The sequence below is a fragment of the Apodemus sylvaticus genome, chromosome 12 (genome assembly GCF_947179515.1).
Source record: "Apodemus sylvaticus chromosome 12, mApoSyl1.1, whole genome shotgun sequence".
Taxonomy (NCBI): Eukaryota; Metazoa; Chordata; class Mammalia; order Rodentia; family Muridae; genus Apodemus; species Apodemus sylvaticus.
In genome coordinates this window covers 79075513-79219691 of record NC_067483.1, presented here as the reverse complement: position 1 = coordinate 79219691, position 144179 = coordinate 79075513, and the positions used below count along the sequence as shown (strand labels likewise).

Genomic DNA, 144179 nt, shown 5'->3' with positions numbered 1-144179 from the left:
AGGTGATCCAAATGAAATCTCTAAATAATGAGGGAGACTGAGTCCCACCTGGCCATCTCTTGTCACCAAAGAAGCTTCTGTGTTGCATTCAATTTAAGTTGTTAGCCAAAGGGCCCCATGGAAATCCCCCCAAAACCCACGCTACTGCCAAGGCAATAGGTTGCTCTCCATCAACTGACAGCAAGGTCCAGTTGCTGAAGACAACACCCACACATCTCATTGAATACGGAGAAGGCAGCTGGTGCCTACATAGAACCTTCACCCCCATTTTCTGGTGTCTTTGGTATGGAAGATTCTCTGCAAGCTACCCAAAGAGAAACACAAACACCAATACAGTCATGAAACCTTTGATGTACAGTCTGTCTTGCCTGCAAAATATGCTAGGGCATGCACAAAACTTCTGGGATTAATCAAACCAATGGTTGATTTGACTAAGGCCCACTATACAAAATGGAATCCATACCAGCACTGCTTGGGTGACTGACCAAGAACAACAATAACAAAGACAACAATGAAATGACTCTTAATGATATTCTGCTGTACTCATAGATCAGTGCCGTCCTTACTCGGTCATCGTCAAAGAGGCTTCCTCCTGCAGAAGAGGAGAACAAATACAGAGACCCACAGCCAGACATTATGCAGAGAGAGAAAGCCCTGGGAACCCACATCTGAGTGGGTTGTCTCCATCAAATCCCTTTCCTTCAGAGTTCAGGGAAGCCTGCAGCAGAAGAAATGGGGGTGTTGGGAGCCAGAGGGGATGTGGATAGCAGAGAAACAAGTCTCTCTAAATCAACTGAGCAATGACTTCTCTGAAGTCATATGAAGTCATAGAGAGAGACTGAAGCAGCAACCATAGGGTCTACACAGGTCTACACCAGGTCCTCTGCCTAAATAGTATAGCTCTCAGCTTAGTTTTATGAGACTTCTGAGAGTGTGAATGAGTGGATCTCTGACTCTTGTGCCTTTTCTTGGGGCTCTCTTCCTTCTGTTGGTTTGCCTTGCCCAATGTGATGGGGTTTGTTTCATCTTACTGTATTTTATTTTGTTGTGCTTTGCTGTCATCTTTTGGAAGCTATGGGGAGAATATCCTGTGTATTGTATGGACGTATCACCTGTCAATTAAAAAGCCTATGGCCTATGCAGGAAAGAGAGATGGGACATTTGGGAGAGAGAAAGGATTCTGGGGGAGAGTTAGGTGGGAGATCTGCAGGGAAGATGCAACAAGATGGGTGCATAGTACCTGAGCATAGGTAACCAGCCACGTGGCAGAATGTAGACTAGAATAAAAGAGATATCTTAAGTTATATCTAGTCAGAGAAGAGCCTAGCTATATGGCCAAGATATTGTAAATATATTTTGAGTCTGAGTCTTATTTCTGGGAGCAGGGGTCTGTGAGGAAGAACGGGACATAGCATCAACAAGAAACTTGTTCTTGGACTGGAGAGATGGCTCAGCGGTTAAGAGCACTGACTGATCTTCCAAAGGTCCTGAGTTTGATTCCCAACAAGTACATGGTGGCTCACAACCATCTGTAATGGGATCTGATGCCCTCTTCTGGTGTGTCTGAAGATAGCTACAGTGTACTTATATAAATAAAATAAAAAAAAGAAAGAAAGAAACTTGTTCTTTTCTAATGAGAGTCGGAAGGGGAGTAGGTCCAAATGGGAGAGAAGATGGGGAGGAACTGGGGGGAGTAGAGGGAAGGGAAACTGTAATCAGGATATATTATCTCAGAAAAGAATTTATTTTTAGTAAAGGGGCTTATGAACAGCTGAACACTTCAGAACTGGCAGGATAGGAAATAAAGTAGAGGTGCAAGGAAAGAGAGCAGACACTGATAAAAGGCTCCCAGGAGCCAGAGAGAAGGACCTGCAGGCCCTGCTGACCAGAAGAGTACAGAGAGTTTTCAGTGCCAAGAGTTCTGGCCCCTGAGACTGAAAGCTGTGACATGGCTGCCGCCAGGAGGCCACGATGTGATACCAGAGGACTGCACTGAACTGGAACACAAGAGGGGGCTGCTTGCTAATTTTCTGCCTGCCTGCATCCAGAGTCAGTCAAACTGAGGTAAGCAAAGCTGCTAGAGACCAGTCTCCACAGATCTTCTTCTAGTGAAGCCAGGATTCCATCCAGGAAAAGCAAAGTTACATCACTAGGACGTGACTTTATGGCTAATGTAGGCAAATCTATGCAGAGTCTCAGTGAGAGGAAAGTCTCAGCAAGTGAAAGCACCAGCAGTTATAGGATCTAGGTCTAAATCCTGTCCTACAGCAGATGCAAATCTAATCAACGGCATGCCTCTGAGTCACCTCATTGTGTTACTTGGATTCCTCCACAGATGGGGAACTTATGGTCACTCATACCTTGCTGGGTAGAAGTGACTCTCGGTAGAGGACATACCACGTGTACTGGCTGGGTTTGTGTGTCAACTTGACACAGGCTGGAGTTACCACAGAGAAAGAACTTCACTTGGGGAAGTGCCTCCATGAGATCCAGCTGTGGGGCATTTCCTCAATTAGTGATCAAGGGTGGAGGGCCCCTTGTGGGTGGTGCCATCCCTGGCCTGGTGGTCTTGGATTCTGTAAGAAAGCAAGCTGAGCAAGCCAGGAGAAGCAAGCCAGTAAGAAACATCCCTCCATGGTCTCTGCATCAGCTCCTGCTTCCTGACCTGCTTGAGTTCCAGTCCTGACTTCCTTTTGTGATGAACAGCAATCATGGAAGTGTAAGCTCAATAAACCCTTTCCTCCCCAACTTGCATCTTGGTCATGATGTTTGTGCAGGAATAGAAACCCTGACTAAGACACCAGCGTATCAGTTAATCTGATCTTAGACAAATCTACTTAACACTTACTCCACTTCATTGTCTATTTGAACATTTTCTTTTCTGTCAGCTTCCTCTTATTCTGCTGTTACTCCTCATTTTCCCTTCTCTGAGCACACTCGCTCACCAGGCAGACCTACCCATTAGTTGAATAATCCAGTTTACAACTTTGATTGCATTGCTGTATTCTTAGGAGGTAAGCATACATGTGTATTGTTCTAGCCTTAACCTAATAGTAGCTACTTCATACAACTTACTAAGCACAAGCTGATATGTCTCACAGGCATGACCACATCAGCTCACAAACAAACAAAATGGCATGTATGGAGTTAGATGTCACACTTCTAAAGAGTGTGTGGCACCCTAGGAACACAGAATAGGGATTGAGAACATTTACTACATTGGATGCACAGGGCCACTTCATCTCCAGTCTGCACTGGCACGTTTAAGGATGGAGAATGTGGGGGTGGGGCAATGTGGCATTTCAGGCGTGATTAGATGGAGGGGCTGACTGTGGATCCTGCTCGCCTAACTGGGCTGTCTTGTCTGGCTTCAGAGAGAGAGGATGTACCTAGTCTTGCAGTGACTTGAGGTGCCAGGGTGGGTTGGTACCCAGGGGCCCTTCCCCTTCTCAGAGGTGTTGGGGAGGGGCAGAAGTAGGTGGAATGTGAGGAGGGACTGGGAGGAGCAGGAGTGTACAAATAAATTAATTAATGGGAAAAATAAAAGAAAGTAGGACAGAGATGGGTAGGCCAGAGCTGATCATGGCCTATCAGAATCATGTATGTGAGAGAGGAGTATGCAATATGCATGGCATTTTTAGTATCAATTTGATGTTGTCCACTGATGCCGTACCATGGCCTTCTGTGGCAAAATCACCCTTTGTGACTTATAGAAATTATTTATAGAAATATAGCAATTATTTATAGAAATGCTCTATAAATCTGTTGTATCAGCTTGCCCAGCTACTAGTCAACTGGAAACGTTTCTAAGATTCTGTTACATTTCACTCTCCCCCTTCTTGCCTCTCTCTTTGATAAACTTATGAAGAGTAGCTGAAACAGATATTTTTACAACATGTTCACACATGTACATGACACACACATACACACACACATACACACACACACACACACACACACACACACTACCGCATGAGTTACTGGGGCCAGCATTCGGGGACCAGCTGATTTTTTTCTTTGGAAGACGCTAGAACAGTACTGGGGACCTCAGGGTAAGGGGGAGAGTGACCTATGTAAGTTAAGCACGCAGTTCACCAGCATTCCTCACCGAACACAACGACCGAGTGTTCTTGATCTATTAATACACAGAACCTAACCTAAGATCTGATCGGAAGTTAGCAAAAGCTGTTAAAAATGAATTAAATAGCAGCTAATGTTGGGGCTACACACATGGTTCAGCACTTAAAAGCACTTACAACTGTTGAAGAAGACCTGAGTTTGATTCTTCAGAACATTGTTTTCTTCCAGAATTCTGACATTTTTGAGTCGTCCCACCCCACCCCCATTTTCTCCTCCATGGGACTCACAGAATGCAGATTCCTGGGGCCCTGGAAAGCCTGCCCTTCTGTGCTCCCAACTTCTATCTCCAAGAAGAAGGCAGTTAGGATCATTCACAGCTGCTTAGTCGGTCAGGACTCATTCATCCAACTCATCGCATGCTCTGGGTCAGTAGTTGTAGGATCAGGAAGACAGGCAAATCAAGCAATCTCCCTTGATGCTTTTTATATTTTGCTATGATAGAGTCTGTGGCAAAAACAATCAGGCAAAAGGGAGGGATAAAGAGATTTTTAAAATCTGGGGAATGAGGGAGGGCGGGCATGGTAGGGTGGGAGGGGATGGGTGATAAGAGGAGAGGAGGAAGGGAAAACTAAGGTTGGGTTATAAAGTAAGTAAATCAATTAAATTTTTTTATTCGATATATTTTTTATTTACATTTCAAATGATTTCCCCTTTTCTAGCCCCCCACTCCCCGAAAGTCCCATAAGCCCCCTTCTCTCCCCCTGTCCTCCCACCCACCCCTTCCCACTTCCCCGTTCTGGTTTTGCCCTATACTTCTTCACTGAGTCTTTCCAGAACAAGGGACCACTCCTCCTTTCCTCTTGTACCTCATTTGATGTATGGATTATGTTTGGGGTATTCCAGTTTTCTAGGTTAATATCCACTTATTAGTGAGTGCATACCATGAGTCACCTTTTGAGTCTGGGTTACCTCACTTAGTATGATGTTTTCTAGCTCCATCCATTTGCCTAAGAATTTCATGAATTCATTGTTTCTAATGGCTGAATAGTACTCCATTGTGTAGATATACCACATCTTTTGCATCCACTCTTCTGTTGAGGGATACCTGGGTTCTTTCCAGCATCTGACAATTATAAATAGGGCTGCTATGAACATAGTAGAACATGTATCCTTATTACATGGTGGAGAGTCTTCTGGGTATATGCCCAGGAGTGGTATAGCAGGATCTTCTGGAAGTGAGGTGCCCAGTTTTCGGAGGAACCGCCAAACTTATTTCCAGAGTGGTTGTACCAATTTGCAACCCCACCAGCAGTGGAGGAGTGTTCCTCTTTCTCCACATCCTCTCCAACACCTGCTGTCTCCTGAATTTTTAATCTTAGCCATTCTGACTGGTGTAAGGTGAAATCTCAGGGTTGTTTTGATTTGCATTTCCCTAATGACTAATGAAGTTGAGCATTTTTTAAGATGCTTCTCCGCCATCCGAAGTTCTTCAGGCGAGAATTCTTTGTTTAACTCTGTACCCCATTTTTTAATAGGGTTGTTTGGTTTTCTGGAGTCTAACTTCTTGAGTTCTTTATATATATTGGATATTAGTCCTCTATCTGATGTAGGATTGGTGAAGATCTTTTCCCAATTTGTTGGTTGCCGATTTGTCCTCTTGATGGTGTCCTTTGCCTTACAGAAACTTTGTAATTTTATGAGGTCCCATTTGTCAATTCTTGTTCTTAGAGCATACGCTATTGGTGTTCTGTTCAGAAACTTTCTCCCTGTGCCGATGTCCTCAAGGGTCTTCCCCAGTTTCTTTTCTATTAGCTTCAGAGTGTCTGGCTTTATGTGGAGGTCCTTGATCCATTTGGATTTGAGCTTAGTACAAGGAGACAAGGATGGATCAATTTGCATTCTTCTGCATGCTGACCTCCAGTTGAACCAGCACCATTTGTTGAAAAGGCTATCTTTTTTCCATTGGATGTTTTCAGCCCCTTTGTCGACGATCAAGTGGCCATAGGTGTGTGGGTTCATTTCTGGATCTTCAATCCTGTTCCATTGATCTGCCTGCCTGTCACTGTACCAATACCATGCAGTTTTTAACACTATTGCTCTGTAGTATTGCTTGAGGTCAGGGATACTGATTCCCCCAGAATTTCTTTTGTTGCTGAGAATAGTTTTAGCTATCCTGGGTTTTTTGTTATTCCAGATGAATTTGTTAATTGCTTTTTCTAACTCTGTGAAGAATTGAGTTGGGATTTTGATGGGTATTGCATTGAATCTGTATATTGCTTTTGGCAAAATGGCCATTTTAACTATATTGATTCTGCCGATCCATGAGCATGGGAGGTTTTCCCATTTTTTGAGGTCTTCTTCCATTTCCTTTTTCAGACTCTTGAAGTTCTTGTCATAAAGATCTTTCACATGTTTGGTAAGAGTCACCCCAAGATACTTTATACTGTTTGTGGCTATTGTGAAGGGGGTCATTTCCCTAATTTCTTTCTCAGCCTGCTTATCCTTTGAGTATAGGAAGGCCACTGATTTGCTTGTGTTGATTTTATATCCTGCCACTTTGCTGAGGTTGTTTATCAGCTGTAGGAGCTCTCTAGTGGAGTTCTTTGGGTCACTTAGGTAGACTATCATGTCATCTGTAAATAATGATAGTTTGACTTCTTCCTTTCCAATTTGTATCCCTTTGACCTCCTTATGTTGTCGAATTGCCCAAGCTAGTACCTCAAGTACAATATTGAAAAGATAAGGAGAGAGGGGGCAGCCCTGTCTAGTCCCTGATTTTAGTGGGATTGCTTCAAGTTTCTCTCCATTTAGTTTGATGCTGGCTACCGGTTTGCTGTATATTGCTTTTACTATGTTTAGGTATGGGCCTTGAATTCCTGTTCTTTCCAAGACTTTAAGCATGAAAGGATGCTGAATTTTGTCAAATGCTTTTTCACATCCAATGAAATGACCATGTGGTTTTTTTCTTGGAGTTTGTTTATGTAGTGGATTGCATTGATGGATTTCCGTATATTAAACCAACACTGCATTCCCGGGATAAAGCCTACTTGATCATGGTGGATGATCGTTTTGATGTGTTCTTGGATTTGGTTGGCAAGAATTTTATTGAGTATTTTTGCATCAATGTTCATAAGGGAAATTGGTCTGAAGTTCTCTTTCTTTGTTGGATCTTTGTGTGGCTTTGGTATCAGCGTAATTGTGGCTTCGTAGAAGGAATTGGGTAGTGTTCCTTCTGTTTCTATTTTGTGGAATAGTTTGAAGAGTATTGGTGTTAACTCTTCTTTGAAGGTCTGATAGAATTCTGCACTGAAACCATCTGGTCCTGTGCTTTTTTTTGGTTGGAAGACTTTCTATGACTCCTTCTATTTCTTTAGGCGTTATGGGACTGTTTAGATGATCTATTTGGTCCTGATTTAATTTTGGTATTTGGTATCTGTCAAGGAAATTGTCCATTTCCTCCAGATTCTCCAGTTGTGTTGAATACAGGCTCTTGTAGTAGGATCTGATGATTTTTTTTGGATTTCCTCAGTTTCCGTTGTTATATCTCCCTTTTCATTTCTAAGTTTGTTAATTTGGATACTTTCTCTGTGCCCTTTGGTCAGTTTGGCTAAGGGTTTATCTATCTTGTTGATTTTCTCAAAGAACCAGCTCCTGGTTTTGTTGATTTTTTGTATGGTTCTCTTTGTTTCTACTTGATTGATTTTGGCCCTGAGTTTGATGATTTCCTGCCTTCTACTCCTCCTGGGTGAAATAGCTTCTTTTTGTTCCAGGGCTTTCAGGTGTGTCATTAAGCTGGTAATGTATACTCTCTCCATTTTCTTTTTGGAGGCACTCAGGGCTATGAGTTTTCCTCTTAGCACTGCTTTCATTGTGTCCCATAGATTTGGGTATGTTGTGTTTTCATTTTCATTGTGTTCTAAAAAGTCTTTAATTTCTTTATTTCTTCCTTGACCAAGGTATCATTGAGTAGAATATTGTTCAGTTTCCACGTGTATGTGGGTTTTCTGTTGTTTTGTTGCTATTAAAGACCACTTTTACTCCATAGTGATCTGATAGGAGGCATGGGATTAGTTCAATCTTCTTATATTTGTTGAGGTCTGTCTTGTGACCAATTATATGGTCGATTTTGGAGAAGGTACCATGAGGTGCTGAGAAAAAGGTATATTCTTTTACTTTAGGGTGAAATCTTATATAGATATAGATAAAAAATCCAGGAATGATGCTCTGTAGAGGGGGAAAGGGAAGCCTTAGTAGATCTTGAAGAAGAGATGCCCATGTGGGTATCTGAGGAGCAAGGGAGAACTTTATTTTAATGTAGAAGATTGAGGTAAGGGTGTACATAAGAATTCTTGACCACACTAAAGACAAGTGTGAAATGGGCCTCAGGGAGATGACTTTAGGATGGAAGCCCAAACCATCATGTAGGGTCTTGGAGACTTTAGGAAGGACCTACATTTTCTTCTAAGCTACATGGGAGATAAGCAACAAGAAGAGGAATAACAAAGGCTGAGAAGTTAAATGTTAAGTTGAAGGGTTTCAAGGGCCAAGACAAAGAGACTAGTTAGGGAGTGTTGGATAAGCTGAAGGTGATGCAATGTATTGCAGTCCAGGTCCCTTTTCTCCCAGGGCAGAATGTACTAGTCAACTTTCCGTCACTGTAATGAAGTGCCTGAAGCAACTGACAATGTGACAAAAGATTTATCTAGTTCATGGATTTGGAGGCCAGTCAAAGATCAGATGGTCCCACTGTTTGGGGCTTCACAGAAGGGCACCAGATGACAACAGTAGAGAGTACACGGCAGAGCGAACTATTCACAATAACAAACCAGGAAGAACAGGGAGTCGAGGCTACTGGGGCCCTGCAGTCCTCTTTGAAGGATTTGGATCCTATAAAACATAAGGTCTTACCTAAGCATTCACCCCAAACCTTTAATATACAGACATTTGGGGAACACTACTCAGATTCAAAAAAAAGCATGGAGCCCATGGAATTTGCTAGCCGTTTGGATATGGAACATGACAGAGTAGAGTTAGGGAAAATTACAAGTGTCTGGTCTAAAAAGCTGGGTGACCATAGCAGCAATTCACTGGGAGGGAGAGGATGCTTCAGGTGAAACAGGAGGCTCGGGGCAAAAGGCAAGAGCTGCTGTGGTGCATGCGAAGCTTCAGGTGGCTGCTAAACCTCTCCATGCAGATGCTGAGGGACAACTGCGTGCGCAAGCTTTGCGTTCAGGAGAGATAGATGTAAAACTGAGGACAGTCCACCAGAGGACCAGGTAAGATGGCCTCAGTTATTGAGATAAAGAAGTAGCTAAGTTTAAGACTTAACCTAGAAATGTTTCCCTCTTTGTAGATAAGAGATTCGTGACAAGGAATGAATGAGAACGAGGCGGAATGGAATCTTGTGGAGAAGACAGCATGCTGGCCAGGACTGCAGGTTTAAGGTTAGTGCTCGAAGGCAGTTTTTCCTTTTTGCTAGCCGTTTTCTTGGTCTTTCTTTTTCAATTTCTGTCCAAGTAGTCCTTAGGCAACACCTCAGGACTTTTCAGTGATTTAATTAGACTTCATCTTGGCCGCTTTCCCTTTCATAATTCTCTCCATATTACACAAAGGATCTTGGTCTGGTCATTTACAGGAACAAGGAAAACTATGAGCTGAGCTACCCAAGCCTCTTCTGGCTCAGTTTATATGAATAGGCGCTCCCACATTCTCATTCTGTTTGACAAGAACTTTAGTAATCAAAATTACAATGTTTTCTTTTTTTAATTAGGTACTTTATTTATTTACATTTCAAATGTTATCCCCTTTCCTGATTTACCCCCAGAAACCTCCTACCCTAACCCCCGTCCTCCAGCTTCTATGAGAGTGTACCCCGACCCACTCACCTACCTACTCCTGCCTCCCCACCCTCACATTCCCCTACACTGGGGCATTGAGCCTTCACAGAACCAAGGGCTTCTTCTCCCATTGATGCCTGACAAGGCCATCCTCTGCTACATAAATGACTGGAGCCATGGGTCCTTCCATGTGTACTCCTTGAGTGGTGGTTTAGACCCTGGGAGCTCTGGTTGGTTGATATTGTTCTCCTATGGGGTTGCAAACCCCTTCAGCTTCTTCAGTCCTTTCTCTAACTCCTCCATTGGGGACCCCATGATCAGTTCAATGTTTGGCTGTGAGCATCTGTTTCTGAATATGTCAGGCTCTGGCAGAGCTTCTCCGGAGGCTCCTGTCAGCATGCACTTCTTGGCATCCACAATAGTGTCTACATTTGGTGACTGTATATGGGATGGATCCCCAGGTGTGGCACTCTCTGGATGGCCTTTCCTTCAGCCTCTGCTCCACACTTTGTCTTCATATTTGCTCCCATGAGTATTTTTGTTACCCCTTCTAAGAAAGACCGAAGCACCCACAGTATGGTCTTCCTTCTTCTTGAGCTTCATGTGGTCTGTGAATTGTATCTTGGGTATTTCAAGCTTTTGGACTAATATCCACCTATCAGTGAGCATATTCCATGTGTGTTCTCTAATAACTATTATTTCTATCATTGCCCTCATCTGTATAGTGTGTTACAAAAGCAAGCGATACTCATTAATGTCTATGATAGGATATGGTATGGTGGGAATTGTTGTCTCTGCATGAGGGTTATTGTCCCAATGTCTGCTAATAGGATGTATTTAGAAAAAATACATCTCTGGCTCTTAATTGAGCAAATAACTGTCGGCCTACAAGCCACGTTGGAAAAATATCTAGGTAGGCTTTTGAAAGATGGTAGATAACACACAGGCATGAGCTGAAGAATCTCCAGGGAATATGATGAGCAAAGTTGGTTAAAGCCATCAGAAGAGGTGGGTAATAGTCCCCCCCAAAAAACTCTCTCCACTTTGATAACAAAGTAAAACAGAAAAAGATAAAAGTTGAGTAGAGGAAATCCCGATCTGTCCCAGATGGACTGGAGGGTTTGTGGAGAGAGAGAGAGAGAGAGGAGAGAGGAGAGAGGAGAGAGGAGAGAGGAGAGAGGAGAGAGGAGAGAGGAGAGAGAGGAGAGAGGAGTGAGAGAGAGAAGAGAGAGAGGAGAGAGAGAGGAGAGAAAGGAGAGGGGAGAGAGAAAGACAGAGAGACAGAGGAGAGAGAGGAGAGAGGAGAGAGAGACAGAGAGAGGAGAAAGAGACAGAGAGAGGAGAGAGGGGAGAGAGAGGAGAGAGAGACAGAGAGACAGAGAGGAGAGAGAGAGGAGAGAGAGGAGAGAGAGAGAAGAGAGAGGAGAGAGAGACAGAGAGGAGAGAGAGAGGAGAGAGAGGAGAGAGAGAGAAGAGAGAGAAGAGAGAGACAGAGAGAGGAGAGAGAGAGAGAGAGGGGAGAAAGAGGAGAGAGAGGGGAGAGAGAGAGGAGAGAGAAGAGTGAGAGAGAGAGAGAGAAGAGGAGAGAGAAGAAAGAGAGAGAGGAGAGAGGGGAAAGAGAGAGGAGAGAGAGAGAGAGAGCAAGCAGGATAAGCTGCACTATACTCTCAGTAATGGGAAACTTTGTTTTTCATTCTTCTATAAAGAGATTGTTCGTTGACAGTTTCCCCACAGATATGGTGAGCTTTAGTCACGTTCACACCTGTCACTCTCCCATCCTCCTCTGACTGGACTCTTCTCCCTAACAGTCACACCTGCTTCACATCACTTGGCGTGTGTGATCCACAGAATCCAGTTCCAGTTACCTGCATGTGTACTGGTGGGCCATTATTAGAGCATCGGCTATGTGTTGGTGGTAACAACATCAAAGACGACCACACTCCTTCTCCCAGCAACGGTCAACTGCCAATAGTCCCTTGGGGAGGGGAGGGCTCCAGGAGCCCTGCCCCTGTCCATACTGAAATGATGAAGTCCCAGGCCTGACAAAGCTTGTGCAGGAAAACACAAGTGCATCAAACTCGTGAGTGCAAGGTCTAGGCCACGACCAGATGTCATCTCACAGTGCACCTCCCTGTCTTCTAGCTCCTACATTATTTCCACCCCTTCTCCCTCAGTGTTTCCTGAGCCCTGATACAGATACCTTGTTTAAAGCTAAGAACTCCACCATCATGGATTCCTGGAACTTTGACCAGTTATGAGTTTCTGCACCAACCACTGCCCACAGCTACAAACAGCGTCTCTGAGCAAGGCTAAAAGTAGAGCTAACCTCCTGTGGGTCTAAACACGAGTGTTTAGAAGGCAGTCTAACAGTATGCTCACTTAGCAAAGCAACAGTAATGAGTTTCCCCTTGAGAACTTCTGAAGCACCCAGCCACAAGTTCTGGACTAGGTCTACAGAATCAGACATGGCGGCTTCCTTCTGATTGGCCTCAAATCCAATCAGAAAGTAACTGGCTATTCCCATCGTAATCATGCCACTGTTGTTGCAATGGGTACATCTTGTCAGGGAGGTCAGTATTATAGCTTGCAGCGTTCAAAAAATAAGACTATTAGCGGTTCTTCTCCCCCAGTAGTCGCATAGCGACTTCCAGAACTGTGAAAGCTACTCAGCAGGGAGGAGGCTTCCAGCTCAGTTCCAGCCTGATTTCTCTCTGTTCTGTATCCAAAGTGTGTGCTTGATCTCTTTAGCAACAAGGTCTTACCATCTGCAAACAAGAGCAGTGGTGAGAGCCTGTCCTGTTTTGGGAGCCTCTGAGCCTCCCTGAATCTCCCTGAAAAACAACTGATAAAATGTTGTCTACCTGGTGTTGGTATTTCCATTTAATTCAGGGCATCCATACGCGGTAATGCTGTTTAAATTCTAATTATTAGATTTTAAATAAACTTATGAAATTATAAGCTTCCGATCTTTACTTTTGGCTTTCCCCCACCCGCCATTCCCTTCCACCACCGCCACCACTCGCCCCCATTAGACCATCCCAACCCAGCCTTCACAGCTTCTACTTTCATATCACACTTGCAATTGAGATATTAAAAAGGAAAGCAGAAGGGACCATGACACACTCACATATGGAAACATGCATACATACATACATACATACATACATACATAACAATAAAAATAAATCTGAAGCAAGGTCTTTTATTCAAAAGAAACTATTAGGGGAATAAAAGGATAATTCATAGAGTGGGAGAAGGTATTTGTAATGTTTACATCCCACGAGGGATGTGAACACATATATATGAGTTATCTTTCTAAATTGTTTTTGAGACGATGTCTCACTATGTAGCCCTGGTTGGCCTGAAACTCACCATGTAGATCAGGCTGGCCTCAGACTCACAAAGATCCTTCTGCCTCTGCCTCCCAAGTAGTGAATTTAGTGTCATGGACCACCACTCCTGATTTGTCTTCCTAATTTGTATTGATTGACTTCTTTTGATGTGTTCTCAAGTGCCCCCGAGAGCAGAGGGAGCTGTCAGAGCCCCTGAATCCCCCTATGTCAGTGCTGGGATCTGAACTCAGGTCCTCTGGAAGATTAACAAGGGTTGTTAACCACTAAGTCATCTCTCCATCTCCAAAAGGATTCTTAAGTTGTCGTTGTCATAGGTGCTAAGGTATAAGTTCTCAACTGGAAAATAGGATGTATAGTAGAATTTCATTCATAGAGGTCATGTGAAGAATAAATAAAACAATGTATATATACACTCTTAGTACAACACCTGGCATTTAGAAAAGCATATCAAATATTATTTTCTCTCTTCTGCCCTCCCTGCCCCCATTTAACCTATTTCCTGTTTCTGAGTCTTTTAGAAGTAACGGGTGAAAAAGTAAAGAAGGCAAACCGCTTCTATTTAAAAAAAAAAAAATCTTGCAAAGTGTGTGATTCCTCGTCTGTAATAGAAAGTAAGAGTCTTATCAATCATTCTTTCCTTCCTTTTGGAAATCTTATTACCGTGACATAAAAACGTGAGATGACTCATTGTAATGTGACTCCTCCTACTTAATTTAAATCCCAGCTGAGGACCAGAGAAGTAAGATTGTCAGACTGAGTTCTGTTCATTTTTACAGACAGACGGACGGACGGCCTGAAAACGCTATGGCTGGTTTCTCAACATACATCATCTTTACCTCTGTTCTCTGTCAGCTAACAGGTGAGTCCAGCCACACCTTAGCCCGTTCTCCTGACTTACCTTTTAATTAATCACTGACACCTGGATGGAGAAGACAAGAAAGTGACTGCTCTTGGAACTAAGTCTCCTCTGACCCCTCGGGGAAGGAGAGATGGAGAGGATGTGGGCTGGGTTTCAGGAGACCTGTGTTCTGATCCTGATCTGTTGTGAGCTGAGTGGAGGAGAATGTGGATGCTTCCCTGGACCTCAGAGTCTCTCTGTCTTTTAGCTTTCCCCCCTTTTGAGAACAAACTTAGGAGTAAAGTTATACACCTGTGTATTGTTCATAGACATATTTAAATTAAATGTCTCTAAATAAATTTAATGATTATGCATAAGAATGAGATTAATGGAAGGAACTGCTTGAATTTATTCTCTTAACCCAAGCAACTCAATTTGCCTCTATTTAGAAAACTAATTTATTATAGGTACTCTGTTTACTCCTATGAAGGACTGAGGGACATTATGACCCTGTTATAGCCATGATAGTCATGAAAGACTTTACTAAGTGTTCTCTCACACAGAGAGTGATGGCTATGAAGATGTGCTGTTTCTCTGACTCTCTCTGTGTGTCTCTCTGCCTCTATGTCTCTCTCTATCTCTGTGTCTGTGTCTGTCTCTGTCTGTGTGTCTCTATCTCTGTGTCTCTCTGTGTGTCTCTGTCTCTCTCTCTCCCTCACCCCACCTCAAGGACCTGTCATATCTGTATACACTAAACCTACCTGAAATAACCTGTTCCCAAACCACAGAGCATTTTCAGACCTTTCGTCACTGTCACAGACCATTCTGGTTCAAATCTACAGACTGTTGCTCCTCCCTGAGTTCACTGAAGCTTGTATTATTAGGAAGCACCTGGCCCGTGTAGCTTGTCAAAAAACAGTCTTGTTTCTAAAATTTCTTCCTGAACGGAAATGATGATCAGAATTAGAACTTAGGAGGGAGATAGGGGAGGGCATGCCAGGGCTTTGCAAAGCCTGAATATGTAGCACAATGGGTCTATAACCTGAGTCCCCTGCTCCCCTGCTCCAGTAAGCTGTGGGCAGTCCAGTGTTATGTCTGCCATGGTTGAAAAGAGTCAGAGACTGCCCTAGAACCTCCAACGGGCAGAGCGGTCACAGTAGTACAGACCCTGGAAGAGAGTTACTTAGTTTAACTTCATCCCAAATTGCTGTGATCAAGCAACTTTGAACTCTGCTTTCCTGTGCATATCAGATAATTACTTGATGTGTTAAATATATCAAAGGCAAATTAATTCAATAATAACTGTCTCTTAAGCCCTTGATACCCCAGTACTTTTTGTACCATCTCCTTACAAATCTGTAAGACATGGATTTAAAGATAAGGAAATTTAGGCTAAGAGAGTTCACCCTTCATAGACAAGAGTACACAGCGATTACGAGGTAAAGGAGAAACCAAGTTTCCAAAGTTGGTGCTGCCTCCAGCCCACCAAACGTTTGAACCACTGTGACACCTGACATCAGAAAGGTGTTCAGTTCAAGTACATTTGAACTGGGTCTTCCACAGCAAGAACCGGATGGGATTTCTTCCTTCTCCAGCTACATGAACTCAGCCAAGGTAGGTACTGAAAAACCCCTCAACAAATAGGAAGCACTATTTTGTGAACAAGGCTGCACCTATGGGATACCACTCTGGACAGTTTGATAGGAGCTACAAGGTGGGGAGCTCTTACAGCCTTGATGTTCTTATCAGGATAAGGGGGCCAGCAGTCTGTTCCTCCGAGTGTTTTATAATGACTGAGAAATACAATGGTTTCAAGGAAAACAAGAATGAGTGGGGGGCGTGATGAGGAACCACTGCAAAAAGCCAGAAGCAGTGCAGAGAAGGGAGTGGGGGACCAGCAAGAGGCACAGTGGTAACTGCCTTCAGTGAGAATGCAGCAGGCTGGCTGCGTCAGGCAAGGGATGTGATGAATCGGGAAGCTCTGCTGTGTGTGTACCCCATCACAGTGCAATATTCAGGGGATGTTAGGAAAGGAAAAGTTAGCTAAAGGACAACACATTCTAAACCACTTGTTTTTCCTATGGGAGCAATAATTCTCACTTACAAACAAAACAAACGCATAAGTCTTTCTCCATGTGCTTGAAGCCTCTCTGTGAGAAAGCCCCAAAGCCAGCTTTACACCTTCCACTGAGTTCCCCAGAAAGACTGAGATTTTGAAATTCCAATTGTAGCAAGAGGCATACAGATGTTGAGGGGAAATCTAGCCTTTAGCATCTTGGTTCCTGGACTCCCAATCACCCTAAGTCTCTGGATGCCAGTCTCCCTGTCAGGGCCATAGAAGGGAATTGGACTAATTACTACCACCTGAAGACTCCTCCCCATTCTGAGATGTTCTGTGTTTGATTTCCTTGAGGAGGGAAGCTTCGGTGTGGTGGTGCATTTGAAGAATTCTCGAGGACTGGGCTGGCAAGCAGTTGAGCTCTGGATCCTGAGTCCCCTCCCCTCTGTCTTCCTCCTGGGGTTCCACTCTGAGTTTGTAGCTACCGCTACTTTTACTCTTTCTGGGAGAATGTAACAAGAAGGAGAAGTGACAAGATGAAAGGGAGCTGACAAGAGGGAGGAGATGCAGTCTCATTCCGCTCTGGATTATATCTCAGAGGTGATGATGGTGTTCTTTGATGAGACAGAGGCAGAGGCAGACAGATGGTCTCCTGGCCCAGCGCCATGGCCTCTACAGGTGGACTGCTGTGGTGCTCGAGGCTCTGACTCACTAAGAAGTTACCCATTCCTGTTTTGGGAATCACTTCTCTTACATGTTGCAGATGTGAAAGTGGAATACCTTCTCAAAGCACCCTCTGCCCCTGGCTTGCTGTCAGGCTGCTCTATATTTGCCAAAACATTTTCAGGTCCACATTCGCTCTTCAACTTCCCCAATATTCCTAGGACATGAAGGTGTTTTTCCTCTGTAAGGTTTTTAGAGAACTGAAACTCAAAATGGTAAATGAAAAGTAAAAAAAAAAAAAAAAAAAAAAAAAAAAAATAACCTGTAGGCCTCTGAGACGGAGGAGCTCAGCACCCCCATCTCTCAAACTGAGGGTCAAACCTGGGGTCTCATGGGCATCCACCAGGAATTCTACCACTGAGCTACACTTTCACCATTTTGGTGGCCTCAGAAAAGTCACTCAGTCCTCTAGTATCCTTGTTTCTAAAAGGGAATGTGTTAACTCTTATCTCCTGAGCTTGTTCTGAAGATCAACAGGGGTAAGTCCATCAGACTTGTTTACAGACATCAGGTGTTCGTTTCTGGAATTATGACTGTGGAGGAGCCAGAGTGGATCCTGGGTGCCTTCATTCCCACTGAAGACAGAGAGCCCTTCTTCTTACTGTAGCATCCTAGTAGGAAGAGAGCCTGTCATATCCTTCTGTGGACAGAGCCATGCTATCACAGGGTAATTTGAGACCTAATACTTGTAGACTGGTCATTGGTTAATACACACACACACACACACACACACACACACACACACACACACACACGGACAGTCACCACAGAGCAGGGACATTTCTTTCTTGAAAAGTTAAAATGAAAATGAAGGAAGATTTATGTCAAGGTATTCCAGAGGTATGGCATTAAACAAGGTTTGAAGTGAGATTTATTTTAGACAGACAAAGAAGTGGAAGCATAAAACTAGCATGAAATAAAAATAAATAAAAAGTAAACCAAAGGCTGGAGAGATGGCTCAGGGGTTAAGAGCACTGGTTGCTCTTCCAGAGGACCCAGATTCAATTCCCATCACCCACATGCCAACTCACATCTGTTTGTAACTCCAGTTCCAGAGGTTTTGACACCTTCACACAGACATGCATGCAGGCAAAACACTAATGAACATAAAATAAAAATAAATTAAGAAAAAATGAGCCAAGGGGCTTGGCAGGTAAAGGCACTTGCCATCCAAGTCTGGCAACCTGAATTCCAGCCCCACAACCCAAGTAAACATGAAAGGAGAGATTTGATGCCATATGGTTCCTGGCTTCCACAACACACATATTATGCATTCATGTACACACACACACACACCAAGATCAGGAAAGGGAAGAAGCCTGGTCACTTGTCCAGTGGGTTTTGTATTTTCCTAGAGCCTTATATCATTATCTTGGCCTTAGAGCTGAAGCCCTAGACTTCTCTCAGATATGATCTTTCTCGGTCACGTGACAACTCTAAGGAATTCCCTTAAGCTGAGCGCTGTCAGACTGAAACCACTTGGCTACTCTGTAATAAGAGACAGATGAGGTAGACATGGAGAAAACAAGCTACACCCTTCCCTCCTGCCACGTGGGAACATGGCTTCTGAGGGAGGTTGGTGAGTCTCCGGGACCCAGACCTTCAGGAAGGTATTGGTGGCCATACTCCACTGGTCTACCAAACATGCCCAGCCGGTAGCCTGTGGATCACATATTGCCCAAGAAAGCATGTGGTCCAGCACAAATGGAAACATTCCAGCATTATGTGATCTGTTTACATCACATAATGCTGATGTGTATTACTACACATAATGATGTGTAGAGTCGCTCTACTTTGCAGATCTCAAGGGCCACAGAGAAGTGGCCCTTTCAGATTTCAGATGAGTGTCATGATGCTGTGTCAAAATGTTGGGCATGCTTGTGAGTCTAGTCTCTAGAGCCTTCTGACTCCACAGGTCAGGTTTAGGCCTCCCATGACCTCCTCACAGCGCTAGTTGCTTCCTTTCTTGTAACAATGCAGTTGCTTAATTGTCTGTTTCTCACAACTTTGTGAATGCAAGAATCATGACCGTCTTGCCCAAGCCCTCAGTTCTCTTTTTAGAAAAAAAAAAAAAAAGGCCTGTCATACAGAACCTGACTAAAACAGATGCAGATACTCACAGCCAACCATTGGACTGAGCCCAGGGACCCCAATGTAAGAGTTAGGGAAGGACAGAAGGAGCTGAAGGGGATTGCAACCTCATAGGAAAAGCAACAATATCAACTAACTGGACCCCCCAGAGCTCCCAGGGACTAAACCACCAACCAAAGAGTCTATGTGTGTGGATCCATGGCATCAATGGGAAGGGAGGCGCTTGGTCCTGTGGAGCCTTGCTGCCCTATCTAAGGGGGATGCTAGAAGGGAGGGTCAGGAATGGGTGGGTGGGTGAGGAAGCACCCTCTCAGAGGCAAAGGGGACAGGGGATGGGAAGGGCTTTGCAGAGGGAGGACTTGGAAGGAGGACAACATTTGAAATGTAAATAGAGAAAATAATCAAAAAGAATGCCTCACATAGCAAACATGATAGTAAAATGTAGTCATACCAAGATGTGGTAAAGCCAACACAAAAAACCCAGTTTCAGTTCAGCTTAGAAAATTATTTTTAAATGTCTGTGGTTTCTAGATCCCTTTTCCCAGTCAACTGGGATAACAAAACCAAAGTGGTTATAATTTACCAGCCCTGCCTGTGAGGGCTTAAAAAGGAGAGGATTGGGGGTTAAGGGAGTGTGGCGCGGCGGCATGGGGAAGGGGATGCCCAGGAAGGCCCTTGCCTGGGCACCTCTGCCCCCTGAGGGACCACACACACACAGGCATGGTATAGAATAGAGTTTATTCAGAGTAGGGGATGGGAGTTAGTGGTAGAGAAAGGCAGAGAGAGAGAGAGAGAGAGAGAGAGAGAGAGAGAGAGAGAAAGTGTGTAGAGAAGTGGAGTGGAGGCTGGCCATAACCACGTGGGTGGGGGAGCCCAAGGGGCAGAGAGGTGAGAGTATGTGGGAGAGCAGAGAGAACAAAGAGAGAGAGGGGGGCAAGTAGCCCCTCTTATAGTGGGCCAGATCCATGGGGCGGGGCATACCTGGCTATTGCCGGGTAGGTGTGAGGTGGAGCTTAGACAAAACCCCAACACTGCCCTTTGCTCATGGTTTAGGAAATGGCAGGGAGCTTTTTCCTTCAGTTAACTTCGTTTTCCATTCTGAATACACATAAGATAGAAACATTATCTTGGGAGGTAGAGGCAGGAAGATCAAGAGTTTAAGGCCATGGCACTGGAGAGATGGCTCAGCGGTGGAGAGTGTTCTTGCAGGGAGGGGACTTGGGTTTCATTCCCAGGACCCACATGGTGGCTCACAAACATTTGTAACTCCAGTTCCAGGGGATCTAACGCCCCCTTCTGACTTTGTCAGGCACCAGGCACATGCATGATATACATACATATACATACACTCAGGCAAGACACTCGCACATGTAAAATCAAATTTTAAAAAAATCTAAAAAACAAATTTTTTAATTAAAAAAAAAGAGTTTAAGGCCATCATTGATCACTTAATTGTATGGCAAGTTTGAAGCCAGTTTGTACTACGTAAGATCTTGCTTTTAAAAAGGAAAGAAAAAAGAGGAGGAGAAAGAAGAGAGAAGTATGGTGGTTATGTCATGAAGAACTCTGCCCAGGGTATTCTCCACTCTCAGTCTAACAAGGTTTGGTGATTCTCGGCCGATTCTTCACACTTACTCCATTACTAGTCACATCTGGTGACATTTACCCTGAGAAAATAGAGACCCACAGTGAGAGAGTGAATCGAGGCCTTCCTCCTGGCTTACATGCATGCATAGTGTGTTAGCAAACACACTGAAGCCATATTGTCACAGCTTAACCACGTTGCTCTGTCTTGGATGTGGTTAGTCCTGCCCATGAGTTTGATACCAGCATCTAGGTCCCCATTGTGGTAAAGCAGAGGTGATAAAACCTTCAACAGATGAGGCCTCACAGAGGGTGTTAGGTGACAAGGATACCATACTGAGAGAGAATTACCACTGCCTCCTTGCAGTAAGCTAAGGGTCCAGAGAGCAGATTTGTTATAATGAAGCCATTCTGTCCTTGGCCTCTTCTGCGCAGGACTGGTTCTCTTTCTGATCCTCTGCCATCTTATGAGACAACCAAGAGAGTCTTCATTAGAGGCTTCAGGCATGGTGTTGTACATCCTCAGAGTTTCAACCTCCCAAACTGTAAATTAAGCAAACCTCTTTTCCTTATAAACTATTCAGCCTCACATATTTTGTTATTACTTTGGAAAAGGACTAATATATACAACTAATATATTCCCCCCAATACTAGTGTGAAAATTAAATTACTTGAAGGTCCAGAAATTGGACCCACATGGGGCATGAGTAATACTCAATCATTACCTGACTTCAAAATATTTATCCTTTCTATCTCTGTTGTTGAAATGAAGAAAAAATGAGGTCATCAATTGGTTTAAAAAAAACAGAATAAATTAGATTTTTATCTGTAACTTTTACTGGTACTATTTTAACATATTTTGAGCTAGCTGAAGTAAAGGCAGTTTAAAACCTCCTGGCCTTCCTATTACGGAAGTAGGGAGCATCTTGAAAACTCAGATTATTTAACTAAATCATCTGAAAATATTGGAGGAATCCAAAGTATATGTGCACTGACTCAAAATTATAAGGGAAAATGCTTGAAAATAGAAACTTGTTCCAGGAAGAGAAGCAAATACTTTTGAATATTATCTTAGCAAAATGTTTGCAGATTCCCCCTCCAGACCTGTAATTACGAGAGTAAGTAGGTCTTGATCTATAAATTACAGGTATAAAAATTCTTCTTCTAACAACTTTAACAGCTAGAGAGAGTCATAGTGCTTGTTTTAAATTGTTGGCCACAATTGAAGGGACTTTTGATAGCCCCAGATTTTGTCCCTTGAACTTTTACAGACCACCACCCAGTCACCACACCTAGAAAGCTTCTTCTGGAATTCCCAGCTAGAGTTCCTTCTTTCATGCGGAGTCATACTACCAGTGAAAATTGCTTCAGAGTCATGTTCTATGGGGGTGAGCTAACTGTGGTGAAACAAAAACAAGAATTTATTGTGAAATGAAAGATCAAAAGCCCCACGGTAATCTCTAACACATGGAGTGAGCACCACAAGCAGTGCTCCCAGGCATGTAGAGTGAGCACCACAAGCAGTGCTCCCAGGCATGTAGAGTGAGCACCACAAGCAGTGCTCCCAGGCATGTAGAGTGAGCACCACAAGCAGTGCTCCCAGGCATGTAGAGTGAGCACCACAAGCAGTGCTCCCAGGCATGTAGAGTGAGCACCACAAGCAGTGCTCCCCTATGGGGCAGTGGACTGTGCCAGGAAACTTGGTAAGGTCGAGTAAGTTCAGAGTCCCCAGCACCCATCTGAGGACAGTGGGCGGCTCCTTGCTCCCTACCAAGATTCCTGGCCTGGAACACATGATCACACTCCCTACATATAGGATTGTGACCAGTGGTCTTGTAGATCAGAACAGAGTTCTCCATGCTAATGAGGTAACTAGATGGGTCCTGAGGGTTTAGCCAATCAGCTTCCCTTCCTGGACATTCCTTACTGCAAAAGGTATTTAATCTCTGGTCCACCCTGAAGAAGTGGTATATACCCATTTTCCATGAAGAACAGTCAATAAATGTATAGATAAGCATAGATCCTCTTCTCGTCAAGAACCACTATGGAGAGTATGGAGGAAGCCTTCGTCTACAGAGCCCCACTGTCTAAGGCCCCTCCACGCTCCCGGACAATCACTGCTAAGCTAAGAACAATCACGGAGGAGCTATGCCCGAGCCTCCCACAGACATTACCCCTCCCCCAAGCCGGGCTTGTCCTCCGCCTGCAGGCCCTCCTTGTTCCTAACTCCATGCAGTTTCCAGCTGCGATTGGACGATTGGACGATTGAACGCCTGGCTGGGAGCTTGGTAATCCCAGCTTCAGCCTCTGCCTGCCTGCCTCATTTCTCATCCATGCTGAGGTCCACATCCTAGGCTATTCTCTCACCCCGAGTGGTGCCTCAGCACTTCCTGCAAAGCCCAGCACCCAGTGGTGGCACAGGGTAAATGCAGTCTAGTCGTCCATGTTTCGTCTGGCCAACGGAATCCCCACACCCCACAGGAGAGAGAGAGAACGTGAAGCCACACTCTTCTAGCATGCAGGGTGAGCACCACAGATGTGCTCCCCTAGCATTCAGAGTAAGCACCACAGCAGTGCTCCCCAATAGTCAGACTCACCCTTTACCTTCTTCCTACACGAACATGTTAGAATGCAGGTCAATGAAAATTCTTACGGGGATGACCCTGAGTCCACTAATACATCATAAACTAGAAAGAAAATTCGCCCCAAAATACATCAGCTGTTGCTGTTACTACAAACATTCTGTTTTCCTCCCATTACTCTGATTCACCACCAGCCCCAGGCTGGCCAGCCTAGCTCATCAAGTTTAGGCAGAACTGTCTCTGGAACAATTTTACAGCCCTAAGCGACCCAGATAGAAAGTCCTTAGTTGTCCCCACACAGGAACCTGTTGAGGATGGAGCTGGGCTTTCAAAATTACCAAAGAGCTTGGGGACGGGGTGTCTGAGAATGTAATGTGTAGCAGCCAGTGACCTTACAGGTTCTAATCTCAATGTTTTTGTGTGGGTGGTGTTCTGCTTGTATTGAACTTAGATATTTCTCAGGATTTTCCAAGGTCCCAAAGGACATAGTAATTTGTGGCAAGAGCTGACATTATGGTTTCTGTGTCTGCAGTCACAGCAGCTTCCAGAACTCTGAAGGAGGTGGCCGGTGCCCTCGATGGATCTGTGACATTCACTCTGAATATCACTGAAATAAACGTTGACTATGTTGTATGGGCCTTCAATACGTTCTTTCTTGCCATGGTAAAAGATAATGACGTAACATCACAAAGACGTAAAGAAGGGATAATCTTTCCAGATGGACACTACTCCATGAAACTCAGCCAGTTGAAGAAGAATGACTCTGGAACCTACCGCGCAGAGATTCACAGTTCATCAACTGAGTCTCCTTTCATCCAGGAGTTTGTGCTGCAAGTCTATGGTAAGCAGGCTCAGTTCTAAAGGTAGATAGCTGGCACGTGGATGTAGTGAGCATCCTGACACCAGGGAGATTCAAGTCAAGTTGGGTGCACAAAGGATCATGGGGCAGAGGACTACCAAATGGATGACATATAACTGGCCCATAAGTTCTCTTCATTCTTTGAGATTCCATGAGACTGTGCAATGTAGACAATAGGTAACATAAGAAGTGACTGTCAGCCAGGCAGTGGTGTCATGCCTCCTTAATCCCAGCACTTAGGAGGCAGAGGCAGGCAGATCTTTAAATCCCAGAACAGCCAGAGCTATACTGAGAAACCCTGTCCCAAAAACAACTGCAATAAAGTGGCTATCACAGAGATAGAAGTCAAGGGTTGGCTACTTACTAAGTGCATGCCTTTAGCCAAGTTGTTTTCTTTAAGTCTTAGTTTCCATATATGGAAGAGGATAACAATGCCTATCTTAAGAAGATTATTAGATAAAAATTTATTACATTCCTTCCCCTATAGACTCTGAGAAATTGAGAAATAGACACAGAGATCAGGTAAGATCCAGGTGCTTCAGCTCATGCCTGTAGTTGTAGCTACTCTGGAGGTTGGGATGGGAGAACTGCTTGGACTCAAGATTTTGAAGCTAACCTGGGCAACAGAAAGAGAAAGGTGAAGGGGAGGAAAGAAGGAAGGAAAGACCACTCAGAGAACTTACACATAGAAAACAGTCACTCAGCTATCTACCAGAAGAGTTAGGTGTCTTGTGCACTGGTCTACAGTATCGGAGAAACTAGGAGATGGAACCCAAGACTTGCTTGCTGGAGGTAGGCAATGCACCTTAATGCAGGTTCGTGTTCCATAGAGACACTGTAGAAGCGAACAGAAAGCTGCAGATAATCTACAGACAGTCTAGCAGTGGGGACGGGGGAAGGACGAAGAGGAAAAAGGTATTTGAGCAAAAATATTAAATGGCCCAAGCTCTAGGGTAGATAATGAATGTCACACTCTCATCTCACCAATAAACCATTTGCTGATCCTCCAAGCATAAAGGACTGGGAGAAAGATGGTAGGGAGACATGTTACTCTAACATTACTCTCTCCTGATGAGAAGAAAGGAAAGTGTGTTCAAGAAAATTCAGGGACAAGTGACAAGAAGCTTCTGGGTAAAGACAGACAACATCTAAAACGCAAGTAAGCACAGTGCTTGCCCTGAAGCTAGGCTTAGTGGATGTCAGTTCATTTTTATTGCATATTGAACTCTGTGAGTTCAAGGCCAGCCTGGTCTACAGATTAACACTTCCAGGACAGCAAGGACTACACACACACAGACACACAGACACAGACAGACACAGACACACACACACACACACATAGACACACACAGACACACAGACACACAGACACAGACACACAGACACATAGACACACACAGACACACACACACACAAACTGTCTTGAAAACAAACAAAACAAAACAAAAACAAACAAAAGAAGAAGGCATTCTACTCTGATTTGTTGCTTCCTTACTCTTCTTGGATTCCCCAGGGAGATTCAGGTCCTAGATACTGAAGGTTAACTCTAAGAACACCGAGTTTAGGACTAATTTCTATCCTTTGTTGTTCCTTCTCTTTCATAGAGTATCTGTCAAGGCCCACGGTCACCATGGATTGGCAAAGCAACGAGAATGGCACCTGCATTATCAATCTGACATGTTCCATCGACCAGAAAGGAGAGAATGTGATGTATAGCTGGAAAGCTGTGGGAGGCAATGAGTTTCATGACGGTGCCAACCTCCCCATCTCCTGGAGATCCGGAGAGAAAGACAAGACCTTAATCTGCATGGCCAGGAATCCAGTCAGCAACAGTTCCTCAACACCCATCTTTGTCCAGAAGCTCTGTGAAGGTGACAGTCTCCTTTTGCCAGGAGCCTCTGGTTGAAGCAAGGATATCTTCTTTAGCTCCCAGTTCCTATGGAAAGAGGCTGTGTCAACTAAAGGGCTCTGGGAAACCATCAGGGTGGGAGGAGAGTGGAAGTTAGATCGGTTTCCCTGGTTAACTCCACCCCACACAGCAACCCTCCTCATGCCTCTACTCATTTTCTCTTTAAAGATTCTGCCAAGGACCTAAACTCACCCAGGGGCATCCTCTATATTCTGTTCATCGCAGCAGTGTTCATCCCACTCAGTGCCCTGGTGATTATTATTCATGCTAGGTGGGCACAGAAAGGAAAAGGTAAAGCATGAATTGTTTTTGTCTTTATATATTTTCTCCCTTTTATCCTTCAAGCAATATATTATATCTGTGTATAAGATTTAGTGTTAATTTAGTATTAGAGATCTAAAGATAAGAGGGAATGGTCTCTTCTCTTAATAAGTGCAGAGTCAGTGACTGGAAAGATGGCTCATTCAATAAAGTACTTGCTATACAAGTGTAAGGACTGGAGTTCAAGTCCCAGAACTCATATTTAAAAAAAAAAAAATCAGATGTGGCAGCATGCACTTGTAATATCAGCATTGGGGAGGTAGAGTCAAGTGCATCCCTAGAGCATACTGGCCAGCTCTCCTAACCTAAGTACTTCATTCAAGCTATTGAGAGACCCTGTCTCATAAAACAAGGTAGACTGCGCCTGAAGAACACCACCCAAGGTTGACCTCTGGTCTTCCCACAATGCACATGCACTCATGTGTGCACACACACCTGTACCTATTCACACATGAATATAAACACACACATACATGTACACATACATACACAAACATACATGTACACATACATACACAAAGAGAAGAACACAGTCATAAGTCATAAGTTATGCCTTAGCTCCAGACTAGAGAGGATACTTCTTGCCTTCTTTCCTGAGGACAGGGTCCTACTCTAGTGCCCACTTCTGCCCTTTCCTCAGGAGGACATATAGATGTGGCCTTTCTGATGACACAGATTGCTACCTACATTGCTGATTCTCATTCTGCTCCCGCCTGGCAGACAATGGTCTCCCAGCTCTTCCTAGCCTCATCCTTGTCATTGCCCCAACCAGCCTCTTCTCTACTCAGTCAGCACCAAGACCCCTCTTTCTCTTCACCTCAGGCCACACATATTCCTCTTGGATATGCCTTTTTCTGACTCTCTACAGTGTGCCCCACACTGGGTCCCAAAGCCCTCATGCATTTCTTCCCTCCGCACTGGTACTGTCCATGGTGGAGCCAAGGGTGGGCGTGCTATAGAAGAAAAGTGCAGCCACAGTCAAGAATGAATGAAGACTCTGAGACAGATCGTCTTTCTGTCAGAGACATTCTGGAGACATGTCTGGTCTCTTCTGCTTCCCGCTTTGGCTACCTGGATCTCGAGATCAGGAAGTGACGTGGCGCAGTGACTGACTCAGCCTGATTTGTCAAGGACTTTCTGCATTTTACCACTGAGAGCTCCCTGTTCTCGAAAGCATTGCCATTTCACAATGAGTAGGATGGCTGGGCACCTGAGTGGGACTTCCCAGGGCCAGGGGAGATGGTGAGTGGTAAGAGAGGCGCGCTTTGATTCTCTCAACCTGGTTTCAGGCTTGGAGGAAGATGAGAAGAGAGTGGAGGGCCACCCGGAAATGCCCAACTCCTGCCCTCACTTGGAGGAGAACACAGCCTATGACACAATCCCTTACATAGAAGTGAGTCCTTTTCCATTTTTTTTTTCTGTGACCAGTTCCACCTCTCTAAGGCGTTTCCCTGCTTTGCTTGAGACTTCTTCCTATAAGCTTGGATAGCATGGAAAGAGGAAGGAGATTAAGACGCATAGTCCTAAACCTTCAGGTAACCTGTCTCCCTGCCACACCATAATTCTTGTCTGTGCAGAAGTTGGTGGCCTTGAGAGCACCTGACTCTGACCCAAACCTGTAACACTTCAGCAAACAGTTACATGAGTCAGTTGATTCCTCACAGAAGGTGGGTGGTGGGTGGCGGGTGGCAGGTGGCGGGTGGCGGGTGGCGGGTGGCGGGTGGCGGGTGGCGGGTGGCGGGTGGCGGGTGGCGGGTGGCGGGTGGCGGGTGGCAGGTGGCAGGTGGGCCTGGTGTGTAGCCTAATCAAATTCTAAAGCCACAGTTGTCACTCCAGTCACACACTCCCTCTTCTCTTGCTCAGGTTACATCCTAGAGAGACTGCAAGGCGGCTCTGCACCGTCAGGAACAGACTTAAGCTAACTCAGGATATTTATCTCTGATCACGTTTTTGTCCCTAGTGATGCTCCATTTTCAGTTCACTGGGCATCCTTACTCTTTCTCCAGGAGCCCTTCAACTATTGGATAGAGTCAGTTTTTCAACAGTAGCCCTATAATTTCATATCAGCCTTTAGCCGCCTTAGGAGACTCACAGTTTGTGAGACATATGACAACATATTTTGAAATTCATTGAAACATAATATAGAAAATAATGCAGTAGAGAAAACTGAATACATATATGAATAAAAGGCAATGGTGCTCTTTAAAAGTGATTAATATACATCATTATAGCAGAAATGAAACAAGAGGATTTCTACTGCCCACACCTATTCCAGAACCTTCATTTTCTTCTCTCTACCTTCTCTTTCCTATACTTTGTATTCTCTGGGCTCTCTCCCTGGTCTCATGCACGGTGACTGTTTTGTGTTTATTAACAGAAAAGGAGACCGGAAGAAGATGCAGCAAACACACTTTACTCCACTGTGCAGATCCCCAAGGAGGTAGGAGGCTTCCCAGCTGACTCTCATCTTACCTGCCAACGCCTTTTCCTGGGCCACGCTCAGACTCATTTCATAAACTAAGGGATTCTCAGAGAAGGGAGGGGGGCTCCCTGCAGGCTCCTCATGTCTGCTTCAGCGGGAGAGTTCTCACTCCCTGACTGTGGTGCCAGACATGTGGAGGCCATTTAGCTTTGAGAGTGTCTTCTGGATAGTTTTTCCTGGCTTTGTTTTGAGGCTACCCCAAGATATAGGAAACAGATGAGAGCAGAGTTAAGGAAAGAGTTCTAGATTGGAATGATAGAGAAAATCAGAAGGGTTCTGTCTAAAGCCATGGATGAGGAGAAGAGGAAAGGGTGCAGGAGGAAAGGGGTCATGGACGACTCCCCTTGTGGCGACTCCTGTGGCTCCTGAGCAGCTGGTAACCTGAGGAGCGAGATTTGCGTGCTCTGGCTATACGACATCTGCTTTGCACCCTCCCTCTTAAGCCGCAGATGTGGTGGGATGTACGGCTTATCCCTCTACAGCTTGTGCTCTGCAGGAACAATGAATGCCGCCTTCTTCTTCTTCTTCCTTCTTTCTTCTTTCTTCTTCTGTTTTCTTCTTCTTCTTTTCTTCTTCTTCTTCCTTCTCCTCCTCCTTCTTCTTCTTTTCTTCTTCTTCCTTCTTTTCTTTTCTTTTCTTCTTCTTCTTCCTTCTTTTCTTTTCTTCTTCTTCCTTCTTCTTCTTCTTCTTCTTCTTCTTCTTCTTCTTCTTCTTCTTCTTCTTCTTCTTCTTCTTCTTCTTCTTCTCCTTTCTTCTTTCTTCTTTTTTCTTCTTCTGTTTTCCTTTCCTCTCCAAAACAATCAAAAGGAGGAGGATGCTGGACATGAGCCCCTTAGTGACCGAAACACTTGTGGATTAACAAGCATGGTTTGTTCACGACAGAGAAACACAAGTACATTGCACTTAGAGAATGACCTCTCTAAGCTAAAAGTAAACAGTAGGACCTTGCATGGAGGAGCTCTGGGGTGGGTACCTTTAGAAAGAGTGTCTGGGATGAACGGTTATCGCAGGAGGCAGGGTGGGCTTTGGGGGCTCCGCTTGGGGTTTAATAATACATCTGTATAGAATAAGGCTGTCCACCTGTGTGCTGGGGCAGCTCCTCAGCTAGCCCGTAGGATTCAACCCAACTTCCCTGCGGCCCACGCCTCTCCTTGTGACTCTCTCTTTCCCACTTTGCTCTACCTCCCTGACCTGTTGTTCCCTGTCTGCTTCCATCAGTCTGCCCCTCTCTTCCTCTCCCTCTGCCCCAGCTCCAGCCTCCAGTTCTTCATTCCTCAAATCCTTGTATCTCATGCAAAAAAGCTCTTAGGGTAATGGGAGAGATTACCCCTCCCCCACAGCAGCTTGCCTTTCTTTTGGGGGGACAGGTGAGGAAGCAGCAAACATTTACATAGCCTACAGCCTGGCAACTCTCTGCAGAGCAATTAACAGTTGTGGATACAGGGGCACTTCTTCCTAGCCAGTTGACGCCATATGTGTGGGGGGTGTTATCTCTTCTGTGAGAAATCCAAAACTCTGCCCATGTTCAGTGGTCTTCTTCATGTCTGCCTGCAGGTGAAGAGTCCCAGCTCCCTGCCTGCAAAGCCACACACGCTGAGGCCCTTAAGCTTTGAAAATGTTATCTAGAGGCAGCACTCCGTCCTCTGGCTCCAGAAAAAGCAATCACAAAAGGAAAAAAAAAAAAAACAACAAAAAAAAAAACAACTCACCATTCTGAGCATAAACGGAAACTTCTGTCAAAGACTGAATGTAAATGTCTCCACGACAGACCCGTGTATTTGCATACAGATGGCAAACATCAGGCTCAAGGGGTTTCAGGGAACAATGACTCTTGGGCATCAGAATACGGCCCATTCAGACATTCTGACAAGGAATCTGGCTATGCCCATCCTGTCTCCAGTAATTATGAATGAGGCTGTGATTGTAGGCACCGGACTAGTTTGTTTGATGAAGATGTCTTCAAAACAGAGCAGCCTCTAGGCTGTGGTACAGCCATACTCACTGTTTTATTTACATCTATAGTAACTCTGTCGTATGTAAATATTTAGTCTCAATCATTCGGTTTCCAGATAAAAGACCCACAACCTTCTATATTTATAATAAGCCTTTAGAGCAGTAGAGCTGGGCAGATATCTACCCTCTAAGCTATTTGCCTACTTCCCTGTCAATAACCCCGATAGAATTTGCTTGTTCCATCTGGGCAGCTCTTACTCCAATTGGCCCAGCCATTGTGGCCATATTTTCATGATTCCCTTACCCAGTGGCATCTTCTCCTCTCTCCACCTTCTCTCTCCTCCCTCCTCACGATCCTCCTACCTCAGATTCCAAGCCTAAGAACCAAAAAAACCCCTCACCTACCTCTCTTCTACAGGGCTATAGGCTGCTGGCATCTTTATTCAAGCAATAGTTTTAAATTAAGGAGCAAGGAAACATGGCATCACTTTGTATAAGTGAGGATTCCCTAGTCCCTGAGGGCAACCAGACCTTGGGGACCAGCAATAAGGATTACAATACAGAACGATAGACCAAACCTCAACAGAACTCAAAACAAAGAAAAGGAACAGGAAGGTGTAGAAAGCATGCAGTTTGATAGGTAGCATAAAAGGTTTTCAAATGTATTTTTCTGCTTCAACTGTAATAGTTAAAGGGATGAGCTCCTTTGTAGAGTAGTAACCCGGGACTGTGCCTTAGGACAGCAGAAAAGAGGCACTGAGAGCAAGACCCTGTCTATCAAAACCTTCAAGGCATAAACTGAAAACCTTATTTAAAAAGCTTTCATTTTAAAGGAAGAATGCCGGGACACAGAGTGCCCCACATTGTCACATCAGGCTGGGGCAGTGTTTCTCTGGACTCTCACAGTTCTCACAAGCTGCTGGAGCCCTGTTCCAAGCAGATGCGGCTCTCTCCTGGGGTGGCAGCAGAACTCAGCAACATCCACACATGCAGAATGTAAAATCTGGGGAGCCACTGAGGGGAGGAGAACCAGGCACTGGGTATCGACGTTGGGCTTTCTAAGTGGACCTGCTCAGGAAGCTTGCATGAAACTATGAAGGGGAAACCTAACTTGCAGTTTAGACTCCAGGATGCTAGAGCTGCCCAGAACATGGAAGCGTCTACCAAGAAAAACTTCAGGTGCTGAAAACACCAAGAAAGAGGCTATGTGTGGTTTAGGTTGCACAGTCATGGAAACAGGCCTTCTCAAATCCATTGGAACATACATGATGATACCATGTACCCAGGATGCCAGATACGGAGCTTCAAGGTTTATACCTCTCTGCTGGGTTTTGACCTGCCTTTGGCTCTTTCTTTGTCATGCCCCATCCCTCCCTTTTGGAATGTGAATGTTTCCTCTGCCGTTGCGCATTGAAAGTATGTGAGCTTTCTATTTTATAAGAAAGAGCTCACAGTGAGGACGGTGCCTTACATCTCATAAAAGACATTGGACATTGAACTGTTATGGCTAGGGACTCTTGAAGTTAGACGGAGTGCATTTTTTGTGGCGCAGTGGATAGCGCATTGGACTTCTAGACAAATGAAGGCATTCTGCATTGCGCGATGACCGTGAACCTATTGGGCCAAGACTGGTGAGCCAAGGCGGAATGTTACAAATTGAGCCTAAAAGATGCTCCACGTTCAGGCTTGTGTGGTGGAACACTTGTCCACTTTGAACAGCTGATGTTATTTGAGGGTACTGTAGACCCTGTAGAAGACAGAGCCTCCCTGGAGATGGTGAGTCATCAGCAGGCAGGCCTTGAAGGTGATGTTCTCTCCTGGCTCTGGGTAAGCCTTCTGCTTCCACCTCATGCAGAGTCCTGTCCACCATGTTATGAAGAAGCAGGCATTGCAAACTCCTTCCAACACAGACCATGACCCTCTATTATAACCTCTATTTTTAGCTTTCTCTCCCCCCCTCCCAGTCAGCTCAAGGCATCGAAAATTGAAACCAGCCCCCTCCCAAGTAGTTGCTTTTGTCGGGATATTGGCACAGTGGTAGCTAATACCATTTCCTTCCAGAATAAGCTACTCTTAGCATCTTTGGAATCTGAGGTTCATGGTCCAACTGCTGAGAACTCTCCTCAAACCCAGAATCTCTGTATTCCTTTCTGCCAATGTAACTGAATCTGTCAGGGAGTCCAGAGAAAAAGGACTGGGAGATGCCTTGATACACAAGTACATATTAATTAAGCCGCTCGGACAGGATCTTAAGTCCTATCCTATTACAGAACTTGAGATCAGGACTACCAGAAGGCTGCTTGCCAGGGCAGACAGGTGTATAGAGCACAAGCAGGTTTAATTGTGCCAAATAAATGTATTAATAATAATATTGAATAAATAATATTATTTATTATAATGGATAATAATAACAAATTATTATTATGAGCCAGGTGCTGTGTTATACTTGCATGAATTATTCCAATACACTCACTCTTGCTTGATATCTCATGAACCACTTTATAGGGTGCCACAGAAATACTGACTATGGGGTCCCAGAAGGGTATGTAGATACCAGTGGCCAGAATGCACAAGGACAGAAAATCCAACTAAACACCTATGTTTGGCTGGTTTACATTTGAGGTTACTTAAAGTATATGATAAAGGACGAGGACCCCTCATCTTGATTTCACTTATACCTACATGCTCCAAAGGAAACCTGTAAGCCCTGAGCTTACTCCTATAGAGGAGTCCATCTTTATTCATAGAGAAATTGCCTACATACAAATTTTGGATCTAGTCTAAGAACTAGCATCAGAGATAGAGTCTGGGGTTTGATGGCTTGAAAACCTTTACAGTTGTTTATTTTTTTTCCAACGAGTCTTTATTGAGAACCTCTGCTAGGTCAGTCTTCTTGGTAAATCAGACATATACCCTCCCCCACAAAGCTTATTTTCTTTTTTGTCATGGAAGAGACATGGGAACGTGTAGAGTAGGGAGGTGTGAGGGGGGCACATTTGACGCACTCCCAGAACATGTCTTCATGAGAACACTGAAAGGGTGCTGGGGTTCCAGGGTTGATGGATATGAAATCAAGCAGACAAATCCATGTTTAAAAGAAGAAGCAAAGATGATGCCTTGAGCTGACTGGAGGGGGAAACGAAAGCTAAAAATAGCAAGTATTCCGCCAACATGTGGCAACTCTGTCACAACCAAAAAGGCTGAGCTAGGCTCTGCCTAGGGCTGCACAGGCATCTATCCAAGGCACAGGTGTAAATGTGTACGTTAATTACTGTGTTTGCTACTTTAATTTTATGAAGCAATCAAATATTATTTAAATAAAATCAGTATGTATTGAGGAAGGGTTTCCTGAAATTCTCTCAAAGGCGAGAGGTAGGGCACAGGAAAGGACAGAAAAGTTCTCTCCTGGAGAGAACTATTTACAAAGTGGCCAGAAGAAGCCCTGCTTCAAATTTGTCCAGGTAATAGTAATTGGGGGGGGGGGATGGCAGGGAACCGGGAAAGGGAAAAATCATTTGGAATGTAAACAAAGAATATAGAAAATAAAAAATTAAAATAAAAAATAGTAATAGTAATTCTGTAGTTTTATTTCCATGTCCCCTGTATTGATTGTTTTAAAGGCATTGCAGAGGCCAGGCAGTGGTGGAGCACGCCTTTAATCCCAGCACTTGGGAGGCAGAGGCAGGTGGATTTCTGAGTCCAAGGCCAGCCTGGTCTACAGAGTGAGTTCCAGATCAGCCAGGGCTACACAGAGAAACCCTGTCTCTAAATAAATAAATAAATAAATAAATAAATAAATAAATAAATAAGGCATTGCAGAGTTCACATACAGAAACTGTATGCTATGTTGCTATTTGCAGTAGACATATTCTGGAAACTGCCTAAGAGTGAGGTGAAAAATGAGGGTGACATGAGCACCAGCTTTAAGAACCCCGGGCGGAGCGCCAGAGAGGCTGCTCAGCAGTTAAAAGGGATGAGGTGGCTCACGGCCATCTGTAACTCCTCCCAGGGCATCTGGTACCCTCCTCTGGTTTCCACGGACACCAGGCACATACACGGTACACACATATACATGCTGATAAAATGTCTGTACACATAAAATAGTGTAATTTTTTAAAATACAGGTTCTATAGTCAGGTGTGAGGGATCTATGCCTGTAATCCCAGCATTTAAAAGGCAAGCCACAAATTTGAGGCCAGCATAGGCTATATAGGAAGGCCCTGTCAATAGTAGTAGTAGTAGTAGTATTTATTGTTGTTATGCATTTACTTTTTGTGAATTCTTTTTAACGATTTGTTTATTACATGTAAGTACAATGTAGCAGTCTTCAGACACTCCGGAAGAGGGCATCAGATCTTGTTACAGGTAGTTATGAGCCACCATGTGGCTGCTGGGATTTGAACTCAGGACCTTTAGAAGAGTAGTCGGTGCTCTTAACCTCTGAACCATCTCTCCAGCCCCCTACTTTTTGTGAAATTTTTAAAATTTTAATTTATGGTGGAACATGTTTATAATCTTAGCATCCAGAAGACTGAAGCAGAAGGACACTGCATTTGAGGTCCATCTAGACTTTATGAGGGCTTAGCTCAAAAAAAACAAAACAAAACAAAACAAAACAAAACAAAAAAACAAAGGACAGGTCCCAGAGTTTTTATAAAGCTAGAAAATATTATGGCATTGCAAGTGGACAAGGTAACATGTAGAAGTGAATTTACTTTGTAAGTACTGCTACTCTGAAAGACATGCCTTGCATGAAACCCTGAATTCCAGTCCAAGCACAGTATGAACTGAGTGTCGTCGTGTGTGGGGTAATGGCTGCACTCCAGAGGTGTTGGCAAGCTAGTCAGAAACTCAGAATCCTGTGTTAAGAAGCTCAAGATGAGCCTCAAAATAAATAAGATGAGACGCTTGCTGTGCCTAAATAAGTAGATAAATAAATAGGAAGGAGAGCAGAGGAAGAGGGAGAGAGAGAAGCCAGTTCTCCTCTCAGCCCTTCAGTTAATAGGAAGTACATTTAAAATAAATCTATGTGTATAAAAACAATGGAAGAAAATACATCAAAACTGTTAAGACTGGTTGCTGGGGAGAGTGGAAGTTTGTCTTGTTACAGGCTTGGTGTGTGTGTGTGTGTGTGTTCATTTTCCAAATGCTTTTCAGTTTAAGAAAATGCACATTTTATAGCAGAATGGAAGACATTTTAAACAGATATTGGGTGAGAACAAAAGAGCTGGAGTCTGTTACGAAGAGGTGAAGGGGAAATCTGAAACCCACCTGCTAAAACGGTGGTTTTGGAAGGTGGAAAATGGCCCCCCTGTGGGAGAATAGAGGAAGACCCTCCCACAGTGATCACAGGAAAAGATGAATTTCTGTCAGAGCCTGTGGCTTGATCTGCGGTGGGTTATGGGCAGACAAAGAGAGTCTGGGCTGTGACTCCAACAGTTCCCCTCTCCTCTTCTCTGGGAACTAATTCACATGGTAAACAATTAGGATTATCATCACCCCCTCATCTCTACCACCGCCACCCCACCCTTTAATTAAACAGGGCTTGGAATCTATGAACTCAATGCTTCACAATATTAGCTGCAAAAGAAGGTTCCTTCCTCTTGAGCCCGACCTGTAGGCAAAGGAAACCACCACCTTCTCAGTGTGAAAAGTCACACCACCTCACAGGCCCACCGCATACGGCCCTCCAACCCGCGTGGTGGAGGACTTGTGAAATGTGAGAAACGAGTTCTCAAACGTAAAAACCTAATTAAGAGAAAGAAGGGGGAGCAACATTTTATTTCAGAAAGGCACTTGCTCATGCACTCACACGTATTTTTATCTGTCCAACAGCACTACTGAGTACAACTAATGCCAGGCACTGCTCAAAATAGAGCACAGAACAGAGGTCTGTACCATCCGGGTGCTTATACTATAGTGAGAGAGGCCAAGGTGGACACTACCCTTGAAATAACATACAGCAGTCATGACTGCTAAGAATGGGAGGCACCTGCGACAGGGGGCTTTCCTAGGGCAAGGGAATAGTCAGAGGATGATCCCTAATTCAGTCAAGACTGATCTGGCCCACCACAACATCTACCCCATCTGTGAACTGCTGAGACAGGTGAAGGGGCAGAGCTGCAGCATCCCAGGAAGGATCCAGTATTGATAGTGTAGCAGAAACAAAAGCCCTTAAGCTAGACCAGTGACTTGTTGTAATGAACATTTGCAAATAAAGTTGTTTGGGCAAAAGGGTATACTGTGCAACACAACATGAAACACCACAGCTTCCGTGGCAAGATTAGGTTTTATTTATTTATTGGTTGTTTGGTTGGCTGGTTGGTTGGTTGGTTGTTTCTTTTGGGGGAGGTGTAAGGGCAGAAGGAAGTGAGTGAGATTGGGGTGCATGATGGGAGATTCACAAGGAACCATAAAAGGTTTTTTAAAAAGTTTTTGCATGATAACTATCACAACAAAGCTTAAGACATGACTCCACTGACACTCCTTTAAATACCTACAACTTCTTCCACAAGAACAGGTTCTATTGATTGAGAAACAAGGCTGAGGAGGCAGAAGGATTAGGGTGAAGCCTGGCCCTCCAAAACAGCAGAGTGTCAGGCTATATCAATATTCACTCAAGCTTTCTGTGTGGGGATCAGGCGTAAATCCCTTCCATCGGGGAGAAAAGCCTGTGTGTATAACATTCCGGCTGCTCTAGTGCTTTTCCGTCGCACGAGGACCCCGTGCCCTTCTACAGCTTGTGTGCACACCTGGAGTAAGACTGTGCCCAAGGCGGGGCTAGCGAGGAAACTGGAGTAACATGAGAAAGCCAACCTTGCCTTCTAACAGCTCACTCTTCTAATAACCAGGTTAGTCTTGGGAGCTCTAACTCACCCACAAAAGACAAAGATGAATGCCTTCCAAGGGTAGTACCAGCAATGACCAGATCATTTCCCATGAGGTTCTCCCCCCCCCCATTACAAGCTCTACCACTGGGTAATTCACTTATACTATAAATCAAGCTTCCAGAACATAAGCTACATCCAAACTACAGCAAAGTTCTTTGACTCAGCAAAACCTAAATATTTTAGCTGGTGTAATAAGGTGTATCTGTAAACTCAGCTATACAGCAAGACAGCCACTGAGTCCAAGAGTTCAGACTAGCTTGAGAAACATAAGACCCTAACTCATGGAAAGAGAGGAAGATGAAGAGGAGGAAAAGAACTGACTGTGAGCTGAGGGGTGAGTACAGTCACTCCCATTTCCACCCTGAATCTAAGCTATGGAGGAACAGCAGTCTACATTTGATATGGGTTCAGAGCAGATACAACCTTCTGGAGAGCCTTAGCCTTGAGAATTATTTGCTACAGTTTGTGTCCCTTAAAGCTCACATGTTAGAATCCTGGCTTCCAACATGATGATGTCAGGAGAGGTCTGTGAGAAGTAACTAGGCCTTAAGTGTTCTCATGAGTGAAATTTCTGCTCTTATCAAAGGGGTTGAGGGTACCGGTTTGTCCCTTTTCACCATGTGACCACACAGCAGCCATGCTCCATCTATGAAGGAGAGATCCCTCATCAGACAGCACACTTCCCAACATCATTCTTAGAGGTCCTGGTTACCAAGCAATGAGCAACAACTGTATACAATACTGTGTTCTGTATACAGCATTTTTGGTATACTAGCCATCTTAGTTTGGGTTTTATTGCTGTGAAGAGACACCACGACCAAGGCAACACTTATAAAAGACATCATTTAATTGGGGTTAGCTTACAGTTTCAGAGGTTCAGTCCAATATCATGGATGAAAGCATGGCGGCGTGAAGGCACATGATGCAGGAGGAGCCAAGAGTTCTACAGTTTGATCTGAAGCAATCAAAAGGAGACTGGCTTCTCTACACTTCTCCACACTGGGCGGAACTTAAGCACTAGGAGCAGCCCTCAAAGCCCACCTACATAGTGACACACTTCTTCCAACCGGGCCACACCCACTCCAACAAGGCCACACCCACTCCAACAAGGCCACACTTACTTCAACAAGGCCACACCCACTCCAACAAGGCCACACCCACTTCAACAAGGCCACACCCACTCCAACAAGGCCACACCTTCCAATAGTGTCATTCCCTGGGCCAAGCATATTTAAAGCACCACGCTAGCAGAAATATACTAAGTATTGTCAAGTCCTCAAAAACCATCCCACTGTTCAATCAAGTCACCTACTTCAAGATGGCATGGAACAAAGACAGTGAAAGAGCTTGGACCCATTGTACAGCCAAGTAAGACTGACTGCTAGCACTATATGGACAACCATAACAGTGAAAGAGGCATTCTCTAGGTCCAAAGGTGTAGGCCGCCAGCGGCCACATATGAACCGGGTTACCTGGAAGAGAATTCTAAGGTTAACAGGAAGGGGGAGGCGAGAGAGAAGTGAGTCAAGGCGACAAGCCGGTCAAGACTAACTTTAATATTTCTATGACAAGATTTATAGTCAGGGGAATAAGCCAACCCCTCCCAGAGGCCGGTCACATCAAAGGGCAGGCCGTGAATTCTTCGGCTCCAGATCTCAGCGGGTTGCCTGCTTTCAGCCTGGCGAGGTCTCTGTTGGGTGTCAGGTGAAACCGCCTTGGGGCGGTGTTGGTAGTCAAGGTTAAGGCGCCTTATTGTTCCAAGGAACAAAGGCCGGAGGTAGCCCATCGGAAGAGTGGGGGTTGCCAGCCAGCTTAATGTTGTGGGGGAAGAGACACAAAGGCGATAGCTTGTATAGAATTACTATGTCAAGGGAAAGCACATTCATATTTAAACTGTGTCTTCCAGGAAGAACACATGATTAAAGCTGAGAAAGCAGTGTAATCATGGGGCACCACAGGGCTGGCTTGTCAACTCAGAAAATGTCATTTAGTTCATGTTTCACTCAACAAATCAAACTGCCCGAGACCTTTTGTTTCAACTCAGAATTGCAATGTTCAATGCAGGATCTCAGTTCATGCCACTGTATCCTTACATAACTTGATCCAACTTCATGCTCCTTCCACAGTTATCCCATGTGCGGAGAGAGAATCTCCTGTAAGTGGTCAAAACATGAGCCTGTGGGGATGGGGGAGCATTTCATATTGAAATCAGAGTGCCCTCTCTTGCTTTCCTAGATCTTCTTAGTGTTGTGATTCGGTTGGTTTGGGGATTCTCTTTTACATTAGCGCCTGCCCTCAAATACCTTCTGAGTCCTTTTACATCCCAGAATAACCGCTAAATGTCCATTAGAAGTTTCCTGTGTAGTGGTAGATTGTGTCAATCTTTATAGCAAGGAAAGTAGGAAAGAAGCAATGGAGGGGGAGGGGGGAAAAGAGAGGGAGGGAGAGAGGAGGCTAACACTTGTTAGCGTAGGTATTATATGTTATGTATTAGAGCTGCAGAGAAAGGGAGACAGGCTTTGCCCACAAGAAAGCCCAACACTTGAGCCCACAACGCCGCACAATCACTGCCCTACGTGGACAACACAGCACCCTGCTACGGCCATTCACTGGTGCAAGCCGAAAGCCCAAGTGAGCAACACGCTCGTCGGGAGCAGGTTGTACTGATTGTAACTGAGTTCCTGGAGGCATGGGAATTCACCCGCACCTCTGCTGCACAGTATCTGCACTAAAACATATAGAATGTTAAGATATACTTAGTGTACATTTTTGCTAAGATGGATAAAAGATGCTAAAATAGTTATACCTCAGATAGTAAGGCAGATACCACAGGGGATTTCTAGTTTTTAAATTTTATTTCCAGTGAAGAAACTCAACACCGTGCCAACCTGGCAGTCTGCTACTGAGCTACATCCCAGCTTTGATAGTGTTTTTTAGCTTCTTTTACTTTCTGCTTCCTTTTATTTATAGCCTTATTTTGATTGACACATGACTGTATACATGTAAGGGTTAAAATGTAATGTTTCAGTGTGCACGTGCAATCAGTGGTACATAATTAATTCAAATGAATACATCCCTTACCCTGCTTACTTTAATTTTCATAGCGAGACATCTGTGGGTTATTCTTAGTTTCTCTGAAATATATTTATTCTCCATGTGGTCTCACACATGCTAGTCAACCAAGCCGTGCCCCTATACCACACTGCTATTGACTATAGCCACACTGCTGTCTAATAGGTCTGAAAACCCATGCCCTCTTCCATCTGAAGTTTTACAGCATCAGATCCGCATCTCCCCTTTCCCTGCAGCGTCAGAGGGTATTAAGCATGAAATCAGCGCATGCATATCTTCGTTTAGAAGCACACCTCTGACAATTCAAGCTAGAGACAAGTGAGCGTAGTCACGAGGCCATAATGGTGGCTTGAAATAGCAATAAAGAGAAAGTGAGCAAAAGAACGTAGAGTGGGGACTGTACAGGGTTTCCTGATGTTTCCAATCATGCCAAGTTGAAAGGAGAAGCCAAAGGAGTCCGCCCTTGGCAGTGCAGAAACGAAACCAGCAAAGTGTTGCAAGGCTACCTACGCAAGCATGCCTTCACTGCCCACTGAGCCCTATTTATGCTCTCCCCAAACATCACGTGTCTTCCCACGGTCTCGCCTCAGCAAAACACCACGTGAACCTGCATCACATGACACTACCAACAACTTCCACTTCAGGTCCCTGTCAGAAGCCAGGTCAGGGGAGTTGTGCAAGATGGAGTGAGGATGGGGAAGGGTCTTCTCTCACAGAGTCCCAGGAACCCGCAGGAGTCCAGCTAAGTCTGGGCAAGGGGAGGCTTGGCAGATCTGAGGCTAACAGAGGACAGGGCCTCAGATCTTGCTACCTTGGAAATACTCCTTGCTACAAACCAATGTCCCCACTTTCCTTCAGATGCTTTTGAATCCAAGAGGAAGAAGGCCAGGGATCGATGGACCAAGGATGCCCTGAAATAAGAGAAACACAGAAAGAACACATCACATGGGCAGAAGAGGCTGACGGAAAGAGCTGGAGCTCTGGCTGACAGGATTCTTGGCAGTGCAGTGGTCACTGTCACCAGATGGCCATGAAACACTGAGAGTAGGTCCCCCATGGGAGACAACTGCCCTCTGGCCATGGAGGTCCCAGTGGTATTGAAAATCCTCTCCAGCCTGTTGCAGACCAGGGTAGGCATGAAGATCCTGCCCCTCATGATCTGGGAGCTGGCAGTGATACTGGACTTCTCTGTACCGAGAAGTTTCAAGCTGTAAGAAAGCTTGATTGGCCAAGCAGAGCAAAGGTAAAACAAAGGAGCAAATGTGGGTCTCTCCACTCTCCTCACCATAGACTCACTGATGTTCATCAGGGGACTGCAGAGTTTTCCAGGCTCCGTAGGGCCTCTCCGTAGGGCCTAGCGCCCTGCAGCCCTAAGGGGGATCTGAAGAGAACAGCCATGGTAGGGAATGGTGAACCAGCCCTGGAGTGCTCAGGAATATCAGAAGCCAGGACTGCTCTGCCTCCCAGTCCTAGCTGCAGAACCACAACCAGCCCTTCAGACCTTCGGAGCTCCAAGCGACACTTCCCACCTCCTACTCTCACTGGAGCTCCAGGAGTAGAACAGGCCAACTCCCCGCAGGGTGCCACACACTGTCCTGCCCGCTGTGGCTTGCAGTAGGGCCCTTGACCCTGCAGCCAGAGGAAGAAGAGCAGACCTTTTGTATCTATTTCTCCTACTCACATGGGGCAGCCTCAGACCCCCTATTCCTGCCTACCTATGATCACAACAGCCCAGGCCCATCTGGCCCAACAGCACCTTGCTCCTGCAAATTTCTCAGCGTCCTTGGGGGTGGGGGTGGGGGAAAGTGGCTGGATTCCTTCTCTGACTTCTCTGTCCACTCCAAAGCTGCTGTATGAAAAGAGCATGCTCAGATTTCTGGGCAGCCAGGGACCCGTGCAGGAGTTTGGCACAATGACAGGGTTGAGGCTGCTGTTAGGAGATTCCTGACAGTGCAGGCAAAGATGCAGCACTCTCCTCAGGACTCACAGGGACACTGAGAACACACCCTCTGTGGGACAATCAGTCCTGGCACTCAGCAGTGACCAGCTGCCTCCTCTGCTTTCTGCCACACGTCAGGATGACAATGCAATGTCCCTTATCACTGGTCCTGGATCTCAGGGCCACATCATGAGGTTGGGATGACTTCTCTTTGTGTGCAAAGGGGAAGAAGGCAGGACTAGGAAAAGTTTTGGGGCTTCCACCTACAGAGAAGACAGCACAAGGAAGTGTCGCCCTAGCCTGCACATACAGAAGGAACAACAGGGGGAAGATCTGCCCACATCTTTTTAGACCTTGGACCACTTGATCTTTTACAAGATTGCACCACTTAGTACCTCATTTGTACTCCATGTCCGTAAGCAGGGCATTTCCATTTCCTAGGCTCAGTCTGATCCAGGAACTTGCCCAAGGTCTCATCTCTCTAAATGGCGAATCCCAGGCTCAAAGTCATGGATCTATTCCTATTCCCGGGATCTGTTTGTTTGCTTGTTTTGTTTTGTGGGGGTGTTTTATTTTTATTTTTAATTTTTTTATTTATTCATTACATTTCAAATAATATTGCCCTTCTTGCTTACCCCTCCACAACCCCCTCTGCCCCCTCCCCTTTGCCTCTGTGAGGGCACTTCTCCACACCCTCTCCCTCTCCTGCCTTACTGCTCTAGCATCCCCCTCCCCAGAACTAAGGGCCTCTCCTCCCACTGATGTCACATAAGGCCATCCTCTGCTATATATGTATCTAGAGCCATAGAGCCCTCCATGCATACTCTTTGGAGGTCTGGCTGACCGTGTTAGTTGATGTTGTTGTTCTTCCTATGGGGTTGCAATTCCCTTCAGCTCCTTCAGTCCTTCCCCTATCTCTTCCATTGGGGTCCCCAGGCTCAGTCCGATGGTTGGCTGTGAGTATCTGCACCTGTATTGGTCAGGTGCTGGTAGAACCTCTCAGGGAACAGCCATACCAGGCTCCTGTGAGCAGGCACTTCTTGGCATCAGCAATAGGATCCCTAGGTGGGGCAGTGTCTGAATGGCCCTTCCTTCAGTCTCTCTTCCATGTTTTGTCCCCATCTTTCCTATAGCAAGAACATTTCTGGATTAAAATTTTTGAGATGGGTAGGTGGCTGAGACACACTTAAAGAAATGTTCAACATCCTCAGTCATCAGGGAAACGCAAATCAAAACGACCCTGAGATTCCACCTCACACTAGTCAGAATGGCTAAGATTAAAAACGCAGGTGACAGCACAGGCTGGCAAGGATGTGGAAAAAGAGGAACACTTTCCCATTGCTGGTGGGACTGCAAGCTGGTAAAACCAGTTTAGAAATAAATCTGGCGGTTCCTCAGAAAACTAGAAATAGCTCTACCTGAAAACCCAGCTATATCACTAATAAGCACATACCCAAAAATATACTCCAACATATAACAAGGACACATGCTCCACTATGTTTATAGCAGCCTTATTTATAATAGCCAGAAGCTGGAAACAACCCAGATATTTCTGGATTCTTAACCCTTACCCAGAATATATAATAGAAGCAGGGAACTGTGTTATAATTATGCTTTTCGCCCAGCAGGGGGCTCCGTGGCGTACCCTGGGCTTCTGTATAGTGAGTGACAGGTTTCAAGAGAAGATGGCTGTGCAGTTTAGGTTTCTCCCCATGCTGTTCCTCCCTTTGATCTACCTGCCCCCTCTTCTTCCCCAGGCACATGCAGCCCGTCCTCTTCCAGTTTCCATTTGCTCATTATTTATTAAAACCAAGAACGTTTTGGGAGGCAGCAGGAGCAGCCAATAAATAAATAAATAAATAAATTAATTAATTAATTAATTAATTGATTAAAAAACGAAGGTCGCTCTGCTGCCTACCGGCAGGAGCAAGTGGTCAGTTGCGCCCAAAGTGTCCTCTGTCTGGACTTCTACTGCCAGGAGACTCTTCACTGCTTTTTCCCAGGGAGATCTTCTGTAAAAGAAGTTCTGGAGAAAACTATCCGTTTCTACTTGTATAGCCCCCTCTCGGTGTCTTCACTGGCGTAAGTGGCATGTCAGCAACGTAGAAAAGCAAGACATCCCAGAGTGTGGGGCTTTGAGGAAGATGCAGGGTATCCCAGAGTGCAGTGCGGGGCTTTGAGGAAGATGCAGGGTATCCCAGAGTGCAGTGCGGGGCTTTGAGGAAGACAGGCCCTGGCAGGGCAGCAAGCTTTGTCCCAGGCTACTAAGGTCATTATACTTGAACGCATCCTGCTGCGACACCCATCAGCATGGCAAGAGGCCTCCTCTCCAGCTGTGACTTCGCCCTAGATTAACAACCCTATCCGGGTCCCTTCAGCCCCACGCCCAGCACTTCTGACTATTAGCAGCCTAGGCCAATTTCCCAGCCAAAACGCTTTCCACAGTCACGGGCACCTAGAAGGGAGCTATCTCATCAGAGCCTCCGTCTAGGGAGTATTTCCTGTCATACAACCCAAAGAAAAGCCTGGCTGTCTTTCTTCTCAATGTGAGTTTTCCCTCATCTATAGCCAACCTATTCCAGAAGAGCTTGCCATGGCCCTTTGGGATCTTGCCCATCACCGTCAGGAAAATCTGGAGCCACAGCTGATCTAAGTCATGGCCACGGGCAAATCCCAGAACAGGAGAGGACAAGCAGGGAGGCCATGAGACACCGCCCCGAGGTCATCTCCCTCGCCCCTCCCACCCTTGGATGCTCTCCCAGGCAGTTCCCCCTAGTTTGAGGCTACCACGCCCTACAGAGCAAAGATGCAGAGCACAACCCACCCCTGACTCCCCATCACTCCCATCCCAATCTCCTACATCCCTCCCTCTGCCCCTGCTACAGCCTGACCAGACTCCTCACCGCCACACATTTCTCCGTTTTCAGATCCATCACCTGGGCCCATTTATTTCAGTACCATCTTTGTTGGTGTGGGGAGCAAGACCCTCATGGCCCTGGCCCTTTGCCCCCCTTCCGTTCTACATAAGTAATAAACTAATTGATCCCTCAAGTGGAACATGGTCTCCTTACTCCTCAAGTGAGTCAGGTTCGGGCCTTTCCGTGGTAGTGTATACTCCACACCTACGGTTTCCTTGGTAATCCCCCTGCTAAAGGTTTTTAAATTTTCTTTGAGGAAAATAAGAGGCTCCCTCATCTGCTTAGCCTGTTTATTCTCTGTTTTAGCAGTGAGGAGCCACAGAACCTCAGGAATAAAACCAAGTTCTCAGCTCCTGAAATCGTCCTGGAATCATTTGGTGTCTGCATCCTACTTAGAAGTTCTGCTTAGGCTGGTTCAAAGCAGATCTGGGCCTCCACGTCTTTTAGGAAATCTTTATAAATCTTGTACAGTGAGCATATGTTAATCTTGTGATTAGGAAGAACACTGTAAATGTGACTAAACACTGTGACAGGAACCATGGTCTGACAATCCTCCACCGGCCTTCCTGGACACTCACCCAAGACTTGCAGGTGTTACTTCCTGGGTGTGGGTGACAGGGGATTCCCTCAGGTTAATGTGGTCCCCAAAGTCCCTGCATCCTCCTGGCTTGGGTTGCTAATCTGCAGAGAGAAGTCAGGGTCCACAACACTAACTCCACCTCAGTATGGATGTTTTGCCTGGTAAAAAGTGTCTAGCTCTCTAGTTTCTACCACCATGGTGACAGAGGCAAATGTCCTTGGTTCTGAGGGGAATGTCCAGGAGGTGCTGTCCAGACAGCAGCTGCTGGGGAAGAGCCTCTAGGACCCCAGTTACCACCAGGAATTCTGGGTCCTCTCTGGAAGCCTCTGGCCCTGTGGGTATATAAATTTCAGGGCATCATGCATAAGCAGAAGGTCTCAGTATGTCTGAGAGCAAACCAGGGACTTATTAGCTCTATTTATGATGTAAAGAAATAGATATCCAAAGAATGTAGGTGGTTTGCTCAGAACCACACAGCTAGTTGTTGATTCCTGTAATGGTGCAATTCCCATCCTTCCCAGAAGAGGGCATCCTTCAACAGAGACGCAGAAAGAAACAGCTACCCAGATACAGTTCTTGCAAGATATCTTAGCTACTTACTGCCTCTGAGTCACTCCCACTGACAGATGATGAACTAAATAAAGCCAGAGTGCATTTGTAGGGAGATCAGTAGCCTACTGCTTAGGCCGTTTTAGAGAGATTTCAGAGGGTAAGAATTTTAGTATTCTGCCTAGAGATTTTTCTTGTGATATATTGGTGAAGAATACAGCTGGGTTTTGTTCTTGTTGTTTGTTTGTTTGGTTTTGGTTTTTGGTTTTTCCCTTGTCTAAAGAGTCTGCCTGAGGCTCAGGTAAAAAAAATTCAGGTTAATTGCGTTGAAAAAGGAAGTCTCAAAAAAGCTTCAAAGGTAGTCATCTTATAATTTCTCAACCTTTCAAGTTCAATTCTACTGATTAGTACAGTTTTGCCTACTGGATTACCCCATCCCTGATATCGGTCTTTTCCTAATATCCTCCCATTGCCTATATCAAAGCATCTCCAGCTTGGAAACTTGGGAAAAGTTCCCCAGACACCTCATGCTAGACTGGTGCTAAGGCATCCATCTTCTAGTCTTTGGACTTGGATTCTCCTGGTTTGGAAGCCTTTAGCTGTAAATCAGGGCACTTAAACATCTCCACCACCACTGGTACCACCACCACGCCTCCTAACTCATAGGCCTTTAGGTTTGGACTAGGATCAACACTATTCACTTCTGTGGTTACCAGGCCCTTAGGCTACACTAGTCTACTGGCGTCTTCGTTTGCTTTCCATGCCGTAACAAACTCCATGACCAAGCACATGAAGAAGAAATGATTTGTTTTACTTTACGGTTCGTTGTGAAGGAAAGCCAAGTCAGGAACTCAAGAGGGTGGGAACCAGGAAGCAGGAGCTGCATCAGAAATGATGGAGGGCTGCTGCTTACTGGCTTGGTCTCCAGGCTCACACAGAGATACCTGTCTCCTACCTCCCAGAACATCTTCTAGGAGTGTCGTGGAGTCTACAGTATGCCTGGCCCCTTCCACATCAATCATTAATCAAGAAAATTCACTCACAGATTTGCCTACAGGTCAATCTGATGGAAGCATTTTTTCTATTGAAGTTCCTTCCTCCAAGATGACCCTAGTTTATGTCAATTTGACAAAAAAAAAAACAAAAACAAAACAAAAAACAAAAAACAAAACAAACAACAACAACAACAAAAAAAACCTGACTAGCACAACCAGATTCCTGACTCTTTAGCTTTCAAATCATTGGGATCTATCAACAACATACTTGCATGAATAATTCTATAATTGCATAAGCTCATTCCTATAACTTCTTTCTCACATGTGCATGCAAACTATTTAAAGAGATATGCCAAAATTTCTGCATTGCTACCTCTAATCAATGTTATATGAAACCAAAAGATAAGTGGCTCTGCATGTGGTACCCCTGACATCGTTTCAAAGGTAATATCTTAATATCTCCTAACATCACAATACAATGTAGCAAAAGAAATGAAAGAGTTTAGAAACTCAAATTCCCAGCCTGAGGCTCCCATAAATAATCTTAGGGTAGAACTGTTGGAGGTATTACCATCCCCGACCTTAAATTATACTACAGAGTTATGGTAATAAACATAGCATGGTCCTGGCACAAAAACAGACATTTTGATCAATGGAAAATAATTTAATACCCATAAATAAGTCCATACACCTATGGGCACTTAAATTTTGAAAAATTTTCACACACTGGAAAAAAAGACAGCATCTTCAACAAATGGTGCTGATCAAACTCGGTGTTGGCATATTTGTATAAAAGAATAAAAATAGACCCATGCTTATTGCCCTACAAAAAAACTCAACCCCAAATGGGTCAAACACTTCAGCATAAGAGCAGAAGTCTAGGTCTGATAGAAGAGAAAGAGGAGGGTAGCCTTGAACTCATGGCACAGGAAAAGACTTTTTGAACAGAACACTAATAGCACAGGCACTAAGAACAACAATAAATGGGACCTCCTGAAACTGAAAATCTCCTGAAAGGCAAAGGACACTGTCATTCAAAGTAGCAGTCGACAGAATGGGAAAATATTTTTGCCAACTGTACACCTAATAGAGGGCTAAAATCCAAAATATATAAAGAACTCAAGAAGCCGGGCGGTGGTGGTACACGCCTGTAATCCCAGAACTCTGGGAGGTAGAGGCAGGTGGATTTCTGAGTTTGAGGCCAGTCTGGTCTACAGAGTGAGCTTCAGGACAGCCAGGGCTACACAGAGAAACCCTGTCTCAGAAAAAAAAATCCAAAAAACCAAAAAACAAACAAACAAACAAAAAAAAAAAAAAAAAAAAAAAACCTCAAGAAACTAGATATCAAAACCCTAAATACTCGAACTTTAAAATGGGGTACAGATCTTAACAGAGAACCCTCAAAAGAGGAAACACAGATGGTGGAAAAGCACATAAAAAATATTCAACATCCTTAGCCATGAGGAAAATGCAAAGCAAAACTACTTTGAGACTTCATCTTACACCAATCAGAATGGCCAAGATCATTAAAACAAATGGCAGCTCATACTGGAGAGGCTGTGGAATAAAGGGAACACTCTTCCATCGCTGGTGGCAGTGCAAACTTGAACAGCCATTGAGGAAATCAGTGTGGCAGTTCCTCGGAAGCTGAGAATTGATCTACCTCAAGATCTAGCTATACCACTCTTGCGCATGTAACTAAAGACACTTCATCCTTCTTCAAAGACACTTGGCCCCATCATGTTCACTGCTGCTCTAGTCATAATAGCCAAAAATTGGAAATTACTTAAATGTCTGTCAGTGAATGAATGGAGAAAGGAAATGTGGTGCATTTACACAATGGATTTTTACCTAGCCATTAAAAAAAAATGACATCATGGAATTGCTGGTAAATGGATGGAACTAGGGGAAAATATCATTCCAAGTAAGTAGCCCAGACCCAGGGGGTCAAATATGGTGTGCATGCATTGATATGTGCATGTTAGCTGTTACGTCATTGATAAGCAAGCTACAATCCATATACCCACTGGGGTTGGATGTAGAGTAAGGGAATAGAGGATGACTCTCCTTAAGAAAGGGATGTAGAGGCAATAGGTATGGATGGAGGGAGGGGCAGGAGTAGACTGAAACAGGAGGAGGGGATAAGAAAGGGAGATGTAGAAGGACAGATAAAACTAAGGGCCATTGGAAGCTGGCTAAAATATAAACATATATGAAGCGGATCTAAATGAAATTGCCAAATAGTGAGAGGCACCTCCCATCATCAAATGAAGCTTCCGGTACCTAGAACGTGTTGTATCTAACCTAGTTGTCGGCTAAAGGAGTCCCGTGGGAAACTCTGGTCAACTGAGCCTTCTGCTAAGACTGTTGGTTGCTCTCTACAAACTAACAGTAAGACCCCAGGTGAAAACAGCACCTACACAACTCATTGAGCATGGACAAACGGAGCTGGTACCTACCTAGAGCCTTCAGCCTATGGACTGATGTTCATGGCACTGGAGGGATTCTGCACGCTACCAAAGGAGAAAGGTAAACACCAACCCGGCTACACACCCTTTGACCTACAATGGTGATCTGCCTGCAAGGTACACAGATGCCATGGTGGCACACAGCGTCTGGGAGTAACCAACCAAGCCCCACCCCACAAAATGGAACCCATATCCAACACTGCTTAGATAGCCAAGAACTGAGACCAAATTAGCCAGGGTCCTTCCTAGGGCGGGAACCGAATACTAGTGTTCTGCTAAAGGAACATAGCAATAAAATTATTCCTAACAGTGTCCTGTTATGGTTAAAGATCAGTGCCTTGTTCATCAGAGAAGCTTCCTCCTGCAGAAGATGGGGTCAAATATAGAAAGCCACAGCCAGGCAATGTATAGATAGCAAGACAGCAGAAAACACTCAGCTCAAATTCGATTGTCCTCACCAAATCCCTCAGGACTCAGGGATCCCTGCAGAAGAGGAGGCAGAAAGAATGTAAGAACGAGAGGGGGTGAAGGACAGCAAGGAAGCAAGGCCCTCTAAACACAGCAGGACCAAAGCATCTATGAACTCAGAGAGACTGGAGCATGTACAGGGGCTGCTCCAGATGGGATCCTAGAGCTGAGAGAAGTGGGTACAGCCGCCATCCCTAACCCACAAGCTAGCTCCAGTTGATAACCACTTGCAATTGAAAAACTAGTTTTCTTAAAAGGCCACAAAATCAGATATGTATAGTTACTGCTGAGGCACTGAGGTGTTCATCACCCTGGATTTCATCTCTCTTTGAGTGTCCTTTCTTTTCCCAATAAACTAACTTTGCTTGTTAACCAACTTGTCCTGAAATTCTTTTCTGCAGCATAAATCAAAATCCCCATGCATACTGCAGAGATACGTATTCAGCCACATTTCTTGAGGCACTATTTGCAATAACCAACTTAGGGACTCAGCCTAGATATCCATCAAGAGAAGAAAAATGAAGTATACAAACAAAACAGCATTTTTGTTCAATTATAAAGAAAATGAGACGTTCAAGAAAATCAACAGAACTGGAGATCATTATATTGAGGAAAATAACCCGGGTTCAGAAAGATAAATATTCACAATCTCTTTCATATGTAGAACCTACATGAGATATGTGTATACATATACATATACAACATGAAGAAGAGGAAGGAGAGAAGAGAGGGAGGGGATTGGAAATGTGAAAGAAAGAGGTGGAAGCCACAGCCTTTCTCTAGTCCTGTAATCAGAAGTGACATATCACTAGCTCTGTCACATCTATTCACTATAAGAAACTGCTAAGCCCAGCCTGAATCCAAGAAGAGGAGGATAATGTTCAGGTGAAGACACTTAGCAGACATCTTTACATGTCTATGTTTAGACGTGTCCATGTTTAGAGCTCATCTTTGATGCTAAAACAAGTGAAGCTTAACACTGATTTACAATTTCCTGGATTTGGAAATTGTAGGATCTGGATGTGCTTGGGACTTCTGCCTCAGTCTGAGCAGGTGCAGGAGTCTATAGTGCTCAATATAAACAGCTCTTCCTGACACACACACACACACACACACACACACACACACACACACCACAAACCATGCACCACAAACCACGCATGCGCATGACTCACATACTTCAGGAAGCTGTGGTAAATGCGTCTTCCTTTACTCTGAGATCTGGAAGTACACCATCATGGCAGATCTAAAGAGATATTGGTGTGACTGGGCTCTAGATCCACTCTCTGAAAAACAGAGTCAGCAGCAGATATTTTCTCCCATCCTTTGGATCCTTCTCCTCCTCCTACTCATGGGTAAGTTCCTATTATAGCCACTACCACTTGCTACTGGCCGTCTCTGATGTTGGTCTTCGGCCCGGAAGATAGATACTTGTGGTAAAAAAATTACCTTCCCTGTGGTAAGTACTCTGCAACTCTATTTTGAGAACTGTGCATGTGTAAGAGTGAGTATGTATGCAGTGTCTGTGTGTGTGTGTGAGGGGGGGGGGAGGGAGAGGGCAAGGGAGAGGGAGAGGGAGAGGGAGAGGGAGAGGGAGAAAGAACATGCACATTGAATCACCATGAGGTAACATTCTAGCCCCAATCCTAAGGAACTCTGGAATCAATGTAAACCACATTCCCTTCACACTCACACTTTCCTGCTAAGAAATGCTGTCTACAGTTTATTTCCTATGTGATGTATATAAATTTACAGAAGGATTAGAGCAAATCCTTCTGATGACAAGCCACCTTGAAGCATCCTGGGGACACAAACACTCGTTCTTTTTTCTACTTCCTGTCTTAATTCTTATACCCCCTGGGCTATAGAAGCTTCTTATGCCCAGGTGGCCCTAGACAATGTGACTCCTCCTCCTCCTTCTTCTCCTCCTCCTCCTCTTCCTCCTCCTCTTCCTTTAGGCTACAGTGACACTTCTTTCTTTAAGATTTATTTATTTATTTTATGCATATGAGTACACCACCATTGCTCTCTTCAGACACACCAGAAGAAGACACTAGACACCATTACAGATGGTTGTGAGCCACTATGTGGTTGCTGGGAATTGAACTCAGGACCTCTGGACCAGCAGTTGTTGCTCTTAACTGCTGAGCCATCTCTCCAGCCCTACAACTACACTTCTGTGTCTTCTTTTTCTCTCCTAAGTTTCCCCCCAAGAATTCTTGGAGTAGCCAGTCTTCAGATCTTGTCTCATTTGATCTAAATTCCCAGGGTGCTCTACAAAGCCTCAGGAGCCCTGGAATCTGGGGATCTAGGCTGGGGTCATCCATCAGATACCACAGAGTCTTCATAGGAAAATGAGTTGTGTTGACCAAACACCTGAGCCCTTAAGAGCTTTGATAACAATATTTATCAGAAATATGGATCTTGCTTAAAACCAAAAAAAAAAAAAAATCAGGAGTGGGCCAATGGTACCATCTCTCCCCAACCCCAAGCTTGACTTGACTAAGCCAAAAACATCTGAGATCCTCTAGATGATGAGGTGGAAGGGAGGCTGATAAAGACATGTTCAGGCTTGAGAACAGTGAGAGCGCCATGCTTAGTGCAGGGGCGTGGGACAGTCTCTGGAAAGAATTGTTATTTCTCTAGACGATTAGTGACAGCCTTCTCCCCTAGATACTGAGCATGTAGGTTCTACAGGGAGTGAGTGACTTTATTCATTCTCTCACTCACATAGCCATCTCTCTGCCCCTCTAGGCATCTTCCTATTCATCTTACTTTTAAAGAGATGGTGTCATTTGTTTTTCTAGCTCTTTACAGTTTGCAACAACCTGCTTTCATTGAAGTTTTATCAGAATATCCCTTGTACATGACATAGTTATGATGAGTTTATCAGTCTTACAGATCAATAAGCTGACTCTCAGAAAACTTCAGAAATTCAACCAGTCATAGCCTGACTAATTTTCCAATTAGAACAGAAATTTAGAAGAAATGTTTTATTGATTACTATAGCTGCTTTCATGGAAGAGAGTTTGGTGAATGATTGGGTGAATGCATGAATGAATGAATGAATGAATGAATGAATGAATGAACGAACGAACGAGCAAATGACTTTGCTAGCCAATAGGCTTAGAAGGAGAATGTCTAATCTCATTCATTTCTCAGCATATAGAATTTGTGATAAATGCATGTTTATGGAGTGACTGAATGAGAGGTGGTTTGAGGAGTTCAGCTGTTCCTTCAAATCCCTCTTCTGTTTTCAAAGGGCTAGGAGCCTCTGGAAAGGAAACACCCCCAACAGTGATATCAGGGGTCCTAGGGGGTTCTGTGACTTTCCTCCTAAACATCTCAAGGGATGCAGAGATTGAGCATGTCATCTGGAATTTCCCCCCAAAGGCTCTTGCTTTAGTATTCTACAAAAAAGATATAATGATTCTGCACAAAGAATACAATGGTCGGCTCAACGTCAGCGAAGATGGCTGCTCCTTGTACATGAGTAACCTAACCAAGAACGATTCAGGATCCTACCAGGCTCAGATAAACCAAAAGAATGTTGTCGCCCCCATAAAGAAAGAGTTCACACTGCACATCTATGGTGAGTCCCAGAGCACTTGGGGGGGATTTCCCACCCCACCCCACCACCAAACCCCTACCCATCTCTAATAACTTTGTCTCTGACCTTCCCAAACCCATGTCTTCCTCACATGCAAAATACATTTGCCCCATTCCATCAGCATCCAAGGTCTTACTTAACCCACTCTAATATCAACTTGAATTCCAAAATACTATCTAACTCAGGCATGAACGAGACTTGAAGTATAATTCATTTTGAAGCCATCCTCCAGTTGTATGAAACCTATGAAACAAGGCAAGGTATCTGCTTCCAGAATACAGTGGTGGGTTTGGGCATACAGCAGACATTGCCATCCTGAAAGACAGAAATTACAAAGGAGTCACAGACTCCGGGCAAACCTAAAACCCAGGGTGACAATTTTCATGCATTTAAGGCTCAGTGCTGTATCTTCTGGGCTCATAATGGTGGCAGCCACGCCTTCCATGTCCCCTGGGATGGCCACTCCATTCTTTGTTCTCTCTCTAATCCCCCCAAAAAGAAAACATCCAATCCTACAGCATACTTGTGTCTTCTGAACTCATAGGTGTAGATTGTTGTCTATGTGCAGGTGAGGGCAGGCGCAAGATAAAGTGAGAGCCTGTGATTGGACAATGGAAAAGGAAGGCGGGCTGAGAGTTTTAGAGAGGAGAGCGATAGGAGAGACGGGGGGGGGGGGGGGAGAAGGAAAAAAGATGGAGGAAAAGAAAGATGATTTAGATTCTGTGTGCCTTTAAATAGCTACAGGTAGCTATGAATATCTTATAAGGGATGGATAATTACAGGACAACTTGTCTTATCTAGGTGGGCAATTTACATCAACATCAATTGGCTCTGAGTTCATTGTGTGGATGTTTTGTGGGGTGAGAATTTGCTGATATAAATCTGACTGATAAATTACAAGCCTCAAGAGATTTGATTTTACCAGGTTACTGTGACCACTAACCACAGGGGGTGGATGGCTAGGAATGTGAACAAAACCTACAACAAAAAAAACCCATGAGATGGGCAGTCACTACATGGAGCTAGCCATGGAGGTGGTGGGATCACTGGGGCCAGAAAGTAGCTGGAGATAGCATGAGATGGTGCCTGTATCACACAACACGTGGTGACAGGGACAGCCCTGCCACTGGTGTCTTCTTCTCGATGGATGACACATACTTACAGCCCTGAAGCTCACTGCACTGTCTTACAGACAGCCGAAAGGCTGATAGCGTTCTTTCTACCCTATTTTTGTTCCTTCCATTTAAGCTTGAGAGTTTAAACAATAGAGTCTATAAATCACACGCACTCTCTCCCCAGCAAACCTTGTGCACACACATGTTCTCCCCAGATGTGCTTGCTTATGTTTTGCAGTATAAATGTTTCTGTATGTGTAGATGTTGTTTGAATGCTCATGTGCATGTGGGTGCCCGTGGAGGACAGAGGAAGGTGTCAAGGCCCCTGGAGCTCGAGTCACAGGGGACCGTGAGCCACCCAATGAGAGCGCTGGGAATCAAACTGTGGTCTTCTGGGAGGGCAGCAGAAAGGGCTCCTTCTCTTCAGCAACTCCTTTATTGGTTTGCTTAAAAATACATTTTGTTACTTAAACATTCCACTTTCTACAAAACAGTAGAACACAACTCAGCAAAGTTCTATCCCACTTTATATAAGCATTCACTTCTCTCCACTTTCTAATAGCATGTCCCTAATTTCTGAAACATTACCGGAAAGACTTAAATGTTCTCATTTCTATCAATATATATATATATTGATATATAATATGTATCAATATATATATATATAAAATATTAGAATTCCAAAAGGCTGTCAGCTTTCTTTCTACCATATATATATATATGTATATATATATATATTAGATTTCCTTACAATGCCCCTGTTTTCTTTCTGAGTCAATATATTTCTTTCTAATATACATATATATTAGATTTCCCTACAGTGTCCCTATTTTCTTTCTGAGTCTTCAGAAACTGCCTTTACCATCATATTTCTACCAAAAGCATCTTGACAGCAACATGGGCTCTTACTAACATACCATTCAAAGTTCTTCCAACCTCAAGCCGGGCGATGGTGACTTACACCTTTAATCCCAGCACTTCTGAGACAGGCAGACTTCTGTGAGGCTAGCCTGGTCTCACCGTTCCGGGACAGCCAGGGCTACAGAGTGAAACTGTCTCAATTTGTTTTCCAGCTTCTATTCACTAGCTACTTCTATAGACACCTTGCATATTTTTAGACATTTGTTACAACACCTCACTTTTGGTACCAAAATCTCTATTGGTTTGCTAAGGTTGCCACACCAAAATATTGTTGGCTAATGGGGCTGGAAAGATGGTTCAGTGGTTAAGAGCACTGGCTGCACATCCAGAGGATCCAGGTTCAACTCCCAGCACCCACGTGGCCATTATCAGGTGTCAGTAACCCCAGTTCCAAAGGGATCTGATGCCCTCTTCTGACCTCCATGTACACTGTATGCATGGAACACACAGAAATGTGTAGCACACAGAAATGTGTGCAGGCAAAATACTCATGCTCATAGATTTTTAAAATATATATTATTGGATGAGTAGACTAAACAATAGAAGTGTGTTTTCTTACAACTTTACAGTCTGATCAAGATACCTGTAGGTTTGGTTTCTTCTGAAGTCTTTGGATTAAAAATGATCATCTTCTCTCTAGGTCCTCAATGCGAGTCTACATAGTTGGTATTCGATTTTTCTTCTTCTTATAAGAATAAAGGATAGAATTTGAGCCTACTCCAACATTTTTACCCCTATCTCCAAACACAAGCCTGTCTCCAAAATCACATTCTGAGAAGTCGGAGGTTAGGGTTGAATATATGAAGTTTTGAGAAAAAGCATTCGTTTCACAATGTCTTCTTTCTACTGACCAGGTAGTTTGACATCTCTGTTGATTTGTAGTGTGTTCTATATCTATTAAGGAAACTTTGTGCAGCTATTAAACTTAGAATAGATTATTAACATGTAGTGATTTTTCATATGTATTGCTAATGGTTATTAAGTTCTAGACAGTATGAATAGTATGATATCACATATGTATATGTAGAAGTATCAGTATGAAACTCTTAATGTAAGTATTATTGTACTACTTAGGGTGAATATGACCAAACTATACAGTACAAAACTCTCAGGTAATTAGTAAAAATATTACTTTAAGAGGAAACTCTTAGTAGTAACTGACTCCAGAAAATTAATGAGGAAGAAGAAATAAGTATTTGGGGTAGTAATGAATACTTTCTAAAATCACATACCCTTTTGCTTCTTTTCAATTTTGTGTATGTAACTAACACCTGTTCAAGAAAAAGTAAACACACGGTTGAATGGAGGAGAGATGGAATAAACAGGAAGGGAAAAGGGCCGAAAGCAGCTGGTCCTAAGTACAGACCAAAACGCAGGGATGACTCAAGTTCTAGATTATTCGGCAATTACTCAGCGTGCAAGGGGGTCGCAAGCAGTGGGGAGGGGAGAGGGAGATGGAAATAGAGAGAGACAGCGAGACAGAGAGAGACACACAGAGAGAGTCATGGTACTATGAACTTTGAGCTGCTGTGATAATGTCATAGAAACACAGTGGAGAGGTGATTGCCCTCGCTTGCAAACACAACATCCTTGGAACAGGGAAAGAACAGGAAATGCTGGCCTTCCTCCGTGTCTGTCTTCTCTAGCATCACCTCCTTCTTCAGGCAGCCTTTTCCTGAGAAGGAAGAAATCTGAGAGTCCTCTTGATGTTGTTGTCCCCCTCAGAGCAGCTACAGGAGCCTCAAGTCGCCGTGAAATCTGTGACCCCATCCGAGCATGATTCCTGCACCGTCACCCTAATCTGCACTGTCAATGGGGCAAAGGACGGTGTCCAGTTCAGCTGGACCCAAAAGGGCACCCATGTTAATACATCCGACGGAAGCCACATCCTCAGGGTTTCCCAGAGCGCCTGTGACCTGGACCTGCCGTATACCTGCACAGCCCGGAATCCAGTCAGCCAAAACAGATCCCAACCTGTCCGCGTCTGGCAGTTCTGCGCAGGCAAGAGACTCCACTCAGATCTTTCAGGGGACACTAGAAACATCCTAATCACCCATGGGGCTTAAAGTTTTAGTGAGACATAGATGGTGGAGAAAGGAGAGCAAGTCACTCGGGGGGCCTCAGAGAGGCTGGCCAGACTTGAAAACCTTGGGCACTGTCGCGTGCCAAGGGAGGAAAAGAAGGTCCCGAGACAAAGGTCCAAACTGAGCTTGAGTGGTAATGTCTTCCAGGAACACCTCAAAAGTGGGGAAGACTGGACAGGCTAAGAGGGGGGTGAAAATAACCAAATAAAACAGGTGGTCTTGGGGTGCCTCATGGTAGGTTTGGGAAGAGGAAAAGGGGGTCCCAGTCTCCTTCAGCGTGACTTGGGTGGGGATGGGGGAATGGGGATGTCAAGGGAGATAGGAACAGAGGCAGAAGCTGCAGTGTCTCATCTCTGACTTCAAATTCAGGAGCCTTCAGAAGAACAGCAGCATCGGGGGAGACTGTGGTGGGGATCCTGGGAGAGCCAGTGACCCTGCCCTTGGTATCTCGGGCCAGTCAGGACGCAAAGAATGTTGTCTGGGTGTTTAACACGTCGGTTATCAGGCAAGAACCGAAAGGAGCAGCAACAGCGGATCCTCACCATAAGCCCAAAGGTTCTGAAGAAAGGAGGGTGAGGATCTCTGACCAGGACCGCTCCCTGAAGATCAGCCAGCTGAAGGAGGAGGACACAGGCTCCTACCGTGCCTATGTGTGCTCGGAGGCCTCCAGAGAACCCAGAGTGAGACACTTCACCCTGCTTGTCTACCGTGAGTACCCCTGGCCAGCTTCCTCTTAGTTTCCCTTCCTGCCAAAATGCTCTAGTAACAGCTAGTCAATTCTCACGGGTGTACCACGGAAGGAAACATTAGAACCATCGGGCAAGCAGACCCTACCCGCCTAGGGGTTCCTTGATCTAGGCTCAGACACCTAACTTTCATCTATCTGCGCACTCACGGTCCAACATCATTTAGTACTAGGCGGGATAATTGGGGGAGGGGGGGAGCAGAGGAAGCTCTTGATCCCTCAAAACACATATGATGCAAGGGGTAGGCCACGCGGGGACCCAGAGTATGAGACACAGAATTTGCATTCTTCCTTCTCAACCTCTGGCTTTACAGGAGTTGTGCTGGATATTTTGTGTCGTTTAAGCCTGCCAAGCTCTCTTCCCTATCTTACATCCTAGGCTACACAGCAGGTTGGAAGTCAGCCTGCACTACGTGAGACCCTGTCTCTAAACAAACAAACAAATGTAAAATAATTTTGTTTAAGTGACCAAAAATGAATGTGGCATTTAAGTATTAATTTTTTCTTTTTAAAATTCTTGGTAAAGTCTAAGACATTGTGTTCAGAAGAGCTGAACTTCTATTGATTAACTGGTAAACTTTTCACTACAAGACAGCGTTTGGATCAAGTAATTTGTTTCATATTTCCCTCGTTCACACCTGAGTATCAAGGTCCACAGAGGTAAGGGATGCTCATGGCATTTTGTTGGTGAGGAAAAGACCTCCACGGGGTGTATGACTCCACACATTCTTCACAGTTGTATTCTTTCTTTTTCACTTTTCTTTTTAATTGTGTGTGAGCGTGTATGTGTGTGTGCATACATGTATGCATGTGTGCATGCATGTATGTATGCATGCATGTGTGTGTGCATATGTATGCATTGTGCGTGCATGTGTGCATGCATGTGTGTGTGTGTGTGTGTGTGTGTGTATAGAGAGAATAGTGTTTAGGGATTGGGTTTTTTCATTCTACTATGTAGGTCTTGGGACACAAACTCAGGCTATCAGCCTTGGCAGCCAACCAGTTCACTGACAGGTCTAGTTCCACACTGGCTCTGCCTTTCCCCCACAGAGAGACTGAAGAAGCCCAAGGTCACCCAGAGTCCTGTGCACATGAAGAATGGCATCTGCGAGGTTGTCCTGACCTGCTCAGTGGAAGGTGGAGGAAACAATGTGACGTACACATGGATGACTCTACAAAAGGAAGCTGTTATGTCCCAAGGGAAGTCACACCTTAATGTGTCCTGGAAAAGTGGTGAACACATGCCCAGCTTCACATGCACAGCCCGTAACCCTGTCAGCAGCAGCTCCAGCCAGTTCTCTTCTGGGACCATCTGTTCAGGTCTCTCTCTCTCTCTCTCTCTCTCTCTCTCTCTCTCTCTCTCTCTCTCTCTCTCTCTCCCTGCACCCAGGCTGCAGAAGCTGAAACTCTGATGTCCAGTGTTTGTGTTCTAAGCTACCTATGAAAGTCAGTGAGGGACTACAAGACAGAATCCTTTAGAGCATCATTTTGGGGCAATGGGATCCAGATAAGTAATTCTAAGGTTCTGACAGCTGAGTTATTAAAAGCAAAAAGAGATAGATGTGTTAGTAACTTCCTGTATCCAAATACTTCAGAGGCTGAGGCAGAAGAACTAAAATTTGAAGTCAGCCTGAGCTACAAAGTTAGAATTTGTCACCAAAAAAAATTAATTAATTAATTAATTTAAAAAGTCATAGATTTGATTCAGTTGGTAAAGCACTTCCCAGTATGGGTGAGATTCTGGCTGTAATCCATAGCATTGCAAAAACTGAATCTAGACAAGTCTATAATAACTGTAATCCCAGAACCTGAGAGAGAGTTGCAGAAAGATCAAGGAGTTTGAGTACATCCTTGGCTACATAGAGAGTTTGATACCAGCCTAGGCTAACAAGGGATCCTGTCCAAAGAAGTTCAAAAAGAGGAAGTGATGCAGCAAAATAATTATTTTTTGTAATATATTTTATTTAATCTAAGAGATCCAAAATATCAGTAGTTCAAATGAATTTTGTATAAAATGTTTATTAACTTTTTAAAGGTCGACATGTGCTTTACACTTATGCCATGTCTCAATTCAGATACTAAATTTTTATTAAAAGTTATTTTCTTATTTGGATTCCGTAAAACAGCTCAAAAAATAAATGTATATAACCAAGTCTTTTTCTCCAATGTTTCAGGAAGGAACTGAATGGCCCACCATTTACCACTCAAATTTAATAAAAATAAGCACTTAGCTTCTACGCTGTGCCAGCTGTCTGTCCAAAGCGATGGTCTACTGGACAGTACAGAATTCAAAGTTTGTAGAGTAGAGTTGCGGAAGCGTGTGGAGAGGAATGCCAACTGAGGAAGAACATGGGCTGAGTGTGTGGATCTAAAGGGGAAAGCTTTTCTGTTTTGTCTTGCTTTGCTTGTTTTGGTTTTTGAAACTGAGTATAGCCTTAGCTAGCCTGGGGCTCTGTCCACCCTCAGGCTAGCCTCAAACTCACAGATATTCATCTGTCTCTGCCTAGTGCTGGGAGTAAAGGTGTTTGCCACCATGCCTAGCTCTGGTGATTCCTAATGGATGTTAGCCACTTCTCTAGAGCTCTGGGCATTCTTGCACAATTAATTTTCACAGCAGTCCTACACAAGGAATGCTTTTACCGCTTTCTCCATTCTATAAAGATACTGACGTACAGGGGACTTATGGAGGTCACAGCAAAAGCAGTGTTTGTGCCTCAAGAATGGCACTCTGCCCCTCCCCAGCAGAAATGCAAGAGAAAGGTAAAGTCTATCTGGGATGCAGTGTCGCTGAGTCTGGAAGATGGCTCTAGAGCCTGGCTTTGTAGGAATCGGAACCCTTTCTTCCATGGATTTATAATTTCTGTGTCACTTACAGAAGGCATTGTGCAGTGGTCAAGCCTGCTTTGAGCCTGATAGGTCTTATCCAAATCTCTTGTTAAAACCCTGAGTCTGGGTGAGCCACGAATCTCTCTGTGGGGTCTGTGTCTGCCTGAGACTCCAGTCACCTCTTGCCTAGGAGGCTTGCTGGGAAATGGCTATAGAATGAATAAATGAAGGTATGTATTTTAGGTTGTCACGGGATCTTGAGAGCCGATTAGGATGGTCCCTGTGTTCCGTCAGTCATTCGCTCTGATTTCTCTGTCAGTATTTGCATTAATGTCCTCATTTTTCTCTTCAAGGCCCTGAGAGAAACAAGAGGCTTTGGTCTGGCTCCTGCTCCTCCTGGTTGTGTTCTTGGGGGTGCTCGTTGGCAGTTACTTCATTTTGAAGAAAAAGAAGCAGTGTAAATGTGCTAACTTCACTTTTCCCACCCTTAGGAGCCTCTTTGTTTGGAACCTGGAAGGTTCCTCAACCTTCCCCTAAACCCCTGCTCCCTCTCTCTGTAGACCTCGTGTCTTCTCAGAGTGATAAAGAGACTAGGTATGAGTTGAGGGTCTTTAGTTAAAAATGATTGTAGCCAGCCAGGCAATGGCGGCGCACGCCTGTAATCCCAGCACTCTGAGAGGCAGAGGCAGGCAGATTTCTGAGTTCAAAGCCAGCCTGGTCTACAGAGTGAGTTCCAGGACAGTCAGGGCTATACAGAGAAACCCTGTCTCAAAAAAAAAATTATAGCCCCAATTGAAATTAGCTCAGATTTTGTAGTTTTTACATACACCATGTGTGCACTTAGTGCCCTGGCAGTGGAGTTACAGACAGTATATAGGTGCTGGGAACCAAACCCAGATCCTTGAAGAGTAGCCAGTCCTCTTAACCACTGAGCCATCTCTCCGGCCCTAGCTTAGGCTATGTAGAGTGTGGAGGAAGAGCAGGGACATGACTTACTATGTCAAGACTCAGTGGCCTTAATGGACAAGCGTCAACAGGGGCCTGGAAAGCACCAGATCTCCCCTTATCTTATCTGTGTGGTTCTCTGCGAGCCTGCTTGACTCTCCCGTGGCAATATAGCTGAGGGTCAAGGGCAGGGGTGGACCCCAGAACAGCAACTTGTAGCTTCCAAAGTACACACACTAATGGCTCTCTAAAAGCTGGAGAAGGAGGCTGCTCCCCTTTAACATCAACATGAAAACTGTAAGAAATCTCTGGATACCCAGGTAGAAGTCATGTGGTGGCTGCTGTCCCAGTCACTGCAGACAAGGACATAGGTGTTCATAATGGATATCTCCCTCTATAATCTTAAGCAGGCAGGCTAAAAGACACATGACCCTGGAAGAATCACTTCTAGAAGAGTTAGAATTCTCTCTTGCAGGGAGATGCGGGGAAGTCCCACAGCATCCTTTGCAGATGAAGATGACCCTGGGCTCTGGACGCTGCTTCCCTTGGCCCCCTGCCTACCTTAGGGTCCCGCCTTCTCCACAGTCTCCTCCCTAACTCTGTCTTCAGAAGTTTCTCCCCCTTAGCAAATCTCACAAAATCAAGACATCTCCCTACTCTCAGTCTTGGTGACTTCTTCTACTTGGTTTCTCAGGTCCATCTTTGGCCACCAGGTACAGCCAGGCCGAGGTCCCAGCTGAAATACCAGGTAATATCATCGGTGACTCAGAATATGGGTCTCCTGTGCCAGATATAAGACCCAAAGCCTAGCTACTCAAAGTGTAGTCAGCAGAACAGCCATGTAGATTACTTAAGAGCTTGTTAAAAGAGCAGAATCTTGATCACCATCGCTGGAATACTGAATCCAAAGCTGCCGTTAGGGGGCCCACATGCTTGCTAAAGTTTGAAAATGCAGTATGCTAAAAGAAAGTGGTTTGGGAACAAAAGTTCCAGGAAGATGGATCCCTTAGAATTAATTACTGGAACTAGGAGGGGTGGTTCTGACTACTGGAGTCTCCTGGGTGCTTTGGATATTGACTGTTACCACTTGAATGTGACCTACCATGAGGATTGAGTTATTTCCTTAATTTTGTGAATACAGAAGCAAAGTCCAAGTGAAATAGTAAAGCTGTGGCAGGAGCAAAATCAGAAGCTAATTAAAAATGAGACTCAAGTCTCCTCTTACTCAAGAACAGTATTTCTCAACCCATAGATCATTATGACTCATAACCATAGCAAAATTACAGTTACCAAGTAGCAATGAAAGTATTTTATGGTTTTGGGGGTCACCACAACATGAGGAACTGTATTAAACGGTCACAGCCTCCAGAAGGTTGAGAACCAGTGCTCTAGGGCATCCTCAGTGTGTTTGCAATACAACCTAAGCTAAGGGGTGTGTTCTTGAAACAAACTCTTATTCAATGTTCAATTGCACAAAGCATATAAAAGCAAGCCTGTTCCGGAGGGTGTTGGGGTGCAGAGCTGAGATACTTGCTTTTACTTCCTCATGCCCACGCCGTGACACTCTAAATTACCACCTTGAACCACAGAGCTCTGGTATGCTAAAGAGCTCCTTATTCTGTCTCCTCAACCCACACCATGCTCCTAAAAACTCTCTGTCATATCTCATGGAGGAGATCAACCAAGAAGACAGGGTCAGAGGAAGGCCTGGGACTGAAGTCACTGCACATTGTAGAGTTTCTGAGAGAGAAATGCAAACCCCCCCACCTCAAAAAAATGGGAATGGAAAAAAAACTATCAGTGACTCCTCATGGCTTTGCTGTGTTCTAAAGTCAACACACCATAGCTGTCAGATGTATGGACTCAGGTCAGGCAATCCTGTTTAGACCCTACCAATGATAGCATCTTGAGTAACACAAGTTCTAACTTTCATTTTCCTTGTTTGGAAAAATGGGGATGCTTCATTTTCTGTGAGGAGCAAAGTGGAATGTTGTCCACAGTGGTCACTCAGTGGCCATCTTTACTGTTGTCCACTATCAGACCAACTCATACAAAGCCAGAGAAAGCACCAGGTAGTGGCAAGAACACCGGGACCAGGCCACTGCATTCAAATCTTGACTCTACCCTGTAGATAGGGACACACTTAACCTTTTATATAATACAGCTTCCTCATTTCTGTGCTTCATGGTGTCATAGCAGATTAAAGACGCTTGGAGCATTGTCTGACACATCAGATACTTAGTGACTGGTTGGCATGTTTATTCTACATTTGGGTCAAATGAGCTACTTTATATACCCCGACGCAAGATTGGTACCCACTTAGTATGCCATGTAAGTTCTTTGAGACTGGCACCTGTACTAACTGCACTACACCCAAGCCATTACACTTGTTCAGTATTATGAATGGATCCCTTTCTCAAGGTTGTGGACTCCATGTTTCAACACTGCCTTAATTGTGCTGCTGCCCACACAAGATACACCCTATCACTCATCAACGTTGCCTTTACTTTAAAGCCCACCTCACTTCTGCCGCATTCAAGGTCTTCCTTGCTCTAACGAGAAGCATGACCTCCCACCTCTGCATACTCCTTACACCATCCACGTGATACCTATCAGAGACCACCTGATATTAATAAGTGATAAATACTCTTGTACGTGACTCCTCTTCCCCAGTTAGACAGTGAACTCCAGGACCAGATCTAATTTATCATCATTTTTCCCCAGAATACCTGCCCGTGTTCTTGGCAAGGTTTATCCAGTTTGTTAGTTCTATTCACTTAAGGTTGCTGGGAAGACTATAATATATTATATGTAGTGAACATGTGTGTGTCAGATGAATAAATTATTTGGAGTTTGAAAAGGAGGAAGGAAAGACATAAAGGAACTCCCTAATGGAAAACAGATGAAAATCCCGCCCCCCCCCAGCCTTGTGATCTGATCTAGGATAGAAGTCAGAGTGAGCTGGGTCTTTGTAGCAGATCAAGAAAGATGTGGGAGTTGACACACTTTTGTTAACCCTGCACATTGTATTCTAGAAACCCCAACTGGCCATGTACAATTTTCTGTGCTCTCCCAACGGTATGAGAAACTAGACATGCCCGCTAAGACGACCAGGCATCAGCCTACACCCACCTCAGACACCAGCTCTGAGAGCAGTGCAACAACAGAAGAGGATGACAAAAAGACCAGAATGCACAGCTCTGCTAATGGTAGAAATCAGGTGTATGACTTGGTCACCCAAGAGGTCACTGGACATGACTTGGCCTATGAGGGGCAAGCAGTCACTTCAGCTGATAAAGGGGCTGAGTCTACGGATGAAGAGGACATGGCATACACAGTAGTGTCTGTGAATGTGCAGGTGAGCACTTCTGACTAGCACATCTTCATCCTCCTTCTACGTCTAGGACTCTGATGGCCAGGGGAAGTTCTTCAAACCGGGGGTCTGTCTGAGGATAGGTCAAGGACCATACAGACTGATGCTTAGTTCAGCCATGATTACCAAACCTTGAGATCCTTTGACGTGGAAAAACTCACTCTTGGCCCATCACTATTGGGAGCAATAGAGTCAGAGGCACTGTCCCAGCACAAAAGCAGTTCCCAATTTCTGAGACCAGAACACAGTGGGTGTTCTCTGGCCTCAACAGCTATGGGTTAAATAGGAAAGAGGAAGCTGTCACTCAACTGGCAATGCTAATCTGATACTCACCTGCTACAGGGAGAAACCCCACTTCCTCAGAAGAAAGAAGACTCAAATACAATCTACTGCTCTGTACAGAAGCCTAAAATGGTGAGAACAATTTTCTTTTTCCCAAGACCCATCAAGTAAGAGGTTTTAACTGAAATTTCCAGATTACTGTAGCTGAGGAACTCAAATCTAGTAAGTATGTATAGATCTGACACATTCTATGGTCAACAGAGGTATCTGGTGCACACCTGTGTGACAGAAGACTGAATATTTAATAATTGATTTAATATCTGATGTTGATTATCCTCAACATCAACCATAAACCTGTAGGGCTATTTTATATAATGTGTGCACACATATAAGCAGTATATCCTACTTGTATTTCACACAGGTACAAACACACACACACACACAGAGAGAGAGGGGGGGGGAGAGGATCTAAGACCTCGATCCACCAAAATGGTAATTTACAATTGAATATTAGTCAACAGCTTAATGCAAAGAAAATGTGCCATTAATTATAATATGTTGGTGTCTTGAAGTTTTGAACAGTTCAGCTAATGGTAGAATTTACCATTATATAATAATGGCTACAATAACTACCACATAAAATCTCACAGTTTATAAGATTTTGACAAACATGTTCCCTACATACTTGTAGCAATCTCTGGAAATGTGTTGTCTTCACATTTGAAAGCTGAAGACGCTAACTCAGAAAAATTAATTTTGCCTCCTGTCATGTTCATAGTCATTCAAAGTTCTAGTACTGCAAACCACGAGCACTTACATTTCTTAAAAGTTTCTGTGCAAGTATATATAATATGCTGAGCGTATTCTTCTCAGTACCCAAGACCTTACCATCAGTTTCAACCAGGAATTTCTCAAACCTATATTAATCATTTTCTAACATACATCTCCAGTCAGTGACACCTAACCTCCCCCTGCCCCACCATCACTTTCTCTGTAGAGTATTTGCTATATATTCTCCAGAACTGAGGTCTAATTGGAGCCTAACCTCTTTCATCTAAATTATTATATCCATGTTTGCCTCTTTCCTCTAGTCTCAGGCAGAGACTGGGATCACTCAGTGGTAGCCTGTGAAATGGAAAGGCTTTTTATTGTCATTTTTAAATTTGTAGATTTGCTTCACCTAACAACCTAGTACACCCCTGCGGAGAGTCCAGCACATGGTCCTTAGCACTAGAAGTCTTTGCATAAATTATAAGGTGGATGAGCCTTGTCCTGGCCTTACATCTTGCCAGCACCGACTGAGGAGAGTACTTACTCTTTTTTTTTTAAACATTTTTTTTTAATTTATTGAAAAGGGAAGTAAAGGGAAGTAAAAACACTTTATGATAAAATTAAAGATTTACATGGAAAGTATTTCAGGTAAACGTTAAAATTGACAATTTTCATGGAAAATTAAGGAGTAAAGTGGTAGACATGTATAAAATTGCTAAATGAATTGAAATATGGGATAGAAATATTTTATGATAGAATTGAAGATTTAGGTGGAAAATATTTCTGATAAAATTGTAGAAAATATGTTAGAATTGAAGATTATCATGGAAAATTTTATATAGATATAATAATGGTAGGCATAAAAGTATTCCTAAATTGATTAAAAGTGGAATTATAAACATTTCTGAAAAACTTGAAAATTTACATGGAAAATATTTCTGATAAAGTTGTAGAAATATATAAAAAACATGTTAAAATTAAAAGATTATCATGGAAATTATATAGATAAAATGATAGGCATAAAGATAACTCTAAGTTGATTGAAGATGGAATTATAAACATTTTCAGATAACATTGAAGATTTACATGGAAAATATTTCTGGTAAAATTCAAGAAATAAATAGACAAACACGTTAAAATTGACTATTTCATGAAAATTTTTACATAAAAAAATGGTTGATGTAAAAACTCTTTCTAGATTAATTGAAGTTGGAATTAGAAACATTTGTGATAAAATCAAAGATTTACATTGGAAACATTTCTGATAAACTGTAGGAAGTATATAGAAAGACATTAAAATTGAAGATTATGATGAAAAATAATGCAGATAAAATGGTAGACATAAAAGGAATTACTAAATTAATTAAAAGGGAAATTACAAACATTTTTTGATAAAATTGGAGATTTACATGAGAAATATTTCTGTTAGTCTATGTCTTTTTATTGGGGAGTTGAGTCCATTGTTGTTAAGAGATATTAAGGAATAGTGACTGTTGCTTTCTGTTATTTTTGATGTTATTTTTATGTTTGTGTGGGTATCTTTTTTGGGGTTTGTTGGAAGATTACTTTCTTGATTTTTCTAGGGTGTAGTTTCCCTCCTTGTGCTGGCATTTTCCATCAATTATCCTTTGTAGGGCTTAATTCGTGGACAGATATTGCAAATTTGCAAATTTGGTTTTATCATGGAATATCTTGGTTTCTCCATCTATGATGATTGAGAGTTTTGCTAGAAATAGTAGTCTGGGCTTGCATTTGTGTTCTCTTAGGGTCTGTATGAGGTCTGCCCAGGATGCTTTCATCATCTCTGGTGAGAAGTCTGGTGTGATTCTGATAGGTCTGCCTTTATAAGTTACTTACCCTTTTTCCCTTACTGCTTTTAATATTATGTTTTTGTTTAATGAATTTGGTGTTTTGATTATTATGTGCTGGGAGGACTTTCTGTTCTGGTCCAGTCTGTTTGAAGTTCTGAAGGCTTCTTGTATGTTCATGGGAATCTCTTTTTCTAGGTTAGTGAAGTTTTCTTTTACAATTTTTTAAGATATTTACTGGGCCTTTAAGATGTAAATCCTCGCTCTCGTCTATACCTATAATCCTTAGGTTTGGTCTTCTTGTTGTGTCCTGGAGTTCCTGGATGTTTTGAGTTACCAGCTTTATGCATTTTGCATTTTCTTTGATGGTTAATTCAATGTTTTCTATGGTATCTTGAGCACCTGAGGTTCTTTCTTCTATCTCTTGTATTCTGTTGTTGATTCTTACATCTATGACTCCTGGATTCTTTCCAAGGTTTTCAATCTCCAGAGATGTCTCACTTTGTGATTTCTTTATTGTTTCTACTTCCACTTTTAGACCCTATATGGTTTTGTTCAGTTCCTTCACTTGATTGTATTTTCCTGTAATTCTTTAAGGGATTTTTGTGTTTCTTCTTTAAGGGCTTCTGCATGTTGACCCATAATCTCCTGTATTTCTTTAAGGGATTTTTGTGCTTCCTCTTTAAGGCCTTTTACCTGTTGACTGATGTTCTCCTGTATTTCTTTAAGGGAGTTATTTAAGACTTTCTTGAAGCCCTCTATCAGCATCATGAGATATGATTTTAAATCCAACTCTTGCTTTTCCAGTGTGTTGGGGTATCCAGGGCTTGCTGTGGTGGGAGAACTGGGTTCTGATGTTGCTATGTGGCCATGGTTTCTGTTGGTAGGGTTCTTGTGCTTGCCTTTCGCCATCTGGTGCTAGTTGGTATTGTTGTCTCTGTCTGGAGTTTGTTCCTCCTGTGGGCCTGTAAGCCTGTGTCCTTACTCCTCTGAGCTCAGAAGTAAAAGCACTGCTGGGAGATCACTCTCTCCTGGCAGGCTATGCACAGAAGAATATGGAGTTTCCCAGTTCCCCAGTGTAAATGGCGGTGGACAGGAAGACTTCGGTCCCAGCTGCTCCACTGATCTTAGGCCCTGTGTGCTCCTAGCTGGTTCCCCCTCCAGAAAGAAAGTGGAGATCTCACCTCTGTGCTCAAAAGTGAAAGCCTGCTGGGAGATCACTCCCTCCTAGTGGGCTTTGCACAGAAGGCTGTGGAGTCTCCCTGCTCCCTGGTGCAAATGGCGGCGGAAAGACTTCCATCCCTTCACACCGCTTTGGATGCTCTTGGCAGAAAGCTGTTCCACTGTTCACAGAAGGCTCCATTAACCTTACTCTTGCATGTTCTTTTTGACTCTTCCAGACAGTGCAAACACCACAGCAAGATACTGAGTCTCCTGAAAACCCTACCTATGAAAACTTCACCTAACGTGAAAAGCTGAAAAGCGGCTGCTACTTCTGGGGGCAAGGATTTGAAGAAAAACAAACATCATAAATCCTGTTGTTTCTGTAGAAAGGACACATGGGAGTTTCCTACCATGGCTTAGACTTGCCTGAATTTGATGCCTTCCTCTTCTTGTCATCCTCCTTACCCCATGAGCCCGTTTACAGGTCAGGCAGAGTTTCCTTGGAGCCTACAGGCTTTGAACACCCTGGCTTTATCTGTCTCTGTTCATCCTTTACAGTTCCTCCTCTGAACTACTAAAACTCTTCAGAGAGTGTTCTCCTGCACACCGCTTTGGATGCTCTTGGCTTCTGTTCCCTGTGTTGCATACATTAGATTACCTATTAATTCAAGCAGAGCTTTATTCTCAATGAGAGCTTATGTATGTATGACCAGTGTGTGGTTTGAATATGTATGCCCCCTCATAGGCTTATTTACTTGAATGCTTAGTCATAAGAAGGGGGAGAAACGGCTTGAGAAGATTAGGAGTGGGCGTGGCCTTGTTGGAATAGGTGTAGCCTTGTTGGGAGAGTATGTTACTGGAGGCGGAGCTTGGGCATTCCAAAAAGCCCAGTGTCTCTCTCTTCCTGCTACCTGCACATCTGGATGGAGAACTCTCAGCTCCTTCCCCAGCACCATGTCTGCTTACATACTACCATGATGTGATGAGCTAAAGCTCTAAAACTGTGAGCCAGCCCAATTAAATGTCTTCTCTCATAAGAGTTGCCTTGGTCATGGGGTCTCATCATAGCAATAAAACACTAATTAAGACAGAAGATGGGCATTATTGCTGTGACAGGCCTGAACATGCTATTTGTTGGAGTGATATGGAAGACTTTGGGACTTTGTACAGGCAAAAGTGCCAGAGTGAGTTGGTAGTCACTCTGAGAAGGGGGAGGGGAATTGGGGAAGGGATGGGAGAATGGGACTGGGAGGAGGAGGAGCCTGTGGTCAATATATAAAGTGAATAAATAAATGGAGGAAAATTTAAAAAAGAAGTAAGTTCATATACTTGAATGCTTTGTTATCAGGCAGTGGCACTACTTGAGAAGGCCTTGTTGGAAGTGTGTCACTGGGGATGGGCTTAAAGTTTCAAAGGCTGTGTTGTGGCATGTACTTTGTATATTAAAACTGTTGGAAAACAGTGGGCCAGAGCTGTAGGGAAAGCAGGTGGGCCCACACATAGCTGTGTTGGGTTGGCGGGTTCCCATGTATCTGCAGAGGGAAGCTACCCAGGTACAACTACCGTGGCACACTCCAATCTGGGGAGTGCTGCAGGTCTGCATGGCCAGAAAACAGGCAGGCAGGGATGGCGGCCACCTGGTGTGTCTGAGGAGGGAAGCCTGCCCAGCTAGTGGGGAGGAGGTCTTTGCTCAGAAGTGCTGTTCTGGCATGGTGCCTTGCACACTGTGGAGGAAGTCTGTCTGGGAAGAGTCTTGGTCCTTTCTGGCAGCTGGAGATGCTGAGGCATATTTCACTGCTCCTACACTGCGGGTTTTGATAAGAAGAGACAGTCCATAGTTTCAAAGCTTTATTATAGAGAAGTAGAAAAAGAAAAAGAGAGAAGTAAAGAGAGAAAGAAAAGATAGAGGGAGAAGAACTGGCCATGACCACATGGAAAGAGAGAAGAATGGAGAGAGAGGGGGAACAGGGGATCAAGAACATAAGGACAAGAAGGAAAAGCAAGAGAGCTGGGAGGGGCCAAGAAGCCCCTTTTATAGTGGACTGGGTTACCTGACTATTGCCAGGTATCTGTGGGACAGGGAAAACCTGGCTATGGCCAGGTGACTGTAGGGGTGGAGTCCAGCAGGAACACCAGGGGCCTGGCCCTACGTGACTGATGGCCACAGGATTATATCCAACACACCACTGTATCGTATGTCTTCATCTTCCTTACATCTTTCTTCCTGCTGCTCATAAATCAAGATGTAGAACTCTCGGCTGCTTCTGTACCGCATCTGCCTGGGTGCCGCCATGCTCCCCACCATGACGATAATGGATGAAAACGTAAGCAAATCCCTGTTAAATGCTTTCTCTCATAGGAGTTGCCATGTCATGGGGTCTCTTCCCATAAATGCAACACTGACCAGATGACAGTCAGGCTGTCAGCTCATTGACAGTATCACTGTCTTTGTGTAGTGTCACAGCAAACGCTCAGCAATCAGATATGCAATTATGATAGTGTTGTATACAGAACAGCCCAGAAGAGGGCATTCCTAAAAGACTACTTGCACAGGGTTTCTTCTGGTCAAATGATATTGAAGGAGACTAGGACTGACCATCCTTTATGCCCTTTTCTAAACAGTCCCTTCTCCCCAATGTATTTTCACACATGAGCACACAGGTCTATGTGAAACAATGCTCACTCTAGTATTACTTAAAAAGGAGAGTGGAAAATAACCTGATTAAAAACATGCTTTGGGGGCAGAGGGAGTGACTCCCCACCGCCATCTTCACTGCCTGCTAGGGCAGAAAGGCAGCATCAGGTACCAACATATACAGAGTTTAAGATCTCTAGGGGCACAAACTGCAAGGGGTCTGCCTGCGCCCAGGACTTGAGCACATAGGCGGTTCATCTGCCAGCCGGCCTGTCGTGGGGCCTGTGTCCTACTTGGGGATCAGCAGAGGGAGTGACTCCCCACCGCCATCTTCACTCCATGACAGAGCAGTCAGGGAGCACCTGGTTCACTGAGACAATCCAAGTATAACATTGCTTGGGGCAAGACTCAGCAGGGCTCCAATGGCACAAAAGAGGAAAGCAGCACATCAGCAATCTGTGCCAGGGGAAACCCAGTCATCCAGTGTCCCTGAAATAGCCTTACAGGTCCACAGGAGGTTGAAGCACCAGCCAGTGACAATAAGACCAACTAACACCAGTGAGAACTAGATGGCTAAAGGCCAAAGGCAAATGTAGGAACATTACTAACAGAAACCAAGGCATTATGGCAGCATCTGAACCCAATACTCTAACAACAGCAAGTCCTGGATACCCCAACACACCAGAAAAACAAAAGTTGGATTTAAAATCACTGGTCATGATGCTGTTAGAGGAACACAAGAAGGACATAAATAAATCTCTTAAAGAAATTCAGGAGAAAAATGATCAAAAGTTAGAAGCCCTTACAAGGGAAACACAAAAATCACTTAAAGCAATTCAGAAGAATATAGGTCAAATTATAGAAGCCAATAAAGAGGAAATGCAAAAATCACTTAAAGAAACACAAGAGAACGTTGGTCAACAGGCAGAAGCCATGAAAGAGGAAACACAAAAATCTCTTAAAGAATTACAGGAAAACACAAACAAGCAAGTGAAGAAAGTAAGCAAAAACATTCAGGATCTAAAAACAGAAGTAGAAACAACTAAGAAATCGCAAAGGGAGACAACTTTGGAGATAGAAAACCTTGGGAAGAAATCAGGGGTCATAGATGCAAATATCAACAACAGAATGCAGGAGATAGAAAAAAATCTCAGATGCCGAAGATACCATAGAAACCATAGACTCAACAGTCAAAGAAAATGCAAAATGCAAAAAGTTTGTAACCCAAAACATCCAGGAAATTCAGGAAACAATGAGAAAGCCAAACCTAAGGATTATAGGCATTGATGATAGTAGAGATTTACAACTTAAAGGGCCAGAAAATATCTTCAACAAAATTAGGAAAGAAAACTTCCCTAACTTAAAGAGATGCCCATGAATATACAAGAAGCCTACGGAACTCCAAACAGACTGGATTAGAACAGAAATACCTCCCGTCACATAATAATCAAAACCCCAAATGTACTAAAGAAAGAAAGAATACTAAAGGCAGTAAGAGAAAAAGGGCAAGTAATATATAAAGGAAGACCTATCAGAATTACACCAGACTTCTCACCAGAGACCATGAAAGCTAGAAGATCCTGGGCAGATCTCATGCAGATTCTAAGAGAACATAAATGCCAGCCAAGACTACTATACCCAGTGAAACTCTCAATCACTATAGATGGAGAAACCAAGATATTCCATGACAAAACCAAATTTGCACAATATCTTTCTACAAACCCAGTCCTACAAAGGATAATAGGAGGAAAACACCAATACAAGGAGGAACACTATACCCTGGAGAAAGCAGGATAATAACCTTCTTTCATCAAACCCAAAAGAAGATAACCACACAAGTATAAAATTAACATAAAAAAATGATAGGAAGCAATAATCACTATTCCTTAATATCTCTTAACATCAATGGCCTCAATTCCCCAATAATAAGACAAAGACTAACAGACTGGATACATAAACAGGACCCTACATTTTGCTGCACACAGGAAACTCACCTCAGTGTCAAAGACAAAAACTACCTTAGACTAAAAGGCTGGAAGACAATTCTACAAGCAAATGGTCTCAGGAAACAAGCCGGAGTTGCCATTCTAATATCAGATAAAATTGACTTTCAACCTAATGTCATCAAAAGAGACATGGAAAGTCACTTCTTGCTGGTCAAAGGAAAAATCCACCAAGAAGAACTCTCAGTCCTGAACATCTATGCTCCAAATACAAGGGCACCCTCATTCATAAAAGAAACTTTACTAAAGCTCAAAGCACACATTGCACCTAACACAATAATTGTGGGTGACTTCAACACTGCACTTTCCTCAATGGACTGATTAGGAAAACAGAAACTAAACAGGGACACAGTGAAACTAATTGAAGCTTTGGACCAATTGGATTTAACAGATATATAGAGAACTTTTCATCCCAAAGCAAAAGAATATACCTTTTTCTCAGCACCTCATGGTACCTTCACAAAAATCAAACATATAGTTGGTCACAAGACAGATCTCAATAAATATAAGAATATCAAAATAATCCCATGCCTCCTATCAGATCACTATGGAGTAAAAGTGGTCTTCAATAGCAACAAAAACAACAAAAAACCCACATACACATGGAAACTGAACAATACTCTACTCAATGATACCTTGGTCAAGGAAGAAATAAAGAAAGAAATCAAATACTTTTTAGAATTTAACAAAAATGAAGGCAAAACATACACAAATCTATGAAACACAACGAAAGCAGTGTAGAGAGGAATACCCATAGCTTTGAGTGCCTCCAAAAAGAAATTCAAGACAGCATACACTAGAAAATTAACGGAACAACTGAAAGCCCTGGAACAAAAAGAAGCTAATTCACCCAGGAGAAGAAAAAGACAGGAAATCATCAAACTCAGGGCTGAAATCAATCAAGTAGAAACTAAGAGAACCATACAAAGAATCAACAAAACCAGGAGCTGATTCTTTGAAAAAAATCAACAAGATAGATAAACCCTTAGCCAGACTAACCAAAGGGCACAGAGACAGTATCCAAATTAACAAAATTAGAAATAAAAAGGGAAATTTAACAACAGAAACTGAGGAAATTCAAAAAATTATCAGATTCTACTACAAAAGCCTGTACTCAACACAACTGGAGAATCTGGAAGAAATGGACAATTTCTTAGACAGATACCAAATACCAAAATTAAATCAAGATCAAATAGATCATCTAAACAGACCCATAACCCCTAAAGAAATAGAAGGGGTCAAGAAAACCTTCCAACCAAAAAAAAAGCACAAGACCAGATGATTTTAGTGCAGAATTCTATCAGACCTTCAAAGAAGAGTTAAACACCAATACTCTTCAAACTATTCCACCAAATAGAACAGAAGGAACACTACCCAACTCCTTCTACAAAGCCACTATTACGCTGATACCAAAACCACACAAAGATCCAACTAAGAAAGAGAATTTCAGGCCAATTCCCCTTATGAATATCGATGCAAAAATACTAAATTAAATTCTTGCCCACCAAATCCAAGAACACGTCAAAACGATCATCCACCATGATCAAGTAGGCTTCATCCCAGGGATGCAGGGATGGTTCAATATAAGGAAATCCATCAATGCTATCCACTACATAAACAAACTCAAAGAAAAAAACCACATGATTATTTCATTAGATGCTGAAAAAGCATTTGACAAAATTCAACATCCTTTCATGCTAAAAGTCTTGGAAAGTACATGAATTCATGGCCCATATCTAAACATAGTAAAAGCAATATCCAGCAAACCGGTAGCCAACATCAAACTAAATGGAGAGAAACTTGAAACAATTCCCATTAAAATCGGGGACTAGACAAGGCTGTCCCCTCTCTCCATATCTTTTCAATATAGTTCTCGAAGTCCTAGCTAGAGCAATTAGACAACATAAGGAGGTCAAAGGGATACAATTTGGAAAGGAAGAAGTCAAACTATCACTATTTGCAGATGATATGATAGTATACTTAAGTAACCCAAAAAAACTCTACCAGAGAACTCGTACAGCTGATAAACAGCTTCAGCAAAGTGGCTGGTTACAAAATCAACTCAAGCAAATCAGTACCCTTTCTATACTCAAAGGATAAGCAGACTGAGAAAGAAATTAGGGAAATGACACCCTTCACAATAGCCACAAACAACATAAAGTATCTTGGGGTGACTCTAACCAAACAAGTGAAAGACCTATACGACAAGAACGTCAGATCTCTGCAGAAGGAAATTGAAGAAGACCTCAGAAAATGGAAAAATCTTCCATGCTTGTGGATTGTCAGGATTAATATAGTTAAAATGGCCATCTTGCCAAAAGCAATCTACAGTTTCAGTGCAATCCCATCAAAACCCCAATTCAACTCTTCATAGAATTAGAAAGAGCAATTCTCAAATTCATCTGGAATAACAAAAAACCCAGGATAACTAAAACTATTCTCAACAGTAAAAGAACTTCTAGGGGAATCAGTATCCCAGACCTCAAACATTACTACAGAGCAATAGTGATTAAAAAAAAACAACTGCATGGTATTGGTACAGTGACAGGCAAGTGGATAAATGGAATAGGATTGAAGACCCAGAAATGAACCCACACACCTATGGTCATTTGATCTTCAACAAAGGAGCTGAAAACATCCAGTGGAAAAAACATAGCCTTTTCAACAAATGGTGCTGGTTCAATTGGAGGTCAACATGCAGAAGAATACAAATTGATCCATTCTTATCACCTTGTACTAAGCTCAACTCCAAGTGGATCAAGGACCTCCACATAAAACCCGACACACTGAAAGTAATAGAAAAGAAACTGGGAAAAACCCTTGAGGACATGGGCACAGGGGAAAAGTTCCTGAACAGAACACCAATAGCTTACGCTCTAAGATCAAGAACTGACAAATGGGACTTCATAAAATTACAGAGTTTCTGTAAGGCAAAGGACACTGTCAAAAGGACAAAACATCAACCAACAGATTGGGAAAGGATCTTCACCAAACCTAAATCCGACAGAGGGCTAATATCTAATATATACAAAGAACTCAAGAAGATAGACCCCAGAGAACCAAATAACCCTATTAAAAAGTGGGGTATAGAGCTAAACAAAGAATTTTCACATGAAGAACTTCGGATGGCTGAGAAGCACCTTAGGAAATGTTCAACATCATTAATCACTAGGGAAATGCAAATCAAAACAACCCTGAGATTTCACTTCACACCAGTCAGAATGGCTAAGGTTAAAAACTCAGGAGACAGCAGGTGTTGGCAAGGATGTGGAGAAAGAGGAACACTCCTCCACTGCTGGTGGGAATGCAAACTGGTGCAATCCCTCTGGAAATCAGTCTGGCGATTCCTCAGAAAACTGGGCATGACACTTCCAGAGGACCCTGCTGTACCACTCCTGGGCATATACCCAGAGGATTACCCAGCATGCGATAAGAATACATGTTCCACTATGTTCATAGCAGCCTTATTTGTAATAGCCAGAAGCTGGAAAGAACCCAGATGTCCCTCAGTGAAGGAATGGATACAGAAAATGTGGTATATTTACACAATGGAATACTACTCAGCAATTAAAAACAATGAATTCATGAAATTCTTAGGCAAATGGTTGGAACTGGAAAATATCATCCTAAGTGAGGTAACCCAATCACAAAAGAATACACATGGAATGCAATCACTGATAAGTGGATATTAATTAGCCCAGAAGCTCTGAATTCTCAAGACACGGTTAGCATATCAAATGATACCCAAGAAGAGGGAAAGAGAGGGCCCTGGCTCGGAAAAGAGTTGATCCACCATTGTAGGGGAGTACCAGGACAGGGAAATGGGGGGGTGTGATTAGGAAATAGGTGAAGGAAAGAGGGCTTAGGAGACCGATGAGGAGGGGGGAACTGGGAAAAGGGAAAGCATTCGGAATGTAAACAAAGAATATAGAAAAGAAAGAAAGAAAGAAAGAAAGAAAGAAAGAAAGAAAGAAAGAAAGAAAGAAAGAAAGAAAGAAAGAAAGAAAATAACCTAAAAGCCATTTGCTGAGACTCAGTTTAAATACATGGTGGTATCCCCAAGCAGTGGTGAACTTGTAAAGAAAGCAAAGACTAATCCACTACATGGAACTTGTTGTTGAGTGTGACAAACAAAGACCAGAACAGCATATACTGTGTGTTATCAGGTAGATTAGAAAACTGTAAGTCCATATGCTTATATAAGATACGGACCAGTGGCTGCTTCCAGAGGAGGGACCAAGCATCTTAGATTTAGGGGATGTTTTCATTGCTTGATTGGAAAAAAATACTTTAAAAATTAGAGTTTTGGGCTGGAGAGATGGCTCAGTGGTTAAGAGCACTGACAGCTCTTTCAGAGGTCCTGAGTTCAATTCCCAGAAACCACATGGTGGCTCACAACCATCTGTAATGGGATCCGATGCCCTCTTCTGGTGTGTCTGAAGATAGCTACAGTGTACTCATATATATATAATAATAAATCTTTTAAATAAATAAATATATATAGTATTCTTACAATCCTTTTAAAAATATTTATTTCACTTTTTAACTAGGTGTATATGTGTGTGTTTGTGTTGGGGTATTTGCAGGTACCTGCAGAGGCTCACTGATTTGACTAGTCACCTGTATGCTGACCAATGAGATTCAAGGATACATCTGTCTTGGTCTCTCCCATCTCCCACTCCCATCTCCCCTCTTCCTGTCCCAGCAGTGGGACTATAATATGCACTGACACCCAGCTTTGTAAGTGAGGTGGCGGGGATACAAACTCAGGTCTTCATGCTTGTGTGGTAGGCACTTCACCAGCTGAGCTGTCTCTCCCAACACCTGTTTTAATCAATCTTTAAAATGTTTAAGTCAGTTATAGTATCTCACACTTTTAATCTTTAGATTGGGACTGAGGCAGAAGTATCACAAGTTGAAGACAGCTAGCAATGCATGATATGGCTCAGTCTTACAAAAGAAAAAATAATTAAATGCCTCAGTCATAGATACCAATATTCGCCCAAAAGTGCTCCATCCTTATTATCAGACTGAATAAGGAACAGACAGAGCAACTCTCCTCTCCTGAAATTTTGTCTGCAACCTGACCCTTACTTGCAAGATGTGTGACTTCAGTAACGTTCATGTTACTGTAGTATACACCATGCCACACATCTCTCAGCCCTCTGCCCTTTACTGTTTCAGATTTGCTCATCTACATATGTCCTTGAAATCCATGTGGTTGCGCGCTGTAGCAGGCACATTCATGCTCCTAGACATTCAGATTGTGCTTCATATTCAAGATCTTAATTACTAGCTGTATGGTTGCTGTCTTTGTGAGGCATTACTACAAACACTTAACTATCAGACAAAAAATACTGTGGTGATATACACAGCACAGGCCACAACACAGCCTTCCAAAAAAGCCTGGGCCTTGGAGTTTCTTCTGCTCTCAAGATCTACGAAGCCCATGACACTTCAAAGACTAGAAGAAAGCAATGATCATGTTGGCAAGATGGCTCAGTGGTTAAAATTCCAGGCTGCACAGCCTGGAGACCTGAATTTGAAGCCACAGACTCATGAAAAGGTGAGAAGAGAGAACCAACTCTGCAAACAGCCAGTAGTTAAGATCTTGGGCATCAAGCACACTCTGAATGTCTAGGAGAACCCACGTACCTACTCCCCGGTGCAACCATACGGATTTCAAGGTTATAGGCAGATATGTGAGAAAATGCGCATCATTAAATGACAGGTGCTGCAAGACCCCCACAGGTATGCCATGCACTCCAATACACACTACTGTTTGATTTCTGAGGCCTGGGCAAGGGACTGAGGCGCATATTTTACACACCAAAGTGGACCTGGCCTCCAGGGTCTCCCAGAATCCCTCTGTCTCTACCTGGCATACCCTGCCCCCAACCCTGGACTTTCTAGCTAATTTTGGTCTCTCTCTTCGTCTATTCTTCTCCTCTTCTTTCTCTGCACCTGTACCCTCTCTTTCTCTCCCCCACCCTCACCCTATGGTGACTCCCCTGGCCTCAGTCCTTGGGCCAGCAAACTCACCTGAGTGCAGCTGCCTTTAATTTAATATAATCTAATCTGGTTTGAATTGGCTCATTTCACTGGTGGCAAAGAAACAACTTACCAACTATTGCTGCTGCTGCTGTCACCAGTGCTACTGCTACTACTACAGTCACTACCACTGCCACTGCCACTGCCACTGCCACTGCCACTGCCACTGCCACTACCACTACTACTGCTACTACCATAGAAAAAATAAACCAATGGCAGTATCTTCAACATTCATCTGGATTATTATTACTCCATTTTTTTAAGATTTATGTTATGCATATGATCATTTTGCTTGCATGTATATACCATACATACACCGTATGCATGTAGCACCACCTATGGAGGTTCAAAGAGAACATTGGATCACCCGGAGGTCCCGGAATTACAGGCTGTTGTAAGTCATCTGATATAGGTTTAGGGAGCTGAACCTGGGTCCTCTGGAAGAGCAGCAAGTGCTCTTAACCACTGAGCCATCTCTCCATCATTTCTTTTGTTTTTTCTGGGGGAGGAGGTTGAGACCGGGTTTCTGTGCAGCCTTGGCTGTCCTAGAACTCACTCTGCAGACCAAGTTGGCCTCCAACTCACCTGTCTCTGCCTCCTGAATGCTGGGATTGAAGGCATGTGCCACCACCCACCCAGCTTCTCCATCCAAACACCTTGACTCAGCTCCCAATATCCGCCTCAAGACCACAGAGTCTTTTTGAATATACTCATTTCTTGGCACTTGCTTTAAGATGTGCTCTGACGGTGTTTCTCCCTAAGGGGATGCCAGCCTGCTGGGCATGTGCAGCCAGGGATGAGCGATCAGGTAAAGCACAAGTGAGCTCAGGGCTTGGCTGTCCATTGTGAGGCTGAGTAGGCCTGGTCTTCTGGCTCTCTGCTATTTCTGTGGGAACAAGACTGACATCCGGCCAGAGAGTCAGCTCCACTTCCAGTAGAATTTAAATAGTCATGCTAATGAATATTAATCAGTGACCTGTACACACTGAGTATAGAGAAGTTCATCAGTTTAATCCAGGCAAAGGATCCACACTGCCTCTGAGTGAGAACAAGTCTTCATGTCACAGGCCCATGATTATAAGCACGGGGTGAAACTTGAACAAGACGAAGACTCTGAGCCAGGAATGGTGCTGTTTGCCTTTCATTCCAGCAGAGGCAGGAGGATCTCTGTGAGTTTGAGGTCAGCGTGGTTTACACAGTGAGGTTCAGGACAGCCAGGGCAGTATAGTGAAACACTGTCTTTAATATATATATATGCATGTATGTGTATGTATACGTATGTATACGTATGTATATGTATGTATATATGTTTATATACATATATACATATGTGTATATATACATATGTATATGTATGTATATGTATGTGTATATGTGTGTATATACATATGTACTTATGTATGTATATGTATATGCATGTATATGCATGTATGTGTGTATATATGTGTATATGTATGTATATGTATGTATATATGTGTATATGTGTGTATATATACATATATATACATATGTGTGCATATATACATATGTATATGTGTATATATATATATATATATATATATATATATATATATATATATATATATATTCCAGAGCTTTGGAGTGAGTCCTCTCTCAGTTCGTACTTGTTGCTTTCCAGAGCTCATCCAGAGTCTTGGGCCTGCTCCCCCTGCATTGCTGAAGGAGCTAGCCTGAGGAGAGATAGCATGGTATCAGTACTCAACTGCCTTATCTTCAGCAATCAACTATTTGAGCCCTCCCTTCAGGTTATATTGTGGGGAGTACTTCTCAGGACTCTGAACTCGGATACCTATGATGTGAGCCTTTTCTCCAGATGGGTCGCAGGGAGCACTCCTCGGGATTCTAGATTTGGATAGCTATGATTTCTGAGAGATTTCTGCAAAGAAGACAGAATCAGCTGGGTGTGGCGTCACATGGCACTGATGCTGGGCACTTGGAAGGCACAAGCAGGTGGATCTCTGTAAGCTTGAGGCCAGTCTGGTCTGCATGGTGAGTTCCAGACCATCCAGAGCTACACAGTGAAAAACTGTCCCAAAGAAGGTAAAGATGAAGACAAAGAAGTCAATGACAAGGTAGATTTCTGTGAGAGGACTTTGAAAGCCAGCCATCGTACTGTGGGCAACACTGGTCTTAGCCACCTATTATCAGGATAACATACACGTTGGGTGATTCTTGTGTCCCGAGACTTTCTTGGACTGCGCCATCTAATCTCAATTCTTTGCACTTTCCCTTGTGCACAATCAGCTGGAAGCAAAGATGCGGGGTGGTCCTGGGTTCCTTGAATTGGAGAGGAGCCAAGATTCCAGCCTCTGAGGGAGAACTGCCAGCCAGCTCATAGCCAGACAGCACAGCCTCAAAGAGGACCTGTGCTTCCTTTTCCTCTGAGTCACCGTCATCTCTCACTGTCTTGCTTTGGAAGGTGGGCAAAGGAAGAGTCTAGAATTCAGGCAGCCCATAATGGTGTCGGGGGTGGTGGAGTGGTGGTGGATAACATCTTAGAGAATCACAAGAAGGGAAATCTCCCTCTATCTCATATTTATACAGTGCCATATAATTTTAAATTATACAACTGATATTTAAATAGAACATAAATTATAGATTACAATGGGTCAGAATGTGGCCAATACAACCTCTCTACCCATTCCTATCGGATCTATAAGTTTGGGAGGTTTTTTTGTATAAAGTTTTCTTTATTAACTTATAAAGAAAGTAAACGGAAGGTCGAGGAGAGGTCATCTTTAAAGCTAGCTAATGAAAGTTAAAAATCTTCTAATAATTACTTTTGGGGCTAAAATATATAAAACACACACAAGTACACACACACACACACACACACACACACACACATGACAATTAAAATTGTCTTTGTGATTTTGGCCAGAAGATAATTCTGAAAAATAAGCCAGGAACCATATAATACATACCAGTTTAAGTCTATTACCAGCTAAATAAAATATTCATTCTACAAGCCACTTTATTTTTCTCTAATGTCAATAGCTAGTATTTTGTCAGTGCTCACTAGTTTTGTGAACATTAACAACCTTGATCATACAGTGGCTGTTAGAAATTGTTTTCAAGCCATATACAGTGGTACATGCCTGTGATTCTAAAACCTGGGAAGCGTAGGCAGGACCAAAAGTTTAAGGTCATCCTTGGCTACTTAGCAAAATCAGGCCACACTGAGCTATGTCATATCCTGTCTAAAAAGAAAATAATAAAATATAAAATATAAACCATGAATAAACTACATCCTCTCCAGCCTAGAAGCTGGTCCACAGACACACACAGACTCAGCATCCTTTGATGCACTCCCTTCCAAAGTCAATGCTGGTGCACAACACGGGATGAGGCCATTTCCAACAACTAGAAATAAACGTCGAAGTTTTCCAGCTCCCTGCGGCTCAGCCTGGAAGGGTTGTGAGCTTTGAGCCATTGCTTTCCAACCTGCAGGGAAAAGGGAGAAACTTCAAACCTCTACCTGGACTATCCTTAAAATAACCTCGTAGGGTGTGGTTGTCTATCCTCATGTTACAGACTAAGGAAAAAAGATCAGAGCAATACAACATGTCCCTCAAGACCAATGATGAGTATGAAATGAAGACGGGACTTGAATCCATTCTCCTGCTCAGTTCAGATACTTTTTTCCCATGATTCTTTATGACCCCCAGAATGCCTTAGCCATACAGTCTCCCCTGCAACTCATAGCATTATACCACTGTAGAGCTAACATATCCTCTTGTGTCCCCAAAGGCAACCACACAGCTTCTCCCTTGTGACTAAAGACAATATACTAGACCTTGGGTGTTTTGATTATAGTATGAGGCTAATATTTAGGGTGTGCTTTGCGCCTTAATTTCTCTGGATATAAACTGTAAGCATAGAGACTATAGGGCTATAACTCGGTGGTAGAGTACTCGTTTAGTACACCCAAGGTCGTGGGTTCTATACCTAACACTGAAAAGAACAATGGAAGGGTATTATACCTACCTTACAGCATGGTGTGATTTGATTTGTGCACAGGCACTGGGAATTTGTCTTATACCTTAGGAAAACACCCTAATAAATGTTAGATCCCTCTTTCTTCCTTCCATGTAGAATTGATGGGTATCAGTTAGCTACAGGATTCAGTGCCACTTTTGAATGACATCCTCTGTAGAAGTCTGACATCACCCACGTTCTGAAATGGTTCCCAACAACTTGCTAGTTTTAGGAAATGATTTAGAGTCATTTATTTTCCCCCTCTGATTCTCCTCTGTATGCCCCACAGATATCCTTTAACATTAACATACAACCAGGAAACGAGCTTAGGGACAGCCCTGGTTTAGAACCCACACCTCACAGACTTGAACACATGATACGACTTTTAATTAGACATTCAGACTTCTGGGACCTTAGTGTTTTCCTGCAGGATCCCTAAAATCCCAGTAACTATGAGGCTGTATGGATGACCTTGATATAAGTATATTCTCCTGGCTGGATCTCAAGAGTCCACAGACACTAAACCTAATGTGAAGAAGAGTTCCGGAATCTTACCTCTTCATACACGGTAGAATTTAAGGAAGGGTTCTGGTTCCTCTTCTTGGATCCAGACTAGAAATGGAAGGTTAAGAGGGTTTAGGTTTAGGATAAGAGATGCCTTACTCCTCCTGATTTTTATGCAAGATCCTGAAGGGAAAACCCCCCACCTAGAGTTAATGGTGATACTTAATGATACCCAAAGCAGTACAATGCATTCCAGCCTATGATGTGACCTCCTGAGGTAAAGTCAGTTAGTACTCGGTACCCACACAGCCCTCCAATCCACAAACACACATTCCTCCTGTTCACACATATAAACACATGTCCCTCAGGCAGTCCTAATGTAAACACCACCTGAACCAATGCATCATTGCAATACACCTTCTTACAATGTAAACAGCTCAGGCATATACATGTATGCAAACCTTAGTGCATACCTGAACACAGGGGTTTTATGAATCACTAGCTATGCTTTGAGTAGTATGTAGAATGTTTTATCATTGTGCATATGGTGTGTGGGGGGGGGCATGTGTGCTGTTGCAGTGTGCATGTAAGTCCCTACCTTAGAAACCTCTTCATGGTTCTCACTAAGACCTCAGCTGTCCTGGTAACAGCTCTGGGATCCTTCTGTACAAAACTCTGCTTCTCTCTTCCTATCCTTTACCTACCACAAAAAGTCTAAAAAAATCCTACATTCTTCTGTTCTCTGGACTTTAGGGCTGCTTTTTTTTCTCCAGGCAGAACTGGAAAAACATTTCTCTTTGTTAGTCCCTTCACATTCAGATATAATCATTTAAGCTACTCAGCTACACAGAATGAAAGTTCACTGGGGTATACACACATGCTCTGCAAGCACACACCTGCAAACACACTAGCGTACCCACATGTAAAACACACAGAACCCTCCAGAAAAGCAGACTCCTCACCTTCCTGGAAGGCTGGACTACTGAATATATTGTGCATTTTTCTTGCGATGTGGAATGAGAAGGCTAATGAGGAAAGAAACATATTTCAGAAATATAGATCACGCATAACACTTTGCCTCAACTGTGCTTAAGTGGAAGCTGTGAGCCCTGTTCATCAATGAGAAGAAACCTGGAACAGCTGGAGAGTAGGGACCCACGCTGGCCCCACTGTTACTGTTAGTAACTATCACCACGATTAGTCTATCTATATATTTTATTTCCTAACCTTTATGTTATTGCTAAAAAATGTTCCTTCTGCCACAAACAAGGTTACATATTCAGGAGAAGGAGGGAAAAAGAAAAATGAGGAATGAGGAGAAAGAGGAGATGAAGGCAGTGATGACCCAGTAGAAGAATTCAAACCCAAATGTTTCCAGTTTCCTTAGCAGTTCAGTGGCTCCATCTGGTAAAGTCTTCCTTCTCTAGACCTGAGACACACGTTCATCATAGCAGGCAACCAACTGTCTCCCTGGTAGGATGCTCCAAAGGAAGAATCTCATTCTCATTCAGCACCCAGATCAAGAGTTCGTCCTCAGATTTTTTCAAATTATTCTCTCAGGGGCCCAATGCAGCCAAAGCCAGTGAACAGGCAGATATTGATGACTCTTAAGATGGATTTCTTTGTGATACCACTCTGCTATCAAGCTGAGGGTTTGACTATTCCTGGTCCTGAAAGAGGTTAGAGGAGGGGAGGGAGGAGGAGAGTAAAATCAAAGAAGAAATGAAGAGCAGAGACGGGGAAGAAAAGAAGGGAGGAAAGAAGAAAGGGAGATGAGACAGGAAGACGAAAGGGAAGGGGAAATGACAGGAAGAGAAGGTTTTTACCAGACACCTTTCACTGCTATCCATCACCAGGCATTTTCCCTTGGAAGAGAAAGACCTGACACTGGTTATCAATGAAGTCATGTTATCTGCCAATATTTCAGGATGACTTTCTAATTCATGCATGAACGTCTGTGCTGTCAGGAGTTAGAGGCATGGCAGGAAGAGGAGGGATGGGAATTGAGAACCTGTTTGGCTCAACTGTCTTACTATTCAGCTATGTGGCCTTGAACACATCAGTTAGCCTGAGTCTTGGTTTCCTCATTTGTAGACATCATAAGACAGGTGAGTGAGATTTATTAAGAAAATAGCCATTACTATTAAGTCTAAATAAGATTTTTTAAAGACCAATCCATATCTACTTTTTCCTTAATAGAGATAATGATTAATGATACTATTAGGATAATCAGTACAAGGACTCCAGTTCTTTGAATCAGAGGAAAAACATAATCTGAATCTTGTAACAAAGTTCATCCTCAAAAAATAAAAAATTGCATTCTCCTATAGACAACCTGGTCTAGATTTCTGCTGGGTATGAAAGAATGAGAATCACTGTCAAGAGACTCCAAGAGTACTGATCATTTCAAACACTTTGCTACGGCACCTGTGGCTGTGTTCTGGGTCCCATGGAACACTACCATCTCATTCTCCAATCAATGGTGTGTTTTAAGTGAGGCTTAGGAAGTCCTGTAGACTGGAATGGGACGGGTTAACGAGGCCAGAGGGTACCTTGCACTGGATCGTAGAGTACATGGTGCTGCTGTCTCCATGGCATTTCTGCTCTGGCATCTGCTCCAGCACCTGCTCCTGCACAGAGAAGAGTGAAGCGGCGTAAAATAATCTCTGTCTAGGCTTGGAATGAGCAGTGAGAGACATCACAAAAGAAGGGGTCTCCAGGAGGAGAGCAGTGTGAAACTGGGAGAGCCGCATTATCAAACAACCCAGAGTGAGAAGAGATAGGAAGAAGAGTGGTTGACAGTGGACCAGCAGCAAGGAACGACCCAGGAACCAATAACCTGTAGGGTTCCCTGCCTCTTCCTTCCCTTTAGTAACATGGGACTTCCTTCTTGCCTTTGCTGACTGTGGAGTGGAAGTTGCCAACATAACCACTGACAGTCGGCAGACCTCCACTCTGAATCTTTCCTTGTTAGAGCGTTAAAATTCAGAAGGTCCAAACATTTTAAAGATGTGGCTACCATCCTCTAGATCCAGGCTTCACGGTTGGCTTACCCTTGGCCTCAGTCCAATCCAGAGAAGTATAATAGTGAGTGAGAACCTGGTCCCAACAAAGTCAGAGAGCGCCTGGCCCTTCCTGCTTCCCTCGCCTCATGCCTGCTCCATAGGCAGTTCGAGATGGAAGTATTCCATCTTACAAGTCTCCAAGAACACAGTGACAAATGGGGCTCTTATGGGGGTCAGGGAGGCCACGAGAGTTCAGTAGCTGAGCTCTCCAGAAAAAGTTGAGAAGGAGAGAAACACCGGCCCTTCTTAGCAGCTAGAAAGTCGGCAGAAGATTGTTGCTTCTCCCTTCTATTAGATAGAAGACCGATGTGAATCGTCTCCTTAAATATCTTCTAATACTGCCCTATTTTCTGCCCCATTTGTTGCCCCCCCCCAAACCTTTTTGAGGGAAAGTTCTTAAATAATAGGGTAGAACCAGCTCTGGCTAATGCACAGAGGAAAGCTGGTCCTGAACCCAGACTCTTTACGATGTATATAGGTTCTAACTATAGCACTGCTGACAATAAACATATGAAGGGTGCGTGCGCTCGTGCGCGCGCATCTTAACATTCAGCCCAGCCGGTAAGACTGAGCAGGAAGGAGGAAGATGCTGGGATACAGCCTGGGAAGGCATAGTAGACACGTTCTGCCCTTGCTTTTTGTCTACTGAGTTCGGCCCCTTGACGGATAGAGCACACGCCCCCTCTGCCTCAGTCCCATTTTCTCTGCTCTCTTTCTTTTCCCCTTTTCCTCTTTGGGCAAAGCTAGGAAACTGGTGGAAGGGAAAAAAAGATGGAAGGGAGCTGAAGATCACCTCGGAAAGATGCCTGTCCGATTCTCTTTGTCCCGTCTCATCTTCCTGGACAGCTGAGGAAGATCCAGAGGCCCTAGAACGTCCTTGTTGATCCCTGCTGACTTGTGGATTGTTGACAAAGTCATATATTGTCAACAGTTCCTTAGGTTTGGACTCTGTGTGAGAAAGGAAATAAAGACTAGAACTGCAGAAACCTTCCGAAGATTTCCTGTCCAGGATTCCACTTCGCAAGTCACACCTCTACCAAAGATGGTCATGATCTTAAAAATGGCTCTAGAAAACAGGCAGGTTAATGCTCTTGCCAGGACAGATAAAGAGCACAACAGAGCAATTACCCATAACATATATCCTCCACCAAGCAAGGAAGTCGCCAACCAAACCCAGTACCTTAGATAAATCAGCATATTGGGGACCATGCTGTAAATACCCCTGAGCCACCATAGATAGTGTGAACGGGAGGTTGCAGGCTTTGGTAACCCATATTCACACATATCCCAACACCTCTCCCAGGAAAAGAAGATACTGTGTTTACAATATAGCCCATGGACACAGGGTCACCCCACTACACCTGAAACCTCAAGCAACGGCATCCCTTCAGGAGCCTTCTACTTACGTGACTGCTTTCTCTTCTTCCACACACAGAAGCAAACGATGGCCCCGAGAAATAGTGCGACTAGAACACTGATGACCACCACAAAGGGCAGAAATCTGAATTCTGAGGGACACAGAAAGTAGAAAGACTAAGCACCCACTGCCCCATACATTAGCTTCAGGAACTATCCCAAACCCACTGTCCTCTCTCAGGGCCTGTCTCCTCACAGCCAAAGGATTCATCACCCTTGTCACGCCTCCTCAACTGGGTGATGGACTGGTAGACCTTACAAATTCCAGAAGAGTGGTGCTATTTACTTTCCTTACCTGAAAAAAAGGAGCTGTTTCCTGCTTTTAAGAGCTAATTACATGGTCTGGTACCTGTAAAACATCTTGTACCGCAGCTGTTGCGTCTATCTGCTGTTCTAACTCAGCAGATATTCACCACAGACCTACTACTACAAGCCTTCCATTTTTTCCTTCTTGCCTCTTCCTCATTTGAACTTCTACATTCACTATCTGTGTCACACATGGACGCTGATCTGTAATCCAACCAACAAGAAGTGAACGGTAAAGAATTTTGCATTACAGGTGTCCACTAATGAGCTTTGCATAAACATTATCTCATTTGATCTTAACACCAATCCTGTGAGGTATCTCTGATTATTTCTCTCATTTGCTTTACAGAGCAATAGAAACTCATAGAAACTAATTAACCTGCCTGAGATCAAAGAGCTATAGAAATGATGAAGTGAAGATGGCCAAGGCCCCTAAGCCAGTGTTCCTGTTACTACACCGTCCCTCGCTCCTGTTTGATCTTTTGCTGCTCATGAAGAACTTAGTTTTGTTGCCCCGCCCCTTGAGGAAAAGTTCTTAAGTAATAAGGTGGAACCAGTTCTGGCTAACGCACAATGGAGAACTGGTCCTGAACAGAGATTCTTCACAGTTTATATAGTTCTAACTATAACATTGCATTTTTACACAAGCTTTAATCTACAAATCTCTTTTAGGTCCCAGAAGCTTGGAACAATTAAACATCTTTTACAGAGACAGAAACTGCAAGTTTGGTTCTTTGGAGACATTTCCGATGAAAAGATATTTTTATGTATCTCAAGAGAGGCCAGAGATGCTTTTCTGGGACAGCTGTTGACCACAGCCACCTTACCTGTCTGGCAGAAGTGTGCTTTTCCTGAGAAAAGGCAGAGAGAGGGTTTAATGAGCAACTATCAGCCAGGGTCATTGTCGCTAACCCTCCTGGCAGAGGCAAGCTGGTATGGGAAAGGAACCTGGGGTGGCTATGAGAGCCAGAGTCATCTCCTTTGAACTTCCAGGTAAAGGCGGCCCTGCCACTGCATTCTCCTTTGTGTAACTTAAAGTTTTTAAGCAAATGTATTCGCAGGGAGATTCTTTATAATGTTAGCTTTATTACATTCATTTCTTCCTTCCATATCTACACTTTGAGTTAATCCTATTCAGGTCTGTAATTCCACAGAGAGCTCCTAGCTCAGGATTCCTACAGGAGGGACTCCTGATTCTCTTAGCAGGAGAGCTTCTGGGGTCTAACAACTGGGTGTTTTGCTCTGGCTGCTTGCTAAAAATTTGGAAACCACACTCACTTGGGGATCTGCCACTGAAGTAAGGAGGCTCAGAGGCACAGACCATTAGGTGGAGTAGTGGCTCATGATGGGGCTGCACTTCCTAGCCAGCTCCACCCACAGCCATGCCAGTTTCCTGATGCCTAAAGTGACTGATGGTAAGACCTGCATCCAGAGTCCAGGCCTGAATGCGGCACGTGGAATACTTCAAGTCCAGTCCTGTGACAACCTAATGGTGTTTCAGGGAAAGCTTCTGAGAACTTATTCTTTCTGCTTTTTCAGTGTTTTTCTACTCTGAGAAAGGAGAGATGTACCTGACCACCAGATAATAAAATACACTTCATGAAGCTAAATTTAGCATGGTAGAAACCCAAGCCCAAAGTAAGGGGCTATGCATATTTTCTGCTGCAAATTTAATGATAAAGACTCTGAGGGTTGGGTTGGGTTGGGTTGGGTTGAGTTGGTTAGGTTGGCTTAGGTTTGGAGTGCTGCTTTGGGTGCACAGGATTGGGTTGAGTGGGTTGGGTAGGTTGAGTTGGGTTGTGTTGAGTTAGGTGAGATGGGTTAGATGTGTAGAATTACATTGAGTAGGTTTGGTATGGTGGGTGGGGTGAGGTTGGTGAAATAGGATAGATGGGTTGGGTGGGTTGGGTTTGAACTAGATTGGTTTTCCTATGAGTGCCATGCTGATAACACATTAAGCCTTTATCTAATAAAAGAATGGTACAACCATAACTCAAGTAACTCAGGATAAGCAATAAATGCAGAACTCTGCTAAGTACCTTGGCATTTTCCTGCTGCCCCCCACTGACAAAGTACAGTGTTGTTACCTCCCAGGGAACTCTCCAGCTTAAGGTAAGACATTGCTCAGGAGAAACTGGGTCTCCAGTCTCTCAAATTAAGAAGACAATTTTCAGGACATCACAACAGTCACTAAACAACTAGGTATTCCATGTAACTATTGGAAACTACTATTTCCAATAGAAGAAGATATAAATTCCCCCAGGCTAAGATAGGCCTGTGCCCCTGAGAGGCCAGGCATGTGCTGAGGAAAGGCCCACAGCACTGGGCCAGAAAGCCATGTGACCTCATACCTGGGTCTCATGTGACTCTGGTTGTGGGATCCCTGCTGTGGGTCAAGGGCCCCCACTTACTCAGAGGGACTCTCTGACAGATGTGGGTGAAGGTCAGGGTGTGGTTTGCCCAGCTGGCTCTGTTGCTAACATTGCAGGTATACGTGTGCAGGCCGCTGGCGTCAGTCTGGTCCTCCCAGTGGGTACTATTTCTTTGATTCGAGATCAGCGTGCTCCCTCTGTACAAAGCGTAGCTCACATTGTCATCCTTGGGCACCAAGCAGGACATAGATAGTTGACAAGTCCCATTATCCCAGGACTCCCACTGGACCTTCAGGCAAGGTGTCTCAACAGGATCTGGAAGCAGAGGTTCTGGTCAGAGAGTTCTGGAAATACAAGTCCAACGGGAACCAGAGGGACAGAGTGGACAGTGCTTAAAACTCACCAAATATAAGAACCTGGAAGTTCTTAGTGAACATTTTTCCACTTTTGTTGGTGATCTCCAGCAGGTAGTGACCACTGTTTTGCAGCTTAGCTGACTTGATTGTAAGAGCAAAATCCCCAGAATCATAATCATAAATACCACTAGAAGCCATGGTTAGATTTGGGGATTGAGCATTTTTCCAATTCATGATCTCAGTTTTTGCACATGAGCCCTGTTCTGTCTTCTTCCATTGAACAGAATCAATTTCTGTTTGTATGTTGGGAGGCTGCAGCCGGACAGGCTTTCCTGAGACACCAACCACTTCTTCAGAAGAATCTGAGCAATCTAGAAAAGAAAACTTTGTCTGAAGGTAACTGAAAGAGTATGGGACCTGAGCAGCATGTGACCTTAAGCTAAGGGCCTGGAGCAAGTGTGAGGAGGAGCCCAGAGAGCCATCTGTTTCTCCCTGTCCCCAGGCTCCACCTAGTTGGAAGGCACTCACAGACCAACAACAGCGTCTAAAATCTCTTTTGAAGATTCATTTTTAAATATGTATATGCATGTGCGTCTGTGTATCGGTCTGTACAGGTGAGGGCGATGCCCAGGAGCCCAGCAGAGGGCCTCCTTAGAGTTGGTGTTTACAGACAGTTGTGAGCTGTCCTACATAAGTGAACTCAGGTTGTCTAGAAGACAACCTGTGCTCTCTGAACTGCTAAGTCATCTCTCCAGCCCCAAACTAGAATCTCCTGATTCTACATGACCGACACGTTTCAAATATGTTGCCCATACTTAACTTCACAAGAACCCCATGAAGGTCTTATCCTCATTTTCATAACTAAGGAATTGAGTAGTGGCTAAAAAGATGGCTCAATGGCTAGGAGCACAGGCTGCTCTTCCAGAGGACCTGGGTTCAGTTCCCAGCACCCACATAGCAGCTCATAGCTGTCTGTAACTCCAGTCTCAGGGGATCTGACACCCTCACACAGACATATATTCAGGCAAAATACCAATGAACATAAAATAAAAAATAGATTATATATATATTTAAAAAATAAGTTACTTAAGTAAATAATCCCAGCCACACAGCAAAAAATGATGAGCAACTGACTTGGCTTTAGAGCGAGATTTTGGTTCCGCTCTCTTTCTAATATAATTTACTGTGCAGTGTATGTGCACGTGTGTGTTCAGGTGCATGCACTTGGGCATGTGGAGAGCAGAGGTGGATGTTAAGAGTCTTTATCATTCTCCACATTGTGTGATGGGGGGCTGAGGTGAGAGCACACTCAGGCTGCGGCACACATATGGAAGCCAAAGAACTTTCAGAAACTGATTCTCTCCTTCCATCTTTTTGAGGCAGGGTTTCTCTTGTTCTGTCTCCTACTCTATGTACCCCAGGCTAGCCTGTGGGCTTCCAGGTGATTCTCCTGTCTCTACCTCCCATTTCACCTCAGGAGTGCTAGTGTTTACAGAAGCTAGCTACCACATTGTTTATGTGTGTGCGCGGGTTTTCCCGGGATCAACTCAGGTTGTTAGAATTGTGCAGCAAATGTTTTGACCTATTGAGCCAGCTTGATGGCCCTCTCCCTTATTTTGGGGGACAGGCTCTCCCACTGAGCCTGAACCCCTTGGTTCATCTACGCTGGCTTTTTAATGGGTGCTGGGGTTTGAACTCAGGTCTTGAATAGCAGCTTTCAGATCAAATGCTATTAAGCCATCTCCCCAGACCCCTCCTTTTGGATTTTAAGACAGGGTCTCATTAAGTAGCCCAGGCTGGCCGCCAACTCACTATCCTACTGAGTGGCCGGAATGACAGACATGTCCCCCCATGATCAGTTCCTAGAGGATAATTTTCTTACCACCAATGTTATAAACACCACGTTACTGGTGTGACTCACACCGTTGTAATTTGGCTGTCAAGTTTCCCCCCAAATGTTCATATGCTGCAGGATTGGTCTTCAGCTGATGACATTGTTGAGAGGTGATTGGCTCATGGGCACTAATCTCATCAATCTACTACACAAAGGCGGGGCTCAGTCAGTGGGTCACTAAGGGCACATCCTCGAAGGCTACATCCTTCCCATTCCTGACCATGTCGCTCGGCTGCCCAGCTGCTAGAAGGTAAGTACCTTTGCTTTGTCAGATCCTCCCACCATGACATTCTGCCCCATCACAGTCCCACGGGACAGGAGTAAGCCAACCGTCGACTAAGGCCTCTGAGATAAGGCTGTAGATATTACCTAGCGTGCCCGAGGGCCTAGATTCAATCCTCAGCACTACTTAATGCCAGGAATTAGCAGCATACAACAGTACTCTTAAGCACTCAGGAGGTAGAGGGAGAAGAATCAGAAAGTTAAGGCCATCCCCAGCTACCCAGCAAAGCAGAGGCCAGCCTGGGCTACATGAGACCTCATATCAAACAAAAAGAGCAAATAAAAAAAATAAAAATAAGTTGAATATAAATTTACCCCATTTTAAATTTGTTCTTCCAGGTATTTGTCACAGTGCCAAAAAAAAAAAAAAAAAGTCTGACTCCCAGAACACCAAAGGAAGCACGCATGGCCGGCAGTGACTGCCAGAAATCCTCAACAGTCAGACCCAGTAAACACTGCTGAATCCACAGCCTGTCTTGTGCTCTAAAATAGAGCCGGACTCAGAGTCCTCTCAAAACACTTAGCACACTGCACTGTGGGCGGTGCTCGCCAATGCTTAAAGTTTACTGCTGTTTTAGGAACCACACAGTCTCTGCAAGAGCACTCACTAACATTTTAAAACTGTGCCTTCCAGGTATATGTCTGCACTTCCCTCCCTGGGGATCAAGATGTGATCAATTAGCATGGTGATGGTAGGCTGTAACTCGGTAGCAGACTGTAGTTCAGACTGTAGTGCCTCAGGGCAGTAAGTGACGCCATTGGTAAGGAAGCCATGTGGTGCCATCCAGAGGCTGTAGAAGACAAGAATGACATTCTTGAGCTAAGGAGCCTGCAGTGTGGAGGAGCAGGAGGTCAGGGAGTAAAGTAAGAGAGAGATGGTTACATACATGGTTCTTAACAATGTAGCACAGTAAGAAGAAAGGGAGAACAAGATGGTGGCTAAGCAAGAACATCCAGTATCTTCTTCCCACACCAAATTACCTCGATGAAACTTAAGAAGAGCACGTGGGGACCACAGTGCCCAATCAGAACATTATACCAATACAGACAGGAACTGCCATCCACATCACATGCACCCCAACCCCAACCAGTCCAGTGTAAGGTGTGATTTCTCCAAGGTGGGAGTGTGAATGAGTTAAATTAGGGCTTTAGGCTCGAAACCATGTACCAGGCCTGACATGGTGAAACCTGCAAGCAGCAGAGAGCACCGCAACTCCTACCACCAACCCAATACCCACAGACTGTTGTCAGAACTACATTAGCCCGAGAGGCTGAATGGTCCACCTCTCTTTTGTAACCACAAGAAGCAGGGCAGGAAATAAGACTCCAGTAACTGGGGGAGGTGGTAGGCTTGTTTGAGAGCTCAGTGACAGGGCTGTCATGGTAACCGACAGAACTGAGGAGAAACTGCACATACAAGACACCACACACACACACACACACACACACACACACACACACACACACGGGCCCTGCATCAGATGAAGACCTAGGCACTAATAGGCCAGATGCTTGTCTTAGCCCGCATCACCTCCAGCTGTGGCATGGCCCACATTCATCCCTGAAGCTGTGCAGGTCCTGGAGGCTGTGATGGCTCAGGTTATCTATCTATCTGAAGACTGACTTCACCAAAACAACCTGACACAGGGTAAAGCTTTGCCAGATTCTCCTGGGTCTTTAACGTGGGCAGTTCATGTCCAGCAATACACATTCACTAGAAACTTGACTCAGTGAGGACTTCACTGGCTCCCTACACCCCAACACTACATAAAATGTGCATCCCAGTACTGTGGAGGTTTTTGCTGGAGGATCAGGAATTCAAGGTTACCCTGGGCTACATAACTAGTTTGAGGCCCGCCTCAGACACATGAAATCTTGTCTCAGAAAGAAAGAGAGAGAGTGAGAGAGAGAAAGAAAGAAAGAAAGAAAGAAAGAGAAGGGGAGAAAGAAAGAAAGAAAGAAAGAAAGAAAAAAAGAAAGAAAGAAAGAAAGGAAGGAAGGAAGGAAGGAAGGAAGGAAGGAAGGAAGGAAGGAAGGAAGGAAGGAAAGAAGAAAGAAAGAGATGGGGAGGGAGGAAGAAAGAAAGAAAGAAAGAAAGAGGGAAGGGAGGGAGGGAAGAGAGAGAGAGAGAGAGAATGAAAGAAACACACCTTATCTCTAAGGACATGTATCACCTGGACATGAAAGGTTAGAGCAAAATTTTCCATGAAAATGGAATCAAAAGAGAGTAGCCACCCTTCTATCAAAAAAAACAAACTTTAAGTAGCTACCAAAAAAATCCTAGGAATAAATAAATATAACTAAAGAAGTGAAATACCTCTATAAGGAAATTTACAAAACGTAATGGAAGACGTTGGAAAGGACAAAAGAATAGAAAGACATACCACATCCTTGGATTTGAAAAATCATTATTATTAATGTAAACCATACCAAACTATCAATGATATCCTCCACAGAAATAGAAAGAAAATTATGTGAATGCATATGTAATCTCCGTGTGGCTGGCTATGGGCATATGGATGCAGGTATGCCCAGAGGCCAGAAGAGGGCGACAAATTTCCTTTTGGTGCTGGGGGTTACTCCAGGATGGGCGTTTGCTGAATTCAGCCCTTAATATTCAGGGCCCAAGAATATCTGGGAATTGGGAGGGCCCACTAGATGCCAGTGGTACCCTAGCCTCAGTCATGACAAACAAAAATGTCTTCAGACATTGCCAAATGTCCCCTGAGGGAAAACTGTCCTCTTTGACAAGCGCTATTCTGGGCATTGGAGTCAAGATTCCTGCCCCACGCCCACGCCCCGCCCACGCCCCGGTCCCGCCCCCGGCCCTCGCAAAGCTCACATTCCAGTTGGAATATACGCTGAAAAAAAAAATTAATTAATTTAAAAGGTGACAACAGAGCACCTGGAGGAGCATGAGTATTTCTTTAGATTCCTGGTCTGGGAAAACCTCCACACTAGCATGTGCCTGAGTGAACCATGAAGAATCAGAAAGCTCTGGAGCCAAGGGAGGGGCTATCAGAACATTTCCAGGAAATGAATCAAACCCTCTTGGGTAAAGGACCTCAGCAGCGGGCATGAACCTATTACAGACCCTTTTTTTTTTCAATACTGGGACCTAAACCCCAGTCCTCATGGTGGGAGGAGGGCAAGCTCTCCTCCCCTATGCAAACATCAGAGATAAAATAGCCAGGACTAGGGCGACATCTGGTCGTGTGATTGGCAGCACTGGTAAAGAAATAGACACGTATCATAAGACTTCAACTCCTAGAAGCTGGCATTCCCCTGTAAGCTATGAAAAGGAAGAGGGGAAGGAACCAGATAACGCTGTGGAGACTAATCTAAGTGCGTGGGTTGGAGGAGAGCTTTTGATTGGTTGACACACAGGAAGATAGATCACAGGGGATGACGAGATCTGAGGTACCTAGGACTGATAACTGAGCAGCAATATCAGCCATGAAGAGTCAAGAGTACGGTCCAGAAGAAAAGAAGCTGTGTGTCGACGGCATGCACTGCGTCAACCTTGTGCTGAGCTGAAAGCTCTGGGGGCCAAACTCCACCCCACGTGGGACTGAGAGGACAGAAGGACCCTGGGGGGTTCACAGGAAGAGACTCAAGAGCAGCCAGCAGGGCCGAATCTAAAGGCTCCAGGAAAGGAACCGAATATGCTCGCCACAGAATCAAAATCCACGGGGCGGGGCAGGGTTTTAAGTAAGAAACGGAATCCTGATCAACGAAAGGGGAGCGATTAAAACAGAAGGGCGGAAGAGGAGTGGCTGGAAGGGCCATCATCGGCTGCATCTGACTAGCTCAAGGGCGAGGTCGGAAGCTCAACTGCTGTGCACTGACGTCAGTGAGGACGTCTGGGCTGCCTGTGTGTCTCCCTCCCCCTGTGGGTCGTATTTTTAGCATATGATTGATGGAGTTCTCAGGAGCATTAGGCCATGGTTTACTTAGGGTTACTATTGCGCTGACAAAACACCATGACCTAAAGCAGAAGGAAGGGTTTATTTCACTCCACAGTTTCATGATAATAGTCCGTTATCAAAAGCACTGAGGGCAGGAACCCAAGCAGGGCTGGAACCTAGACGCCGGGGCTGATGCAAAGGCCACAGGGGGGCGCTGCTTATGGCTTGCTCCAAAGGGCCTGTGCAGCCTGCGGTTTTTCTCACCTCACACCAGTCAGAAAGGCTAAGGTTAAAAACTCAGGAGACAGCAGGTGCTGGCGAGGATGTGGAGAAAGAGGAACACTCCTCCACTGCTGGTGGGGTTGCAAGCTGGTACAACCACTATGGAGGAATCTGGCGGTTCCTCAGAAAACTGGACATGACACTTCCGGAGCACCCTGCTATACCTCTCCTGGGCATATATCCAGAGGATTCCCAGCATGCAATAAGGACACATGCTCCACTATGTTCATAGCAGCCCTATTTGTAGTAGCCAGAAGCTGGAAAGAACCCAGATGTCCCTCAATGGAGGAATGGATACAGAAAATGTGGTATATTTGCACAATGGAATACTACTCAGTAATTAAAAACAATGAATTCATGAAATTCTTAGGCAAATGGTTGGAACTGGAAAATATCATCCTAAGTGAGGTAACCCCATCACAAAAGAATACACATGGAATGCAATCACTGATAAGTGGATATTAATTAGCCCAGAAGCTCTGAATTCTCAAGACACAATTAGCATATCAAATGATACTCAAGAAGAGGGAAAGAGAGAGCCCTGGTTCTGAAAAGACTTGATCCAGGATTGTAGGGGAGTACCAGGACAGGGAAGTGGGAGGGGGTGATTGGGAAATGGGCGGAGGGAAGAGGGCTTATGAGACCGATGGGGAGGGGGGGACCGGGAAAGGGGAAAGCATTCAGAATTTAAACAAAGAATATAGAAACTAAAAAAAATTTAAATTAAAAAAAAAAAGAACCAAGGACCACCAGCCCAAAGATGGCACCAACCCACCATGGGCTGGGTCCTCCCGGGTTCATCGCTAATTAAGAAAATGCCTCACAATTTGCCTACAGCTGAATCTCCCATTTGAGCATTTTCCCATTTGAGGCTCCCTCCTCTCGATGATTCTAGCTTGTGTCAGGTTGACCTAAAAGCAGCTATTACGACGGACCCCTTGTCAACTTTACACATTGCTTTTCAATTAGAATCTTTCTCATGTATCCCCAGGATAGTATATTAATATCAGTATCACAATAATTAGTATTACAACATTAGTATCATAATAACTTTAAAGGACCCACAGTCCTTACAAAATTCAAATACAATAAAAGTTCACTCTCTTTACAAAATATTCAATCTCTCTAAAAATCAAAAATCTGTTTTAAAGGTTCCGTCTTTCAGCTGTTGGACTCAAAAAAAAATCAAGTTAAGTTAAATACTTTCTCTGAGAGTGGAGAACCTGGGCACAGTCACAATCTGAATAAGCAAAGTCAAGCCCACCAGTGGAGATAACTCAATGTCCAATTATCTGGGATCCACTCACGATCTACTGGGTCCCTCCAAGCGCCTTGGGCCACCTCTCCAGCTCCACCCTCTGCGGCACACACAGCTTGACTTTTAGGCTCTGGCTGGCTCCACTCCGCTGCCACTGCTGTTCTTGGTGGTCATCCCAAGATGGCACAGCCATCTCCAGAGCTCCCAGCGTCTCTTGATACAACGGAGCTGCGCTTTGACCAATAGCCTCTTCTGGGCTCTCTTCAGGGACTTCAGTCCTGCCGCCCGGTGCCACCCCTCCCTTGCTCTGCATTAACCTTACACACCCTCAGAACCCAGTACCACCTGGTGACGCCTCCACTGCTAAGCGTGGCTACCAGAACAAGGTGCCACCTCCCTGCTTCAGCCAGGACAGGTCAGAACATAAAGGTCATGAACCTTTATGTCAGAACATAAAGAACGCTGGCACACAGGAAGAGTGTGCCTTCCTCAGCACCAGGGTATTAGCAGTGGCTGCTCAGAGCAAGTGGTTAGACACTGCCATTAGAAAAATAACCTCAGGATCAGCCTAGTGGATGGAGAGAGGAAGAGGGCGTTACAGGCAGAGCGGCAGCATGGACCAGGAGGCAACACTGGTCTAGTAAGGACTGCAGCCAAGCTGTCTCCAACATGCTCAGAAAGCAGAGTGGAAGATGTGAGTTTAATGTTTAGGTGTCTCAAAAAACTGTGAGGGGTAGCGGGAATATCTAGGGATGCGTAATCTAAAAACATACAGCACAATAAATAATAATAAGTAAACTATTGTGAAACCAACAGCAGAGTAGAGGCCCACAGAGAACACGGGTCTCCACTGTCACACAATTAAACATGGACTATACAGAAGAAACAGTATCCTTAACGGTGCTGTTAGTTCTTCAAAATAAAGTGTGGGACCGAGTGGTGACGGCTCACGTCTTTAATCCCAGCACTCAGGAGGAAGAAGCAAGTGGATCTCTGAGTTCAAGGCCAGCCTGGTCTACAGAGTGAGTTGCCAGGACAGCCAGGGCTACACAGAGTAACCCTGTCTCAAAAAACATAAATAAAATATTAATAAATAAAGTGTGGGATCTGTGGCCCTACACTGTACTGAGGGCACTTATTAAATTATACCACTGTGTTTAGTTTTAGGTAAATAAACCTAATGGGTTTATATACCTAAGCTGGGTTTGTCTATAAATAAAAGAGGAGCTAAGGGGGACTAGCAGGGTTACTCAGAGGATAAAGGCGCTTGCTGCCAACACTCCAGCCTGAGTTCAATCTCCTGAACCCAGGAAGGAAATAACCAAGTCTCAAAAATAGACCTTTAACCTCCGCTTGAGCACCATGGCTCAGAACCACACACACATACACACACACACACACACACACACACAGACACACACAGGCACATGCACAGGCAACACACACAGACACATAGACACATGCACAGACATACACACACATACACATACAGATACACACAAAAGTAATTGATTAATTAAAATATATATTTTTTTTTTAAAAAAAAGAGGAACTAGGCTGAGGGTGTAGCTCACTTAGCAGTGTTTGCACTGAAGCCCTAGATTAGACTCCCAGCAGCACATAACACAGGTATGGTGGCTCACATTAATAATTCCAGTACTTAAGAGTTGAAGGTAGGAGGATCAGAAGTTCAAAGCCACCTTCAGACACCTAGCAAGTTTGAGATCAGCCTGGGCTGATGAGACCCTGTCTAAAGGGTAAGAAAGTTAGGCAGACCCACAGACATCATGACTGTGGTTGTTTTTCAGATGGGAGAAAACCTAACTAAGAGTGGGAAACTACTACTGGCCAAAGCCAAAACAACGGGAGGTCGCAACCACGCCCTCCCCAAGCAACTGTGTGCAGAAGCAGACAAGGTGGAAGACACTGGGAAATTGTGGGTAGGATCAGGGGGGAAAAAAGTCCCTAGCCATGCTTCCATTTTCTGAAAGGTTTTCAGCCATCAGCAGCTGAACAGCAACCTTGAAAAGATGATTACCGGTTAGCACCAGACCAGGAACAAAAAAACCACGGGGACTTGGGCCCGGGTCCCACCAACAGCTAAGAAGCTATTCACAATTGATAGCTACCAGGAAAGGATATATTAACCACATTTCAGAACAGGACCCATGTTCAAGAGTAGCTGACCAACACTCTGTGTGTGTGTGTGTGTGTGTGTGTGTGTGTGTGTGTTTTCTCAAGACAGAAAAACCTGAAGTTAGGTAGTTAGGTGGGTATGTTGGCATGACCGGGAGAATTTGGAAGGAGTGGGGAAAGAAGAAAGAACATGATCAAAATATATTTATATGAATTTCTCACAGAATAAATTAATGTTTTCAATGGGAGAAAGAAACTCAGCTAAGCTCAGAGGCTGTGAATCTATGCCTACTTTTTGCTAAGTTTTCTTTTTTCTTTTTTTTTAATTGAATATATCCTTTATTTACATTTCAAATGTTAGCCCTTTCCCGGTCGCCCCCCTCCCAGAAAACCCCTAACCCATCCTCCCTCTCCCTGCTTCTATGAGGGTGTTCCTCCACCCAACCCACTCCCACCTCCCCTGCCTCGATTTCCCTACACTGGAGCATCTATCGAGCCTTCATAGGACCAAGGACCTCTCCTCCCATTGATGCCTGACAAGGCAATCCTCTGCTACGAATGCAGCTGGTTTGCTGAGTTTTCTCCTTGAGGTTTCCACAGTCCAGCGGAGGGAGAAAGGCAAGTGGGTTGTGCACACTTCGTGCAGGAGCCTAACAGCTGGGAGATTAAAGACAAGAAGTGTGGGAGACAGAAAACCCTCCCATCCCCGGGACTAGACATTTTAAGGGAGTAAAAAAGAAATGATAACATGAAAAGATGACGAGAGAAAGGAAGAATAACTTAGACGCTCAGAGTGAGAAAGGGGGCACTCAGGATAGCCTGAGTTCAGAAGGGAGTGGCCGCAGCCGGTTCCGGTGGTCAGGCACGCCACAGCCGAGGCTCTTGCTGCTGCTGCTCCCAGCCTTGGGGGCTCTTTTCCGGTGGTTAAGAGCGGATGAGGTAAAATATTAAGTCTATAGAAGAAGAACGGGGGCAATTTGATGGATTCTACTGCAGCTTTGAGGGGCGTGAGTACAGTTGATGAACTCCAGGACAGCTCTGCGGGGTGAGCACCAAGGAGAAAGAATGGTCTATGGGGCTGACTGTCTGACTGGGCAAGAGGTCACCCGCGCAGCCACCCCACAGCGATCAGAGTCAGCTCGGCTTTCTCCAACCTCGGTTTACTGCTCACCGGAAGCTGGGAGGCCTGAGTCCCTGCGGAGCGGGGAGGGGGAAGGGAGAGGGGAAGTCTCTGATGGCTGGGGTTGGGGGTGGAAATGGGAGTGGAGTAAAGGTGGGAGCTGGGGGGGGGGGAGGGGGAGAGTATAATCCCACCAGCCTGCAAAAGGATGTTGAGGTTTGTTTCTCAGTTGGGCTTGTGTGTTGCAAAATTTAAAACAAGGTTTAGAGGTTGACAAGAGATTCCATCAAGGCTGAGAAATGAACACAGCCTGGGTGGGGTTTGGGGAGGGAGCTCTTGGCAGGACCAGCTAAGGCAAAGTCACAAAAGAATGAGTATTCTGCAAAGGCCACAGCCCACTTCCTCCTTAGCTCTAACCTGACTGACCACCGCCTCTCCTGTCTGCAAGCAAGCTGATTGTCTCTGTCTGTCAAAACTGGCCCAAGCGTGTCCCTTCCTACTTCCAGTCCACTGAAGTATTTGCTTTCTCCAAGGCAACTACAGGGTACTATACCTCTCACTCAAAATCCTGGGGTTTTTTTTGGTTTGTTTGTTTGTTTGTTTTTAGGTTATTTCTATGCCCAGATTGGTTCGCTTTCTTCAGCTTTCTGAGCTCTTACCACACCAAGCCAATCCCCCGTCTCCCCACCTAAAAGAATCCAGCATCCTCTCAGATTCCTTTCAATGTACCCTGACTGTCAGTGCCAGGGCCTTTTCTGCCCTCCCTTGGAGTTGGTATTGTGCACACCTATTTTCCTGACTGGAAGATTTTCATGAGTAAAATCTGGGAGTGGGGATGTCATTCAGTTCATTGGGCTCTTGTCCCCCATGACCAAAGTTCTGTCTTTCAGGCCAGCCTGGAATATCTGAAGTTCTATCTTTTAAAAAAATAAATAAGTCGACCTCAGCTCCAAGGGTTTCCTTGCTAAATTTTGCCTAGTTCTCAGAACATAGTAAGGTCATCGTGAATCTGTTTAACCAATGCAAGACTGGCTCTGCTATAGGGAGTTCATGCAAAATATCAAAGAAGTGGTAAAGCCTCTGGCTTTGGCCTTTTGCTTTGGCCTTTTGCTTTGTGGGCTCTTCATCATTTGCAATTTCATTTCCTGTTCACAGGCCCTCAGAACAAAAAGCCAGTTGCCTTGAGGTGACCTGAAATGTCATGTACTTTAGGCTCAGGGACTTCTGAAAACAATTGCAACAACACCTGTTAAGAATATATACACCTAACCCCCATGAAGTGACCTTGAAAGTGCACTGTTGCTCGTTAGGAAAGGCTCGTAGCATTACTGCGAAACCATGTTAAAGACCCAAATGTCTGTCCATAACAGACTGAACAGTATAAGCCTGGGATGGTATCGTCTCACCCAGACCCACGGCATCCAGGACTCACAACTCCCATTCAAGAGATAAGCTACAGGTAGTACCGAGTCAAACCTCATGAAAACATCATGTGAAGGAAGTCTGTGGGACAACACTTACATCTGGGCAAAACTAACCCGTGAGATTTGAAGTGAGAATATTGCTTATGTTTATGGAAAAGACAGTAGATAATGAGTAGATGCGAACACACAATTGTCCCAAAGTCATCCAAAAAGCAACTCACAGACATGTACATTGATGTGTAGATATCACACTTTAGTAAGAAAGGTTTGCCAACAGTCGTTTGGCTGCCCCTAGGGTGGCTTCTCCACTCGTGCCTTGTTTGGGAGGAGGTGAAGTGACCAGAAGCTGAATGCAAATGAGTCTGGCCTGCTAGAGGGCCTCCTGGGTCCCCTCCAGCACAGTGACAACAAGAAACCGGCCCCTGAGAAACCCAACCTACCCATGGCACAGCAGTCTCCATGCTGAAACACCGCCTGTCCTTCCTTCATTTCTCAACCTTACCTCACCCAGGCCCAAAGCATCCAGGGACTCCTCACAACTCCCAGCCCATCCTTCTGTTCAGAATGGACAACCAAAAACCTGAATTCAGTGGGGAAGGTGACAATGACAAGGTGGTATTTGGGCAAAACTGTGACGAGATGAAGGAAAAAGCCATGGCTGGTGATGAAGCCACTCCCAGAGCGAGAAAGAGGAAGGTTAAATCATCGCTCCAGGTTTCCACAGTTTCACACAGACTAAAGTTCCACGCACTTTACAATGGCCCGAGGGGCCTAGACCGCCTTCTCTAATTTCTCCCCTTGCTCCCAGAGTTCTGGGTGACTATGGAGATGGCATAATCAGAGGCCCTGAGTTCTGATCTCCCTCAGGCACCCAAGCACCCATGGGTCCAGGCCAGGCCCCCATTCCACACCAACACAAGAATCCTTACCTTGGTTCTGATGAGCCCTGAGGAGCAGAAAGAGTGCAAACAGGACAGCCTGGCCCAACATCCCCACAGGACAGAGCAGGCTAAGCGGCCCCTCTCTTCTCCAGGTGCTCGGATGTCAATAGGCCCTGCAGCTAACAGTCAGCAGGACACAGCAGAACTACCTCCCTGCCTGTCCAGCCACAATTTCCTCAACTCAAGGCTGTTCACTTCTGCTGTGCACTGACAAGGCCACCGAGAAAGCCTCAGTCCCTCCACGTGGGTTCCCACAAGCTAAGCTGCCTCCAGTGGGTGGGTGCGCGCAGACTGACTCACAAAACCAGCTGCAAAATCTCTGCCCTTGGTCCTGGTGCTGAATCCTCAACGCAGGCAGAGTGGAGAAAGACCAACAGCGGTTATTCCAGACTGCCCCAAACCAACACACACAGTGGAAGCAGAAGTTTGAAGGAACTTAGGGATAGGGTGGGCTGAGAAGAACCCTAGTAAGTGGGTGCTAATGTTGAAGAGGAAGAGCATAAGGGGTGATTAAGTAAGAGAGAGAAAATCTAGACTTGCTGGAAAACAGCTAATCAGCATGGGAAGTCTATGATTTCAAATGTTCAGCATATGCAAACTGTGTTCCTGCTTTTACCCCTCCCCAACTAAAGGATGTGAAACAGGTTGTGCTGCTCATCCTCTCCCACAGCTGGATTCATCCTGTAGAACAGCAGGCAGCAAAGATCCCTTTGACCTCCAAGGAGGGGTGGAGTCAGTGGTACCCACCCCACCCCCACCCCCACAGAACACTTTACTTCAAGGCCATATCCAGAAGCCAGACCTCTTGCTTTCTTCCTCTCCTTTCCCCCTTAGCAACAAATTCGTGTGGCTCAGTACCCCTCCTCTCTTTCCATCCTAGTTCTAACCTGACCAAAACTGAGCAAGAGTGGTGTTGACGGGACAGGTGCTTTGGACCAGACAATTAATTTGGAGTCAAAGACCTGGACTTGACCTCCAGCTCATCAGCTTGCAAGAACCTGTGCAGTGCTGACCAAATTACTTCCTGAGTCCTCAAGATCAACAGCAGTTGGGCGAGCCAGATGGCTCAGTAGGTTAAGGCTCACCAACCAGCATGATCTCGAGAATCCACATGATGGAGGAGGGTGGACGCCACCCCTGACTTCCACACATAGCCAAGGGAGTGCACACACACACACACACACACACACACACACACACACACACATGCAAATAAATAAATATATGGGTTTTCCCCCTTAAAGATCAGCAATACTTGGCTTCCCTTTAAGATAGTTCTCAGGACTAAATTTATAGCTATCCTTGAGAGTATGAATATAAAACTCTGGGACACACTGGTGTAAAAATGACATAATTTGGCCGGGAGAGATGACTCAGCGCTTAAGAGCACTGACTGCTCTTCCTGAGGTCCTGAGTTCAATTCCCAGCAACCACATGGTGGCTCACAACCATCTGTAATTAGATCTGATGCCCTCTTATGGTGTGTCTGAAGAGAGCAATAATGTACTTATATATATAAAATAAATAAATCAATCTTTAAAAAAAGAAAATACCATAATAAAACCCCTTACTTCATATGGTAATCTTTTTTGTTTATTTTTATTTCATGTGCATTGGTGTTTTGCCTGCATTTACGTCTGTGTAAGGGCATCAGATCTTCTGGGACTAAAAATTACAGACAGTTGTCAGCTGCCATTTGGGTGCTGGGAATTGCACCAAGGTCCTCTGGAACAGTAGTCAGTACTCTAACTGCTGAGCCAACTCTCCAGCCCAAATTGATTTTTGTTGTTGTTGTTGTTGTCGCTGTTGTTGTTGTTGTTTTCAAGACAGGGTCTCTCTATAACTCCACCTGTCCTGGAACTCACTCTGTAGACTAGGCTGGCCTTGAACTCAGAGATCTATCTGGCTATGCCTTCTGAGTGCTAGACTCAGACATTCTGCTTTGTTTGTTTATTGTTTATTATTAACGTAAAAGATCAATAAATAAATGAATCTGAGTGTTTGTGCCCCACCCTTCTAATTCATATTTTGAAATCTAACCAACAGTATGGTAGTGTTAAAGTAGAGTGAGTATTTGGGAAAGTAACCAAGCCTTGAGAACCGAGCTCTCCTGAATTGAATTAATGTTCTTATTTAAAAAGCAGAATCTGAAGACCTCAGATTGCTCATTCTTTCTACCATGACTAGAAAAAAAATTAGCCTTCCTAGAACCTGAATATAAGACCGTCCTGATCTTGGCATGTCTAGCTTTCAGGCCCATGAAAAGGTATAAGCAACCCAGTCAGTGTATGGTGTTTGGACAACCCAAGCAGACTTCAGTGAGGCTCTGCTTCTTTGCCATTGGTCTGCATAGCTTTTTCCATATCTTGTCCTAAGTTGGCGCCCTCAGCCCCTGGAGCTCCCTCACAGTTGCCCATCAGCATCCTTGACCTTGAGAGGCTGTGTCCAAGATGTAATGCAACAGACTCAATTTCATCACATGACGGATGGAAGACAAGGCGCAGCTTTTGGAAGCAAATAATGTGTCCCGACCTGCAGGACAGTCAACAGGGTTCCTTTAAGCCACCTAGAGGAAAGGCGATGGGGCGACAAGACAAGAGAGAGGCCGGACAGCCTGTCTAGTTCTGATCAAGCTGTCAAACTTTAATTTTCATACAAGTCAATATAAAGGGAAGCATACAAGATTTGGGAGGGGTAAAGGGGGGAACAATCTCAGGGGGTTGGCATCATTTCTAAGAAACAGTTTCTCATAATTTCTGGTAAAGCTAGTTATTGCTGTTGGAATGTTGGCATGATAAAAGGGGGGTCATGAGGCGGTGAAGTGGAAAGGGGTTGCTATAGTAACCTATCTACAGATGAACTTCAAAAGGAGGGGGTTTTGAGATTTATGTAGGAATGGTTCCTGGCATGAAGATCTAAGTGAGAATGACTCCTGGTATCGAGGTCTCCTGGCATTGAGAGCCAGGTGGGGATGGCTCCTGGTATGGAGAGTTCTTGGCATTGAGTTCTAAGTGAGGATGGCTCCTGGCAATAATGAATGACAGTAAATGTAAAAGCTAACTTACAATGGCAGCAGAGGCAGGACATTGCCTTGAGCCAGAGGCCAGCTTGGAATACACATTGAGTAAGAGGGCGGCAAAGCAATATAAGCAAGACATTGTCTCCAGAAAGGAAGGTCTGCTTCGCCAGTCCTGACCCCAGGACCAGCTCCATCCTTCCTTCCAAACACAGATGACCTACCACCTCCTGGAAACCGAATTGGGAGAAATGCCATGTGCATCTTTCTGTCTTATGCTCCTAACAAGTTCTACCAGGTACATAGAATCAATATTTCTTTCTATACACTGCCCTGTCCAGCCCTGAGGTCTTCAACATAAATGTCCTCCTTAGCTAAATGTTTTGGAGCCTGCTTTTTTCCAGGTATTTCAACATTATTTGTTGCTGAAGGGATGACTGAATTCTCATTCCCACTGAGATACAGTGGTAAGCTATTCCACCATAGTCTTTCCCCTTGTGATGGTTATACCTGCCCTGCCAAGTTCTTGGATGGGAAACTTCTAAGGTTTAGCCACTTTATTATAAGGATTCAAGATTGGACAAAATTTATGTAACCTCTGAGGCTTCTCTAACTCTATGTTTCATGGATGGATGGATGGATGGATGGACAGATAGACAGATAGACAGACAGAGATTCCCCAGGTCTCTGAAAGTCTGAGACGGAGGTTTAATCAAGGGCTTTGAAGATCAGCAGCCAACAAGAGATCAAGGCTCCTCAGGTTCAATCCTCTTATGCCTTCGCTACTTTACAGAGTCAGGTCATCCTAAGAAAATCCCACCTCCCAGGACCACCCACCTCCAAGACACTCTGCAAACTTGGGAGCCCCAAGCAAACCTTGAAATTTGTTAATTCAGTGGAAAACCTCAAATAATTCATTAAAATCTACGTCCAGCTGATTTGTAGCATAAATAAAAATACAGACAAAAAATGAAGCGAGGGAAGAAGAACCTGGTGCAAGGTCCTAACAAGTCCAATGAGCAGAATTCTGGCCCTCAGAGAGGTAGGCACACAGAGCCTAATTCTCAAAACATGGTTGCAGTACCTCATACATGCGTGCAAAATTGTCCCCACACTGATGTTAAATTCAACCAAATGTCTTTCAGTAACAATGTGATTTAGCAATATAACTAAAGCTACTGATTTTAAAAGTCATTTAAAAACTACAGAATAAATAAATTACAAAAATGAATTTAAAAAAGAAAAAACTTACTTCTTGTAGAAATTGTATGTGACAATATGTATGGAGTGTATTGCCACCAGAAAGGCTCACAAGCCTTGCGTCTAGACTTTTTGTAGTTGGTCACCATGAACAGAGCTGACCTCACTCTCTGATCCCTTCAGAAGTTGATCCAATGCTAAGGGAATCAAGTCCTCCACAGGAAATCACTTTGTTGCCACGGACTATCTGTGATATTCCAAGGTCCATAAATGAAGGCATTCTGATCAGCAAGATTTCAAACCTTAGAAATTAACTTGTGAGTGCCAAGGGGAAAGGCCAAAGCCTTTCTTTGGGTAAGGTTAATCCTTTTCTGTACATCTCAAGAGAAACAATTATTCAAGCAGTTAAAGATGGGCCTTTCAAAAATGATCCGGCTGGATTACAGGTATATTTAGCCAGTTTTTAAAGAGTTCGCTCACTGGCTTTATTTCTATTGATCTCAATACTGTCCATGTTCTGCTTGAATGTCAGGATGTTATTACAGTGGCAGGAGGCGCAAGGGAATAAACAACTATGTCAGAGACAGAAAGCCAGAGAGCTACTCAAGAGATAGGCACAGCTCAGAGGTCCCATGAGATATACCTTTTTTTCCATTGTATTGTTGGTTGGTTTTGTTTTGTATTATTCTATGTTGGTTTTGTGGGGTTTGTGTTTTTTTGTTTTGTTTTGTTTTGAGAAAGGGTTTCATTCCATGTATTCCAGAATATATTATATGGCCCAGCAGGCGTCAAACTCAGTGATCCTCCTGCCTCGGCTTCCCACATGCTAAGATTATAGGCATAAGCTACCATACTAGGTCCATGATGATGTACTTTGATCGCTTCTGTAAGTAGTTTCCCCATAGAACCTCAGAACCTCTCACCGGGCTCTTCCTCCTGCTGGCCCAATCGCCTCACAGCACGCTGTGAACCATGCTCCAGAAATATAAAACCACACCCACCTCAGGATCATGACTAAGCTTTCGAAAGCAAACTGTCCTTCTTTCCTTGTTATTTCTCATGAAAGCTATAAAAGTGCTTCTGTGTGTGTGTGTGTGTGTGTGTGTGTACAATTTCTGCACACTGTAAACTTTCACACCCAGACCTAAGAAAGGCTTTGCCTTCCCTCTGAGCCTCACCCAAAGAAGACTTTGCCAGTCACATGATACTAAAACATCAGGATTCTCGACCTTGCTGTGCCCATGGCAACAACGCACATTCTCTCGGGACTGCAGCAGTCCCTAGAAATTAGCCATTGTTATTTATTTATTTCTGTTTATGGTGACTTTCAGATTCAGGTTAAAGGAATGCAACTGCCTCATAAGGAAGGTGAAGCAGGGAGAATCTTCAAACAATACATGGGGCAGCAAATAGCCTGGAGCAACTGCGCCTGCGCCTGGGAGCACCTATGTCTGCACCTGGGAGCACCTATGTCTGCGCCTGGGAGCACCTATGTCTGCGCCTGGGAGCATCTCGGCCTGCGCCTGGGAGGAAAGCACAGTTCACAGCGCCCCTCCCTCATCTTGGAATTTTAACCTGGGGAACTTGCTGCTCCTAGCTCCAGCCAAGAAGTATCCCTGAATATTCAGAACTGATGTTCCACAGATGGACGGCACTAGCAGCATATGGGGTAAAAATGGGAAGAATAGTTGTGTGCTAGAATCACACAAAAGTCAAATGAAAAACCTTTGTCAAATGTCAAGAGAAATGTATCAATAAAGTGCCTTGTAGAGCTTAAAGACAATTAAGCAGCTGGAGAGATGACTTTTCAGGTCAAGACTGCTGCCTCCACGCCTAGTTACCTGAGTTTGATTCTAGGAACCCTTAAGTTGTCATCTGGCCTTTACTCACTAGGCTTGATACACACAAACACACACACACACATACACACACACACACACACACACACACACACACGCATATATGCACATGCACACACGCGCGCGCACACACACACACAAAAACACAATTTTAAAAATAACTTAAAGGCAAATATAAATTTGTCTTATACATTTGTACTCTTATACTTCATGAACTCAAATCTGATTTAGTAACATCATATTCTCAAGTTTTTATATTCTGAGTTTGACATAGTAACATACCAAAGTGCTTTCAAACATGCACACATACACCATACACAATGACCTCTGAGTACTTGATTGCCTGTTTTGTAAATTACATGGGCTTTCGAAGTTCTAAGTATACGTGAACAAGTGAAGTTTTAATAATAAAGTAACTTGTACAAGCCCATGTTCCCTTCAGTGCTCTCCTCTGTGCCTCCCCAGACCCCCTAAAAAACACATACACACAACCAGAGTTCAGTATCATTGTCCCCTACAAGCCATCGACTTAGATCATTGTAATGAGGCACATTCACAATTAACCATAAATGAAACTAATTTTTCACAATACCGCTACATTCTGGAAGATTTAACTCCATTTTGTGTTTTTGTTTCTTTATCTTGTAGAATCCTTAACAGAGCTGACAGATTCCCTGGCTCCGTGCTGCTGAGAAAACCATGCACTGTGTGTTATGCACCCCTACAACGTCATAAAAAATTAAGAGACCAGATCTCACTTCCTCTCCCTATCCCCTGAGTTCCTCTTTTCCTTCCCATCTTTGCCCCACTGCCACCTTCCCACTTGACTTTGGCGAGCAGTTCTCTGTGTTTCCAGGCACATCTTGTCCTTCCAGCTGCCCCCGATCATAGACCTTAGCACATCTGTGAGCCCCTGAGGTCCGTACCTTCCCTCGCTCAGTTCTCAGCCAGGGCTTCCTTCCTGCCTTCCCTTCTGGGCAGAGCATCAGTACTCTCAGTTAAACGGGACATACAAGGAAGGCACACAGGACAAAATGCACGTCTTCCTGCAGACAGAATGCCCTTACTTCCTGCTTCTTTCAGCACTCAAAGCACCATTTCAGATTTACAAATCCTCATCAGAGAATTTGGATGCCACACTGTTAGATTCGGAGACTCCTTTGCAGCCTGTATAGGCCCAACTAATAGGTCTTTAGTCCTAGGCCCTCCCATGAATCTGTAAAGCCCCATCTCTGCCTCTCATATCTAAACCTTTCCCCCACTTTATGCACATCTGTACCTCTTACTTTCTTGAATTTTCAAGATAATGGGAGGAGACGACTCACTGTCTCATCCTCTTTCTACGCTATGATTCTAAGAATGAATCAAAGTTTCTTTAAATGTATTTAGTATATTTATTGCCAAGAGATATTATTCAGACTTACCTCTCTGGCTCATCAGAATTACATGGATTTTATAGTGAATCTCTCTGATAAATCAGAGTTGTTCACAGAAGACCAGGTGACTTTTTTCTATTGAGTATCTTCTTCATTTACATTGCCAATGGTAAAATCTTTCCCAATTTCCCCCTCCCAAAAGCCCTCCCAAAGATTTCCTACCCCTCCTCCCACCCCCTGCCTCCATGTATGTGCCCCTCTACCCGACATGCTTCCATCTCCCTCCCCCCTCCCCATCTGTTTACCTTTATTGGGGCCTCTATTGAGCCTTTACCTGACCAAAGACCATTCCTCCCACTGATGCCCAACAAGGCATTCTCTGCCATATTTTTGGCTGGAACCATGTGTACCCCTTGGTTGATGGTTCAGTCCCTGGGAGTATTGGGGTGTCTGGGTGTCCAAAGTCATTGTTCATCCCATGGGGCTGTAAACCCCTTCAGCTCCTCCAGAACACCCTCCAGATCCTCCGTTGGGGACCCCAAGCCCAGTCCAATAGTTTGTTGCTAGGTGCACAGGAAGCTCAAGAAGAAGGAGGACTTAAGTGAGGGTGCTATGGTTCCTCACTTACAGGAGCAATAAGGGAGGCAATGTGTGGAGCAGAGTCTGAAGTAAAGGCCACCCAGAGACTGCCCTACCTGGGGATTCATCCTATAAATAGTCACCAAACCCCGACACTATGACAAGAAGCATGTACCAAAAGGATCATGCCATGGCTGTCTCTAGAGGGGCCCTGCCAGAGCTCTACAGGTGACTTTTTTAATAAAAGAGTTTGCATAGAAAATATCAGCAACTGCTAGATATAATAATTTCTACATTCAGGAAGCAGAGGCAAGTCCAAGGCCAGCCTGTCTACACAGTGAGTTCTAAGCTATCCACATATGCATATACTACACACACACACACACACACACACACAGAGAGAGAGAGAGAGAGAGAGAGAGAGAGAGAGAGAGAGAGAGAGAGAGAGATTCAGTCTCCCTAAAAATTAGAGGTGTAATTAAGAACATTTAATTGGCAAAAATAATGAAGTCTGATGACACCAAGTATTCGAGAAGATAAAAATTAATTAGCTACATCATGAAAACCTGTCTCAAAAGCAAAGTGATGAGCATAAACTATAACATCTTTATTTCCTAAAACTGTGCTAATCATAAAAGACTAAAAACAATCTTTACCACTAAGACATTCTATACCTCAAAACTTCAAAAGAAACCATCAATAAAATTAAAGATATAATGACACACATATCAAAGGATCAATAACAAGTAATACTTGTTTATAAAGAATTTCTATTAATAAGCTAATAAAACCAAGAGGGAAAAACAATCTAACAAAAAACTTTGCATGAATAAATGAGAATTGTACTTGAAAAAGAAATACAGCAAATGCTTGCTGACAGGAACCTGATATAGCTGTCTCCTGAGAGGCTCTGCCAGAACCTGACAAATACAGGGGAACGTGCTCTCAGGCAACCATTGGACTGAGCACAAGGTCCCCAGTGGAGGAGCTGGAGAAAGGACCCAAGAAGCTGAATGAAGGAGCTTGCAGTCCCAGAGGAGGAACAGCAATATGAACCAACCAGTACTCCCAGAGCTCCCAGGGACTAAACCACCAACCAAAGAGTGCATATGGAAGGGCCCGTGTCTCCAGCCGCATATGTAGCAGAGCATGGCCTTGTCAGACATCAATGAGAGGAGAGGCCCTTGGTCCTGAGAAGGCTCGATGCCCCAGTGTAGGGGAATGCCAGGTCAGGAAAGTGGGAGTGGGTAGGTTGGCGAGCAGGGGGAGGGGGTGGGGTGGGATAGGGTGTTTTCAGAGGGGAACCAGGAAAAGGGATAACATTTGAAATGTAAATAAAGAAAATATCTAGAGTGTGCTCTGGTGAATCCAGCGGGCCCCAGCGGGAGCCTTCAGGCGCCTGCTTTGGGTTCCGAACAGCCTGGGCCACAGCGCTCGGTCTCCAGGAGGTGCGGGGGACCTGGTGTGCGCCCAGAGGCAGTCTGGGAGCTCACAGCACAGCTCGTTCCAGCTTGGGCTTCGGTCCTGAGGCCTCTGGTGGTAGCCCTCCTACCACTCCACTTCCGGATCCAGATCGGCCTGAGGAGCAGTGCCACATCTCCAGGTCCTGAAGGAGGCAGGTGGTGCTTCCGGGCGGCCAGCGGGAGAGGTCAGTGTGCTCCTGTGAATCCAGCAGGCCCCAGCGGGAGCCTTCAGGCACCTGCTTTGGGATCTGAACAGCCTGGGCCACAGCGCTCGGTCTCCAGGAGGTGCGGGGGACCCGGTGTGCGCCCAGAGGCAGTCTGGGAGCTCACAGCACAGCTCGTTCCAGCTTGGGCTTCTGTCCTGAGGCCTCTGGTGGTAGCCCTCCGACTTCTCCTCTTCCGGATCCAGATCGGCCTGAGCAGCAGTGCCACATCTCCAGGTCCTGAAGGAGGCAGGTGGTGCTTCCGGGCGGCCAGCAGGAGAGAGCCTAGATTTCGAAACTGAGGCCTCTGGCAGTAGCCTCTACGCTTCCGGATCCAGATCAGCCTGAGCGGCAACACCACATCTCCTAAGTCCTGAAAGAGGCAGGTGGAGCTTCCAGGCGGCCAGCAGGGAGAAGTTGGTGTGCTCCAGTGAATCCAGTGGGCCCCAGCAGGAGCCTTCAGGTGTCTGCTTCGGGGTCTAAACAGCCTGGACAACAACACCCTGTCTCCAGGCAGTGCAGGAGGTAAGCTGTGCACCAGAGACCACCTGGGAAGGGGCAGCTTGCACTGGTGAGTCCAGCATTGACAACACCAACTAACACCAGTAAGAACTAGATGGCAAAAGGCAGACGCAGGAACGTCACTAACAGAAATCAAGGCAATATGGCAACATCTGAACCCAATTCTCCTTTACCAGTATGTCCTGGATACCCCATCACACCAGTAAAACAAGATTTGGATTTAAAATCACTGGTCATGATGCTGGTACAGGAACACATGAAGGACATACTTAAAGAATTTCAGGAGAAAATGGATCAAAAGTTAGAAGCCCTTGCAAGGGAAACACAAAAATCATTGAAAGAAATCCAGGAGAATACAAAAGCCAATAAGGAGGAAACACAAAAAACACTTAAAGAGATACAGGAGAACTTTGGTCAACAGGCTGCGGTCATGAAAGAGGAAACACAAAAATCTCTTAAAGAATTACAGGAAAGCACAAACAAGCAAGTGAAGGAGCTAAGCTAAACAATCCAGGATCTAAAATCAGAAGTAGAAACAACTAAGAAAACTCAAAGGGAGACAACTTTGGAGATAGAAAGCCTTGGGAAGAAATCAGTGGACATAGATGCAAATATCAACAACAGAATACAAGAGATAGAAGAAAGAATCTGAGACGCTGAAGATACCATAGAAACCATGAACTCAACAGTTAAAGAAAATGCAAAAAGCAAAAAGCTTGTAACCCAAAATATCCAGGAAATCCAGGACACAATGAGAAGACCAAACCTAAGGATTATAGGCATAGATGAGAGTGAAGATTTACAGCTTAAAGGGCCAGCAAATATCTTCAATAAAATTATGGAAGAAAACTTCCCTAACCTAAAGAGAGAGATGCCCATGAATATACAAGAAGCCTACAGAACTCCAAACAGACTGGACCAGAACAGAAATACTTCCCGTCACATAATAATCAAAACACCAAATGTACTAAACAAAGAAAGAATATTAAAGGCAGTAAGAGAAAAAGGCCAAGTAACATATAAAGGAAGACCTATCAGAATCACAGCAGACTTTTCACCTGAGACTATGAAGGCTAGAAGGTCCTGGGCAGATCTCATGCAGACTCTAAGAGAACACAAATGCCAACCAAAACTACTATATCCAGCAAAACTCTCAATCACCATAGATGGAGAAACTAAGATATTTCATGACAAAACCAAGTTTACCCAATATCTATCCACAAACCCAGCCCTACAAAGGATAATAGGAGGAAAACACCAATACAAGGAGGGAAACTTCACCCTGGAAAAAGCAAGAAAGTAACCTTTCATCAAACCCAAAAGAAGTTAAGCAATCAAATTTAAAAAATAACGTCAAAAATGATAGGAAGTAACAATCACTATTCCTTAATATCTCTTAACATCAATGGACTCAATGCCCCAATAAAAAGACATAGACTAACTGACTGGATACGTAAACAGGACCCTACATTTTGCTGCTTACAGGAAACACACCTAAGGGTCAAAGACAAACACTACCTTAGAGTAAAAGGCTAGAAGACAATTTTACAAGCAAATGGTCTCAGGAAACAAGCTGGAGTAGCCATTTTAATATCAGATAAAATTGACTTTCAACCCAAAGTCATCAAAAGAGACCCAGAGGGACACTTCTTGCTGGCCAAAGGAAAAATACAACAAGAAGAACTGTCAATCCTGAACATCTATGCTCCAAATGCAAGGGCACCCTCATTCGTAAAAGAAACTTTATTAAAGCTCAAAGCACACATTGCACCTAACACAATAATTGTGGGTGACTTCAACACTGCACTTTCCTCAATGGACCGATCAGGAAAACAGAAACTAAACAGGGACATAATGAAATTAATTGAAGCTTTGGACCAATTAGATTTAACAGATATATATAGAACATTCTATCCTAAAGCAAAAGAATATACCTTTTTCTCAGCACCTCATGGTACCTTCTCCAAAATCGACCATATAATTGGTCACAAGACAGACCTCAACAAATATAAGAAGATCGAACTAATCCCATGTCTCCTATCAGATCACTATGGAGTAAAAGTGGTCTTCAATAGCAACAAAAACAACAGAAAACCCACATATACGTGGAAACTGAATAATATTCTACTCAATGATACATTGGTCAAGGAAGAAATAAAGAAAGAAATTAAAGACTTTTTAGAACACAATGAAAATGAAAACACAACATACCCAAATCTATGGGACACAATGAAAGCAGTGCTAAGAGGAAAACTCATAGCCCTGAGTGCCTCCAAAAAGAAAATGGAGAGAGTTTACATTACCAGCTTAATGACACAACTGAAAGCCCTGGAACAAAAAGAAGCTATTTCACCCAGGAGGAGTAGAAGGCAGGAAATCATCAAACTCAGGGCTGAAATCAATCAAGTAGAAACAAAGAGAACCATACAAAGAATCAACAAAACCAGGAGCTGGTTCTTTGAGAAAATCAACAAGATAGATAAACCCTTAGCCAGACTGACCAAAGGGCACAGAGAAAGTATCCAAATTAACAAACTTAGAAATGAAAAGGGAGATATAACAACAGAAACTGAGGAAATCCAAAAAATCATCAGATCCTACTACAAGAGCCTGTATTCAACACAACTGGAGAATCTGGAGGAAATGGAAAATTTCCTTGACAGATACCAAATACCAAAATTAAATCAGGACCAAATAGATCATCTAAACAGTCCCATAATGCCTAAAGAAATTGAAGGAGTCATAGAAAGCCTTCCAGCCAAAAAAAGCACAGGACCAGATGGTTTCACTGCAGAATTCTATCAGACCTTCAAAGAAGAGTTAACACCAATACTCTTCAAATTATTCCACAAAATAGAAACAGAAGGAACACTACCCAATTCCTTCTACGAAGCCACAATTACTCTGATACCAAAACCACACAAAGATCCAACAAAGAAAGAGAACTTCAGACCAATTTCCCTTATGAACATCGATGCAAAAATACTCAATAAAATTCTTGCCAACCGAATCCAAGAACACATCAAAACGATCATCCACCATGATCAAGTAGGCCTTATCCCGGGAATGCAGGGTTGGTTCAATATACGGAAATCCATCAATGCAATCCACTACATAAACAAACTCAAAGAACAAAACCACATGGTCATTTCATTGGATGCTGAAAAAGCATTTGACAAAATTCAGCATCCTTTCATGCTTAAAGTCTTAGAGAGAACAGGAATTCAAGGCCCATACCTAAACATAGTAAAAGCAATATACAGCAAACCGGTAGCCAACATCAAAGTAAATGGAGAGAAACTTGAAGCAATCCCATTAAAATCAGGGAGTAGACAGGGCTGCCCCCTTTCTCCTTATCTTTTCAATATTGTACTTGAGGTACTAGCTCGGGCAATTCGACAACATAAGGAGGTCAAAGGGATACAAATTGGAAAGGAAGAAGTCAAACTATCATTATTTGCAGACGACATGATCGTCTACCTAAGTGACCCAAAAAACTCCACTAGAGAGCTCCTACAGCTGATAAACAACTTCAGCAAAGTGGCAGGTTATAAAATCAACTCAAGCAAATCAGTGGCCTTCCTATACTCAAAGGATAAGCAGGCTGAGAAAGAAATTAGGGAAATGACCCCCTTCACAATAGCCACAAATAGTATAAAGTATCTTGGGGTGACTCTTACCAAACATGTGAAAGATCTGTATGACAAGAACTTCAAGACTCTGAAGAAGGAAATGGAAGAAGACCTCAAAAAATGGGAAAACCTCCCATGCTCATGGATCGGTAGAATCAATATAGTTAAAATGGCCATTTTGCCAAAAGTAATCTACAGATTCAATGCAATACCCATCAAAATTCCAACTCAATTCTTCACAGAGTTAGAAAGAGCAATTATCAAATTCATCTGGAATAACAAAAAACCCAGGATAGCTAAAACTATTCTCAGCAACAAAAGAAATTCTGGGGGAATCAGTATCCCTGACCTCAAGCAATACTACAGAGCAATAGTGTTAAAAACTGCATGGTATTGGTACAGTGACAGGCAGGAGGATCAATGGAACAGGATTGAAGATCCAGAAATGAACCCACACATCTATGGCCACTTGATCCTCGACAAAGAGGCTGAAAACATCCAATGGAAAAAAGATAGCCTTTTCAAGAAATGGTGCTGGTTCAACTGGAGGTCAGCATGCAGAAGAATGCGAATTGATCCATCCTTGTCTCCTTGTACTAAGCTCAAATCCAAATGGATCAAGGACCTCCACATAAAGCCAGACACTCTGAAGCTAATAGAAAAGAAACTGGGGAAGACCCTTGAGGACATCGGCACAGGGAGAAAGTTTCTGAACAGAACACCAATAGCGTATGCTCTAAGAGCAAGAATTGACAAATGGGACCTCATAAAATTACAAAGTTTCTGTAAGGCAAAGGACACCATCAAGAAGACAAATCGGCAACCAACAAATTGGGAAAAGATCTTCACCAATCCTACATCAGATAGAGGGCTAATATCCAATATATATAAAGAACTCAAGAAGTTAGATTCCAGAAAACCAAACAACCCTATTAAAAAATGGGGTACAGAGTTAAACAAAGAATTCTCACCTGAAGAACTTCGGATGGCGGAGAAGCATCTTAAAAAATGCTCAACATCATTAGTCATTAAGGAAATGCAAATCAAAACAACCCTGAGATTTCACCTTACACCAGTCAGAATGGCTAAGATTAAAAATTCAGGAGATAGCAGGTGTTGGGGAGGGTGTGGAGAAAGAGGAACACTCCTCCACTGCTGGTGGGGTTGCAAATTGGTACAACCACTCTGGAAATCAGTCTGGCGGTTCCTCCGAAAACTGGGCACTTCACTTCCAGAAGATCCTGCTATACCACTCCTGGGCATATACCCAGAGGATTCCCCACCATGTAATAAGGATACATGCTCTACTATGTTCATAGCAGCCCTATTTATAATTGCCAGGTGTTGGAAAGAACCCAGGTATCCTTCAACAGAAGAGTGGATGCAAAAAATGTGGTATATCTACACAATGGAGTACTATTCAGCCATTAGAAACAACGAATTCATGAAATTCTTAGGTAAATGGATGGAGCTAGAGAACATCATACTGAGTGAGGTAACCCAGACTCAAATGGTGAATCATGGTATGCACTCACTAATAAGTGGATATTAACCTAGAAACCTAGATTACCCAAAACATAATCCACACATCAAATGAGGTACAAGAAGAAAGGAAGAGTGGCCCCTTGTTCTGGAAAGACTCAATGAAGCAGTATTCAGCAAAACCAGAACGGGGAAGTGGGAAGGGGTGGGTGGGAGGACAGGGGAAGAGAAGGGGGCTTACGGGACTCTTTGGGAATGGGGAAATCATTTGAAATGTAAATAAAAAATATATCGAATAAAAAAAAATAATTCATTTATGTCTTCAAAGAAATGTATTAATTATGCATTGAATTGCCAAGGAAAATTATATTATATCATTTGTGGACAAAAAAAAAAGATTGAATGGGAAAATTATATAAAGATTAATAATTAAATGTAGTCAAATTAAGTGGGAATGGGTTTTTGAAATATTTGTTTAAAACATATATGAGCTACATCTTTCCTGCTTAACCTTGGAGAATATTTTAAAATATACCAGCATGTGTGATTTTGTGTTGCAGTCATAGCAAAAAAAAAAAAAAGAAATATTTGTTTAAACGAAGTAAGGAGGTGTTTAGGGGTCCATATTCCTAGAACATTTAAACTTTTCAGATGCTACTAGATTTTCTATTGTGATGGTTGTTTTCAGACAAGTTTTTGTTATGTAGCTAAGGTTGACCTCTAACTGTTGACTCCCATGCCTTACCTCCCAAGCGCTGAGATTACGGGTATATGCTGCCATACCGTATGGTTAAATTGTTTAAGAACTATACAGCAATAAAACATGCACCTACTAAAAGAAAAGAAAAGAAAAGAAAAGAAAAGAAAAGAAAAGAAAAGAAAATATCTAATAAAAAAATAAAGAAAGAAACACAGCAAATAAACCATGAAGAGCTAACTATTCAATCCCAAGGGTTGAGGCCACAGCTCAGTGGGCAAAGTGCTTGCCGCACAGCCATGAGGACCTCAATTCGGATCCCAGAACCCACATTTTAAAAGTCAGGTAGCCACATGTATCACCATGTACTTGTAGTCCTAATGCTGGGTAGTGGGCAGATCCCAGGGGTTCTGGCCGGCCTTCCTCTCAGTTCAATGAGAAACCCTGTCTACTGGGCAGACAGCCCTGAATCAACCTCTGGCCTCCTCAAGCACGTGCACCAGTGAGCACATCCCACGTATCCCACACATTGGTTGACACATATGCATGTACTACACAACACACACACACACACACACAAAGAGATGTTCAGTCTCACTGAGAATTAGAGACATGCAAATGAAGAACATTTAATCAGCAAACATAAATGAAGTCTGATAGCATCAAGTATTTACTAGGATAAGGATTAATTGAAACAATAATACACTGGCAATGGGAGTGTTAGTTGGTGCATTTTTTTAGAAATAAGTTAAAAATACCTTATTCACCAATCTAATAATATTCTAATAAGCTAAATATTCACAAATTAATGACCCAGCAATTTGACTTCTAGTTATGAACCCATAAATGCAGATGAAATTTAGACACATCTGTACCTAGAATTTACCTAAAAACACACAGAGAAATGTATGTAGCACATTGCTCATAACTAAAAAAAAAACAAAAACAAAAAACAAAAAAACAAAAAGCAAAAACAAAAACAGAGGTTTTGAAAGATTGCTCAGTGGTTAAGAACACTTGTTGCTCTTGGAGACCACCTGAGTTCAATCCCCAGCGCCCATGTGGTGGCTTACAATCATCTGTAACTCCAAGTCCAGAGGATCCAATGCCCTCTTCTGGCCCTCCTGGGCAGCATGCACATGGTACATAGACATACTTGCAGGCAAACAGCCATGCACATAAGATAAGTTGAAATAAAGCTTTAAAACACCAGGGCCTAGGTTGTAACTCAGTTGGAAGGATTGATTGCCTAGAATGTAAGAGGGTCCAGGTTCATTCCATCTTCAGCACTGGGTAATGCTGTACGATGATAGCGATGATAGCGAGAAATGTCTGGAACCCAAGTTCAAGGTCATCCTTCACTGCATAACAAGTGTGAGGACAGTCTGGGACACACGAGACCCTATCTCAATCATAATAATAATTTGTAAGTAACAGAAACTACTAGAATCACGGAGCATGGTGGCATATGCCTTTAACCCCAGGACCTGAGAATCACAGTACCTTAGTTTAGGGTTAGCAATGCTGAGATGAAACACCAGGACGAAAGCTATTTGAAAAAGCCAGCTGAAGCTGGGAAAGAGACTTGGGCTAGCAGAGTTGGGAGAGAAGGCAGTTGTTGCCGAAGAGATTGTTAGGAGTCAGTTGAGCTGAAAGATAGGCTAGAACAGTTGTTATGGTTTGGAGCTACTAGTGTTGGGGAAACTGGGAGAAGGGGTTGTTTCAGGAGACTGTTGGGGAACTGAGGGAGGAATGGTTGGTAGAAACATTTGAAGGGGCTGACTGGAAACTAGAGGAACAGTTGAGAAAGAAATTAAATTCAGGGATTCTTTCTCTCTGTCTTCATTTCTTTGTCTCTCTCTCTCTCTCTCTCTCTCTCTCTCTCTCTCTCTCTCTCTCTCTCTCTCTCTCTCTCTCTCTCCCTCCCTCCCTCCCCAACCCCACTCCCATGCTTCTTTGTCTCCTATCTAGTGTTTGGAGATGGAATTAGAGAGATAACAGGTGGAAAAAAGAAGAACCCACAAAGACCAGCTACAGATAAAAGCAATATAAACAACAGAATTACTACAAATTGTGACAAAGACAATGCCTGAGTGTCAAAGGGCAAAGTGATGAGCCTGGGGCGGGCAGGTGTGGCGGGCAGGTGTAGCAGGCAGGTGTAGGTCGGTCTCAGTGTCAGTGATGGGAATTCTGGGTTGTCAACTTGACTACATCCCTAATTAACTAAAACCCAAAAAAAAGGAAAGAAGGGCCACACTCAGGAAGGATTTTTGCTTAATCTGAAGTAGGAAGATCAACTTTTTGAGGTGGGAAGACACATCTTTAATCCGTGTCTTCTAAGCTGGGAAAACATCTGGGCCACGACTTTTGTGACAGCCTATACAGGGTCCCGAAAGTCAGACACAGCTGGGCAGTGGTGTCCCACACCTTTAAGCCCAGCACGTGGGAGGCAGAGGCAGGTGGATTTCTGAGTTCGAGGCCAGCCTGGTCTACAGTGAGTTCCAGGACAGCCAGGGCTACACAGAGAAACCCTGTCTCGAAAAACCAAAAACTTAAAAAAAAAAAAAAAAAAAAGAAAAAAAAGTCAGACACGCTCTGTTTTGTTTTGTTTGTTGTTTTGTTTTGTTTTGTTTTGTTTTTTTTTTTTTTTGCTTGCCAGCTTTTCTGCACACTACCAAGAGCATTCCTCCATTAGTAGTAGAGTCTACTTCTTTGGGGTTTTGGCATATACTAAAGACCACCTGAGGCATACAGCTGTTGGCTTTACATGTCACTCAAGCTCAGGGAAAGCCTTCCCAGACTTGAACCCCTTTTGTAAACTTCATAAACTTATACTTCATATACGTTGTAAACTTTGTAAACCCTTGAGGCAGAAAAGTGGTCAGTGCTCTCTCTCACACACACAGTGTTGGGAACCAGAGAGCTTGGCTCAACACCCCCAGCTGAGCTATTTGCACAGGTTTCTTGAGAGCAAAACATCCCATGGATTTGCCTGATTCCTGCCTTCCTGCCCTGTGTGGTACAGACTTCCCAGGCGCCTGACCTATGACTATAATTGTTTTTTCCTGTTCCCTTCCCTGGCCTCTAGTATATATGTTGCTGGTCTCTCAGTAAAGCTTTGGCATTCTCCTTGCAGAATAACCCATGTCTGAGTTTTTTGTTAATCCCCCAGGCCTACTCGCAATAGTCGGTACTGTGGCAGCGCAGGCAAGTGGAGGTCCCACCGAGATCGGGAAAGAGAGGAGCACCTGACTGGATGCTTCCAAGGAAAGCTGGCCGGCGAAAGGAACAGGAACGTATTGGAGAATATATGTTGCAAGAAACAGCTGCTCTGTCAGCACAGCTCCTGGGGTGCTCCAGCAGTGAGGCATCTTCCCTAGGCCTCATCTAACTGTCATAATGACATTTCCAACCTCGGTAACCATCACAAAGGTTATCTCCATCCCCTCAATAGGACCTTCCCCATATTATGTCAGTTTTAGGTGAAAAGTCTGAACAGGAAAACACAACAATTCTGAGCTCTCCCAAGCTGAGGACTTGAAATCTCACCAATCTTCACCCTGGAAATCTCCACCCTAAAAAGTTCTGCACTACCACACAAGCCCTATATAAAGGTTGTTTCTGCTCAGTTCCCTGCTGTCTGCTTCCAGGAGTAAAGGCAGCCACTCCTGGATTCATGCCTTCACACCCTGGATCCTCCCACATAAATCTCTTTTATGAGATTTGCTGCAATCTCAAGGCAAGCAGCAATGAAGAGAAGAAGGAAAGAAGTGTTGCGGGGCTGAGGCTCCTGAGCTCCTCAGATCAGCTGGGGAGACCCTTCCCTGGCAGCTGCAATACCTTTGTGAGGAGCACTGTTCCACCTCAGAGCTGTGTGGTTCCTAGACTTACGAATCCCAGGACACCTTCCCATCGGATCATAAAGGCCAACACCAGCCCCATGGGCTGAACAACGACCAGATTTCTGGACTTTATATTCATAGACAGCCATTGTTGGATTGGCTGGACCACAACCTCATTCTAATAAATCCCCTTTTGATATAGAGAGAGATTCACTCTATAAGTTCTGTTACTCTAGAGAACCCTGACTAACACAGTTACTAATAGCATTCTAGTTCTTTGGGTTGTGACATGGCTTATAAATGTGGTAAGAAGGAAAGAAGGAAGAAAGGAAGAAAGGAAGGGAGAGAGGGAAGGAGGGAGGGAGGGAGAGAAGGAAGGAAGGAGGAAGGGAGGGAGGGAAGGAAGGGAGGGAGGGAGGAGCTGAGGACTGTTGTAGCACACATCTCTAATATTTTTTCCAATCATGAAGAATATTACCTCACCATAAATTATCTCAGGTAACCATAGATATTCAGTTATTTTCCTAGAAGGTGCAAAGAATATTACTTCATTATTTTGAAGTTAAACTGAATTGTGCAACTGTTCTAGACACAAAATACAAGCAGAGTCACTTTGAGGCTGGAGCCTTTGAGGAAGGCAAGGTGTCTATCAACCTCTTTTCCAAACTCAGTAAATTCCTAAAATGTATACAGCATTTGTGGTGTTACTCACCCTTCTGTCACTGTGACAATACACCTGAGATAATTAATTGCTAAGGAAGAAAAGTTTATTTTGGAAGCAGTTTTGATCAGTAGTGAGTTGGCACTGTTGCTTGGGCCTGTGGAGAAAACGTCAGGGTGGAAAACATGTGGTAGTCAGGGTGACCAGAAAGCAAAGGAAGGAAACGGAAGGAACCAAGCCAGGGCCCCAATACTTTTTTCAAGGGTACATCCCCTGTGTCCTAACTTCCTCCTCTGATACTTCATTTCTGAAGGGTTGCACCCCAGCCAATACCACCACAGATTACCCCACAGAGCCTTTGGGAGACACAAAACTGTAGCAGTCTGCTTGATGATGTTTATAAGTGATAGAGAAATGTTAGACAAGCACTCCTTAAGGGTTCTTTGGAAAGTTGGTTGGATGATATTTTGCCTGGCAAACATGTGAAGGAGCATTTCATTAAAGTGGACACAGGTGTGAAAGGCTAAGGCAGACTTGTGAAGGAATGTTTCGATGAAGCAGACAGGGGAGAGAGGATGTTCTGCTAAAGTAAACACGTGAAAGGACACATGATGAAGGATTGTTGATGACACACATTTATCGGTCTGCCTTACATGGTGTAGTTGAGCTGCATATGTCAGGACTCTGAGGACTCAGGCTGATTGGATGCACCTGCTGAGGCAAGGCCCATGGAGGACACGTGATGTTTGGAGTCCTAAATAGGACTCCAGAGAGCGATGGAGACAGAGCTTGGCTTCCTGGCACGGCAAGCTGTGCAACGCTTGTGGGTCTCTCATCTTCCCTGAGAGAGGCACAGCTGAGAACTTCTCCTGGTGTTCCTCCTGGTCCCTCCTGCTGACTCAAGCCGAGACTGAGGCCTGGCTGTCTCTGCTAGGTCGTGTCACTGTTGTTGCTAAGCCAACTGCACTGCTGGTGTACCCCCGCGGTGTTTGCAAGTGGATCGAGCTGCCACAGCTTGCTAACCTGTGAACTTCATTGCTGATTTTCAGACAACACAGATGGGCATTGCTCCAAAGAACCTTTCTAAACAGATCCCCATTCCCCGTATCCTTTTCTTTTCCACGAGCTCTGGTGGGTGGTGGGCTACAGGGGAGTTAAAGTGTTTAAGAACCATCAACAAAAAGACAATAATTGCACTTTTAGCCTTTAAAATGCAAATACTGAATGCAAGGAAAATATCAGACCATTGAGAACAAGGCCAACATTTATAGATGAGTGGATGAGATATAGAGCTGATATTAGGCCATGTTCGCCTAACATGACCTTAATAAAACAAACTGCCACTAGAAGCCTAGAGATTACCCATATTTTTAAATATTTTAATTGTGGCAAACGATGTCATCTCAAAAAACAACAACAACAACAACAAAAAACCTGCTGAACTAAACCAGCCTGTTTAAGGATGTTCTGACATCAGAATGAAAAACAGGACATGTGTTACACTGGGTAAGGGGTTGTGCCTATATTTCCACATGGGGGAAAAAAGCAATGAGTTCCTTCCAAGTTGATAAAAATCAGAAATGACAAAAGAAAATGCCCTAAAGACCTTGGCGGCTACAGACAAGAAGAAGGAGACTAACAAGATAGGTGATATATATATGTACATCACTATGTGTTGTGTATGTCTCTATACACAGAGACAGTTCTGAAACTGGCTGAGACTTAAATGTCTATATACAGCCAATAGCACATATTGGGTACAAAATTCTCATGACTTGTTATACATACCATCTTTTAAGATGAATAGCCGGGCAGTGGTGGCTCAAGCCTGTAATCCCAGCACTCTGGGAGGCAGAGGCAGGCAGATTTCTGAGTTTGAGGCCAGCCTGGTCTACAGAGTGCGTTCCAGGACAGCCAGGGCTATACAGAGAAACCCTGTCTCAAAAAAACAAAAACAAACAAACAAAAAAAAGATGGCATGAATGGAGATTTATATTACAGTTTGATTATGTGATTAAACTAATCTCTGAAGAAAGACTTTATTTATTGATCTTTATTTATTGATCTTTACTAACCAATCTATGCAACCTGAATGTTCCTCAATAATGTCTTTACAGAGCTCTATGTTACTTGTAAGGTTTGTATATTACAGAATGAAAAAGGAGAAATACATCCCTAACAAGATTCACGCTCTGAGATGCTGAGATTCTGGGACCTTTCATCCTAGCTCCTTGTTTGATTCTGCCTCAACTACATTGAAGCTGTTTCCTCTGAAGACTTGTTTCCAGGACATTGCCGGAACAGCTAGCTCACCCATCCCGCCTTTCACACTGTTATGGTCAAGATGTCAGCTAGGCCATGAACTTTCTCAGCACAGAGAGACTAGAAGGAAGGCAAATGACACCAGCTAGCCCTCCTATGACAAAACCAATTTTCCCAATTTCCTTTGGGCCCCAAGAAGGAATTTTTTGCCCCAATTCAGCTACAAACAGACAAAAGAAGATCCTTGTCCCAGTCCCATAGGTTGGAGTGGATGGTCCTGGATATTTTATAAATTATAGATATATTGTCATTTTTAAGGGATAATTTACAAATAATGTACCTTTGGACAGGAAGAAAACTAGAGAGCTTAGACTCAAGGATTTTTACCTTTCCTTTCCTCTTCTCTATTCTTCCTTCTTAGGTAAAGGAAAGGGGGATGGAAGAGAAAAAGGGGATATAGTAATATAGAAATTAGAGGAATAGACAAATGGAAATAAGCTATCAAATTTACTCTTAAAACATTATCTTACATTGGTATCTTACATTGGTAGAAATCTTTATAATTAATACAAATTACAGTTATAATTTTACATTGGAATAGAATTTATAGATTGATACAGGTTTAAAGATTTCATTAGTATGAATTTATTATATTGATACAAAATTTAAAATTAATATTGTTAACCTTTGGTAGACATTGTGCCTACACATCCCGTCTAAGAAAACAAGGCTTAGACCCAGTCCTTCTAATAACCGTCATTACAGACTATTTAGGATGGTTAAGTAACACAAGTTAAGGGCCAGAGAGTAAAGTCCTGGTTATATTAGATTCTGATTTCATTATAATAAAATGTTTTTAATTCACACAATAAAAATGACTAAGAATAGTTAAGGGGTGACAGTTCAGCTATACTTTACATAGATAGTCTCCAAAACTGTCCATAATATGATATTTAAGACCATTTCATTATTAAAGCTCATTTGAGGAGAGGCACATCTGTTTATGACAGCAGCCCATTCTTGGCTCAAAGCAGAAATTGGGCTTCAATGGAATTGCTCCAGTTGTAGTGAGATAGCCACTAGGCAAGAATTGCCTCAATTCATTTACAGACAAAAATATTGTCCAAAAAAAAAAAAGAGAACACATTATGCAGAAGAGTTGACTGATAGCTCTGCCAATATAGAGTAAGCTGTCCTTGATAATTCTGCTTTACAAAGGTCTGTCAGCTGATCCTGGGCCAGAGGCTGAAAACAAATGCTTCATTTTGAGAAATGAGGAACTGTCCAGGTAGTCAGCCATCTCTACAAATTGGTTAAGTTTAGAAAGCTATGTTTTGTGCTTCTTCGTATATTTTCAGGTAATATTTAGGTTGTTCTCGAATTTCTAATGGGGTTGAAGACTAGTTATAGTCTCATAGTCAACTCAAGTTGTTTAACATTGAGAGAGATAATACAGATTTGAGAAGATGGTTTTCAGATACAAGCTAAAACCAGAACATAATTCAGGTATAAAATTATAAGCTTTTAAAGTTAGGATAGATGGTAAAGTGCTTTATCTAAATTGACAAATATGATGGACTGAGTGTTACGTGTATCTTATATTTTGTAATTTGCATAATTTTAAGTTATGCTCAATTTACATCTGAAAGAAAAGAGCCTTTTAATTGGATAAAAGGGGGGAAATGTGGGTTGCCCTGGTGCTGTTTGATGTTAATCCTGCTTCCTCAAGACTGTCTGCCCCAATGAGGAGTGGATCGTGTACTCAGGTGATTTCAAGTGAACCTTCTCCCCATTTTAACTGGTCAAAAAAAGGCTAGAGCCTATGATTAGACAATAGAAGGCAAAGGTGGGGCTAGAGGTTTTAGAGAGTGGGGGAGAGTAGTGAATGAGAGAAGAGGAAAGGTGGAGGAGGAAGAGGGAGAAGAAAGAACTACATGGCCTGAAGAAGCCACAAGTAGCAAGGGCTCTCATAGCTGCAGAATAGATTAGTGTAGTGATAGGTCTGCTCGATTTAGGCATACAGCTTATAAATATTATAACTAAGTTGTGTGTTTTTACATGGGCTTATCGGGGTTGGACATTTACCACAACACTTTCTTACAGTAATTATGCCCTAAACTTTCTCATACAGCTGCTATCGGTATTACTAGGCAGAAGGCCTTGTGTGTAATATGTATACTGTATACACTTGTTGGCCGCATTTTGGCTTTTTCCAGCTGCACTGATGTCATTGAAACATAGAATTTGTATTTTTGAGGTCATCTTCCTTTATTTTTTTTATTCAATATAATTTATTTACATTTCAAATGATTTCCCCTTTTCTAGCCCCCGACTCCCCGAAAGTCCCGTAAGTCCCCTTCTCTTCCCCTGTCCTCCCACCCACCGCTTCCCACTTCCCCGTTCTGGTTTTGCCGAATACTGTTTCACTGAGTCTTTCCAGAACCAGGGGCCATTCCTCCTTTCTTCTTGTACCTCATTTGATGTGTGGATTATGTTTTGGGTATTCCAGTTTTCTAGGTTAATAACCACTTATTAGTGAGTGCATACCATGATTCTCCTTTTGAGTCTGGGTTACCTCATTTAGTATGATGTTCTCTAGCTCCATCCATTTGCCTAAGAATTTCATGAATTCATTGTTTCTAATGGCTGAATAGTACTCCATTGTGTAGATATACCACATTTTTTGCATCCACTCTTCTGTTGAGGGATACCTGGGTTCTTTCCAGCATCTGGCAATTATAAATAGGGCTGCTATGAACATAGTAGAGCATGTATCCTTATTACATGGTGGGGAATCCTCTGGGTATATGCCCAGGAGTGGTATAGCAGGATCTTCTGGAAGTGAGGTGCCCAGTTTTCTGAGGAACCGCCAGACTGATTTCCAGAGTGGTTGTACCAATTTGCAACCCCACCAGCAGTGGAGGAGTGTTCCTCTTTCTCCACACCCTCTCCAACACCTGCTGTCTCCTGAATTTTTAATCTTAGCTATTCTGACTGTTGTAAGATGAAATCTTAGGGTTGTTTTGATTTGCATTTCCCTAATGACTAATGAAGTTGAGCATTTTTTAAGATGCTTCTCTGCCATCTGAAGTTCTTCAGGTGAGAATTCCTTGTTTAACTCTGTACCCCATTTTTTAATAGGGTTGTTCGGTTTTCTGGAGTCTAACTTTTTGAGTTCTTTATATATATTGGATATTAGCCCTCTATCTGATGTAGGATTTGTGAAGATCTTTTCCCAATTTGTTGGTTGCCAATTTGTCCTCTTGATGGTGTCCTTTGCCTTACAGAAACTTTGTAATTTTATGAGGTCCCATTTGTCAATTCTTGCTCTTAGAGCATACGCTATTGGTGTTCTGTTCAGAAACTGTCTCCTTGTACCGATGTCCTCAAGGGTCTTCCCCAGTTTCTTTTCTATTAGCTTCAGAGTGTCTGGCTTTATGTGGAGGTCCTTGATCCATTTGGATTTGAGCTTAGTACAAGGAGACAAGGATGGATCAATTCACATTCTTCTGCATGCTGACCTCCAGTTGAACCAGCACCATTTGTTGAAAAGGCTATCTTTTTTCCATTGGATGTTTTCAGCCTCTTTGTCGAGGATCAAGTGGCCATAGGTGTGTGGGTTCATTTCTGGATCTTCAATCCTGTTCCATTGATTCTCCTGCCTGTCACTGTACCAATACCATGCAGTTTTTAACACTATTGCTCTGTAGTATTGCTTGAGGTCAGGGATACTGATTCCCCCAGATTTTCTTTTGTTGCTGAGAATAGTTTTAGCTATCCTGGGTTTTTTGTTGTTCCAGATGAATTTGATAATTGCTCTTTCTAACTCTGTGAAGAATTGGGTTGGGATTTTGATGGGTATTGCATTGAATCTGTATATTGCTTTTGGCAAAATGGCCATTTTAACTATATTGATTCTACCGATCCATGAGCATGGGAGGTTTTCCCATTTTTTGAGGTCTTCTTCCATTTCCTTCTTCAGAGTCTTGAAGTTCTTGTCATAAAGATCTTTCACATGTTTGGTAAGAGTCACCCCAAGATACTTTATACTGTTTGTGGCTTTTGTGAAGGGGGTCATTTCCCTAATTTCTTTTTCAGCCTGCTTATCCTTTGAGTATAGGAAGGCAACTGATTTGTTTGAGTTGATTTTATAACCTGCCACTTTGCTGAAGTTGTTTATCAGCTGTAGGAGCTCTCTAGTGGAGTTTTTTGGGTCACTTAGGTAGACTATCATGTCTTCTGGGAATAATGATAGTTTGATTTCTTCCTTTCCAATTTGTATCCCTTTGACCTCCTTATGTTGTCGAATTGCCTGAGCTAGTACCTCAAGTACAATATTGAAAAGATAAGGAGAAAGGGGGCAGCCTTGTCTGGTCGCTGATTTCAGTGGGATTGCTTCAAGTTTCTCTCCATTTAGTTTGATGCTGGCTACCGGTTTGCTGTATATTCCTTTTACTATGTTTTGGTATGGGCCTTGAATTCTTGTTCTCTCCAAGACTTTAAGCATGAAAGGATGCTGAATTTTGTCAAATGCTTTTTCAGCATCCAATGAAATGACCATGTGGTTGTGTTCTTTGAGTTTGTTTATGTAGTGGATTGTATTGATGGATTTCCGTATATTGAACCAACCCTGCATTCCCGGGATAAGGCCTACTTGATCATGGTGGATGATCGTTTTGATGTGTTCTTGGATTCGGTTGGCAAGAATTTTATTGAGTATTTTTCCATCGATGTTCATAAGGGAAATTGGTCTGAAGTTCTTATTCTTTGTTGGATCTTTGTGTGGCTTTGGTATCAGCGTAATTGTGGCTTCGTAGAAGGAATTGGGTAGTGTTCCTTCTGTTTCTATTTTGTGGAATAGTTTGAAGAGTATTGGTGTTAACTCTTCTTTGAAGGTCTGATAGATTTCTGCACTGAAACCATCTGGTTTTGTGCTTTTTTTGGTTGGAAGACTTTCTATGACTCCTTCTATTTCTTTAGGCATTATGGGACTGTTTAGATGGTCTAGTTGGTCCTGATTTAATTTTGGTATTTGGTATCTGTCAAGGAAATTGTCCATTTCCTCCAGATTCTCCAGTTGTGTTGAGTACAGGCTCTTGTAGTAGGATCTGATGATTTTTTGGATTTCCTCAGTTTCCGTTGTTATATCTCCCTTTTCATTTCTAAGTTTGTTAATTTGGATACTTTCTCTGTGCCCTTTGGTCAGTCTGGCTAAGGGTTTATCTATCTTGTTGATTTTCTCAAAGAACCAGCTCCTGGTTTTGTTGATTTTTTGTATGGTTCTCTTTGTTTCTACTTGATTGATTTCAGCCCTGAGTTTGATGATTTCCTGCCTTCTACTCCTCCTGGGTGAAATAGCTTCTTTTTGTTCTAGGGCTTTCAGGTGTGTCATTAAGCTGGTAATGTATGCTCTCTCCATTTTCTTTTTGGAGGCACTCAGGGCTATGAGTTTTCCTTTTAGCACTGCTTTCATTGTGTCCCATAGATTTGGGTATGTTGTGTTTTCATTTTCATTGTGTTCTAAAAAGTCTTTAATTTCTTTCTTTATTTCTTCCTTGACCAAGGTATCATTGAGTAGAGTATTGTTCAGTTTCCATGTGTATGCGGGTTTTCTGTTGTTTCTGTTGCTATTGAAGACCACTTTTACTCCATAGTGATCAGATAGGAGGCATGGGATTAGTTCGATCTTCTTATATTTGTTGAGGTCTGTCTTGTGACCAATTATATGGTCGATTTTGGAGAAGGTACCATGAGGTGCTGAGAAAAAGGTATATTCTTTTGTTTTAGGATAGAATGTTCTATATATATCTATTAAATCTAATTGGTCCAAAGCTTTAATTAGTTTCATTGTGTCCCTGTTTAGTTTCTGTTTTCCTGATCGGTCCATTGAGGAAAGTGCTGTGTTGAAGTCACCCACAATTATTGTGTTAGGTGCAATGTGTGCTTTGAGCTTTAATAAAGTTTCTTTTACGAAAGAGGGTGCCCGTGCATTTGGAGCATAGATGTTCAGGATTGAGAGTTCTTCTTGTTGTATTTTTCCTTTGACCAGCAAGAAGTGTCCCTCAGAGTCTCTTTTGATGACTTTGGGTTGAAAGTCAATTTTATCTGATATTAAAATGGCTACTCCAGCTTGTTTCCTGAGACCATTTGCTTGTAAAATTGTCTTCCAGCCTTTTACTCTAAGGTAGTGTTTGTCTTTGACCCTGAGGTGTGTTTCCTGTAAGCAGCAAAATGTAGGGTCCTGTTTATGTACCCAGTCAGTTAGTCTGTGTCTTTTTATTGGGGCATTAAGTCCATTGATGTTAAGAGATATTAAGGAATAGTGATTGTTACTTCCTATCATTTTTGATGTTATTTTTTAAATTTGATTGGTTAACTACTTTTGGGTTTGATGAAAGGTTACTATCTTGCTTTTTCCAGGGTGAAGTTTCCCTCCTTGTATTGGTGTTTTCCTCCTATTATCCTTTGTAGGGCTGGGTTTGTGGATAGATATTGGGTAAACTTGGTTTTGTCATGAAATATCTTAGTTTCTCCATCTATGGTGATTGAGAGTTTTGCTGGATATAGTATTTTGGTTGGCATTTGTGTTCTCTTAGAGTCTGCATGAGATCTGCCCAGGACCTTCTAGCCTTCATAGTCTCAGGTGAAAAGTCTACTGTGATTCTGATAGGTCTTCCTTTATATGTTACTTGGCCTTTTTCTCTTACTGCCTTTAATATTCTTTCTTTGTTTAGAACATTTGGTGTTTTGATTATTATGTGACGGGAAGTATTTCTGTTCTGGTCCAGCCTGTTTGGAGTTCTGTAGGCTTCTTGTATATTCATGGGCATCTCTCTCTTTAGGTTAGGGAAGTTTTCTTCCATAATTTTATTGAAAATATTTGCTGGCCCTTTAAGTTGTAAATCTTCACTCTCATCTATGCCTATAATCCTTAGGTTTGGTCTTCTCATTGTGTCCTGGATTTCCTGGATATTTTGGGTTACAAGCTTTTTGCATTTTGCATTTTCTTTAACTGTCGAGTCCATGGATTCTATGGAATCTTCAGCATCTGAGATTCTTTCTTCTATCTCTTGTATTCTGTTGTTGATATTTGCATCTCTGTCCCCTGATTTCTTCCCAAGGCTTTCTATCTCCAAAGTTGTCTCCCTTTGAGTTTTCTTAGTTGTTTCTACTTCTGATTTTAGATCCTGGATGGTTTTGCTTAGCTCCTTCACTTGCTTGTTTGTGCTTTCCTATAATTCTTTAAGAGATTTTTGTGTTTCCTCTTTCATGACCTCAGCCTGTTGACCAAAGTTCTCCTGTATTTCTTTAAGTTTTTTTTTTGCGTTTCCTCATTGTTGGCTTTTGTATTCTCCTGGATTTCTTTCAATGATTTTTGTGTTTCCCTTGCAAGGGCTTCTAACTTTTGATCCATTTTCTCCTGAATTTCTTTAAGTATGTCCTTCATGTGTTCCTGTACCAGCATCATGACCAGTGATTTTAAATCCAAATCTTGTTTTACTGGTGTGTTGGGGTATCCAGGACATGCTGGTAGAGGAGAATTGGGTTCAGATGTTGCCATATTGCCTTGATTTCTGTTAGTGACGTTCCTGCGTTTGCCTTTTGCCATCTAGTTCTCACTGGTGTTACTTGGTCTTGTCAGTGCTGGACTCACCAGTGCAAGCTGCCCCTTCCCAGTTGGCCTCTGGTGCACAGCTTACCCCCTGCACTGCCTGTAGACAGGGTGCTGCTGCCCAGGCTGTTCAGATCCCGAAGCAGGCACCCGAAGGCTCCTGCTGGGGCCCGCTGGATTCACTGGAGCACACTGACTTCTCCCAGCTGGCCGCCCGGACCTGGTGATGTGGTGCTGCCGCCCAGGCTGATCTGGTTCCGGAAGCGGAGAGAGTTGAGCTGAGGGCTCCCGCCTGAGGCCTTGCCCCAGATTGTGTCTGTGATGGAGCCCGTGTGCACCCCCAGGGAGCACCGACGGTGTATGCTGCCGGGACCTCCTCTGTGTTCTGATCACTCCACTGGGCAGCCGATCCCCCAACAGGGCTGGCACACACAAGGTTAGCCTGGCTGCCTAGGCCCTAATTCCTGGCAAAAGCCTGGGAGGCCAAGGTCCGAGTCAAGTTCCCGTAGGGCTATGACTGTTAATTGGGTCCGCCAGGTGACCAGGATGGCGGGCGTGTGCGCCCGTGCTCCCCGAAAGCTCCGGGAGAGTCTGCTGTGCTAACAACCTCCTGGGCAGGTTGACTCACAGATGGCCCACCAAGCCGCCCAGATCTTGGGGTCAGTCCTGTGCCTTTCGGGACCTAGACCCCCGCTTTGTTAGCCTCAGGCTATGCCCGTTTTGGCTCTGCCCGCCAGAGCTCTCTGTTTTCCTGCAGGCAAAATGGCGGCGAGCGCACAGGCCCGAGCAAAAAACCTCTTGGCTGGGTTGGCTCCCCGATGCCCCCCCACCCCCAGAACAGCCAAGGGCCTGTGTGCAGGCCAACGCCCGTCGGGCTCAGACCCCTGCGGTGTTGGCCTCGGATTATGATTGTGTACCTCAGACTGTCCGATGTCACTGGATTTCCAAATCAAGATGGAGAGGCCGAGTTCTGAAGTGGCTTCCGTGCAGCGAAAGGCGCCGCAAAACTGCAGCTGTTTGCAGCCCGGCTGGTCAGTGAAGGTCAGTGGTCGGGGGCGCAGGGCCTAATTGGACCCTGTGTCACCTTGGTTCCACTGCTGATGGCCCTCAGCTGGACCAGCCACTGCTGTACTGCCGCCGCACCGCCGCCGCCGCGGCCGCCCGTCCATCTTCCATTATTATTGGTAGTAGTGCGTTGGAGTATGCTGTGTGAAGTTGTGTCACTGTCCTTCCTCACCTACCTAAGGCATTCTCTAATTAGATTTAAGAAAAATATGTTGGCTAATTACCTGGGCAGGAAATGGAAGGCTGGACTTCTTGAGAGGGGATAAAGGAACTCTGGGAAGAAGAAAGAGGAAAGATTTTCATCAGGAGAGAAGAGAGGAGATGGACATTACTACAGCCCTGGAAGGTCTAGCTAGCCACATGGCTGGATGGGACTAGATGATCAGGGTTAGCTTAGAAGAACCAGTAGAGAGTCTGCCCTGCTAAGGCCTAAGCTCTGAAATATTAAAAGGTCTCTGTGTAGCTATTTGGAAAATTAGGTGGGTAAGGAACAACAGCCACTGTATCATTTTCCAGCCTGGATTAATATATACAAAGTATGATTATTCATTTTACAGTAGTACTTGCTTATGTTTATTTGTGTGTATGCATATGCACATGTGGAGGTCAGGACAATTTGTAAGGATTGGTTCTCTCCTTCCATGGTTTGGGCCCCAGGAAACTTGGGCCCTTCAGTTCCACAGTAAGCACATTACTGGCTTAGCCACCATGCTGGGTCAAGGTCATCTTCCTAAAGGAAATACTTTCCATGCCTTGGCATGATTTCATCTCAGGCTCTTTCTCTCTCACTCCTCACAGCATTCCCTTAGGTAGAGTTTGCAAATGTTTGGTGTGAATTGTGAGGTTCAGAGAGATGAAACAGGAGGAAAATAAGTTCTTTTCTCCAGGTGGTATTCTAAACTACAGATGAAGATTGGTTACTAGACTAGATGAAAGAGGAGGAACATTTTTACTGGATAAAAAGCTAATGTGGGATCCTCAGGCACAGCACGCCATTCCCAAGTGGTGCAGGGAAGTACCTTAACCATCCAGGAGTGCAGAGAGGCCTGACTGCACAGGTAAAACCATGCCTTATGCTCAGTGAATCACGACCTGAACCCTCTGGCAGAAGCCCTCAAGTTTCTGTCTCTGGCTTGGGACCACGCTCTGCCACCTCGCACCATATCCAAGTGGCTCACAAAGATAGCTAATCACTCAGGAGTTCAGAGAGACCAGACAGCATAGATGGGACCACCCCTGCTGCTCAGAGGAAACAGCTGGAAACCCTGAGGACACAAGAACCTAGTAAGAGCCTGAGATAAGAGTCTTCCTATTTCTGCCTGCTCCCAGAGTTGATTGGGGCCACAGAGCTACATACCCAAATGCAACCACAAGTGAGCCAGTCTCCAGGAGTACCTTACCTACCTGTGTACATAGAGAGAACCGGTCTCCCAGGAGCACAGACACAGAGGCTTGCATGACAGAAAAGGCACAGTCAGAAACAGCATTACCAACTAACACTACAGATAACCAGATGGCAAAAGGCAGAGGCAAGAACATGACCAACAGAAACCAAGGCAACATAGCACCATGTGAATCAAGTTCTCCCACAACAGCAAGTCCTGGATACCCCAACACACCAGAAAAGCAAGATCTGGATTTAAAATCACATCTCATGATGCTGATGGAGGATTTCAGGAAGGACAAAAATAAACCCCTTAAAGAAGTACAGGAGAACATGAGTTAACAGGTAGAAGCCCAAAACAAGAAACACAAGAAAATCCCTTAAAGAAATACAGGAGAACATGGGTCAACAAACAGAAGCCCTTAAAGAGGAAACCCAAAAAAACCCTTAAAGAATTATAGGAAAACACAAACAAACAAGTGAAGGAACTGAACAAAACCATCCAGGGTCTAAAAATGGAAGTGGAAACAACTAAGAAATCACAAAGAGAGACAACTCTGGAGATAGAAAACATTGAAAAGAAATCAGGAGTCATAGATGAAAACATCAACAACAGAATCCAAGAGATAGAAGAAAGAATCCCAGGGGCTGAAGATACCATAGAAAACATTGACTCAACAGTCAAAGAAAATGTAAAATGCAAAAATCTTATAAGCCAAAACATCTAGGAAATCCAAGACACAATGAGAAAACCAAACCTAGGGATTATAGGTATAGAAGAGAACAAAGTTTTACAACTTAAAGGGCCAGTAAATATTTTCAACAAAATTATAGAAGAAAACTTCCCTAACCTAAAGAGAGAGGTGCCTGTGAACATACAAGGAGCCTACAGAACTCCAGACTGGTCCAGAACAGAAATTCCTCCAATCACATAATAATCAAAACACCAAATGTACTAAACAAAAAAAGAATATTAAAAGCAGTAAGAGAAAAAGGCCAAGTAACATATAAAAGCAAATCTATCAGAATTAGACCAGACTTCTCACCAGAGACCATGAAGCAAGAAGATCCTGGGCAGATGTCATACAGACCCTAAGAGAACACAGATGCCAGCCCAAACTACTATACCCAGCAAAACTCTCAATCACCATAGATGGAGAAACCAAGATAGTCTATGGTAAAACCATATTTACACAATATCTTTCCACAGATCCAGCCCTACAAAGGATAATAGACAGAAAATGCCAATATAAGGAGGGCAACAACACCCTAGAAAAAGCAAGATAGTAAACTTCTTTCAACAAACCCAAAAGAAGATAAGCACACAAACACAAAAATAACATCAAAAATAACAGGAAGCAAGAATCACTATTTCTTAATATCTCTTAACATCAATGGACTCAATTCCCCCAAAAAAGACATAGACTAACAGACTGGATATGTAAATAGGATCCAGCATTTTGCTGCATAGAGGAAATGCACCTCAGTGTCAAAGACAGACACTACCTCAGAGTAAAATGCTGGAAAACAATATTTTTTAAGATTTATTTATTTATTTAAATGAGTACACTGTCACTGTCTTCAGACACACCAGAAGAGGGCATCAGATCTCATTACGGATGGTTGTGAGCCACCATGTGGTTGCTGGGATTTGAACTCAGGACCTTCGGGAGAGCAGTCTGCTCTTAACCGCTGAGCCATATCTCCAGCCCGGAAAACAATTTTATAAGCAAATGGTTCCAGGAAACAAGTTGGAGGAGCCATTCTAATATTGTATAAAATTGACTTTCAACCAAGAATCATCAAAAAAGACACAGAAGCACACTTCATACTCATCAAAGGAAAATCTACCAATAAGAACTCTCAATTTTAAACATCTGTTACAAATGCAAGGGCACCCACATTTGTAACAGAAACTTTACTAAAGCTCAAAGCACACATTGTATCTCACACAATAATTGTGGGTGACTTCAACACCCCACTCTCCTCAATGGACAGATCAGGGAAACACAATGAATTCATGAAATTCTTAGGCAAATGGATGGAGCTAGAGAACATCATTCTAAGTGAGGTAACCCAGTCTCAAAAGATCAATCATGGTGCGCACTCACTAATAAGTGGATATTAGCCTAGAAAATTGAAATACCCAAGACATAATCAACACATCAAATAAGGGAGAAGAAGAACGGAGAAGTGGCCCCTGATTCTGAAAGACTCAGTGTAGCAGTATAGGGCAAAACCAGAACAGGGAAGTGGGAAGGGGTGGATGGAAGAACAGGGGGAGGAAAGGGGGCTTATGGGACTTTCGGGGAGTGGGGGACCAGAAAAGGGGAAATCATTTTAAATGTAAATAAAAAATATATCAAATAAAAATTTTAAAAATGTGGAAAAAAGTTGTATCTAAGTAGCATCAGATCCTGGGCTTGAGCTGTCTTCAGCTTACAGAAGTTCTTCTTTCCATTGTAGCAACTTTCTGCATTCTTCATAAAATCTAAGACCTGTTGATGAACTGTATTGTGCAGAATGAATCACAAATTACAATATGCCACTGGATGACCATGAACCTTCGTTAGAGACAATGAAGTGCTAAGTATAAAGTTACAGGAAGTATACGTGTCATTTGAGCATTGGTCTTAGACCCAGATGTAGTTAAAAATCTCTTTTGTTAGAGGTTATGGAGCTATGCAAATATACAAAGAAAATATTGGCTTAACAAGTACAGCCTCCTAAAAGTTTCCTAGGAACTGCCGAAGGAGCCACGTAAACAATGCAGCAGCTATGCTATTGCACTGAGATAACCCTGTGCATAAGGATGAAGTAACACCTAGGAGGAAGGATCGGTCCACTGTGGGGACATAGCAGTGATGCTCAGAAAATGAAGGAAAGACACTGGGGCAGGAGAGATGGAGCAGGGAGATGGAGCCCCACGGAGATGGAGCAGGGAGATGGAGCACCAGGGAGATGGAGCAGGGAATGGAGCACCAGGGAGGTGGAGCACCAGGGAAGTGGAGCACCAGTGAGATGGAGCAGGGAGATTGAGCACCAAGGAGATGGAGCCCCAGGGAGATGGAGCAGGGAGATGGAGCATCAGGGAGATGGAGCAGGGAGTGGAGCACTAGAGACGTAGAGCAGGGAATGGAGCACCAGGACATGGTGCATGGAATGGAGCACCAGGGACATGGAACAGTGAATGGAGCACCAGGGATATGGAGCAAGGAATGGGGCACCAGGGATATAGAGCAGGAATGGAGCACCAGTGACATGGAGCAGGGAAGGGAGCACCAGAGACATGGAGCAGGGAATGCAGCACCAGGGACATGGAACAGGGAATGAAGCACAGGGACATGGAACAGGGAATTGACCACCAGGGATAGAGAGCAGGAATGGAGCACCAGTGACATGGAGCAGGGAAGGGAGCACCAGAGACATGGAGCAGGGAATGTAGCACCAGGGACATGGAACAGGGAATGAAGCACCAGGGACATGGAACAGGGATTGACCACCAGGGATAGAGAGCAGGAATGGAGCACCAGTGACATGGAGCAGGGAATGGAGCACCAGGAACATGGAGCAGGGAATGGAGCACGAGGGAAGTGTGTATTGACTATGCACTGAATCTGGAACCATGGTAACAGACTCTCAGACCTTAACATGACTGACACCATGCTAAATGCTCCAAGACACCATCCTGGCATAAGAGTCCATCACATGGACACCTAGACCTGCAAAAAAGAGAACAAAGACCTAAATCATAGTTCACAGTTCTGGGAACGTCCCTGAAAGCACTAACCTTACATTTTGACTTCTGTAGTTCTGTCTATTGCTAACTGCTTTTGGCAATTGAAGTGTATCAACCAGGATACATTTTTTGTGCATAAAAAAGCCAAGCACATCTGGGTGATGTGCACGCCCCTTTAATCCCAGCATATGGGAGGCAGAAACAGGCCGATTTCTGAGTTCGAGGCCAGCCTGGTCTACAGAGTGAGTTCCTGTACAGCCAGGGCTACCCTATGTATCCCACCAGCCAGCAAATAAAGGCTCCCTGTTGACTATAGGAGTCCGTGTGTTCTCTGACTTATTTACCTCGGGTGGTTTTTCTCTTCCCGGACAGTACCCCTTCCTCTCAGGACTCCACTGAGCTCACCCCATTTCTTCTTAGGAGGACAAATGGGTGTCACATTCCTTTTTGGGTCATTACTTGTCTCCTCTGCATGGGGAAGAAGGTGGGGAGGGTGTGTCCACAGCATTCAGAATTCTATCATGTCTCCAGCTAGAGCTGTAGGATAGTAGAAACCAAGAGTGAAAACTACTGATCCTGAACCCCAAACTCACCCACCTAGGCTCATAGGTCAGTAGGTGCTGTCAGTGGAACCATTATCCCTAGAACTGGGGAATCTGAGCATGGCTGGAGCTCAGGGAGATCAGCTCTGCTGAGCGCTGTGCACGTGGGTCCTTTGCTCAGTGAACTCTCCTGCTCTGGTCAGGCTCAGTGTTGGTTGCTTTCCAGAACCCTGGCTACTTCGACATCCAGGCTGAGGACCTGGGGATCTGGCATGTGCCCAACAACAGCCCCCTGCACAGCTGGAGGAACAGCTCCCTGCTGAGGTACCGCACCTTCACTGACACCCTGCAGCACTTGGGCCATAATCTCTTTGGCCTCTACCAGGTACTCAAGCCTACTGGCCGGGGCTCCTTCTCATGGGTGTGGAGAGGGGCAGGTGTTTGAGATTGGGCGGAACCATCATAACACAGGCTTGTGTTCCACGTTTCCATAAAGCTAAAATGTAATGAATGTAAAAGTAACTTTTATTTGCCTCAAGTAATTGTCATCTAGGAGGTTTACTGCCTCCATCTGCTAACCTAGGCCTAGTCTTGGAAGTTTCTAGCCTCCCTACAATTACAATCTTATCTAGGCCTAGAATAATTTCAGCCCTGACTGCTCTTCCAGAGGTCCTGGGTTCAAATACCAGCGACCACATGGTGGCTCACAACCATCTGTAATGAGATCCGATGTCCTCTTCTGGTGTGTCCAAAGAAGCTACAGTATTCTTATATATTATAAATAAATAAATCTTTTTTTGTTTTTGGAAAAATATTTCTTAAAAAAAGAACAAGATGAGAAACAGTGGAGTAAAGTGCTCCCTCCCCTCCTTGTATCCTTCAGGATGTTTAAAGGAG

At 43.9% G+C, this 144179-nt stretch overlaps 3 protein-coding genes across 8 annotated transcripts; 2 read left to right on the top strand and 1 right to left on the bottom strand.

Annotated features, from left to right (window-relative positions):
- The first annotated feature begins 14009 nt into the window (after positions 1-14009).
- Positions 14010-30422, top strand: Slamf7 (SLAM family member 7). Of its 4 annotated transcripts, none has more exons than XM_052200096.1 (7): positions 14010-14129; positions 23680-23988; positions 25611-25877; positions 26084-26206; positions 27526-27629; positions 28614-28676; positions 30273-30422. In XM_052200096.1, exons 1-7 carry the CDS (start codon positions 14075-14077, stop codon positions 30342-30344), a joined length of 993 nt encoding a protein of 330 aa, XP_052056056.1. In that variant the 5' UTR covers positions 14010-14074; the 3' UTR covers positions 30345-30422. The 4 variants fall into 4 exon arrangements, with proteins under 4 accessions (XP_052056056.1, XP_052056059.1, XP_052056058.1 ...); XM_052200098.1 differs by having other exon boundaries at positions 14027-14129; positions 23866-23988; XM_052200097.1 differs by lacking the exon at positions 14010-14129 and adding an exon at positions 15138-15722.
- An 11035-nt stretch (positions 30423-41457) lies between these two features.
- Positions 41458-106661, bottom strand: Cd244 (CD244 molecule). 3 transcript variants are annotated; one of them, XM_052200088.1, is made up of 9 exons: positions 106135-106661; positions 92949-93272; positions 92585-92860; positions 89858-89959; positions 89245-89399; positions 87939-88016; positions 86349-86411; positions 85438-85494; positions 41458-41544 (listed from the first exon to the last, which is right to left on the bottom strand). In XM_052200088.1, the coding sequence occupies exons 1-9, from the start codon at positions 106193-106195 to the stop codon at positions 41488-41490; spliced, it is 1173 nt and encodes a 390-aa protein (XP_052056048.1). In that variant the 5' UTR covers positions 106196-106661; the 3' UTR covers positions 41458-41487. The 3 variants fall into 3 exon arrangements, with proteins under 3 accessions (XP_052056048.1, XP_052056047.1, XP_052056049.1); XM_052200087.1 differs by lacking the exon at positions 41458-41544 and adding an exon at positions 81874-84348 and having other exon boundaries at positions 106135-106658; XM_052200089.1 differs by lacking the exons at positions 41458-41544; positions 106135-106661 and adding exons at positions 81874-84348; positions 98502-98550.
- Positions 51712-71287, top strand: Ly9 (lymphocyte antigen 9). The gene is given in 11 exon segments (XM_052200085.1): positions 51712-51905; positions 53813-54142; positions 57922-58197; positions 58650-58988; positions 60076-60345; positions 62205-62230; positions 62233-62308; positions 63491-63544; positions 65832-66154; positions 66512-66583; positions 70431-71287. Coding segments are annotated over 11 exon segments (1950 nt in total). The 5' UTR covers positions 51712-51787; the 3' UTR covers positions 70497-71287.
- Positions 106662-144179: the final 37518 nt, after the last annotated feature.

Coding starts and splice junctions, on each gene's coding strand:
- Slamf7 (XM_052200096.1), top strand. CDS start 14,075: ATGGCTGGTTTCTCAACATACATCATCTTTACCTCTGTTCTCTGTCAG. Junction 23,989..25,610: donor GTTTGTGCTGCAAGTCTATG/GTAAGCAGGCTC, acceptor TCTCTTTCATAG/AGTATCTGTCAAGGCCCACG. Junction 26,207..27,525: donor GTGGGCACAGAAAGGAAAAG/GTAAAGCATGAA, acceptor ACCTGGTTTCAG/GCTTGGAGGAAGATGAGAAG.
- Cd244 (XM_052200087.1), bottom strand. CDS start 106,195: ATGTTGGGCCAGGCTGTCCTGTTTGCACTCTTTCTGCTCCTCAGGGCT. Junction 85,495..86,348: donor TAGTCCAGCCTTCCAGGAAG/GTGAGGAGTCTG, acceptor TTCCATTTCTAG/TCTGGATCCAAGAAGAGGAA. Junction 84,349..85,437: donor ATTCTACCGTGTATGAAGAG/GTAAGATTCCGG, acceptor TTTTCCCTGCAG/GTTGGAAAGCAATGGCTCAA.